The sequence below is a fragment of the Ixodes scapularis genome, unplaced genomic scaffold (genome assembly GCF_016920785.2).
Source record: "Ixodes scapularis isolate PalLabHiFi unplaced genomic scaffold, ASM1692078v2 PGA_scaffold9__187_contigs__length_104089568, whole genome shotgun sequence".
NCBI classification, from domain to species: Eukaryota; Metazoa; Arthropoda; class Arachnida; order Ixodida; family Ixodidae; genus Ixodes; species Ixodes scapularis.
Window position 1 is genome coordinate 78,684,922 of NW_024609884.1, and position 144,179 is coordinate 78,829,100.

The window sequence follows — 144,179 nt, forward strand, 5'->3', positions numbered from 1 at the left end:
TGATGCTTGGGTAATTTAGCAATAGGTCTATTTCGACGATCGACAGTTCTGTCTTCTCTGCTATAAGCACCAAAGATGGCGGAGCCTACTTACAGATCGGGGGAGGGAGTGGCGATACTCTAGCATAGCTCATTTAGTGGCTCAAACTCAGACCAATGACATTACTGGGGGTGCTCATTCCATAACACTGGGATGGAGTTAGTGATGCCAGTGTCTACTCTTTCTTTAGAATTGACCCCTGAGGACACCTCAGAAGAAACGCACCAAAAACCAGTTCAGCGAGGTTTCAGGTGTTTTCTGACCTTCGACAACAAATAAGAACCCCACTCGGAACCTCCACGCAGAAGCAACTATAGTCGGTGACAGGTCAAGAACGAAGTAGAAGCTCCTCCCACCTCTTTCCACTTCAGTGGAGCGAACGGTGGAGACGAGATCTCCTCCTCTTCACCATTTGCTCCGCTGAAGTGGAAAGGGTTTGGAGGAGCTTCCACTCCGTATTTGACCTGTCACCGACTATAGTGTTGGCCCAACCAATGCCACTCCCTGCAGTCTCAAAGAGAGACCAGGCTCGACTCATGCCACACGCTTTGTCTCGGCAAAACTCGAGAAAGGTAAAAGGCTACGGCCCTCACGAGCCAATCGGAGCGACAAAGCAAAGCATGCGACAGCTCATCCCGACGAGTGCTCCGAGTGCTCCTCTGTGGCACACAACCACATGCCTTGCTCACTCCAATTGGCTTGCCGGAAGCGTAGCTTTTAACGTTTGACAGGTTATGCCAAAATAGACCATAAGCACAGCGCTTGCGAAGACTTCCTCCCACAAGCCTACTGTGTGGACGAAGAAAATGAGAACTCACAGTGAGGCTATTAAAAAGTGCAACGATGACTCAATACTGCCTTTGTACAATGAATCATGTTAGCCCCCACCCCCTCTTATTGCGACACTCATTCGTCGAACCGTATCGAGTTGACAGACATGTCGATGGCGCTTCCCGAGTGTGCCGCCGGAAGTCCTTTCCCTCTATGGTGCAAAGGACCTGATTGGCCTTCTCGCACTACGGGCCCCGCGCTCCCGGCTTCGCCTCGAACGAATTGTCTCTCAACCTCCGGCTTGACCCTCCAAAACGGTGAGCCCTATTTACCCTTTCCGGAAGTGTCGGCGTCGCCGCCACCATTCATACCCGTGAAGTCGGCCGCCGCGTCTCCCTTTTTCTTGCCCTTCTTCTTCGGTGGCGCCTTGTCCTCGTCGTCTTCATCACTCGAGCACTGGTCTGCCGCCTTCTTCAAAGGAGATGCATTCGCTTTAGGGGCGATCGGTGGCCAAGTAATTCTACTTCCGGCTTCCGAGCACTACGGTTGGAGAATCATGAGCTCCTCAGGAGCGTCGATAACGGCCCTCGCCGGCCGCGGTTCATCTGTTTCTTCGGCTAACTCGGATTATCGCATTGTTCTGCCTCCTCTGCAATCAGGAGCCATTGTGCGCAACCAAGCGCAACTCTGTGCTGCTGCACGGTGACGTGAGTGCTCGCCCATACAAGATAGGCGATTTCAGGGCCGAGATGGAACGTCTTGGTGTGATTGGGCACATCGAGGCGCTCGGCGCCTACCAAATGAATCATCTCTGGATGGTGACCTTCAAGACGGAGGAAGCCAAGCTGCGCCTGGTCACCGCCAAGGAACTGGAGGTAAAGGGCAAGCGTTGCATCGTCGTGGACCCGGAGAACGCAGACGTCCGCATGAAACTGCATTGGCTCCCCTTCCACGCGTCAGACGAAACCGTCAGGAGGGCCCTAGAGCCCTTTGGGAAGGTTCAGGACGTGACGCGTGAAAAATGGAAGGCGGAAGGATTCACCGGCGTCCAGTCGACGACCAGACTGGTGCGGCTAAGCCTAAAGGAGGGCGTCACTTTAGAACGCATTCCGCACCAGTTGAAGATTGCTGGTGTTGCGGCCGGAAGCGGCAACCCTGGCGAGAGCCGCCAGCCTTCTTCCGGCAAACGAGCAACGGTCGTCGGCGCGCGACGCCATCATGCCGACTAGGGTCGGACGTCTGTAACCTGGACCCTAACAATGTATTCACGTTTCTCATCTCCTATAAAGAACCCGAGTTACAAAGCGTTGTGTTTCCTGACGCGCTAACAATGGCGACGAGGCTCGATAAGGAGAGGACAACCGAACGCCGGTACGTGAACGTCAAGTGGTGTTAGTCGGTGCGTCGGTGGGACCCGGGAATAAAGGAGAAGCGGTGGCCGCCATGGCGCAAGCTCAAGCCCTCTACGCCGCGTCGATCCAGTATGACCCGGCGGTGGAGAATTGGACGAACTACGTGGAGCGACTGGAGGCGTACTTCGACGCCAGCGGGGTGAAGGACGACGGTAGGAAACGTTCCATCCTAATATCCGCTCTCAGCCCGGAGGTCTACGCACGACTGCGAAGCTTGGTGGCGCCAAACAAACCGCGAAACGAAACCTTCGACACGATCGTGAAAGTGCTTACGCAGCACCTCAGTCCGGAACCGTCCGAGATCTACGAGACGTTCAGGTTCCAGTCACGAGTGCAAAATGAGGGAGAAAGCGTCGCGGACTACCTGGCCGAATTACGGAGAATCGCAGACCACTGCGGTTTTGAGGACGCACTAGAGCGCAACCTAAGGGACCGATTCGTCATCGGACTGCGCGAGAAGACGGTGCAGAGGATCCTCCTGGCGAAACCAAAGAAACTTAGGCTCAAAGAGGCGCTGGACACAGCGTTGGCCGCGGAGTTAGCAATGCGGAATGCCGACCGGCTTCCCGGCTCAAGTTCGCTACCCACTACTGCGGGGAACGTGAATGCCTTGCGGTTTAAGAAGCACAAGGAACGTCAGCAGAAAACGTCTGGGACAAAGACTGCGCAGCCCTGCATTCGTTGCGGAGACAGCTCTCATGACCCGCCGAACTGTCCGCACAAGAAAACGACGTGCTTCACGTGTAACAAGCAGGGACATTTGCCGAGCCGGTGCTTTCGGACTCAGTCGACACCGGCGGTTAACCGAAAGAAGCAGCAGGCCAACGTGCTCACGGAAGAAGCACAGCTAGGACAGGCAGAGGAAACTTTCCACTTGTTCACAGTGCACTCTCCAAAAGCTACGGTTGATCCAGTCAACGAAGTGCTCCAGTGGGGAACAGTAGAGGTGACCATGCAGGTTGACACTGGCTCCCCCGTGTGCGTGATTTCTAGGGACACATACTCCAAGAGTGCTAAGGTCTGGCCACCCTTACAGGAAACTACCAAGGAGCTCCAGTGCTACCTGGGGAAACTACCAGTGCTGGGAGTCCAGGCGATGCCAGTAAGGCGTCGAGACAAACAAGTGCAAGGACAACTGTACGTTGTGGATTGTACGGGTCCATCCTTGTGTGGTCGAGACGTCATCCAAGCGTTGAACCTCCTGGAAGAGCATCTAATTGGGAGCATGCAAACAAGTGACAACCGAGTGCAGGACACGGTCAAGAAGCTGAAAGAAGACTTCAAGGATCTCTTCCAGCCGGGGACAGGGTTGATGAAGGGACCTGCGGCCCACATCAACTTAAAGAAAGAGGTAAACCCCAAGTTCTGCAAGGCCCGGTCCCTTCCCTATGCCCTACGTGACAGGGTGGGAGAAGAACTGGACCGAATGTGCAAAGAGGGGATATTGTCTCCGGTATCCCACAGTGAGTGGGCAACGCCAGTAGTGCCAGTGACCAAGGCCAATGGAGGTCTCAGGATCTGTGGGGACTTCAAAGTAACCCTGAACATGGCATGCGACATCGAACAATACCCACTTCCCAAAGTGGAGGACATCTTTGCGTCTCTGAAGGATGGCCATTGGTTCTCGAAATTGGATCTTCGGGAAGCCTACTGCCACGTGGCCATAGATGAAGAATCCAGACAGGCAGCAGTGCTCAACACCCACAAGGGTCTCTTCTGCTACAACCGGCTGCCATACGGCATCGCTTCAGCACCAGAGATCTTCCAAAGGAAAATGGAGGCGTTGTTGAAGGACATTCCGGGAACGCAGGTTTTCTTGGGTGATGTCTTGGTGGCAGAGGGCAAAGACGAATTCGGGCAGACTTTGCGGAAGGTTCTGCAGAGATTCAGGGAAAATGGCATCCGACTGCGGGAAGAAAAATGTGTGTTTGGTGAAGAGGAGGTTACCTACCTCGGACATAGGATCGACCGACATGGGCTGCATCCATCAGAAAAGAAAGTGGAGGCCATCGTGAAGGCTCCTGCACCTCGCAACCTCCAAGAACTTCGGTCCTTTATGGGACTCATCACATACTACAGGAGTTTCCTGTCTAGGATGTCTACACTTCTGGCTCCGCTCCACAACCTGCTGAGGAGTGAGGTGAAATGGAAATGGGGAACAGAAGAACAGGCTGCATTCGACAGGGTGAAAACAACCTTGCAAAAGTCCAACCTTCTTGTGCACTATGACCCAAGTAGAGAACTCATTTTGGAGTGTGATGCGTCACCAGAAGGCCTAGGAGCAGTGCTGTCTCACTGCGTGAATGGTGTCGACAGGCCTATTGCCTTCCGGTCAAGAACCCTTACCAAGGCTGAGAAGAACTATTCGCAGCTAGAGAAGGAAGCACTTGCACTCATTTTTGGGGTAACAAAGTTTAGGGATTACCTTCTCTGCAGGAGCTTCACCCTAAAGACGGACCACCAACCCTTGGTGGGATTGTTCAAAGAAAGCAAATCGATTCCAAGCATGGCTGCGGCACGCATCCAGAGGTGGGCACTAACACTTGGAGCGTATAAGTATGTGATCAAGTACAAGCCTGCGTCACAAAACTTGAACGCAGACGCTCTCAGTCGTCTGCCGGTGGCAACTGCCCCAGATGCAGCAGAAACCGAAGAGGCCCAAGATATGGGGGTCTTCACAGTGGACATGTTGGACGCCAGCCCAGTGTCCAGACGACAGCTAGAAGACCTGACGGGGAAGGACCCAACCATGCAAAGCCTACGAGACACGATCAGCAGAGGTTGGCCAAAAAGGCTTTTGGACAGTCGCCTTCAGCCATACTGGCATCATCGTAATGCACTCACGCTGGAAGGGGCCCTCATCTGCATGGGTGGAAGAGTGGTGATTCCAGAATGTGCACGGAGGGCATTTCTATTGGAGCTTCATGATACTCACATGGGAGTCAATGCAACTAAGGCACTGGCACGCACGCTGGTGTGGTGGCCAGGCATCGACCGTGAGGTGGAAGAGTTGCTTCACCGGTGCACAGTGTGCCAAGAGGCGGCTCCCATGCCACCGAGTAGGGAGCCACTGGCATGGCCAGCAACTAAACAGCCGTGGACAAGAGTTCACGTGGATTATGCCGGACCAGTAGAGGGAAAGATGATCCTGGTGATGGTCGACAGTTTTTCTGGCTGGATAAAGGCATTGCCAACAACAACAGCGACATCGGCAACGACCGTGGAACTGCTCAGAACCACCTTTGCTCGATTTGGTCTGCCCACATGTTTGGTGTCGGACAATGGTACTTCATTCACAGGAGCCGAATTCCAGGACTTCGTCAAGAAAAATGGAATACGTCACATACGTACGGCACCCTTCCAACCCCAGTCTAACGGCCTGGCAGAAAGGGCCGTGCGCTCGGTGAAGGAAGGACTAAAGAGGGTGTCTGGTGGGTCCCTCACAACTCGCTTGGCGAGATGGCTCCACATGCACCGCAGAATGCCATCGGGTGGTCGTCCCAAGTCTCCAGCAGAAATGCTTCTGGCCTATCAGCCGAAAGTTCGTCTGGACTTACTGACAGCCCGGGCAGAGAGTCACAAGCCAGCAGGGCCAGCCAACCCATCGCCTACATGGAGCCGAGGTCAGGCTGTTTTTGCAAGGAACTTTGGTAAGGGACCTCGCTGGCTGAGTGGAACCATTACGGAAGAACTGGGAAACCGCATGGCGCTGGTGCAGACACCTGGTGGGATGATCCGCAGACATCATGACCAGCTACGGCTGAGGCACGAAGTCAACACACCTGACCCTCTGCATCAACCCAGTGAGCGGAATGAGGATTTAATGTTAGAATGCATGGGCCAATCCTCAGCGGCTCCAGAGACGTCAAGGGCCACCCTGGAGCCAAGCAAGGAGCAGCGTCCTCTGCGACAACGCCGACCACCCGTGCGGCTTGACTTGTAGTTCCACCAAGTGTGGGGGAAGTGTTGCGGCCGGAAGCGGCAACCCTGGCGAGAGCCGCCAGCCTTCTTCCGGCAAACGAGCGACGGTCGTCGGCGCGCGACGCCATCATGCCGACTAGGGTCGGACGTCTGTAACCTGGACCCTAACAATGTATTCACGTTTCTCATCTCCTATAAAGAACCCGAGTTACAAAGCGTTGTGTTTCCTGACGCACTAACAGCTGGTGGCAACGTTCTGGTCGTGATTCCGGGACGTGATTCATTATGTCTACGCTGCAAAGGTACGGGACACATTCGACGAGAGTGTAGTGTACCGCGATGCGACGAATGCCATCGCTTTGGACATGAACGAGACAACTGCGTCCGTACCTACGCTACAGTGACGCAGGAAGTGGTGGCGGATGGAGATGGTGTCCTCAACATGGACGAGGAAGAGGCAGAGGAGGCTGCAAGGGACGTCGAAACTGAGATTTCCGCCACAGTCGGTGCGAAAGAGGCCCCGGTCGATGTACTGAAAGAAGTGCACCCTCCACAGTTGCAGCCCGAGGGGGACGCCATGAAATTCCACCATGCGCAAGCGTCGAGCAGCAGCCCTGTCATATCGAGCGACGTCCAAATGTCTATATCAAAAGACGTAGAGGCCATCCAAGCTCTGGAATCAAAAGACACGAACCAGGTCAGTTTGAGCGACGACAACTCCGACCTTAGCGACGCCAGTGAAACGTGCACCATGCGGCCAGGGGAAGCATCAGCACGCTCTGAGTTCAAGTGGCACAAGAACACCACACGGAAGGAGCGCTTTAACCCGAAACCGCGCATCCCGACGGAAGAGCGACGTCGGCCGGCCCCTCCTTAGGTCACTTCCTTTTTGTTTTTCTCTCTGCCCACTACTCATCTCTCGAAAGTGTCCTCGTCGCATGACTTCACCAGCACGCCCTTTTCCACAATATACGACCCCTCAAGTTTGCAACCCTCAATAGTGTAAGTCTTCTGGCGAGAAGAAGAAAGCAATGGGTGCTGGACACGATTCTGCACGAGCGGGTTGTTGTCGCTTTTTTGCAAGAGACCAAGATTGCCACAGACGGTCAAGTGGAGGAGTTGGCGCGCTTTTTTGATCGTCACTTCGTCATCTTCCTGTCGAGGGCATTTGGACAGAGGGGAGGAACGGCGATAATGATTCGCAAGAAGAAAAACATGGCAATCTGCCCCAAGTGGGAGGGAGACAGGAACGGACGGGTGTGCGCTGTAGAAATGCAGCACTGCGGACAGCTTCACAGGCTTGTATCTGCGTATGCACCTAATGACGCGACTGAGCGACGGGACTTTTTCAAAAATCTTCGCCAGTATCTCGACACACCTTGTCGAACGATCCTCGCTGGTGATTTTAATTGTGTGCTGGCCGAGAGGGATTGCTCGAAGCGGCTGAAAGCGGACGTCAGCCGGCTGGAACTGCGAAAACTGCTCCGCGACTTCGACCTGATGGATGCTAAGGACAACGAGAAAACAGCCGACCCAACGTACACGCATTGGCAAGGAAATTGCCATGCTCGACTAGATCGTATTTACCTCTCGGGAGAATTTTCAGCAATGACGCCTGTGTTAGAAGTCCTACCCTTGGCGTTCTCGGACCACGCTCTGGTCACGGTAACACTGGGCAGACCCGTGCCGCGAACCCGGAAGTCCTCTTGGTGGAGTGGCTGGAAGCTAAACGAAAGCCTCATCGAAGACGAACAACTGCGCACGCAGATAAAGGACCTTCTCGAGGGCAAAACGGGAGGTGCGCCCATGAACGCGATAACCTGGGAGGAGCTGAAAGAGGACGTCAAGCTCAAAGCGTTCCGGCACAGCCAGGAAAAAGCGGCGCGCGAAAGGGCGGAAAAGCGCCGCTTGATGAAGACCCTGGAAATCCTCATCGCAGAGGAAAATCGTTCCCCGGCACTCTTCAGTCAAGATATCCGAGATTGCAAAGGCAATATTCTGGAGGTTCTCGAGAAGGAGTACCGCGGTGCCATGGTCCGAAGCAGAACGCTGTTCCTCGAGAGAGATGAAGAGCCGAGCAAAATTTTCAAGACGAAGGAACGCCAGCACGCTTCACGCAACAAGATCGGTAAGCTCCAAGTAGGCGACATCGAGGTTACCCGGCAAGAAGAAATCGAAGACGCGTTTTTGCAGGCCTACACCGACCTGTTCACGAGAGTGGAGGACGACGGCGTTCTCCAAACGACTGGAGTGGCGCTGCCCAAGATATCCCCAAAGGTTCGAAAACAAATGAACCGGAAAATAACGGCATCAGAGGTCGAGGAGGCCATCAAGAAATTAGCTCCGCGCAAATCGCCAGGAGTGGACGGGCTCGGTAGCCAGTTCTACAAGACGTTCTCAGCCCAGCTGTGTCCTATCCTACGAGACGTGTACGCCAACGTACCGAAGCGAGGACTGCTGCCACCATCCATGCGACAGGCGGTAACGGTGCTCATCCAGAAGAAAAACTCAAAGGGTACCCCGAAGGTCGACCATTTCCGGCCCATCAGTCTGCTAACAAGCGACTATAAAATCCTAGCCAAGATTCTGACAATGCGGCTGGAGTGGGGTCTATACGGGACGTCGTCGGAGAGCATCAGGCCTACGGCATCAAGGGACGGACCATCAGCACCAACCTGCACGCGATGCGAATCGTGTGCGAGGCAGCGCAGGTGTTGAAGCGTCCATTGGCAGTTCTTCAGATAGATCTGAGCAAAGCCTTCGACCGGGTTCGCCATTCGTTCCTCTTCCGGCTCATGGAGGAGTGTGGGATCGGGGGGCGACTGCTACGATATGTGCAGCTTGACCGTGACATGTGCAGTTTGACCGTGACATCACGACGCGGCTCCTGGTCAACGGCAACAGGACGGCTCCCATCGCAGTTACCCGATCCGTGCGACAAGGCTGCCCGATGTCGCCTATTCTGTTCGCATTGTACCTGGAACCGTTGTGTAGGGCCATTATCGGTGACACGAGCATTCGTGGGCTGTCCCTAGCGTCGGGTACGCTTAAAGTGCTCGCCTACGCAGATGACGTCACTTTGTTGTGCTCGTCAAGGACGCAAGTGCGCGCTGTAACCCAACACATGCATCGCAGACTTTTGCAGTGTCTCGGCTGCGGCGATGAACACAGACAAATCTGTCGGAGCCTGGCTTGGAGACTGGGATTTGAAACCGGAGCAGTTCCTCGGTGTCACCTGGACGACGAGCGTTTCGAACTACCTAGGGCTCAGTTTGACCGCAGAGAAACTGAGTGGCCGATGCGGTGGTTTGGACATTAATCGCCTCAGAAGTAAGGTGCTTGACTGGCATGCCAGGGAGCTCTCTTTGTTCAATCGCGCATTTATTTGTAACTCTGTTTTTTTCCCGACCGTTTGGTACGCAGCACAAGTGTTGCCGTGCCCCCAAAGTGACGTGGCGAAGGTGCATCGATTTTTCGCAACGTTTATCTGGAACTCGTGTTTTGAACGTATGAGGCGTGACAACCTATTTGTAAGCCAGAAGAAAGGAGGGTTGGGTCTTGTAAACGTAGAACTTAAGCTGAAAGTACAGCGTTTCCTATTTTTCCGCGATCAAGGCAATCCTCTCGTGATTTCTGCGTTTAAGGAGCTGGGAGGAAGCTTTTTGGAGCCGTGGCTCGAGGGGGACACTGGGGACTTCCGGGCACGTGCTCTGAAGTTTTACCAGGAAACAGCAGCGGCGAAGGAATTTTTCCGAGCCCGCTTTTCCGACGAGTACCTGCAGAAAGTTAAAAAGAAATCTCTATACTGGGACACAGTTGATTTGCTCATACCACCCCCACTCTATCGCAGCTTTCCGGGAAGTGTGGATAAATCGGATGTATTTCGTCGCTTACGTAGATAACCTGTCAGAACGGCAGTCAAGAATTTTTTCCTACGCTTCCATTTCGAAGTACTGCCGGTCAAGACGTGGCTGGTTAAAAAAGGTTTCTTTGAACCGTGGTCAACAAATTGTGCGTTGTGTCCGTTTCCCGAAACACTTGAACATGTGTTTTTGTACTGTACGAATGCGGAGCTTTTTTGGGCAGAGCTTCGAGCAGTGCTGCAGATAGATCTTTACGTAAAGTGGAAGAGCGCGAAATTTCTGCTTTTCGGCGACAGTGCACAGAGTAGGGCATGGGAGCTGCTGGCACTCCTCGGTCTATATGCGCTGTGGCGGTCGAGGACGGATCACTTGGAGGTCCGAGAGGGATCCAAGCCCGCCTGGCAACACTTCTGCGACGGCTTTCTGTACGTGAGCAGCCTTCTTGAGGCGACGGAACAACAAGGGCTTGAATGTTGGTCGCTATTTGGAACGCGTATGCATAACCGCGCTCTAAAGGCTCAGTGGTAAACAAGGATTCCCGGGCCACTGCGCGAGTGGCTGCATGCGGTGCATGTGACGCTACAGAGAAATGATTGAGCGAGATACATTTTGAATTTGTGTGTGAATCGCGGTCCTCGCCTGGCAAACAGTGCTCACTGACATGATAAGTGTATGGCAACCAATGTGACCATTTTAAAACTTCGTAAATAGACATACTTTTAATAAAAAAAATCTTTCGGAAAAAAAAAAAAAGGATCGGTGGCCGAGTGGTCTAGCGCACACCAGCTCGGAGCACGTGGAGCGAAAGCTCGCGGTGCAGAATCCAGGGATCCTGGGTTCAATCCCCACCCTTGCCCGTTTCGATCTGGATAAGCATCGTACCGGCGTGCGGTCGTGTATCACTACTGCGTGGTGCACGTTAAAGACCCCAGGCTAGGAGTTGTACCGCACTGGTTAAATTGCTTATCTACAGTGGGTAACAATGTCGCCGTGTTCTGGCAGACTAAACTCCTGCTGTATAAACAACTAACGACTAATTTGTTTGTTTGTTTTTTGCATTCGCTTTAGGAGCGGTTTTCTTGGGCGGGGGAGGCGCAGCTTCGTCATCGCTGGTATACTGTCGGACGACGAGTCCTTCTTTGCTGCTGCCGGCTTTCCAACCGGCTTCTTTGTGGCGGGAGCCGTCTTGGCAGCTGGACTCTCGTTCTCGTCGTCACTGCTGTCTTCGTCTGACGACTCCGCTTTCTTCTGAGGTGTCTTCCGGTTCACCTGGGATTTGGGGGTGAACTTCACAGCGACTGCTGGTTTCTTGGGTGCCGGCTTGTCGTCGTCTTCGCCGTCTGAAGATGAAGACTCCCTTGCCTTTTTAGGGGGTTGTTTGACGGGTGCCTTTGCGGTACGATTTGATACTGTCTTTTTCTCCCTTGCCCATGTATAATAATCTCATCCTGCTAAATTTCCAGTCACTAGGTATCTCCCCTCCCATAATTATCTGGCCAATCGCCTGCCTCAGTTTCAATTTGCTTGTTTTGCCTAGGTCTTTTATCAGTCTCATTGGTATGCCGTCTGGGCCTGTCGCAGTTCCAACCGGAAACCTTCCTTCTGCTTTCTCCCATTCCTCTGTGGTCCCCACTAATTTCCTCTTCACTATATAGTCCTCCTCTTGTGTTGTGTAGACGCTACCGTTCCCTAAGGCCTGATCTGGTTCTAGCTCCGAAAATGCTGCTTCGATTGTATGTCTAATGTAGTCTCTTGCCTCTTCACCCTCTACCTTTCTCCCTTCCTGTGTGGTTAGTGTCTGCTGCTACTGGTGCCCGTTGGTCTTTTTTCCCCTGTGCACTGACGTGTTCCCAGAACCCTTTTGCCGCATTCCTATCCTTCTGGTTTATCTCTCTCATCCACTGGACCCCTGCCCTTCCAATTTTTGCCTGTATCAATGCTGATGCCTCCCGCTTTCTTTCCTGAAAGTCCTCCCATTTTGAAGTTACTTCGGCTGGTGTGGCCCCCTTTTTCTTTGCCCATCTGTGTTCTCTGGATGCCGCCTGGCGACTCGATATTGCTGCCTTAACCTCGTTATCCCACCAGCTTTTGAGATTGAGTTTTAATTTTCTTCCTCCTTGTTTGATTCTGTATTTCTCTGACTATTTTGAAAACAATAAGTCTTCATATTCACTTTCCGGTTGCTTGGATACTATGTTTTAGATTAACTTAGATACCTCCTGCAATTGTTTACCATTTAAGCAATTTCTACCCTTAGCAAACAGGATAGCTGGGCGAGTTGGTATATATTCATAATGCAGGGGTGGAAGCGCTGCGCCGATTGCGTCATTGTGTGCCAATCTACTTCTGCTGCGCCATCCTGCTCCCAAGCGCACATGTTGCGCCAAAACTAACCAAACAAGTTTTTTTTTTTTTTTTTGAAGGCTTTATTTATTGGAGCATTCTTTTTTTATTGGCCACAGTGGTTTACCGTGTTGTGTTTGTTAAGGTAATTCTGAAAAAAAAAAATAGGGGTTTTTAGCAAACCGTTGCCGCGTACCGCGCACTACCGGAGCGTTTGAAGCACGCGCTTTTAAGCGCGCGCCCGAGTGATACCGTGACCGCGGGGCGCGCGCTTAAAAGCATGCTTCAGAGGCTCCGGTAGTACGCGGTAACGGTTTGCTAAAAGCGCTAAAAGGCAGTATTGCTATGAAACCACCATACCGATAGGGTCGTGTCAACGGCGTGTAAGCCTGATCTCCGAGAATGGCACATGCACAGGTCGCTTTGTCAGAGTACTCATCAGAGCTTTGACAAACGACGAGACGATGCTTCGATGCATCGTTTCCTCAATCATTTAATCCTTTTTGTTTCTTTTTTCTTTTTTTTTTTTTGCACAGTGGCATTGAGCATGACCAAGTGTATTCGAAATACGACACAAACGGTATTAAGGCCATGGTCCCACTGAATGTGGCAGTTTAGGTACTTTTTGGCAGGTCATTACTCATCTCCTTTTAAATGCTGTTTTGTGGGATTGATATCATTCGAAAGGCAATGCAATCCTCTTTCATTGAATATTATGTATGTGTTCGTTTTTACTATTCATGCGCATTTGTAGCGTTGCGAATATGATGGCGCGGACTCTCACTTGCTCCGCTAGTTCATGTTTTATGAACGATCCATTAAAGATATCACGGTTCCAATATAGCACTTTTGTTAAGATGATGTCGGAGCAGAATGTAACGATACACTTTCTTGGTATTTGCGCTACTTTGTTTTTTTCATCCCTCCAAATATTGCCGTAAAATTGACGTTTTTCAGCACAAATATGTTTTTAATCACAAGCGCTAGGGCAATGAAATTAGCTACAGATGTAGTGCTTATAATTGGTAATATGCAAAAAAAAAAATTATGTTGTGTAAAATTTTTTTGTTTAGATATTTTATATCAAACGTAGCACTTTTTTGTGCTTCGGTTCATGGTACTTCAAATGCCGCTGAGGAAATAATTAAACTATAATAAAATCTTTTATAACATTTAGAGCTACAATGGTTGCCCAAGAGGTGGACGATGGCTTTTTTTCATTTTCAGAGTCATAACGCTCCAGCAGCCCTTCAAACTTACCTGTTTTTGACGCATATCTTTTTGGACATTAAACAGATTTATTGGCATCTAATAACATTTATTGTTTGGAATAGATATACATTGCGATGTATTAAATTTTCACAATGATCTTGCTTTGGTTTCTTAATAGGTGTAGAGCTTAGCTAATTTTAAAAACAATTAAAAACTGTATGGGTGTTTTGTTGCGCTACCTGGCGGATGGCAGACAAACTGCTGATTTCTAATGTTCAAGAAATTTCCGAGGGCGGCGTTGGCGTCTGTATCATCATCAATCTCCGTGTCTTTTAACCTTCACATTTAAAAAATATATTGGAAGATTTACTATCGATAAATGAATGGTTTAAGTACTGTGCCAGGTTAATAAATCTAAGACAAATAATTACACACGCGTAGCGTGATATAATGTGTTCAGTATTCGATATGATTGAAATCAATAAACAATAAAGACGAAGAGGAAAATAATACACCTGAGTTCACTTCATGCCTAGGGTCACTAAATGAGCTTTAAAGTATCGGCACTCCGTTCCCCAAAATTGTTTTGGGCGCCGCCATTTTGGGTCTTGTTCAGAGCAAACGCAACTGCCGATCGTCATGATCCAAAAGTACGACTTCCTCAGCATTAGATGCGGTGCTAGGAAGCTGATGCAATATTGCAATGCTCTGTCGCGGGTTGTTTAAACATTTGTGGGGGACGGAAAAGCGTTTCCTGTGATTTTAGATAAAGCTTCAGGTAACTGGCAACCATGATTTTAAGTCACAATATGGCCAAGTGTCGTTACTCTGAACCGTAGCTAATTTACTGGCACAAGCGGGAACAATGAGGAAGAGGCAGGTGTCAAAAGGTAGTAGCTTGTGGAATCCACGGGGCTTACGTCATGGCCCCTCCAGGTATTACAAGCCTCTTGAACTAGAGCATGAATAGTGTCATTAAATAAGCTACGCGTCAGAGTAGCGACACTTGGCTATATTGTGGCTTAAAATCATGGTTGCCAGTTATTTGAAGCTTTATCTGAAATCACAAGAAACGCTTTTCCGTCCTCCACTTTAAACAGTGTGCGACAAAGCAAAGCAATATTACATGAGCTTCCTAACACCGAATCTAATGCTGAGGATGTCGCACTTTTGAATCATGACGATCGGCAGTTGCGCCTGCTCTGCACAAGCACCAGAATGGCGGCGTTCACCACACTGTCCGGGAAGAGAGTGCCGATACTCTAAGCGCAGCTAATTTGTTTGCTCTAGTTCCCGCGAAACTCCTTTTCCCTGACTGAAACTGAAAGTAAATATGAATAATACACCATTATTATAGCTTATTTAGTTATAACCAACTACACATAATGTGAGGAGGAAGCGGCCGGGTAGGAGAAACGCGGGTTTTAAGGCTGGTTCACACATTTGCAACGCTTGCGTTCGCATGCAACCGAAACGACTATAACGACAAAGTCCCCAGGACAAGTGTTCGCCGTACACAGCATGGCAAGCAATGCAAGAGGTAGCTTCGCGAAGCCATCCATGAGTCACGGTTTTTACGGTGTTTTGGTCGTTACGGTGGTTTCGGTTGCATGCGAACGCAACCGTTGCAAATGTGTGAACCAGCCTTCATGTGCGACCGTTCTAACCGTCTCAAAAAAGAGAACGCGCGAGCTTGCGCTGGTTTAAAAAAAGGCATCCAAAGAAAAAAGGCGGCACGCTGTGCTCTTTGTTATTATGCGTCTAATTGCAAATTGTTGTGTGTATGTTTATACAGCCGGAAGTTAGTCCGCCTTAGTGGGCGTCTGACTCTCAGCTGTAGATGAGCAATTTAGCCAGTGCGGTACAACCGCAAACCTGGGGTCTTTAACGTGCACCACGCAGTAGTGATACACGACCGCACGCCGGTACGATGCTCTTACAGATCGAAACGGGCAGGGGCGGGGTGGCTTCTGCAGCGCGAGCTTTCGCTTCAAGTGCTCCGAGCTGGTGTGCGCTAGACCATGCACTCGGCCACCGACCCCCCCCCCCCCCCCTTCCCCCTCCCCCCCCCCCCCCCCCCCCCTCTTGTGCGTCTAATTTATATACAGGTATTTTAAGATCGACGATGGACGTCGATCGTCTCGAGGTAATGTAACGTAATAACATTATATAAATAATAAACTTGTTGAAGGACTGAACGACTCAATTTTTCAATTCTTGGGTTGTAATATGGCGGTAGCCTACTGTGCTTACTGTTGATGAAGAGCAATATGAGGTGACGAGGCAATGATTAAATGATGAGGCTCTATAAGGACGACGACATTAGTGGGTGTCGAACCACAACGTACAATGCCAGACTTGTTTCAAGTATCGTGTACCCAAAGACCTTTCTTCACCCGCAACAGAATATGGTAGAATCAATGAGGATGCTGCTTTACAACTGTACGTGGAACAGGAAAAGTGCACTGTGCAGAAGTGCAGCTTATTGGTTAATATGAGGGACAGATTTCTAGCAGCATTCCCAATTGACTACTTGGAACAAATGGCCTGGTTGACGTAGAGTGTCCCCGTACCAAAAGATTCTTGAAGCATACTTAAACCGCAAGGGAGTATGAGGCGAAAAATAAGAAAAAGGAGCCTGGTGTGAAAGGTCCAATAAACACCACAACTTTTACTGTCAAATACAAGGGCAGTTACACAATACACAAAGAGTGTTTTGTGATTTAGTTATATTTACACTCAAGGGCATTGATATCCAACGTATTCAGAGAGATGACACCTTCTGGTCAACCAACATAGAGCCTTTTCTACTCAAGTTTTACATGGAAGGCCCGACTTCCGCTGAAATTCTTTACGTAGACGAGTTGTCCGACCGAATAAACTGCAATTACTCCCGATCTGGGAATCTCTCGATCTTCGTTCGTAAGCCATAGTATCATGAGATCGAGAATGTGGCTCTTCGTCCGCCGAATATTGGTTGGGCGGGTGTTTTTACCGTGTAAGATGAGACCGTCGCGTGCTGCTGGAACAACAACCTGGCGATTCTTCACTGAACTGCTTCTTGCGTAAGCTTCAAAAGGGCTTTTTTTTTGTTTCGCACACCATCTGTTCTGCATGCCCGTTAGCTGCAGGATGGTATGGTGCACTAATGTGATGCCTGGTGCCGTTTTTTTTTCTTCAAGAACTTGTTTATTTTGTTTGAAGCAAGATTTGGCGCGTTATCAGGGAAAAGTATTTTCGGTAGGGCAAAAGTAGGTAAAAGAGACCGTAGAACGTCAATAACGTGTTTGGACGTCGTGGCAGGCATCGTGTAAACTTCCAGCCACTTAGAGTACGCATCGCCCATGATTCCGCAGATGCGGATACGTTTCGCCACCCACTGATTAAATAGTGGATCGTTTTCAGTTACTGTTCATGATGGCGTTGGACTCAAGGAAGATTTCGAGTATTTCCAGAAAGTTAGCCCAAGTGCCAGGACTTTTGTCGAATGCGGTAAGTGTTCGAAACGTCGACAACGTCGGTAGCCACGTGTTGTGCTTGACACTGGACACTTACCATTCGCTAAAAAGAAACTCGCTTGTTCGTCTGTCACGAGTCGTCCGATATCAGGTCATCACCGCAACACCATCTCCCGACAAAAACGCATGTCCATAGTTAGCAATCACGTGAACTTATAAATTCCCGAACGCCCATAACTTGCCGTCGCTAAACGCCGTTCATTCATAGCGTCATCATTGCAAATAAACGTCTTCCTATTTCTTCTTATGGTTTTCATCATATTCCTCCTAAGGTGTACTTACAACATTATGTGTGTCGGTACTTTCGAAAATATTGCAATGGCGTTTGTTTTCTGGGAACCCCCCCCCCCCCCCCCCTAAAATGTACCTTTACAACATCTTCCGGACCCCGTGAAACACAATATTTCGTTGCGTTATTTTAGTCGTCATTAAAATGGTGAGGTAAGTACCGTAAATCGCGAAGCAGTTTACTTGACGTCCGCTTCCACTGGTGCCTTGGAAGATTGAGTCTACTGAGCGTGCATTCCTGCAGAAGAAATTTTCATCGACAGAATATTGACATGTCAATAAACATTTGATTCCTTCTCGGTAAGATTTATTGCGAAAGCCCGTTACAACCGCCGAACCGCATCTCCCTATATCAGAGAACAATTTATACCCAGCCTGACATTCTCGCAGACATCCGTTTGATGGGCCACGCTACTTGAGCTAGCTGAGCACAGCTGGCAGCGGCGCGAGCAAGGCCACGAGGGGAACGTGATGGTGCTCGAGCCATCCCACTGTGAACCAATGTTTCGGCCACCCCACGGGTGCGTGTCGCCATCTATTGGTTGAACTAACGCCTTGTTCAAGATGGCTGCCGTGGGACCGCAGCCTTAAATCGCCGTATAGTCTCGTACAAACTCCCGCCCTCCAAAACTCGCACAACCCGTTTTTCTTTTTTGTTTTTTTTAAATTATTATTTATTGCGTGATTCGCGGTATCGGAACGCGACACGCGTACTCGCCGCGGGTTCGCTCGTGCTTATCGCACCGTGACACGCGAATAAAAAAAAAATTGGTTTGCTCTGTATGTTTATACAGCCTTGTATAAATCGGTCTCAGCCTACAGGTAATCGCTCTCAGCCTACAGCTGAGACCGATCGGTCTCTTAGCTGTAAATGAGAAATTTATCCAGTGCAGTACAACCGCTGGGTTTTTAACGTGCATCACGCAGTAGTAATCAAACGAACGCTTGCCAGTACGAAACTCATCCAGATCGAAACGGACGGGGGCGGCGGGGATCGTACCCAGGAGGCTCCCAGCGCAAGCTTTCGCTCCACGCTCCGAGCTGAGACGCGTTAGCCCACTCCGCCACTTCCTCCCCTGTGACACGCGAATCTGCAGCATCCGTACTATATATGCGGGGTATCCCTTCCCATGACATGCAAATTCCAAATTCGTTCCCGCATTTTATTATTATTATTATTGTCTTTTTTTTTTTTTGCTTGTGATTTATTAGTTGGTTCCCGTGACACCCGAGTTTGAGGGGGCCGGGTTCTTGCGTCTAGTATATCGCACTGTGAAGCGCGAATGCGCTGCGTCCGCCTTCTGCTGCCGTACCCGTGACTGGGGAGTTCATAGCGAATTCCCACTCGCTATGTATCAGTAACGAAAAGACAGTGAGTGTGCAGGCGAGCTGGTGATAGTTAATCATGATATTTAAAACCCGAGACTGGGTGGGGAGGGAAATGTTAAGAAACTTTGAAGTTGAAGAGTTTCCGTTTCACGTCGCTTGTAGTGCCCCCCCCCCCCCCCCCCCGACTCACGCACGCACGCGCATATACACGCACGCACACAGACACACACAAAAAAAATTGCTTTTTCATTTTGGGTGGGCATTGTTTCTGGGCCTTATGGGTATATAAATGTAGATAAAAGCTTGCTGGCATTTGATCACCTAGCTATCATCTAATTTCTGGAGAAAGCAATAACTACTCTATAAAAAATAAACATTTGGCATAATATATATATTTATTTTTGCATGTTTGGGGTGTTTTTGCTGAGACTGCTTCCGCATTCCTCATTCGTGTCGTAAACGTAACATATAAAAGTGATAATTGGTTGTCTCAATCATCAGTAGAGGTTCTTGTAAAAGACGTACGTGGCGAATACACCTGCTGGCACTCAAACAGCAAGCCGGCGGGAGGACGAGGAGCACAGTGGGAAGGATGTCCTGCTGAGCGAAGCAAATTCTAAACTGTCGTGCTAGAACACATCCGAGCAATGCGGAGAGCAAGTCGTCTGCTTCTTGCTCAGGAGATGCGGTGACTTCAGAACGACGCCGAGCTGGGATCCGATTGGTTTTGATTGAAATGATAGTGGGTAGACCTCAATGCTAGGTGCCTTTTTTTAATCGGCCAATAAGAGCTCGGCGTTTTGACGTCACGCAACCCCTGTGCAAGAAGCAGACAAACTTGCGCTCCACAATGACCTTCCGTTTTATGGTCTTACTTGCGAGTTTTGTCAGTAAATTTTTTTATTAAACTCCTAATCAAGCTTTCTTGTTTCTGTTTAGTCAGGGATGCATCTTTTAGTAAGGGTTAATTAAGTGCGTATGTATGAGCAGGAATGGTATAGGTGGTATGGCATGAAGGTTTTCAATATTTTGCATTTGTACTTTTATCAGATAGAGTAGATTTGTACTCTGTTGAGTATCGGAATACTTTTGATTTGCACTCTGTTCAGAGTATTGGAATACTTTTGTTTGCTAAACAGGGACTTGAAACATTTGTATTTTTTTAAATGATGAGCTGTAGTCAGTATTGGACTTTATATCTTACCATACTATTGCAGCTTGACATGGTTTTGTTTTTAGCTTATGGAACGTGCGATTTAGGTTGTTAAACAGTGAAAATGGCTTGTTTTCATAAGGCATATAAGTAGTTTTTCTTAAGTTGCCTATGCCTACTATTGTGAATTCACGAGAGGAACCAACCCGGGTTTGAGGTACCCAGACACAACACGCAACCAGGCGTGACACCTGGTTGCGTGTTGTGTGTGGGTACCTCAAAAAGCAATTGGACACGTTAAATACCGAGGACCCTTTCGTTATTCCTAGCTCAAATGCCGTTATTTCCTATCTCACGGATAGTAACCCTGTGGGATATACTACAGCGTTTGGCATAGACGTTGAACATCTTTACTACTCAATGCCCCATGATGACATCATGCTTTGCGTAAAAGAGTGCATTATGGACCTCAACGATGAAGCTGCGTTTAGGTTCCAATGCGGGAGTCCTGTCGAAGGGTTTCTAGAAGTGTTCTCATTTTATTTGAGGGCTACCTTTATCGGGTGGCATGACAAGGTGAATGTGCAAAAGTCTGGGGTGTGCATAGGGTCCAGGGTAGCACCTGTACTGAGTAATATCTTCCATGCAAAGGTTGACAGGACACTTGACGGTCTGTTGAAGGCCCCCGCTAAAAAAAGATTTTTAGGTATGTCGACGATTATTTGGTTTTCGTGGGCAATGGTAACTTTGGTTGGACCCTCGGTTTCTTGCTAAAAACGATCAAGGAGCAAGGTTTGGGCCTAAGGTTCACTATTGAAACCCAGAAAGACCAAACAATCCAGTTTTTAGATCTCAGCGTGGATGTGAGCCAGAGTCACATTTGTTGGTGGCATCATCCCAGGACCACCAAGAATCTCCTTGATTTTAAATCGGGGCATTCTAAACTCGTCAAAATAGGCATTGCTAAATCATGTATTCTTTTGGCGGTAACAAAGTCTGGCTACCACAGAGTGGCAGAAAGCCTCGCCACCCAGGTCGGGAGACTACAAGACGCCGGTTTCCCGGATTTCGGTAATCGCCTCGGCCGCGGAAGCAAAAGTAACAAAAAAAGTAAAAAAGCAGGTCACAGTCATCCCTTATGTGCACCACATGTCACACGGCTTTAAAAGAGCAGCCTCGAAGTTCGGGGTAGATGTTGTGTTTTCGGCACGTAACAAGCTAAGCGGTATTTGCTCCGCAGTGGAAAAGCGCGTTAACAAGGTAGAGAAACGGGGGGGGGGGGGGGGGGGGGGGGGGGGGGGGGGAGGGGGGGGGGGGGGAGGCCGTGCGGCATAAAACACCGCATTGAGTTCGTGCCATGCACCTTGGGTGTTGTATACCGGATACCCTTCACCTCCGGGAAGGTGTACGTCGGACAGACGGGGCGGTGCTCAACATTCGCCTGCGGGAACACCGTAGTTCTTTAACAGGAACAGCAAGCTCCCACTTGGCGTTACACTGCAGGGACTGCGCCTGTACACCGTTACTTGACAAGGCCATTGTTTTGTATAAACACAGGGACCAAAAAGCTCGAGAGATTGTCGAAGCTGATAGAATAAAGAAGGAGGGGCCAGCCTGCGTGAGTCAGGCTTTTTTGAATTTGCTGGACAGTGAGGTCGAATTTTTACACCGGGGATGACGCATATAACATTGTGTAACAGATAGCACCCAATTATGTGAGGCGCATGCGCATTTCCATCGTGATTAGAGAGCCATGTTGTTGTACTTTTTCTTCGCGGTTTCCAGATAATAAACCTTTCAGTTTTTAGTCAGCGCTCGTCCTGTCCAGTTCCTTCCTCTGTCCTTGTTAAACTTCGCGCTGTTCCGTTACGAATTTCTATCCTCTCTTGTTTTTGATTTTGCATGTCTGGTTTTACTGTGCCATCTGATCTCATTCTCTTATGGTCACTCACCAGACTTTTTGTGCCTTCCTCATCTATTTCCATACCTCCTAATCAGTTGTATAGCTTCCGCGACATTAAACAGTAATGTCCATTGACAGCAGCCATCCCGCCGAGCTGAAAGCTGAAAGAACCTTTTAACGCGCGGACGCGCGCAGCCGAAGGTTTCGGTTGCGCTCGAGCGTTTCGCGCACGTCGCACACCACTCGCGCTTCGGAGGATAAAACCCAGGGTGTCGAACCGGAACCGAACCGAACCGAAAACCGGAACAGAACCGTTATTTTTAGCCAAACCGGAACTGAACCGAACCGAAATCTTCGCCGCCATCTCGGAACTGAACCGGAATCTAACCGAAAAAAATATAACGGTAACCGGTTCAAAACGGCTCAAGGTAATATTTTTTTCTTCTTTGCTAGTATCACAAAATGAACATATGGGAATAAACAATCGGCGGCTGTATTTCTATCTGTTGATCGAATCGTCATATACATAGTTGCAACGTATGATAAATTGTGGGTTTTCATGGCACCTTTGTTGACACTATGATTAACCATGTGTCAAGTTGTCACGTGACGCCATGGTGTCAATGCATGTTTTCAAGTAATGTCACGTGGCCTCGTGACGTCACGTAACTCACTGCGTTAAATCGATTTAATTTGAGGAGGTCACTAGATGCATTAACCTTGTTGACAGCATGACGTAACATGACATCACGATTTCGCACCGAGAGTCACGTGACACCGTGACGTAAGCGATTTTCATAACCCCTAGTCGAGTGCTCGGGTTCATGACAATCAGCATGGCCAAACATTCAGGTAACGGCTCATGTCAATTAGATATGATAATCAATAGCCCAACACTAACAATATCTGAAGCTCAGCCCAAGCTTTTGCATTGCAAACCCTTGCAGCCTAGGGCATGACTGTGATGAACACTGGCGGTATATAATTAGGGTCAGATCAGGTGGCCGCTTGTTTAAATTGCGAGTTGAGGAGATATCGACAGCTGTCTCTGTCCTTTATTTTTTCTGCATCTGTTATTAGGGGAAAACTAATGGATGTTTCCGCAAACTATCAACGCCACGGGTTATTACTTAACACTATTTATTGAAAGTACAAAAAAAATGTTGCATGACCAATTTTACATTACTGAGGCATTGAAACATGTTTTCGTTGTTGCTGAAGTATATCCGAAAGATGTCCCTGAGAATAGAAGTTTTGAAATGACTACATGCGACCTATTAATATGACGTTACATAGAACTACACGTGTGTACGGAAGGAATACCTAAAAAAATAAGATATTTTAGTGACGTGAGAGGAAGAGCCGAACGTTGGCAGTCGCTGTAAGTCTCACACGAGCGTCGTTCTCAAGTTATTGCCCAAGTTTCGATCCCTCTGTATTTTGTTTAAATGAGCTATAACATATTTCTATACATTACTAAATACTACTCAGGATCAGTCCCTAACGTTAATAACTGATTGAACTTGGCTTTGCTCTTTTTTCTAGGCAATGGTGGTCGCCGAAAAAATTAGAGAAATATGAGCATCGTTCATCCCCTCAACTCGGAGCCAGAAGCGGCCACGTGGCATGGTGCCTATCTTATGCCGCCAACGTTAATCATACCACCGCGCTGGAGTTTTAAAGGAAGAAAACGCGTGCTGGAGCTCCAGGCATTGTTAGAGTTCGACTATTCTCATCACCACAGTGGTTGGACACGAGCCACTACCCAAGTGTCCGCCGAGGCATTGATTGTTACGAGCCGATATACGGTGCTCACACAGTTCTCCTGCCCAATCCATGAGTCGCGCTCGACTGTCGACAGGCGGGTGGTTTTGATCCCACAATTACGACATCAATATTTGAGAAGGCAAGACTAAAATAAATAGTTTCGTTCAATCCTCGCAATTACACCGCGACAAAGAAGCTTCTGAATCAGTGGCGCCCTGTGCGAGTACACTAGGACCAGGGGACCAGTACGGCTCGGAAAAGTTATGCACATTTCAACCCGATATCGTTTCATGACCCCTTTAAACCTCACGGGGTGCAAAATAAAAGCAATGAAAGGTTGCGGTTAACAAGTGTCAAATAAAATTGTCGAATTAACAGACACAAACGAAGGAGGCAATTCCTCAAGAATACTTTCAGCCTTTCCACTCTGGTGAAGACGGAAGGCCAGAAATGCTCTACTATGGTGGGAATGAAGTAATGGCCGGCCGCAAGTCGGTAAGCCAGACGGAAAGGCTGGAGGGGTTGCCGCCATTTATGAGCGACGGTGGCAACCAAACAACTGGCAAGCCGGCTGTCTGGTTGCCGTCGCCATTCATAGATGGCGGTAACGCATGACTAGCCCTTAACAGCCCCGCTGTATAAAGAAGTGCGTCTGTGTGTGGGGCCGGGGGGGGGGGGGGGGGGGAGGGGGGGGAGAGTTTTAGAAACATACTGTGTTGTAAAGGTTCCTCTTCCCTGCATCTTTGGCGCAGACCAAAAAGCGTGACCCCGGAAACTACTTTGATTGGAAAAGCGCTCTTGCCAAAAAGCACGTTTTTGTCGTTCCAGACGCTGGCACCGTTCCTCACGACGATGCACTAAGAATAATAATACTAGCCTTTCAAATACTTTGCTTTCGCTGAGCTTGCACCTCCTGCAGCGTGCCTTTTGCACCGTCGAATTCGACTTTCTCAGCAAGAAGGAATCAGAATGACCACCAGCCTGTAGTGTGGTAACGTCACGTGCATGCCATGCTAAATAGCTCAGCTTTCTGGTGAAATATGATGTTCGCAACACTAGCCATAGATGTCCTAATCGTAAATTTGTGAAGTATTTATAGCAGTCTCGCGATGAGATATGACAGCCTAGAGAAATGTTAGAACGCATGACTATTCTGCATAGTGCTGTAAAGGGGGGGTTCAAAACAAGTGCAGGTAAAACCGAATATAACATTTGCCTCCCGAGGCAGAGGCAGTATTTCGGAAGTTTCGAGCTCATGCAAGCTGATGAAATGTAATATTAGAGTCCTTTTCAGCGTACCCTGCAACCTGATGTTTCACACTGCCAATCAGCAAACAGAAAAACACTTTTACTTAGACTCCACAGCTCGCGTAGTTTCGAGTATCGTCCTTCCAAGTCGGTCTCAAGCGGTTATGTGAACTTTATAAAGTAAACTTTTTTTTATCAATATAAAATATATTTAATTACTAACTGAATATTTGACAACATAAATAGAGGGCCGGCCACTCTAAAGCAATGCCCCCCAAATTATTTGAAAGCGGTTCTGCCAATCTTTTCCGGCGTTTTTATCCTCGACAGGCATGTTGTAAGTAATATGGGACGGCCTTACATACATTTCTGATTTTGAAGCTAATTTAAATAACTATGTGTTCCTCACACATATAACTAGTCTGTTATTGCCTTTTTTATCTGATGAACATTAGTTTTATGTGTCTGTGGGGCTGGACGAAAAAAAAGTAAACAGGGGCACGCGGTGGAACTATGATGATTACGCACGCAAACCGTCAGAAAGTGTCCAATTAAGTAGCTGCCTTATCGAGTAGAACGTGAAATACTACTTCGTTTTACTAAACAAAAAATAATTTTGAAGGACGCTTAAGCTTCGCCTTTAAAAGTGGAACGCGATCGCGTCAACGGGCCTCGTTTGCATCGCATTCTCATTTGCCGCGCAAGCGTGCCTCGCGTGGCCTAGTGAAAAGCGTCTGACTCGCAACTAAAGGGTTGTGGGTTCGAATCCTGCCTAAAATTTTTAATTTTTTTCTTTAAGGCAAAGGAATTACTTTCAAAAGTGAAATCATTTGAAACATACGGTGACCTTTTATTTCGCATTACATATCATGTTTTAATCACCCTCATTCCACGCGTGATGTCACGTTTCACGTAAGCATTGTGGGTTGTTTGAAATTCTTGCGCTAGGGTATGTAGCTCTGACGTCATGAACCTATCGACCCATCAGGATTTTCCAGTCACGCCACCGACATCGGTTTTTCTGCGACATGAGCTCGCTAACGCTATTGTGTTAAAATCATCAATTAGCAAGGGTGATGCTCATTTGCAAATTAAATTGTCCGGCATCTTGTCAACAACAAACCTCAACAGCCAGGCTATGCCAGCTTATTCTGTATAAGAAAATGTTCACTTGGGCAAGCGCTATTTTGGGCCAGATTCGATCTGAGTGCGAAGGTGCCTATATATTAGAGTGAAAAATTGCAATTACTCCTTGCTCCATGATTAGTCGCATGCGTGCGGTACTGAGAGTAAACAAGGTTTGGTTAGAACAACAGGCATTTGAATTGCCGCTCGGTGTTTCTATAAAAGATAGACTGAAAGGAGTTATCCTAAAACTTTGTTACATTTCGAAAATTTCATTGCTTTTAGCTCAGTTGGGTCGTCATCATATATATATATATATATATATATATATATATATATATATATATATATATTGTGAAGTGTACTTCGTAAACCTTATTTCATGATATATGGCCACGAGGTGCATGCTCATTTCATATTTTTATGTGATGTAATTAATTGCTTAGTTCAGTGACACAATTTCACTTTTAATACTGACACACAAAGTTGTACCAATCACGGGTATTTTAGACGACCTACCACACTTCGCGACAACATTTTATACCGTGTAAATAGATCAGCTTGAACTTTAGAATTTTACTTTAACACGAAGAAAGGACAAGAAAATACAGTATAGTTCTAAATTAGAAGCTGATCTATTTACAGGAATGTACCAACAAGCTAAACTCTTTACTCTTGTACTTAAACATTTTGATTCAGGCAAAATATATTTTACTCGTAAACAAATAGATATTGAGTCGTATGAACACGACGTTATGTATGTCAATGTAGATTTTCTTCTATTCTTGCGTCAAAATTAAATAACTGAATTTAATATTTTTGGTACCTAAGAACAAAAGTAAATTGCACGGACGATCGAAGAAACTATATAGTTAATCGTTTCACAACGGAAATAGTGCATATTGCCAAAAGAACGCGGGAAATATGTTCTCAATTTAGTGGTTCAAACCGGTTCGAACCGGTTTGAACCGTTATTTTTGACTCCCCGGAACTGAACCGGAACCGAACCGAAAGCCGTGAACCCGAACCGGAACCGAACCGATAAAAATTTCGGTTCGACACCCTGAATTTAAAACCACGGTGTGCTGTGGATCAAATGGATGGATGGATGGATGAATACGGCTGAGCCCTTTGGATCGGGCGGTAGCTTACGCCACCTAGCCCAAACAAAAATAACGGAAGCGTCATGTGGCGCCACACTTTGGCCACCCGCGGAACCTCAGAGTTGCATCCGGCTGGCGGCGCGCGGCGCGGCCAGCGCTGCACGCGGTGCGCGACTGCGCGCGGCCATTCGATTTGGAAGTGTGTGCATCCGTACGCTGCACGCCGTCGGTCAGCGAAGGTGAAGTTGCGTCGTTGCGTTTCATCGGTTTCACGGTACGAGACCAACGACTTCTCGACCTATTCAACATACAGGTACTGTCCTCATGACTGAATCTTTAGAATGCGCCGAGAAACTTCGGTAGAGGAGTGGACGAGAGGGCGTCAAAACGCCGAGCTCTGATTCGAATTCCTAAAGCTAGCTTTTGTCTCCATTCCACTTGTCGAATGCAAGAGCAAAACGCCGGACGGCTGCGTTCCTCTTTTTAGCGCGTTTGATGAGTGCAGTGGATACAAAGGCTGCATTTGTCTGCACTGCACTTGTCGAAAGCATTCGAATGCGAAAGCCAAACGCGGAAGCCAGGCGTTCCGCTTTCGCGGGTTCGACGAGGGCATTGAAAGACAAAGGCTGCTAGCTTCAGGCCTAGAGACGGGGGATCTGCCTTATCACAACCAGAGCTCGGCGTTGTGAGGTCCCTGCACGCTCGTGTCTCTTATACTCGCTTTCTCGGCGCGTAGCTTTGAAATCAACTTCAAAAGGCCCTGCTTACGGCCGTGGCTGCGTGTGGCTGACAGCTTCAAGCAGTGGCGTAGCGAGGATTTTTCGGAGGGGGAAGGGGGGGGGGGGGGAGGAGGAAGGAAGGAAGGAAGGCAAGGTTTAGTGCAGACATGTACACGTTACCCAACGAGGTAGAGGGGCTTAGAGTGATAAATTGGAAGTGGCACCCCCCCGGTTGCCGCCATGTTTTACGCAAATGTGACCACTCGTCACGTGACCTCACAAGAGCCGTGACGTCGCAGGTAAGATGGCAGTGCCCAGAGCTGGTGGATGGGAGCTTGTTCAGTGCGCGGCAGCCGTGATGTGCAGCGGCTTTCCGACAATTTCGGGCTTTTTCGTGCTCGCTGACAAAGGTATAATGTGAAAGTATGAAGGAATGAGACTTTATACCCTTTTTGCGCAAGATCGCTCTGGATCATCTGGATATTAACAACTGTGAGACAGCATCAGCCGTATCGCCGTACCGGTGCTCGGATTCGGGATCTGTTCAAGGATCGATAGAACTTTGAGTGGTTTTAGCATAAAATTTTCGCATTCTCTTAGCTTTGTTTGAACGTTAGAATGTCTGAGAATCGACGCGAAAGGTATACGTCGCATTAGGGCCTAGGAGAAGTTGTTTCAGGCCTGCGTCGCCGAATAACCATAGCAACTTTTAGCGAGGAAGCTCCTGTGATCTTTAACCCTTTGTGCTAATCGACGATTCTACATTCGATAGCTTTTCTTTCTTTTTTTTGGTGAGTGCGAAGTGCACACTTATTTTCAGCTACAAAAGGATGACGTTTTATTGAGTGTGGAGATGAATAAATCGTTGTAGGCACCTGCTTCAAAGCTATTCGACTTGCAGTAAGAACAACTGTTTTGGTGTGTGCATAGATGAACTACACCTTTTTCTCTTTCGTAGGATTTATTGCAGCAATACTTTTTTTTATCAAGAGTGCATTGTATTAGTCGGTCAATTATTTACTTGTTCTAATTACCTGGATAAGATGATTCATATTTGTGTTCATCCCTTGCCTGAAGAGCAGTCTTGCTGAAAAATGTTGACCATTCCTTTCGGTCTCCTCAATAGCCTTTTTTGAAAAGTGTGGGTTGCCTATACTTCGTATCATTGTAACCTGGAAAAGGGCAACCGCCACAGCCCCCTCGAACCAATCAGAGAGACAGAGCGAAGGTGTGTGACAAATCTGTGCAGACGAGCACTCTGAATGGCATGTTGTCATGTGCCTCTCTCCAACGTGCATATTGGCTCACCGAGACTGTAGCCTTTACTGTTTGCTAAATTGTAATGACACGAATTACAGTAGCTACTACTCTAATTACCCCAGGCTTTCATACTTTGGTCATTTGTTCGACAAGAGTGTTATGTCCGCCATCACTGTGAACTCAGCTCAGCGCCTAGTGGACTCGAAGGCTGCATTTGCATTCGACGTGAACTGGGGCTCATTTGTGTGCTTTATGCTGAAAAAAATGGCAACAGTTGTGTTGCTTGATGAGGTTCTGCAAAGGGTCTATTGTGTCATACGTAGAGGAAGTGTCCTGTTATATAACAATGCATCAACACATAAGATTAAAGTATATGCTCAGAAGTGTGTTCAGGAGAAGTGGAATGAGTGCAGCCCAATGCAACAAGTCTGCCAGTCTGGTATGTCCCATTAATTCATATTGAAGGGTCAGAGATGCAAGTGTCCTCAAAAGGACCTGCGCGTGTGGTGAGCACAATTCTTTGTGTATAAACTCTCAAGGCGTAAAGGCAAGCGGAAATAGGTTTATCTGGTTAGTGTATCAAATATGTTTATTTCCACTGGATTGCATTATTATTGATTTTTAGTTAATGGTTCCAGAACGAATTCTTTCTGCGACAGTCTCCTGTCATGCGTTCAGTCGTAATACCTGTGGACCTTGTTGTTTGATGACGCTCCTGTCACGTCGGTGTTCAGTTTGGTCGAGTAGCAACTTTGACCGACTGATGCCGTCTTGTAATCATATGTCATGTGCGCCCACTGACATCTGATGCACTGAAGCTGCAGGGCTGGCTTCTAATCCGCAAAATTTTCCTGGTAGTTTTCTGCATCAATGCAGCAAGCTCGGGCATGTATTGGTCATGTGGCTGTACCATTTGCTATACACCTTTTCCGCGTAGTCGTCGCCATCTTGCGTGTTGCAGCGACAGCCGCGCCGTCTGGCGTACGGTTGTTGTGCGCCCATTTTGGTATGCGGAGAGCAGCGTTGTTCCTAGCTCCCGCGTTGTCCCCATTGACCCCGTGCATCGTATCTTCATTGTTTTCCCTTTAGTGAGTTCTTAATTTGTTTGTTATTGAAAGTGTGAATTACTCTTGTGTTCTGGCGTGTTTATTCGCCCTCATGGCGCCCGTTGTTGCGCCAACAGCCCCGAGAGGATTGTCGCCAGTGTCGCCGGTAATTGAAATCGGAGGCATATTCACTTTTCCCGAGGACGTTTACCAGTGTTTACTCTTCGCGTGTTGTTGTTTGTGAAGAATGACAGCCTTCTGCGAATGACTAACGGAGGGTTTCTATGCGCGAGCGAGGGCGACCCTGGGCATAGAAGTATCATCGTTTATAAGTAGAAATACTCACAATGGGAGTTGGCGACGCGGGCCGAACGGTTTATTGTTATGGTGCACCGTCGAGGTACGATCGCTAGTTACCGGGACATTTCTACTTCGTATGACGCCCAGATGCGTCGGAACTATTCATGAGATGGGGGTGAAAGGGGGGAGGAGGACGACGACGATTTTGCGCTCTCTTTTCGTATTGTTTCCATTAACGTATTTTAACGGGCGTCGCTACCGAGCAACACACAAAATTATAGTGCACATCCTCGTAGGAATGAACGGAATGAAAAACAAACCTTGAGTAGCCAATAACAATCATTACACCCAGGGTCTTACATTTGCACCACAAGCTGCAAAATTCGTTCTACATTTGACTTGTCGAGGCCTATTACTGCACTTGTGGATGTCCGTTTCTATACTGCCTATTTGCTTTTTTTATGTGCTGATATTGCATCGCTTCCCGGCTTATATCAGCGGGGAAGCGATGCAGAGTGTATAGATGGTATTGGCTGAGCCTGCAGGTTCGATTTTGCCAGGGAGCGCCACCGTCGATCCGCCAACTTCGAGGTCGCTATTTGACGTTTGATTGGCTTGTGTATGCGGTCGTCAGTTGGTAGTGTGTGCTAATTTCATATCGTTGAAGCAGCTTCGTTGAACAGAATAGAGAAAACAGTTTACCTCGGGGGCAAGCCGTTTTAATTCCCTTGTTGCCGGCGAGTACCGTGGGTAAAGGCTGAACCGCATGTAAGCAATTCAGCGATCGAGCCACGAGACAAGACGAGCGACGGCGACGAGACAAGCGACGACGACCCGCTTCGCTCTCGCTTGGTCACTCGCGCGACGAGGCAAACCGAATAAAAGCGACGGGAGCAAGCTACCAAGGCTATGAGCGACGATTTCCAGAAATCTAAAAACCGGACGACGCGACGAGCGACCGTGAGAAATCTCCGTCGCTCGTCGCCGACTCCCGTCGCTGTCGCCGTCGCTCACTAAATCGCTTACATGCGGTTCACCCTTCACTGTCGCTCCTCGCGTAGCTCGGTTTTTAGATTTTTAGAAAACTTATCACTCACCGCTTTGGTCGTTTGCTTCCGTCGCTTTCATGCGGTTTGCCTTGTCGCGCGAGTGCCCGAGCTACAGCGAAGCGGGTCGCCGTCGCTTGTATCGTCGCTTGCCAAATCGCTTGCATGCGGTTTTTAAATCGTTCAGGCTAATAAAAAAATGCGACGCATTTTTAATTAGCTGCGCACTCGGTGAGCCGCACGGTATGTTTCTGCACAGAACAAACACCGAAGGCACGACGAACGATGCGGAGGCGATGGAGCAACACGGTTACACGGCCGTAGTGCAGAAAGTCCACTAGAGAAAAAACAATAAGGGAACTAGCAAAACAAAACAAAGAGTAATCACACCGTGCTACAAAAGCACCAAAGTATAAAATCACAGTTCTTGTAAAAGAGCTACCGCCGTGGGCACGGCGCGCGACACGGAGCGCGTCATTGAGCCGATGGAGCAACGCGGCCGCGGTGGAAAAGTCGGATAGCGACATAAACGAACTAAATCACACACAAAAAATATTCCCACGGCGCTTTAAAAGCACCAAAGTCTAAGAATAACCCATAGTTTCGGCCAAAAAGACCCTTTAAAGTTGTAAAATGTTGCTAACCCACGCTGAAAGGTCCGGCCACACAGCACTTGACACCTACGTGGGATAAAAGGAGACCTCGAAGATGGCGACAGTGGTGGCCGGTGCCAGCGCATCTAGCGAGTGACGTCAAGTGAATGTCACCTATACGTTACAGCCGCATTCGCTTTGCGATCCTCTTGTGTTCAGTGCACAATTTGTCACGTGCTATTTTCCGTTTTCGGAAATTGCTGCTGCAGCCAACGACTGCGCATGTTGCAGCCCGATGACCAAATATGCGCGGACATGATACATCGACGTATTAACCCACCTTATTACAACTCACTTCGCTGTCAAGGGCTTCAAACCCCATTAACGCGCACCACTTCAGCATCTTGCCAGCCGGCTAGGCCTGCTCCCGCATACCGGAAGTGTTAGAACCGGAAGAACTATTCCCGCTGTGCGCCGAGTCGCCGAGTCGAGGCTACGCACGTTACGCGCTGGGTCGAGGTTAGACGGAAAAGGTGTATACCGTTGACTTGATAGCTGGCAACAATGTTTGCTATTCAAGCCATTTCACTTCCATTTCGTAATGGAGATTTATTCTGCATCCCACAACCACTGCAACTTGTGCAAGTCTTGTGTGGCAAAGTGAAGTCTCGTGATGCTTGCAGTCAACTTTTGAAAGCAACCAACCATTCTATTTATTACGGTCACTGAGCGGCATTCTCCCTCAAAGTTAGAAATTGTGTGCTTCGTGGCGTGGACACAGATAATTAGTGTCAGCAAATTATTAGGTATTTTCCTTGGGCGACAACCGACACCAGATCAACTCTCCTTGCATTGCCGCTCACCTGCTTTGTCGTGCTTACCTCCCGTCCAGATGAAGTAGATCACGAGCTCTGGGGCAATGTCGGTACCAGGGACAAAGACCGCCGAAGATAATCCTCAATCTTCCCCGGACGCTCGTCGAGACGTGGTCGAGGGTCGTTCGGCACGAACCCTTGCAGGCGAATTCATTAGTATGGGCACCTCCAGTAGACATGGTCGGCCTCATGCAGTGGTAGCAGAGTGGTTTTCGGTCGGCCATTCGCAGTACTTCCGTTTTCCTCGGTGCACTTTGTTCAGTGCGGACTTACACTGGTTCTTCTCAATGTCGGGAATGCTTTGGCATTGGGTGTCTCGTTGAATTGGCATTGAATAGTAACAGGTAGCCGGTGGTGGTCGTTGTGACTTTGTGGCATAAGTCGCCCTCGTTTTGTCAGATGCTGCTTCGCTCGAAGAAGTCTCCAGTTGAAATGCCTGTCTAACTTCTTCTGAAACAATCTCGGCGATCAAAATAAAAGCCGGGCAACTGATGGCAGGAACTAGCTTCCTTATCTCCTCCCGGACACCGTTGTGAATGATGTCACGGATGCCTGGGGGGCTGGCGTCGAAGTTGCAGCTGGACGACTCGAGTGTCGCAACGCTGGGGAGTTGTTGATAGTGACATGCTCGGGCTTGCAGTGTACATTCAATGTTGGAAGCTTCATTGATATGAACCCTTCGACTGTTGTCGTGGGGTTGCGGATAAGGCTGCTGAAGGTGTTGTCTTTCACATGAGGAACATGGGATTCTTAGCTTCTTGTCTTCTGTAGCATCAGGGTTGGCGTGGGTGCTTGATCAGGAGCAAAACATCCTCCACGAGGGTGGTGACGCTTTCGTTGGGGCCGTGTCCTGGACAGAATCAGGAATTCGGCTTTCTCTCGTCAATGTTGGCAGATGAACATGCATTTCAGCTCGATCTTGCAAACTTCCCACGACGTTAAGGAGGATTCGTGGTTGTAAAACCAGTGCCTTGCAGTTTCTTCCACGAAAAGTATAGGTTCTGCAGGAGCTGGTTGTCCATCTACCCGCTGTGGCGGGCGACACGGTCATATTGTTCAATCCAGCCCTCGACGTCTTATGCACCTTGCATGAAAGGGCATCGGAGTGCGAGGTGCGACGGGCATGCAAACGATGGCGGGAGCGGACGTGGTTTGCTGCTACAGGTTTTGTCATTGTTGGCTTAGTCAGCTTCGGTTTTTTCTGGCAAAAGACCTAATTTCGGTGGTTTTTGCTGGTAGCAGTGACTGGCTTAGATTTCAAGTTCTTCGTGGTGTATTTCCGAGTTTTGCCTTTGTGGTACTCGCTCGGTCTTGCGGTTTTTCTGCCGGGCTCGGGATATTACTTGATTCACGGCTTGCCGGGGGTTTAAGACTCGGGATAATGTGCCACCCGTGTCTTGTTATCGGGCAACTCGGCTGAGGAGCTGCCAGTGTACACACAGAGTGAAGGGCTATGGTTAAAGTGCCCAGCACCTCCACCAGAACATACAATGACAGCTGAGCATGGCCTATGGAACTTTCCAAAATAGTAAATATTGATAGAAAATAGGACTGGAGCAAGCATCCTATACAATATAATAAAACAGACAGAAAAGAGTCTATCCTGACCACTAAAGAAGCTGCACTGCTTTAGTGGCATTCTGTCCGAATAAATCCTCTCCTTCGGGGTCTGGCAACTGCCGTGGATAAGCTGAACTGAAATCGATGTGAGACCACTTTTCTAGTAATGAGCCGCTGCAGACTGCCGTCACAAAGCGGCGTGAATGGGTGGACTGAGTAGGTAACACGCGCGATGAAATGTCCATACAGCTTGCAATTCGTGTAACGAGTGTTGATGAAACTTTGGTGTCGACGAAACGTGCGACAGACCAGCGGAATCAATACCAACTGCAACACCTGGGCTCCGTGAAGGTGCACGTCTACGCCAGAACAATTAAGTAGGCAGCACAGCATCACCTAAAGCACGGCACAGGAACTACCAGCTTGAAGGCAGCTCTTCGGCGCGCCGCACACCTGTGCTCCGTGAAAGTGCACGTCTACGCCGGAACAATTTGGGAAGCAGCACAGTATCATTTAGCACGGCACGGGAACTACAAGCGGCAAGGCAGCTCTCCGGAGCACCGCGCAACCAAAGTGAGCCTTCGGGCATTTGAACGAAGCGGCACCACGATAGCACACTGCCAAGCACGACTCACGCAATTTCCGTCGCTAAACTGTGTATCCAAATATATTGCACACGTTTAACTGCAGATCTCGAAGGTTCCGATGGTCAACAAGAGCACAAAAACGTCGCCTTAAATTTTATCCTAGCGGTGTCCGAATCAATCCGAGGCCCGAGCAACGTAGGGCCGATTGTCTCCTTCGTGGCAATATCCTCGTAGGTCATTAGCGAAATGCTCACTGTTCCTCCGTATTTTCACGTTATACCTACGTCGGACACCACGCTGAACTCTGAAGCCGCTTTCGACCGGCCTCATACAACCTCATACGACGGCTTCCGCGTCTAAAATCAACTCGCCGAGACGAACGACAACGAACAAAGCATCCGACAAGCTCCGGCCAATGCTCCGGCCCAGCTGGGGCCAGCCGCTGCATGGGCGCTGCCATCTTTCCTGTGACGTCACGTCTTTGGTTTGGTCATGTGACGAGTGGTCAAATTTGCGTACAATGGCAGCCGCCTTATGGGGGTCACTTTCGAGTGCAGACCGGAACCCCGGTTTATCGCTCTAAGCCCCTCTACCTCGTTGACGTTACCCCAAAAAAGTAACTAAATACCGTTTCTCGCTCAAAAAGTAACTTAGTACGTTGCTCGTTACCGATTCTGAAAAAGAACGCATGGCTATTGTTTTCTTCTTAGTAGTTGTTGCACCTAAAGGGACACTGACAGGGTATTTACACTAGGTTTTTAGTTGTACGTGACATACGAGAGCCCAACTACCCAGAACAAAATTTGCAGCTCGAAATTCGGTTTCTTTCCGCCCAAAAATTGCCGATCGAGAATTAGCCGGTTTGAGTTGCGCTCACTCTCTTTTCCGTGGTCACAAGCCGTTTTCTAAAGTTTCGACGCGACCACCAAATTTAATCAAAGTCGTGAGTCATTGAAGGCACACTGTCAATACTTAAAATAGAAAAAAATATGAACCCCATTTTTTGTGGCTTGCAAAAAGCTGCAAATACGTTAATTGAAAAAAAAAAAAAGTTGCACAGACAATTGGAAGCATTCTGTGCGTTCACTGCATAATTCTCAACATGGCGTCGTTTTGCGTTTCGTGGGACTCGCGGGTGGCAGCGGACGACGGGCGTGGGACCTCTACTTCAGACGTGTTGTTCACGGTACCGGCGAATTCTGTCTTCCTTCGAAAGAGAAATTTTGGACCGATGAAAAGAATTGATATTCATCCTGTACGACACACCCGACCAGCAAGCTGATTGCACGAAGACGTCGCCGAGCCGTCGTCCCTTCTCGTGGCTGAAGACATTGCTCGCTCAAACGTCAAGCACGAAGTGCGTACATCGAGTTGAATAAGCACGCGTACGGTTTCTTTACTTGGTGTGAATGTGGCCAATGCATGGTGCTGCCCGACTTCAAGCCGGGAGTGCATATACTTGAGAAAAATCGGCAGCAAAATTTCGAACATACAGTCGACTGGATGCATTAGTACGAACGAAAGAGTTCCTTTGGTAGCTCAGTGGAAAGACGTCCGCTTCACATGCAGCAGGCACGGGTTCGATCCCTAGTGTGGGCGTACCATTTATTTTTTAATCAAACATTTTGTAATGTTCACATTTCTTTTTTTTACAATCATCACTAAAAAAAAACAATTGTTGTGGACGATACATCACTGAACTAAATTATATGGGATTCCATTTTTGACACCTCTGCCGCACAATGCCACTTTCAGATGTGAGGCAGCTCTTCACGGAGTGCCTTGGGAGTATTCTTTTTGGAGCCAATTATGGGAATTCCCCACAGGCACTCACTACTCATCTCCAACTCCTCAATGTACAAAAAAAAAAAAAAAAACATCTTGAAGCACAGAGCAGCAAGTGGAACAAACATAACTGCAAAAAAGTTGCATGGCGAACAAATCTCGAACGCATTTCGTCTGCTGCACCCGGAAGAAAAAAAAAAAAAAGAAATCGCACGGTCGACTGTAGCCACTTGACTTCTGCCACTCACTCTCTCCTCTCACTATCTCCGTGCGGTGCATAGGTTTCAGTTTGTTTCGAGCAGTTGCATTTTTTTTGCTTTATTAAAAAGATATGTGACTCTGTAGCAAAATATTAATTAGGTAGTATTCCAACAACCATAATGAATCGCTGGGCAAAAAATGAAAAAGAAATTTTGGGGGGTGTCAGTGTCCCTTTAAGGGCAGTAGCTGCCTCTCGAAGTTTGTATCAGTTATGTTTCCCCGCTTCCTTGAAAATACATCTCTGGCTACTCTGAAGAGTCGTTCTACCGACGCGCTCAAAGGAACGGCAGTGTTGTGCTTCAGCAAGAGCTGGTGGATCTGGGAATCCCCTCTCTCCTGTATTCTCTCTACTTCGAAAGTTTGAAGTTGACAATGGATTATGTGCCCTCACACGGTGGCAACCTCCGGGTTTACATACGGTCCATACTCGGTTCTAGAAGGTTCAACTAACGAACCTTATTATGTTCGCTGGGTGAAGGACATTCCCTGCTGTAGAGTTCAGTGCAGCAACGTTTATCGCTGGACACGTCAGTCAAACTGTTCGACTGACGTGTTGAGCGATATACGTTGCTGTGCTGTCATACTGTTTAGTTGCTTTTCGGGTTGCCCTTCTACCGTTCTTGCAATAGACGCATACTCAGGTTAGAATAAAAACAGGGCCGTTAAATGTTGTTATACATGTTACTCCTCAAAAGTAATGCGATGCCGTTACTCGTTACTTGTCATTTGGACATTACAGAGTCATCGAGGCATTACCTCCCCCCCCATTCCAATGACGAAGCAGGGTGAGCTCAGCAGTATGGATGCTTGTGCAATGGTTAGGGCGGCGCTGTTACAATAAAACGGGGAAAGCTGCGTTGTCATTCTTCAAAACTGAGCAGGGTTCATTTACAGGAATACAGACGTGGTGGCTCACTGTTCTACTGTCGTTGTACCTTCGGCCCATCAAATTTAAAAGCTTCCTCGCAGCACGCACACAACTCCCTATGCTTTTTGAGGTACTATCGTGGACACTGTTAGCTATAACGTGGCAGCGGCGGCTGTCCCCTACCTCCAGCGCCACATAGCAGGCGCCGTCTGAAACTCCGCGCATGCGCCGTGTGGCGGACTCAATCTTTCTGCCTGCGAGCACACCCTCGCTTTGTCGTCGGCTAGGCGCAGAGGAGACAACTCCACAACGCTCGCCAATTTTCGCACAGATGAAACACACCTGCTGCGCTCATACTGGTTTGCAAACGCATATTGTTAAGATGCATTGCGCACACTTGTTTCTGAAAACGCAATAAAAAAAGTGAAAGCCGCTTACAACTCCCTGTAACGCCGAATTAGAGCGCAGCTCTTGAGGAGGAGGAGGGAAGGACGCTGGGGGGGGGGGGGGTTAGACTAACCAGGGGGGGGGTCACGTGACCCCCAATGCCGATGATGTCATCACTGACGTCACTGATGATGTCATCAGTGACGATGACGATGCGGGTACCGATGACGTCATTGGTGACGTCACTGATGACTTCACCAGTGATGATGACGATGCGAATGTCGGTGACGTCATCAGTGACGTCGCTGACGACGTCATCAGTGATGATGACGATGCCGGTGACGACATCAGTGACGTCACTGATGATGTCATCAGTGATGATGACGACGCGGATGTCGGTAACGTCACCAGCATCCACATCGTCATCATCACTGATGACGTCACCGGCATCCACATCGTCATCATCACTGATGACGTCACCGGCATCCACATCGTCATCGTCATCATCACTGATGATGTCACCGGCATCCGCATCGTCATCGTCATCATCACTGATGACGTCATCAGTGTCGATGACGTCATCGGGAGGTCACGCGACATCGGCGGGGGTCACGTGACCTCGGGGGGTCACGTGACCTCGAGGAGGGGGTCACGTGACCTCGGGGGGTCACGTGACCTCGGGGGGGGTCACGTGCCCCCCCACGAAGTCACGTGACCCCGGTGGGGGGCTCGCGCGGTGCATTATGGGACATTTCCCATGATGCACCGCGCGGTTACGGCGACGCCGACGCCACTCAAGCCGGAAACGGGCCCCTAAGAGCTGCGCTCTAAAACAAAAAAACAGACAGGGTTAATGCCCCCAATGACTCTGCAATCTGCCCCAATAAAAATCGCTGGTTGACAATGAGTTTGAGACCAGTTCGCTGTGGCGAGGGAACCAGACGAGCAGCCTTGTGGCATCGCCTGCTCTGCGCCTAGCAGACAACAAAGCGAGGGTGTGCTTGCAAACGGGAAGAGCGAGTCCGCCACACGGCGTATGCGCGGAGTTCGGGCAGCGCCTGCTATGTGGCGCTGCGGATACGAGACGGCCACCGCTGCCGTGTTACAGCTAACAGTGTCCACGATAATACCACTGCTTTACCAATGCGTGCCGGCCAGACAAAACGCAAGGATAGTTATACTGTCACAAGAAACTAAGCAGCAAAATTGAGCATTCTCTACCCTACAAACACCCATGAAAGTATACAAGTTACACAAAGAACAACAAAAGCGCCTTGGATTGCTCGTTCGTACTATGCATATCGCTCTCAGTACAAGATCAATTTCTGACGGAGCTGTCATTCCCTGTCATATTCGTGCGATAGCGTAAATCATTAAAGTCTAAAGAAAACTGCCGATTTCTATTGCCCGCATTCTCCCGTCATACAGGAAGACAGAGAAACAACTCTAACTAGGGACGACAACATAAAGGTTCAGTGAAGGAATTCATTTTGGGAGCGTCCCAACTCCTGCGGTCAAGAACCTTTTTTCTATATTTCAGTAAAGTTTACTCCGGCTTAATGTAACGAAACAGATTAAAAAAATCAGACGTTTCGCAACTTGTGCGGGTGGCGTCTTTCTTCAGTATACACCGGCCAACCAGTCTACCCATTCTATAAAACCCTGTAAATGTACGGTAAGGTGCCGCAGTTGATAATACACGCTGTTGACTCGTGGAGGATAAACCACGATTCTACGAACTTCCGCACCCCCCACCTCTGCTCCTGTGGCAAGGTCGACGCATAGTTGAAATTCAAAGCATGACCTGTCGTCAAGAAATGACTTCGTCCGTGTAGCAAATGTTCAATTGGTAACGTGTTCCTTGAGAAGGGTGCTTCTTCGTCTACTCGTCTCACAAATGTAAGTGGTGTCGTATTAAACATTAGACTACCAAAAAAAAAAAAAAAAAGATAAGCTTGCTGTGTACGGTAGCAAGACTCAGCGCTTCACTGAAATAAGCAAACTACACTAAAGGTCCATACGCACATTCGCGTTTGAACGCGTTTGAGTGCGTTGTGGAGTCCTTGCGGCCAGGCGCGGTCGCTTGCGGTGCGACGTGCACCTTCCCGCAACGCTCGGTAGCGCGACGCAAGCGAGTAGAGACTCGCTCAACTTTCCGAAGCGTTGCGGTGCGTTCGGGCGCGTTCGACCAATCAGAAGCCGAAAGAGGAGAGGGGGGTAACGTGTTCGCTCGCCCCACCCGGCCGACTCGGCGAGACGTATCCGGTTCACCGGTCGCAGTGCTTGCTTTTTCGTTTTCGGGAGCGGTGGGATTTTCCAAGGCTGTCATGGTTCAAGCTTGACAAAACGTCGGGGAAGCCGGCGAGATTGTCCCAAGATCGAACACTTCGACGCTGTCGCTGTGCGCCGCCATGTTGCCTCGGATTTCGCTTACTATTGGTGAGCCACTAGCGACGATAGCGCGTTCCTATTGGCTCTTGACTGCGGTTGACTGCATGTCAACGCAACTGTGCGTACAAGTTTGGCGCAAGCGGTCTTCGCAACGCAACGCGTCCGCTTGCCGCTACGGAACGCACCGCGCTCAAACGCGAATGTGCGTATGGGCCTTTACAACGAGAGGGACAGGACAAAACGTCTTCTACCCAGAGCAGGATTCTTCCAAAAATCCCAACAGAACAAATGGGCGTAGCCACGAGTCAGAGATAGTCCGCGCTCCCCCTTTGCTCCTGCCTCGTGCAAAACCGACTGTGTGAGCGGGGAGCGAGCGGGCCCTGGGGAGAGGAGGTTTCGGCCCCCCAAAAAACACTTTCACGGGGTTTTTGCAGCACTTTCGGCCGCCATGACAGGGTTAGAGTAATGCTTCCCGTTCTCCTATGTTTACCTTGTGTTTGGGTGGGTGCACGACAACTCTTTGGTCTCTAGCGAGCAATTGCGTGAAAGCTGCGCTTTAGAAATGTCAGTGTGTCGTGTTTTGAGTGGCCAATGCGCACCAGCAGGAAGAGAGTGTCACAAGTGAAGTTCCTTCGATTATCTCGAGATGCGGGATGCCACCGCCTCCGCCAATCCTGGGTGATCGCAGGACGGCGGCATAGCAGACGGTGCTCGCCTATTTTGAGCTGCTGCCCACAGGTGGCGCAACACGACAAAAGCATGGATGTGCCAGCGGCGCCTCAGCCGACCATCTCCGTAGAACGATAGGTGCCCCAACCGGACTATTACGGCACATAAATACAAGGTGACACGGTGCTCCGGGAAAGAACCCTCGAGTTCTAGGCAACTTAGTCAACACATTACAAGATTTTGCCGTACAGAGACCCGCATTGTGCGGAAGGGAGTGTAATAAAAACTTTGTCGGCTAAAAGAGATTGTCGGCTAAAATCAAACTTCCAGCTTGGTGACCCCTGCGGGGAAGCTCGGTGCGCACCTTCAGCGTCTGGGGGAGGTAGGTGCCTACTGCCGATGCAATTGCCATTCACGAAGTAGTGGAAGGCGTTTAGGGATTTGAAGGTTTTAGTCGTTCTCTGGTTCATGGATTGGGTGGCTCAAATAAGTAGTCCCGAAGATGTGCTCACAATACTTTTGCAGATTTGCCATTTCTTTGAAGAACAAGTGCTCTTCCTTTTCATCCAAGGGATCAGAAAGGCATGTTTATCCAGTATAAGTAAATTTCAGGTTGTACCGTAGTTGGTCCTCGGCAGCGAGACTTTTAAAGTATGCACCACTCCCTGCAGGTTCTCAAAAAGAAGCAAAAACAATAGCCAACTGGAAGCAGCCTACTCTACCCGGATATTTGGCCATGTTTGTTTTGGTTAACCTCTGCACACCCTGTATAGCGTCACCAGTGTCAGCTTAAGCTTTACGAATGGGGCGTGCTTGCCTGACTTTGTTTCGAGTAGTAAACAGTTCAATTAAACTATAAAAAAAGACTCGCAGGTAAACAGAGACATAACTGTAGTCACTGTCAGGATGATGATGGCAGGGGAGGCCTTCACTGAGCCTGCCTCCAGCGCTAGCTTCCTACCTTCAATCCCAATCTGGTGCCTCGAGCGTGTGCACACAAGTGAAACACGGTAAAAGGCAACCAGTGCTGCTAAGGGCTGGGCATCCGTAAGGAACGCCGTGCCATTCATATCCATTCAGTGGCTAATGATAATAATCTCTTAGCAAAAGTCGAGGTACTCTGGGTGGCTCGGAAGACATCGGTTGCAAATTTTTGCCGCCGACTTTTAGTGTCTTTCGTGATTTCGGCTTGTTGGTGAGCTGCGTGGCACGGCATCACGATTTAACCTATGCAACATAATGCCTTGTCTGTGGTCTTACGCATGATTCTAAACAAACAACCAAGGGGACAAACACGTACACGTCTTGAAGAAGTCGGCTGAATAGATTTTATTCCCACATCATGTTCTATATGTCACCCTCTGACACTACCTCCACCAAGTTTGCAGCCTTCATTCAGCCAGGGCAAGATTTTACAGGGTTCAAATGACCAATGTGAACAAGTGAATGTGAACAAATGAACAATGTGAAAAAAGTCCCCCAACTCTGTCATGTTAAAAAATTGTGTCCATGGTAATTTTGCTTGCAAAACAAACTTGGCTAAATTTCAGTCAGATTTAACCTCTATGATGTGAAGCAAGAAACATGATCAGTTGAATTAATAGGTGTCTCCGTATATAGCATGTCTCTTATTATTGCTTTCGGCGCGTTGCTAGACAATTTTTTTCAAGACCATTGGATGGACGATTGCATGAGCAGTTGCTTTAACACAGATCCTGAGCCATGAACAATGCATAACAACTCGAAAAAGGCGGGCGGGTCAGAATTTTACTGTTGCACCGAAGCTGGGGTTCTAGTTGAAAGGTAAAACAAAGCAGAGATACCACCACCCATTCGCACAGCTGGCAACTTTTGACGCTTTTTTTTTTTCAGCCTGGGAAGAAGTTTTAAAGGCCCCTGGAAAAAGAAGGTATGGATATTTTTGGGCTCCACTAGTATTCTTTTTTGTGAAATTTCTGTGGTAAAGCTTTCATGGATTAATCCTTTTCTCCTGAGTTTATTAATAGTGAATTCTAGAAGGTGCTTTTAAAGTGTTTTTTTTAACAAATAAGACAGGCTTACAAAAAGAGGCCCCTCAATGTGCTGTCTGCCTTTTCTAAGCTATGAAGCCACTGTTTGAAAAAAAAATGACTGTATACAAATCAGGTATGGGAAAACAGACAAAACCATCAGTAACAGTTTTAAATGGCTTACAAACAGAATTTAATTAGGCATACATATTATGTAAGGGCTCAGCTGGGTGCATATTTTTGGCTATTTAGTCTCCACAATCTTAGGGAAGAGTTCTACCAAGCGGCAGATCTTAATAATTGGTTCAAAGTTCTCACATTTATCTCCAGGTTAAAAAAGGGCAGCATTTCAACTAGCTTCGGCACTTTTTCATCCACCACGTCCGCCTAATTGAGGTAATGTGAAGGCCTACATGTTATAAGTGAGCGAACTTGAACATGGCCGTTATAATAGTACATTGACAAGGGCTTCTTGCAGGAAATATTGTGCACCGAAAAAAAGTTGTAAATATAAATTGAACCTGCTGGTGGGGTTGTTTCTTTTTTTGTACCCCCCAAACACACGACACATGTGCAGGGTACCTGCTAGAGACGAAAAAAGAAACTGTAGATGCTGTTCGAGATAAAAAGAAACTCTGCGGGAACTAACTACCATCCTTGGCGGACGTGAAGGTTTGCAAAAGGATACTGATTAGCCATATCATTTACTAAAATTTACATTTTTTGTTAATAGGTGAAAATTAACATGGTTCCGTTGTGAATCTTGCCAAGCATCATCAAGAGCCACTAAATCAACCCTTTTAAGAAATATATATGGCAGGGGGCACCATTTTACGGCGTTCCGAAAAAACGCTCAGTTTGGACGCATTTCTAAGTTTTGGTTTCTTATCAGAGCGCATCTTAACTGACAGGTCAAAATAATTTTTTTTTAATTATCCGAAACAATTGAGATGCCTGGACATTACCCTCAAAATTTGAAACTTGGGAACTCGGTATTTGTGAAGTAAAAAAAACAACAGAAAAAAACAACCGCATCTCCACGTGGTGAATGATGTTGATTGGGGCGAAGCTCTGGTGGTGCTTGTCTGCGTAGACGCTGAGCCGCAGCATGCCGAGCCTTTTGTTCGTTTTCATCCATGTCGCGCTGCGGTCAAATGCTCAAATGCGTATATAACCACGTTCCATTCCACACATTCTCTTTCTGACATGGATGAAAACGAATGAAAGGCTCGGCATGCTGCGGCTCACCATCTACGCAGACAAGCACCACCAGAGCTTCGCCCCAATCAACATCATTCACCACGTGAAAATGCGGTTGTTTTTTTGCCCTACACGAGCATGGGAGCACGTGCTCGTGAGCACGTGAGCGCGTCAGCTCACAAGCAGGAGCACGTGCACCCGACGGCGGATGGACATACGGACATGACTAGCCCCTAAGGAGCTTCGCCCCTAAAACAAATTTCCCAAACCCGAATTATGAAGTTTCCACGCGATCCGTGCCAATGCAGTAACGTCAAAGATTGAGTGGTCCTGCAAGTCAAGTTTCTCTTGCGCCTCCGAGCTGTCCCGAAATGTTGTGTTTTCCCGCGACCAGCCGCTCTCCTCTGTGCGTGCCGCCTGTTGCTGTGAGCACATGACGCTTCACTTTCGAGTTTGAAGTTATTTTAGGGCCCTTTGAGCGATCTCAAATTCTTTGAAACTGTGTAAGGTCAAAGAGAATGCGCAGTGGACGTTTGTGAGCGACGTGAGGGGCCACGTCGCTCCGGTTCTGGGTGAAAGACTGCCCCGGCATCGCCATCACCTTATGAATGATGAAATGCATATGTGTGGAAATCCAGCACGAATGATTTGTACTTTTTTCACTGAAATAAGTGCAAAAAAGTGGTAAGTTACAAATAAAATGGGGCTACCCTTAATTTTCTTGAACCAGGCCTCTGTAACTCTTGATCTGGCCCAGCGTCACGCCCTCATAACATAGCCAATGGTACAAAACTCGGACTTCTCTATAGTCGGTTACAAGTCAAGAAGGTAGGAGAAGCTCCACCCACAAGCGTGATGCGCCCGTTTCAAATCTCTCCGCAGTTGAAAGAAGAGTTCACTTGAAACACTCCTTGTTCCGCTTCAATGGATTCCAACTTGTCTCCGATCCCACTTTTTAAGAAAGCGACCTTTGTATTCATCAGAAAGGGAACCGAGCCCCTGAAAGCAGCCTTTGTATCCATCGGGGAGGGGGGGGGGAAGCTAATCCCCGAAAGTCGTATTTGTCTCCGTTGGTGGGGGAGAACTCAAATCTCCCTCTCGTGCCTTCCTCAATGCTAAGTCAAAGTCGAAAGATAAAGCAAATATGTACAGAAAGGCAAGCCCTTCCTCACGCGTTGGCCGTGACGTCACGGAAATGGTAGGACTCTATTGGATGCGGAGATGGCGGAGGGATATCTGATTTCCTTTGAGGGGCATTTGCCGCTACCTTCTTAACCTGTAACTGACTATACACCAACTCATGTTTACAAACAAACCGGAGCGCCCCTAGCGGACGCCACCGGTGCCGCGCATGCGCGGTGGATGGTGGGCAAGAAGCCCACCGTCGCCCATAAACAAACCATTGAATTGCGTTGTTGTCGGCGTCGGTGGGAGCCCCCGTGCTCTTTTTCGCGTTGGAATTGTTGATGCTACGTCCTCCTAACAATGTCTGACTACTTGAGCGGCTTCAGCAAAACTAACGAGGCAAAACTTTGCGTGAATAATGTGACGTGCGGCGATTCATTTCACGTGGACGCCGCAGAATGGGCACTAAAGCCTGACTCCCACGATGAGATTCTGCTCGCTGTTTTCAGACGTGACGTTGCTCGGACTGCAAACGCGTGGACCGTAGCTGAGATAGTGGACGTCGATACTGAAAACCGCAAGTAGAATCGGACTTTACAAGTCGGTGATGGCCACCGGTAACAATAATGATCAACATCTTCTTGTATCTGTGTACTTAGCCTACTTACCCCAACCAACCTTCAAAAGTGTTTTGAGGCCTGCACTTAGTTCTTATCGCAATTACCGGGTCAACGTTTGGTTTACGGGCCGCTGTCGTTTGAACGAGCTGACGACAAACAGTAGCCAAGTTGAAAGAGCAGACGACAGTTCGAACGCATGCGTAATTGGGGTACGGGCAAGAAGCACCGCGTCCCGCGTCAACAAACCACTCGAATGTCACGTTGTCGGCGTCTGTGTGAGTCTGCATACTCTTTTTCGCAATTACCGGGTCAACGTTTGGTCTACGGGCCGCTTTCGTTTGAACGAGCAGACGACAAAAAGCAGACGTTTGAAAGAGCAGACGAAAGTTCGAACGATCAAGCGGCCGTGTGAATTTGAAGACGCACTGAACCCGTGGGTGGTTCGGACAACTTGGCGGTTTTCTCTCGTTTATGTTGGAACAAGGCAAATACATCTGGCGACCGCAAAGTGTTGCCCGCGCACGCAATCGTAGTTCGACAGCGTCTGGTTTGCCCTTTTCACGGCTACTATCTACGTTCTCAGACGAACGGAGGGAACACATGAAAACTGATCTTCAAACCTTTCCAGACTCTCTTGGTACAACCCTTGTCGCAGCATTTTGACGAGAAGGCAGGTTTTTTGTCTCGTTTCTTCCAAAGGAACACAGGAATGCATGCCTGGCGCGGCGACTTCTGCCCACCGCCCCAGGCCGGAAGTGCGTCCGGCGCGCCACCACCGCGGCGTGACGTAGGAGAGTTGAGTTCGTGTATAGCAAACGCTGTGTCAAGGTCAAGTAAAACCACATTATTTAATACAATGCTTCTCTTTCCCCTTACAAAAGTAAAAACCTCTGCATCCCAGCATCAAGTGTGATTAAAGGTTGACAATACAATTACCTACAGAGCCAATCCTAATTGTCTCTTTTGAAACCTTTTTCTTTTAAATTTTTTTTTTCTTGTTTTGCTCACCACAATAGTGTTTTCCCACACCGAAGAACAGTTATTGCACTCTTCCACGTGCCTCGCAACTTCAGTTTCAGACTTGTGTTTCTCTTCTCGTCGTCCGTTTGTGTCCGGTTTAGAATCATGGTAACAAAAAACCAGCCTGCCTGCTTATTGACTGTCTTCTGTGGTCATCTTGCTTGAAATCAAGGCTGCAAACGTTGCCTCACTTGTCTGGAACTCGTGTGCTCTTTCCCTGATCCTTGCAGATACCTTTCTGAAAGCAAGCAGTGACAGTGTGTCAACAGAATACTTCTGAACACTACCCCTTTTTAAGAAAAAAAATTATGCGAATATATACAGTGTGTCTGAGCCATATTAGGACATAAAAAATTATGAACTGAGGGCACTTTAGCTTTTTACAATGTCTTTTGGTGGCATACTTATCACACTCAAATTTTGTGAGTGCAGTGATGTGATTGCTGCACCAATTGTGCCAAGGGGCTAACCCTGCTACATCCTGCCACATTTTTACAAAATATGGGTAATCTGCGCCAAGCCTGCGCCAAAGGACCAATTTCGGTCTCCTTTCAAAACCGAAACTAAACTGAGTGCCATAATTGAGCATGTGTGTTACGTGGCGCAAGCAGCCGTCCGTCACAAGGTACCCTGCATCGATTGTCCATCCAATCTCGTATCGCATCTTTTCGTAAACATATTTTTAACAATATATGCGGGTGTGTGCGGACGCTCCGACGCTAGCGTGCCGAGTACCAGCCATGTCGTCATGCTGTGAAACAAAACCATTTTTTTTTTGCGCGGCGGGAGTTACTTTGTGAGCTAAAGCACTTGCTCCTGAAAGCAAGAGCCGTGGGAAAACTATATTTGGTCCCTGCCTTTCAGTCACCGTGGTCGCACGATGTCAGGTGGTGCCGTCCCCCCGTCGCTGCAGATATGGCGCTTTCTAAAATGAAACTAAGTACCGCCGCATGTTCATCGACATCCCTCTTGTTTAAAGGGATACTCCGGCGATTTTTTGAGTTACCTCAGCTAACTTTATTTTCTGACTCTCCCGGTTTTTACCCTTCCCGGTATGTTATTTAGTATCACGAAATTCACGATAGTTATTGTGAAATCGGCAAATAAAAATGGTGCAAAAACCAACATTCAAATATACCCCCCCTTTTCAGTGCCGTGACGTCAGTGGCGGGCAGGCTTGCCAGTTGAGCAAGCACTTTAAAAAATAGAATATGCCAATCATTTCTTCCGTGCTGGAGCGCTGGTACTGGAGCGAGTTTCCAAAGCATTCATTTGACACCATGATACTGCTTCGAATCAGTTAATAACAAATTCTACAGTCCAAAGAGTGAACCCCCTGCCTTGCACTTATGTCACTTTTTCGTTGTTGCCAGTAGAGACTTTCAGTTTGAAAAACATGGTGAGGACCAAAACTCTAAATTCAATAACTTTGCGAAAAAGCAATATTTTGACCTTTATTTGGGATACTGTTTTAGCGATGTTCGTTGGTGAGTTTAGCAAAATTCAAGCAAATCGGAGGCAATGAAAAAACCTGTGGAGTACCCCTTTAAATCATACGTTACTACAAAAATCCCTCTTTAACTCAGACTGCTGTGTCGAAGTATTGATTATCTAGGTTTCTCTCGATGGGCTTTCTTCAGAGAGGGACCACTGCGTGTGAAAAATTTGCCTCGAAAGAAAGTTGGTGAAGAGAAGTGAGCTGAAGAAAAGAAGGCAATGTCTGCACGCTGAACCCGCACAACGCGCTTGTTTGTCTCGAGTTCAGTCGTTGCACAAAGCGCTTCAAGAACTTCTTGACCCTGGCTTGCCATGTCTCGCATTAATGCGATCAGGATTTTTTGTTTTTTTTTAAGCTTGTGTTTTGTTTGCCAGCCTGGCAAGCACGCGCTGCTGGACTTTTTTTTTTTTTTTTTCTGACAGTTGCATTATGCATACACCTTTGGGAATCAGGTGGCGATGGAGCGGAGTGGCATGGTTTCGGCTTTGATCGAACAGCTGTTATCTCCACTCACGCGACAAAGCACGTGCAACTGCAAGCCTGCCGAAGTTGTCCTCACGTGCATGCGAACATGATTGCACGACAGAGGCACCAGCCGGGACGCTTGCAATCCATTGTTTTATGTTTGTTTACTTCTGACGAAAATCTGGCACCCCGGGAACCAGTAAAACAGTGGCAAGCGGTTTTTTTTTTAATTGCTCGGCCATGCCTACAGCACTGCGCACTTGTGGAATGTCTCGGCAGCAAAAACACAAGCAGCGAGTTCCGTCGCACGTCGCATCAGAACACAACACCAAGTGTCCTTCTTTTGTACAACACTTCAAACAAATATTTTTTTTATTTTTCTAAGGATATCTGCTTAAAAAGCCACTTTTGCTGCTCTGAAACACTGTTTTGACTGCTTCAGAAGCCACTTGCTGCTCCAAAGCACTGTTTTGGTTGCTCCAAAGGCAACATTTGCTGCTCCAAAACACTGTTTTGGCTGCTCCGAAAGGTGCTCCATAATGGCTTAGGCCAATCACATCACTGCGAGTGTAGGTTTTAGTAAACAAATTTAGGCTGGAAAATCCTTATGCACTGAGTGAAAAACCATCAGGTTGACTCTCCTTCACAGATGGCACAACATACAGCATTGAGATTGAAGTTTATCTGTGATGAATTTACTTTCATTTTATTACTTTAAAGGCCCCATTAGAAGTATTACATAAGGGGTGGGGTTACATATAAAAGCATTTTTAACAGACATTCATGTCGGAAGGTGGTTGACGACAGTCTCCATGAATACGGATGGACATGTGATGGCGGAGACATGGTGGGGAAGGCCGTTCCAGTCTGCTGCTGCTTGAGAAAAAAAGGAGGCTGAAAAAGTTGTAATGCGGGCACGGGGGAGCGTTACTTGAAGTGAATGACCAATGCGCGGAGATATGCGTGACGGGGGACAATGTAAGGTGCATGATTGAGCGAGCTGTAGTAAAACTTGTGAAAGAGGGAGAGGCTGGAAGTGCGACAGCGGAGAGAAAAGTGTCAGCCCGGATTCTGCTTTTAAAGATGAAACGCTGAAATCGTATGAGTAGGCAGAATGAATGAACCTTGTGGATCGATTTTGAACAGATTTAAGTTCATTACTAATATATGCTTGGCAAGGGTTCCAGATAGCAGATGCGTATTCAAGTTTTGACCTAACAAGTGATTTTTACGCAAGTAAACATACTTGCTTCGGGGCATGGCGTAGATTACGTTTAAGAAATTCAAGGACTCTGTTTGCTGCTGATATGACGTTGGTAGTATGCGCGCGCCAAGATAGATCGTTCGACAGTGTTACATCTAGGTATTTAAAAGATTGTACGGATTCGACGGTGACGCTAGCAATTGTTTAGGGAAAAAGAAGGGGGTTACGGCGACGATGAAATTATACTAGTTTACATTTGCTGGGATAAAGGGTCATTTGCCAACAGTCGCACCCTTCTTCCACATGGTTAAGGCCATTCTGCAGGCATGTCTGGTCAGAGGTGTTAGTGATTGTACGATAAATAATGCAGTCATCCGCAAACACACGAATGTGGCATGACAGATGCGATGGTAAGTCATTTATGTATATTAAGAACAGGAGGGGGCCGGGGACAGATCCTTGTGGGGACGCCTGATGTTACTGGGAGAGGGTTAGATGAGTGGTTGTTAGCAAAGACAAACTGAGAGCGATTAGACAGAAATTCCTTGACCCATTGAACAATAGCAGTGTTTAGATTTAATTGGGAAAGTTTTAGTAGGAGGCGTTGGTGCGGTACTTTGTCGAATGCTTTGGCAAAATCTAAAAAAAATTGTGTCAGTTTGAATAATGTTATGGTCAAGATTATAATGCAAGTCGTGAGCGAAGAGTGCAAGTTGAGTTTCGCGAGAGAAGCCTTTACGAAACCCGTACTGGGAGGGGTGGAAAAAGTTTATAGAGTCTAGGAAATTAATTATTTGAGTGTAGATGACGTGTTCCATGGCTTTACAAGGGACGCTTGTTAAAGAGATGGAACGGTAATTTAGTGGGGAGTCCTTGCTACTCGATTTGTAGACTGGAACGACCCTTGCCACCTTCCAGTCGTCCGGTAAGATGCCTGTAGAAAGTGATTGTGAGAACAGCAAGGTCATGTACACAGCAGATATACGTGTGGTATTTTTTAAAAGTTTTGAGTTAATTCCGTCAACGCCGGCTGACGATGAGAGTTTGATATTTTCAGTTAATGATGAGATGCCATCTACAGAAAATGTGAGAGCTGGCACAGTAGATATTGCGTTAGAAGGTATTAAAGAGAAAAGGTCATTGGTTTCTTTGGTAAACACGGAAAAGAAGGCCGAGTTAAAAGCATTGGTGCACTCAGTGTCAATGACTATTTCGCCCGCTCCGTTCGTCTGGCTAATGATGCGCGTCTCTTGGGGATTCATAACTTGCCAAAATTTTTTAGGATTGTTAATTAAGATCTTTGGCAAGTCATCATAAAAAAAAAAAAAAAGGAATGCTTTGCGTTATGTATAGATACCAGAGAGGTGTCTTCAGCTGCATAGTATTTTTCCCATGCGCAGGGGTTTCCATTCCGTATGGCCGAGCGAAAAAGGTTTTTTTGTTGTTTCCTAGTTTTTTTAAAGACCAGGGTTTCTGCCGATTTTCACGGAACGTACTTATTAGTATGAATTTATTTGAAAGGTCATTTAGTTTATTTCTGAACATTATCCAGTTTGTATTAATAGAGCGATTAAGAAATGATGCTTCAAAAATTGGAAGGAAGGCGTTTAGCTCCCTGTTTATTATTTTATAATTTCCCTTATCATGAAGGCAAATTCTTTTATCGCGTGTTTGACGTCGTACCGGGCAAAAGTTGAAGGTAGCATGACTTACTTTGTCGTCGCTGATTTCGCGGAGATAAGTAACCGATGATAGGCTGTCTGGATGACTGCTTATTATTAGATCTAAGATGTTTGCGGAATCCCGTGAAATATGTGTGGGTTCGGATAAAAGTTGAACAAGGTTAAAATCAAGACATACGTTAATAAAATCTTTTGTGGCTTCGTTGCCTATAGCTGAGGGGACCTGGTTGCTCCAGTCTATTTGCGGGTAATTAAAGTCTCCAAAGAGAAGGATATTTGCATTCGGGTACGTTGAGGCAAATTCACTAAAGATGTTATTAAGTTTACAAGAAAAGTCAGGAGAATTATGGGGAGGCCTGTAGCAGACTCGCAAAAGAACCGTCTGAGGTGAAGCGCGACATATGAGCCATAGTATTTCAAGGTCGGATGTAATGTTAGCAATACAACATGACAACTGCTGGTGTGTGGCGATGAGAACACCTCCTCCTCGTGTGGCTTGGCGGTCATTTCTATAAAGGCGGGGAAGTCTGGCAAATTGGTCAGAACTTCAGTATCAGTGATTCCTTTAGACAGCCGTGTTTCGGTTAATATCAACAAATTACTGCCAGAGGACAACACGAGATTAGACACAATTTCTCGTTTCGGAAGAAAACTATGCGCGTTGGTGAAGATTACAGAAAATGAAAGATTAGTTTTGGTAGAAATTCAAGAGGGGGCTATTATTTTCTTCTGACGGGGCAATTGCTATGCTGTTTCCTTCACAGTCTGTGATGGTTCATCAAAAACATAACGTTTCGGGGCTATGAGTATTGTTTTAGACCGTAAAGAAAATGGCATACTTTTGCTTTTTGTTTTGGACGGGCCAAAAAAAGCATTCGCCAACACTGAAACTTGTTCCTTTGTGCTCGCGGCCATTAGATAGTATTGTATCTTTTGTCTTGTAGAACGTGAATTTAACGATTACTGGGCGAGGGCAGTCAGATGTATAATGTCCAAAACGATGTGCACGCTCTATTTATTTTGGGTCTATGGTTATGTTCAAGTGATCATGACAGTGCCGGATGACGAGTTGTTCAGATTGGGCAAACGTTTCTGATTTATGGCCTATTCGTCTGGGGCACACCGCACCCGTCCAGTGCAGTAAACTCTTTCCACTTTAGTGCACGAAAAGCTGGCGGGGAGAGAAGGAAGCTCCCCTCTCCCTTCTAGCCTTCCGTGTACCACGAACCTCGCTGCCCCGGTGCGATGCGGGCCCAGATGAATTGGCCATAAGTGGAGTTAGGGATGCCATAGAAAATGCGGTTGTTGCGTCGAGAATGATTTTCGGCATCGTCGAAGCGCTCCTCCAGGCCACAGACCAAATGGGTCGTCTGAGCCGTCTCGATTTTTACATTTTCTAACTCGGTGCGCAAGGGGGCGAGATTTCGATAGTGGATTTCGAGCGCAGTCATGCACCCGCTCAAATCTGATATGGCTTTATCTGTTGTTAAAAGCTGGGTTTTAAGGTCTTGTACCTCTGCAAGTAATTTCAATTGGCCAGTGGATAGTTTTTTTACCTCGGCTATTATGGCGTTAGTATCAGGACCAGCATTAGTTTCGATGTCACCCGATTGCAACAGCAAGGAACGGATGGTATGGAAGCACTCAATCGAAATAACAACTCAACACTGCAGGCTCAGCAGCTGCCCAAAAGCAAATACAGCAGATCAGAGTGTGTGTTACCATCATGGAGTGGCAATTCCAACCAGGTGGTTCTGACCGTTTTCCGCCCTGTACTTTGGCAAAAGGATGATTTTTTAGCTTAGCTAAAATCTACACCCATGAAATTTGAATAGAAGTCCCACCTAAAGACAGCTTTGTGAAAACTTGCAGTGCAGTTAGTCCGATGGATTCTCTATACAACTTTTTTTTTTCTGTTTGAATAGTGCTCGGAAGCATCCTGTACATGGCTTGCATTGATGTTACGTCAGCTGCCCTCGTGGAGGCCTCGCTGCTGAGCACGTTCCTTCTGCACTATTAATTTCACGCGACCATATTTGTTTTGTTTTTTTCGGCAAGAACAAGTAGGGTAGATCACCGCCAGGGTGCGACAGTGTCGCGTGCGAGCTAGAGTTCCTGTATATAAGCTTCCATTGGAGCAGAGTCGTGTATTCATCCATCTTAAAATTCAAAGTTATGCTGGGAAGCCACTCTACTTGCGTACAAGAACAGTGCTTCAACGATTGCGGCTGGTGCTTTGATATCCTTCTTTCCGTTATCATTTTCACGTCCACACCATACTTTATTATATACTTCCAGGAAACATTTCTTCCAAGTACCATTTAGGAAAATGAGACAGGTAACATGGCATGTGAAGTAACTTTCAAGTTAGTATACTTTTTGGCGACCAATTTGGTTTCATGAAAAAGCATTCATTCATTCATTCATTCATTCATTTATTTTTCGTGCTCATGAACGGCGAGTAGCCTATGTAATGATGCACAGAGTCAAAAGAAACACACATAAGAAATCAACAGCACATGCAACAGCTAATATCTATTATGGGGGAACAGGAAATAGGTAACAGTTAAATATCAGCCAGAGAACACCTAAACGCTTGAACACTTGAGTTGAAAATGTCGATGTCGATGCTGGTTGTACTGAACCTGTTATAAAAATGTTGGATGCGGTTCATGGGACTGGAGAGGTTGATTTTTTGAACTGAGAAAGTGGGATTAACCCTCAAAAGCACTCGCGGTACATATATGCTAATAGCTGATGTAAGGGTCGAACAGTCAATGCAACCATGAACGCATTTATACAAAAAAACTAGATCGCGCTCAAGTCTTCTCGAGCTTAGTGTGGTACAATCACATCGTCGTAAAAGCCTGTTATACTCATAATAAACACTGCGGCCAATATAGCGATCATATACAATACGGAAGAAACGTCTCTGCACGTTTTCGATTTTTGCTTGGTTTGCATTACCAATACAATTCCAAACAACAGAACTAAACTCAAGCTTGCTACGTATTAATGAAAAATACAAAATGAATATGCAAGCTGACGAAGGGAATTCACGTGTTATTCTCGAAATAACACCTAGCGTCCGATAGGCAGCATTTGTGATGTTGGAAACATGTTCATTGAATGACAAAGATGAATCAATATACACTCCTAGATCTCTTGTGCATTCAACCCTACGCAGAGGTAGGTTCTCAAGATAATAACAAAAGCTTACAATTTCCAGTTTCTTAGAAAAGGACATAACTACAGTTTTTTTAGGATTTAGTGTTAACAAATTGCGGCAACACCAATGATGCACAGCATTAACATCCTCCAGTATCATTTCACAGTCATAGATGGATGAGACCTGCCTAAACAATTTGATGTCGTCAGCATATTGCAAAATATGTGAATGGCGGACACAAGAACCAAGATCATTTATAAAGACATTGAATAAAATTGGTCCTAGTATGGACCCCTGTGGCACACCCGAAAATGACACATAAGGTTTAGAATGATGTCCCATTATACGAACGAAGTTTTTTCTTTCCATCAGATAGTTCAAAAAAAATTTGCAAAGCTGGTTATTGACTCCATATGTCCCCAATTTATGGACAAGAATTGAATGATTAACCAAGTCAAACGCTTTCGATAGATCAAAGTATACGGCGTCTACCTGCCCACGCTGATTGGTAATCGGCGAAACGAAGTTTAAAAATGATACTAGATTGGTCTCTACAGACCTGCCAGAGAAGAAACCGTGTTGTGAAATGCTAATTTTACGTTTAAAAAATTGTGACAAATGTTCAAACAAAACGATTTCATAAACTTTCGAAAATGCACAAAGCAAGGATACCGGCCTGTAATTCTTTACGTCATCGGTCTTGCCACCTTTGTGAACAGGCACAATGACAGAATTTTTCCAAAGCTCAGGAAAAGTAAAACTTGACAGAGACAAGTTGAAAATATGAGTTAATATCGGCGTAAAAATGGAGGAACAACCTTTAACAATAAAGCTTGGGATGCCATCAAATGCCATTGATATCTTGGGTTTTAGTCTTTTTATCGCAATCTCGATTTCAGCGCTTTGAAAAGACGTTATCGAGAGGTTATCATTAAAATTGCTACTATCATCTGGCGTGCATGGCGTAGCTTGGTTTGAGGAGTAGACAGATTCGAAATAATCAGCGAATGCGTTTGACACACATGCAGGTTCATTCAGCACTTTACCAGATGCGTCACATAGGCTTATCGCAGGAGAGGACGTGGTCATGCGATCATTGACATACCGCCAGAAATACTTGGGGTCGCGGTTTAAGCTGCGTTCAACTGACTCTCGATAAGATTCTTTGTCCCTCTTGATTAACACTTTAGCTAACGCTCGTGATTTGGAAAACTTATTATACCAAAACTGTGTTTGTTTAACCTTATATTTCCTATGGTAGTGCAGTTTTTTTCTAAGCTCGGACCTAAGCTCGTGCGAAAACCAATGAGGATAGCGGGATGAGTGACGACACTTTTTTGGAACAAACATTTCGATGGCGTTCGTAATACAGTTAGTAAGTAACTCAACAGCGCAATTTACATCGGTTGTTTCATATACTGGTGCCCAATCAACGCTATCTAAAAATCTGAAAAGGCCAAGATAATTACCCCTATTAAAAGCGAATGATTCATAGCTTGTATGCTTTGATGTCCTGAAGGAAGCGTTGAAGGAAGCGGAGAAGGGAACATGCCACTCATCGGGGGGAACAAGGGGCTTAGAGACCGGTACGAGGGTATGAACATGAAAGTTCACTAAAGCGAGGTCCAGTACGTTTCCCGCCGGGTTCTGAAAACTATTTAACTGATTCAATCCTAGATAGTTCACAGAATAGAGTAGAGTATTCGCCTTAGATGTTACACAACCAGAATATGAGAAAGGGTGCTCTAAATTCCAGTTTATATCAGGGACATTAAAATCTCCTAGAATAAGAATACGGTATTTGTCGACGTCTAATTGATCACAAAGCAGGTTCATTTGTTCCGAAAATCCGGTGACATCAAGGCTCGGCGGGAAGTAAAACGTGCCAATGAGCAAGTTGGAGCCGGCCAAAGTTATTTCCACCCAGACAGATTCACCGCTAAATTCAAGGTCAAATCTCCGTACCGCCTGCAAATGTTTTTTAACAGCAATGAGTACACCACCCCCGAAGTTCGCCGACATGCCTTCATAATTCCGATCCCTACGAAATACAGTATATGCTGGAGGAAAGTAATCAGATGATGAAAAAGAGCAGTTCAACCATGTTTCGCTTAATGAAATTATGTCGTAATCACTCACTGCAACATTTGTAAAACATGTATTGGCCTTAGTACGTAGTCCACGAACGTTTTGATAGAATACAGAACACTTCATAAAGGAAGAACACTTTTTTTTTTTTTTGTTAGGACGGCACTGCAGCTGGAGTGTCTTCATCAACCCGTAATGGCCCAAAAAATTGTCTGAAGAACGAACCCATGGGCCAAACGTCATCAGTATTGATCTTTTCAAAATCCTCCTCATTTACAGAGATGTGAAACGACGAGTAGCTGTCATGTTTGGCTTTCAATTGAGTACACTTAAATGACTTATCCTCTAAGATGGGAGCAAGCACTGCCTCAACATCACTACACACGGTAGTTGGGTGAAGGCGTGAAACAAAGAGTGCTTTACGCCTTTGCGGCCTTGGAACGGAAGCCAGCTTACTGTTTGTACACGATCCCGAAGAAGGCTTGACCCTCCGCTTTCGTTGAACAAGTGTGAATCCATCAGCATCTGTTGCTGCAGTATCCTCGGTCGTTTGGCGCGATGGTCGATTGATGGTTGAAGCGGTCGGGTAGGACTGCACAGGTTCGTTGCCACGCGTATGTCCGTTCTGGCTTCCTGGTTTATCGCGAGCGCCCTGTAAAGCAGCGATGCTAGTCGAATCTTTGCGGGCGGCATCAGCAAAACTTGCGGCGCCACGGGTTTGTTGGGAAACCAGTGGTGGTGTGACGTCTTGGGTGGTCAAGCGACGCAGCAGTTCCGTGTTCCTTGCGAGATGGATCTGCAAGGACGCGTTATCCGCCCTGACAGACGTAACTTCTTTCACAAGAGCGTCAATCTTTCCACACAAATCCGCGACTAACCTGCTGACACAGCCGCACGCGCCACAGCTTTCAACCGTCGGAACAGTTTGAATTCCAATGTCGCTCAGAGTGGGCGAATCGGTGGCAGAATCTTCAGCACGCACGGCGACATCTTGAGCGCCGTTGCGCCTCGTACAATTTTGACACTTGTACGTACTTGAGCCGTTGACCATGAAGAACTCGTAGTCATCTCCCACCACGTCTATGCACTTGCAGTGGAACCGCGCTTCGCAAGGTCCCGAACAACGCAGATATTGCTGCCTTCCGAAGAAGGGATCGGAGCAGCTGCCGCACACGTCCTTGCTGCCTGGCATCAGGCCATGTAATGCTCGTGCATTGTTGGTTCTGGGCTCTGTTGGTGCCAATTAATTATCACAGTTTGTATCACAGTATGCATGCTAAATTAACCCTGCAGGCATTAAATGTTGGGGTGTGACATTGACTGCATTGAATGCTAGCTAATTTGCAATTTAGTGTTAACAGCGAACTGTGATTTGAAAATAAAACCGTAAAATACCGAGCAAGCGCCCACTCAAAATTTGAAGATAATTGCAAAAAAATGGGGATAGGCGCATGTGAGGTCATCAATTTTACATATATGCATATTTTTCCAGATGTTTCACCTGTTAATGTTTAGCCGAGGAGGCGATCAGTATATCCTGCACGGGCTTCAGCCTTTTGATTGCCTCCGGCTCTCCGCCTTATGGAAGTTTGAACCAATAAGAACCTTTGAAGCTATATGCAAGTGAGCACACATTGCCAAACACACATGGTGCCATTTTCTCATTCATTTGTCATTGTTATCTCAAAATGGCAGAATTGTGGGTGCGTGTCTCTTGTGTGTTATCCTCATGTCTGGCTAACTTGACGTGCTTGGAGGGTGTGCTTGCTTTGTTTTTATCTTAATTACGATCATTGCTCTTTGTATTTGGTCCTTGTCATCTCAAATATGCTGCCTTTCATTCTTCGTGATCTTAGGAGCCTACTTGACCAATGGAACCTATCCAGTCCTCAAGTTGTGGTAAGTTTTTCATTTAAACCTCCTTCTTCATAAAGACTGGACAGTGTCTGGACTACAGGTGGAGATAGTCCAGTGCTTCTTGTACAGCTGTCCGCATATTCCTATATGTCCGTGCCGATTCGGAGATTCTTTACCACGGATGTGTCCTCGGTGGAGCCCAGAGATCGGATGAAAATGTGCATAGTGATATGGATTATGCTTCAAAGAGAGGGAAGCAAGCACTAGGATTGAAGTTTAAAGGACACATGCAAAGGAAAAAAAAGAACTTTTTTTAAACAGCCTAAATTGAAAAATAATGTCATAAAACAAAATTTACAGCGAAAAAAAAAAAAAAAATGTAGGGCTACATTTACGGTGCGAAGCAAATTTTTAGTGAGCGCCCGCGGGAGCCAACGGAAAAGTGGCCGCTATGGTCACGTGACTGGCCGCCATGGTCACGTGGTACTTGCACTCTTTCGGGAGCTTCCCATGGTCTCTAAAAGTTACTAATTTTCGTCTGACTTGCATAAAAAAAACTAAGATTAATAAGTAACTTTTATAGCCCATAGGAAGCTCCCGAAAAAGCTCAAGCACCGTGTCAACCGGCGGCGCGCCATGCTTAAAGCAATGTCACACTGAGGCAACACGACGGCTACAGCAACACAACATGTTGTCCAACAGTTGGGCAACTTGTTGCTCGCTCCCTGTGTTGTCCGAAAACCCTGTCACATCGCGGCAACACCAGAACAACGTGGACAACAACGAAAATGTTGCCTCGGTACGATAGCTTTTGGCAACAAAACAGCAGCAGCTTGTGTTGGGCAATGTGTGTTGCTCTGATCGCTAGCTGAGCGAGTTTCAGGCCAGCAGCAGGACAACACAGATAGTGTCGATCTCAGGGCCAATTCCCTATCAATAACGTCTTACTCAAATAAAGTTTGGGAAAACATTATTTACCAATAATTAAGGCTGGCGTGCAGCTAAAATAATTTGATGAATGTTTTTACTGCATAATTACGGAAAGCGATTGTCGAAATGTTCACTGCTACGGTCGTGAACGTTCAGACTGCTGTTGAAATTAGAACTGCCCAGAGACCAGCTCACGTTACTGCTAGTTGAAATAAGAGGGCATGCCTACTCACCCGCTGATAAAGTATAAAAAAAGAAATCCAGGAAAGCGAAGGTTAAAAAATCACATTAAAACGACAGCTCTGATCATGATTGTTGATACTTGGAACTTGGAAGTAGCCTTTACCAGGCACCTGAATTTTTTAAGTCCCCAGAACGTTTTGGGGAATGAAGCGATCACATAGCAGGCGGTAGGCAAATGCACAGGGTTGAAAATATTTATTCCACCGATTTTTAAGAAGGCCGATCGTGTTGATGACGCAGTTTTTAAAGGGGCTGTGCAACGACATTGGGTAGGAATATTTCTTACTTTAAACCAGCTTCCTGGCACTAGTGGGACCCAAGAATACCCGAACGCAACACCACTGAACAAGAAGCGTCTTCATCGCGGCGAAATTCAAAGGATGAAAGCGGAGCTTTTCTTTTTAGTCTCTTCTTCGCGAAATTTAATGACGGAGCTGGGGGGACAATGGCAACAGTACGATCCCCGGAAATGCGTCGTCGAGCTTTGCGATCCCAGCTGTGACGATATTCAAATGCTGCTCACACAGTGGACGCGAAGACTGCGTCCCCATTCGATCTAGGCTCGTGACAATCAATGCCTCGACATGCATTCGGGTAGTGGCCCGTGTCCAATCACTGCCACGATGACAATAGCCGAGCCATAACAATGTCTGGAACTCAGCGTGTGTCCTGTGCTTTGCCAACCCCAGCGCGTGGCTATGATCAACATTGGCGGCATATAATCGGCTCCAGATCACGTGGCCGCTTGTTCTGGCTGCGAGTTGAGGGGGTGAACGGTGCTCGTTTTTCTTTAATTTTTTTTTGGAACTCGTGCGTGGGATGAAAAATGAACGCGTTTCATGGGTCATTAACGTCAGGGATTCGTTTTAAGCGGTATTTGTGCAAAGTACAAAAATTGTTGCATTGCCCCTTTAAGCACTCAGTTTACCTCAACACCACGCTTTAAAAGACTCTTTGGAGTACTGCCAGTGCTAACTCAATTTCACAGTAGAAATAGGAATTGCATGAAGGAAAGAACTGGACAGAAACACTTCATACGGTGACGTAAATCCTGAACATGTATCAGCGGGGAACGCGACAGAACAGCACACGACAGAACAGCACGCGACAAAACAGCACGGCGTCAAAACACCACGGCGTCAAAACTGCGCAGCGACAGAACAGCACGCATGTAGCAACTTCGAGTGCACTCTTCACCTTTGTCTGCACGCATAATTTCGAATCTCCTTGACACTTTAATTTATTGTCGCTAGGTTATAAAGCAATTTATTGCATATTTCAGTGCTTACCAAACTCTGCAACCCGGAGGCCCCCCCAAAATATAAAATATAGCGTCGCGACACCCGCTTGTGCTTTTCACGAGGCTACAAGAGTAAATATCAATGATGAGTACGAGTAGCAGTCCACATAATAAAATGTATGCTGAAGCTAGCCAAACTGAAATTCATAACAAAACAAAAAATACTGATGGCAGCAATTGCTTTGCAACCCCCCACTGGATCTCCACAGTTTAGAAGGCACGGAAGTTGGTAGTGAACCACAATTTCTAGCTCAACAGGAGTTACCAATCGGCATCCAGCGTAAAGCATTCCCGTAAAGGCCCGTTCACACACTTGCGACCTCTTAGAACCGAGTGCCTTGGAACCTCTTAATATCTCTTACAATGAGAGGACACCTTGGCGCCATATTTTGGCTAGCAGTGTAAACTTGGCGGCCCGACATATTTTCTATTTCTCTCGCGCATTATCCTTTCTTTCTTGGCTCGAAAAACTTTTGTCAACGTTATAAACGAGCCTTCCTCATAGGTGTTACACACATTTGACCTCGGAAATCCCGCCAAACCTTCGCTCTTGTGAAATGCAGTTCCAGGGTCACCGCATAGATGGCGCCAGTGTGCCAGTGTGTTCTCTCGTCCAAAGAAATTTTAAGAGATTTCAACCGGTCTTCTCTCTCTCGGTCATACTCGGTTGCAGGAGTGTGAACTGGCCTTAAGGTGACAGGCGGAAACCTTTAAACAATTAGATGGACTTTTTCGAACCTCCTTTTACAGCAAAGCTGTTGTTGGTATGTTTGTCAGATTTTTCCGTGTCATTGATAGTCAGCAGAAAAAAGGTCAGTATTTTTTTAGAGTGTTTGGAGGGGGGAGGGAGGGAGGGAGGGAGGGATGTGACTCATTACTGACCGTATGACCACTTCCTTTCGCAGTTTTCAGCTTGTCTCTGAGATCGGTTCTACTTTCAACAAAAGCTCAGGGGGCGCAGAGGTCTTCAGGACGAAATCTGGGTTTTTCTCCTGATAGGGATTTGTGAGCCGAATTCCTTGTTCAATTAAGAGAGTTTAATTGTGAACTGAACAATGAAAATCAAGGGCGTCCGTAAATGCCGCACATTTTTTTAACAGCCCTAGCCTCCGTCTACTAGAGGAGGGCATAAGTATGATTGTTTTATTGCCGTTTCTGTTGTCGGCGCGAAATTGCCACCTCTCACAGTCGTGAAAAGGGGTTAAAAACGCACTGTGTACAATGCTTGCAAATTTCTGGATTGCAACCGGTCAAATAGACTCAATAGATCTTATGAAAAATTGTTTGGTGATCTGACAACACTGAAAGCGTCGCCATTTTAATGTTGGCAAGCGTCGTCGGTACCAAAGCACGGTGGAGGCATCAGAGAGCCGTGCGGGCAGTGTACGATAGCGCAGCAGCTGTTTTCCGCCTTCTGACCATGAAATGTGGACAAACAGTTTAAACAACCTACCGCAACTGTCTCATGAAGCTCTAGGAGGCCTGTGCACGCTGGCAACAACCTCGTCAAAGCAGCGGAGCAAGTCCTACGCCTTTGCTCTGGAAGCTTACACACTTCGGGTTGTTGCCAGCGTGTGCACAGGCCTCCGAAAGTTTCGTCGGACAGTTGCGGTAGGCTGTTTAAACTGTTCGTCCACGTTCCATGGTCAGAAGGCAGAAAACACAGCTGCCGCGCCATCGCAAACTGCTTTCCGCTGTGCTTCAGTACCGACAACGCTTGCTACCATTAAAATAGTGACGCTCTCAGTGTTGTCAGACTACCAAGCAATTGTGCGTAAGGTTAATTGAGATGAGGCAATTTTCTCTGTAACATCAAGCATCAAGCAGTGTGTGCCCAAACAATGGCAGGCTTCGATAATTGGTACTGCAGCTACCACACTCCGTTCACCTCTAAGCTGAGACTGTGGTGAAAGCTACGTCCTCGTTAAACCACTCTTTTGCCACTCATCACGCTCCCAGCCATACCCACGTGCAAAGAGTTGGGTCAGGTGATAAGAGCAGTGATGTGATTGGTCATAGCCATTTTGGAGCAGCTGTTGGAGCAGCCAAAAGTTCATTTTGAAGAAGCAAAAAGAGCTTTTGGAGCATAACCACACACTTCATTTTTATTTACCGTATATCTCTCTCCTCAACTGTGAGGAGAGACGGCAAATATTAGGAGAACAAACACTAGCTGCTTAGTTACTTGTGGAAGCGCCAGACACGGTAACAAGAAGACGACTGATGAAGAACAGTGCAAACTGCCGTGAATGATTATTTTAGGTACGAAATCCCACTGAAGAAATGTTCAAATACAATCATTTTGAGCACCTAGATTTATGTGTCCTTCAAGTTCTAAGGGGGTTATAACAAGCCTGCAATTCTTAATTCAGACAAAAAAAATAAACAAAGTATAAAAAATAAACCTACAAGAGTCCATATATACCTTCTTGCACCCCATCTCGCTCTGAAGGAGTAAATTTCCCCTTAGTATGCGGGTGCGCTGCGGCGAAGCAAGACACGCAACATTGCGATGCCTAGTTCGCAATTGTTGCTTCACTGCATTACACCACTATGCGGTGAGAAGCACGCTCAACAAAGCTATCTAACCCACCAGAACAGACCACGAACACGAGACTTGTTGCGAAACTTCTGAGTACTGTCAGCGCTTGGTATGAAATCAAATCGAATAGTATGTTATTTGAGGCGATTATCGAAAGACCTGAAAACCCGCCATGAGCCTACACTAACAGTTCACCCTGGTAGCGAGGACTGCGGCTGTTATATTTTCAGTATTATTTTATTGAACTTAAGTTCGTGGTGCAATGTTGGCGCAAATTCCTCACATTTTGCTCAAATGTAGCAAGTGTAGCAGAATAAGCACTTTGGCGCAGTTAGGCACAAATGGCACAGCAATCACATCACTGGTTGATATGAGGGAGGCAGCTGATTGGTCCGGCAGGGTGAACGTAGTATAGATGGTGCACTCGTTTGAAAAGGGTCTATTCAAGGGTAGCTGACAAGCTGTTGGTGGCTGCAATACAAATAGCAGAAGCGCATACTGCAATGTTCACTCGTCTCCTATCATTTTTATATAGCCTTTGTTCTTCTGATGGGAAGCACTGAATCCCACCGCTGCCGGTATGTCATGGTCGAGACAGGTTAAAGACGACAACTGCTTTATTGCATACAATATGTGGTCTTGTGGGTTGTCGGGCTGGTGGCATCGATTGCATGATGGGCCTTGTCTGCTAGCCCTCTTTTGCATCTTGTTGCTGGTGTTTGCCACAAGAGGTGCTGTGCTCGGCGCTGAGCTCCGGTGTTGCCCACAGCAATTCTAAATCACTATAAAAAATAAACAGGGTGACAAACCTGTAACAATGTAGCAAACAGAGATGTTTTAGGCTGGCTTCACACAAAAAATCTTTTTCAACATTTTGACATTGCAAGGCAAACAGAATTTTAAAAGTTTCACGATCTAAACCAACAAGCACGCACCCCCAAAGGATTGAGAATCCATTCCACCGCCTGGCCATGGCCTGACAAGCAGCTGAAATCTCGTTACATCTCGAAGTCACAATAGCTGCAATTCGAGTTTCTTGAGTTCACGAATAGCAACATGCTATTTCTGGTATGATCACCATCCAAAAATACGATTAGTTCATGCTGTATAGACCCCAACTTTTGGAGTGATAACATGCAACTGTGCCTATGTCTTTTGCTGATGCACCTGGAACCATAAATTACAAAACCAGAAAAAATACAACAATCAAATTTTGTTGTCAATTAACTTGACCCTGCAGTGATAATGAAATTAAACCACAAGCATATACAGATTCATTAAAAAAATATCTTTAATATCAGTCTTGAATGAATCGCTATATTTTTTATTGTAAATGTCCCATTCTTGCAAGCACATCCAACGCAGTCATGGAAATGTGCCAGAGACATCTTGTGACATTTGGGATGAGTCACCTTACCACGGCCATTGCTAGCCTGACTGCAAGCATGCCAGTTGACAGTGTCACCAAATACTTGACCAGAAAAAATACATTTGTCGCCATTAATTTACGCCAGCGCATCCACAGTGCCAAATGTTGCTCTCCTAGCGGTGTAGACACCATGCATTTGAGAGAATGCATGAGGATCACACCGTTTACACTGTACAGCAGTCATGTTGCTTCAAGGGAGAGGGCTGCCGTGGGCATACCGAGATACCGGGTTTGCCGAGGCAGTAGAGGCAGCTGTCTCGACTAGTGCTCCAGGTGTCCTTAACCATAGATAGCAACAGTCATCTATCGTTGCCATCAATCGTCCCAATAGACAGATCTCACTAAGCGTTCCACGCATGCGTGATGCCGCCATAACTTTAGCTCACAGGAGGCAGGAGACAGTGCACAAGACGGCTTGTGTCGTCTCGTCACGTGCAAAGCTCCAGCGGGGTTCTCCCACATGCAGAAAGACTGAAGTTCCTTTGATGCATTGTGGCAGCGGCGGCTTAACGAAACTCGCTGGTGAGATTGGTCTATTCAATGGCAAAAACCCTGAGGCTGCTGCACATCCAGTCGTTCCAACCACGCAAAGCCTGTTTGTGCCAAGGCCATTGGATTCTCATGGGGTGAGATTTTCATAGTAAAGTATTTGGTGTCGTCATGTCACACCCTGGTGGTTTTCAACACCCAGGGGCTATATAATTCCTCTTCACTTTCAAAGAATGCTGTTACATCAGAAAGATGAAAGGTTGAAAACGGGGATGGAGGAGAACATCAGAAGAAAGGAGAGGTGAAGCAAAGCGACTGACCGAATCGTCCTGGGCGAACAAACGCAGGACACCTGTTTGTGCAGAGCACGGGCTGGGGTGGTGTCTTGCATAACCCGAGGGGCCTTTGAAGGAAACCTAGGTCAGGCTTGGCTCAACTGCCAAGGCCCCAGTTTCATCAGACACGGGGACACCTAGCACAGCCAGGCATGCAGGGGTTCTGAACCCACGCTGGGCTCGGGGCTCATGGTGATTGGTGACACCACTCACCAAACACCCACAAGCGCACAAGTCTCCTGTGGCAATGCAACCCTGTAAAAAGGCATTCAGTTCATGAAGTAGATACTGATCAAGCCAAGCGAGAGATACACTTCAACTGAAAACCAATGTATTTCACATGCTCCAAGTGAACTAATAGTTATCATAGATAAACTCAAAGCTACAAAGCAAAATGTGTCCAAAATACTGAAAGCGGAGCGTAAGTATGCACAGCTTTTTTAACCGAAATACCTAATAATGTTTTCGTTTCACTTGTCTTTCTAATTAAGTGACACCTCTTTTTCAACTACAAATGGAATGTGCTCATGTGAAACCTGTAACTTCATGCTAAATGTGGGTCATTCCTCCTCTGCAGTGTGCTGGGTTGCTCAAAATGAAATTAGGTGACCTTATCTCGGTCTCAAGAAAAAAAAATTGTTGAGGCTAGTGCAGCCTTAGCAAAGCTTTTTCTTGAGGCTTCCTTAGATAGACCGATAGTTACTTTTGAACAAACCAGCCAATAAATAGATTATGGACGAACAGAACCAAGATTAGACATTCCACTGAAACGAGTAGCCAAATGAAATCACCAATTAGCTGAACGCTCAGGCGGTCGTAACCTGCCAACTCGGTAGGTTTCAACAAAAACTCTTTTCATTGCATCAGTTGGCAAAGCAGATGTGAAACACATGCACGACAAAGACAGGCAGTGTATGATGGTTCCCACATCAATCGTAGCTGGCGTCTTATGACACTGTGACATGGCACGTCCCGATGTCGCATTGTGGTGAGCTGGCCGACTCAAGCAGAAATGGCAACAGCATATTTTGATCATTCCACTGGAGTGTCAGCTGTATGCAGTTTGAATGTTTTCGTGTTCTTTGAAGTTACTCCCAGCACCGTGAGTGACAAGGAAGATGTTGTGATATCACCATCTCTACTACAAATAAACAAAGCATTGCAACAACGACAATGATGCCGAGAAGCGGTGCTAAAATGCTGAAAGATAGTGCATGCTTTGGTTTTGCTGCATAATTGGTTTTGCTTTAAAGTTCAGAAGGTGAAGAGGAATTGCAGCGGCCAGGGTCCTCTGGGGTAACAACCGCTACGAAGTCACGTAAGCACTGTGGAAGGTGTTAGCTGTGCGGAGGCTCATGTTTCATAATGATGCACTGTGCCTGCTGCCAGGCGCCCGTCACTATATACCTCGAGCAGTGCGAGAAAAATGTGCGTAGGTAAACAGTGAGAGCCAGTCAAGCAGCACCAAAACAGGACCTGGAAGGGTACATGGGCTCATCCAGCTTCGACACCAGAGAGGCCTGAGCCAAGCTGGGCTTTGAGTGGATTCTGAGCAGAATGCACGAAGGAGGACCCGACAGGCCTTCCTTTATGTACGTCACAAAAAAGTGCCTATCGCACACTATTAACTATATAGGAGGTCCAATTTGGGACGCAGCCTTTCTCAAAGTAAGCTTTAGTAACTTTCCATGATCCCGGGTGTTGCTTGGGGTCTCGTGAAATGACAGCCTTGGCAAGTTCTTGCCCACAGGTACCACGACAAATGCCAAAAGCAGCACCAAGAATACAAGATTGCACTGAGAGAGGCTTATTTTCATTCACATTTTCTGCCTTGTATAGGAAAGGGACGCACCCTTGTGGTGATAACTGGCAATTGAGCAGGCATTATCAGTATACAGGAGGCTATGCTCCATGACCATTAAAATCTTAATCTTACTTATGCTCCATGACACCTATCCAGGCTGGTCAGTCATGAAAAGCTTGGCACGCACTATCTTCTGGTACCCCGGTGTTGACAAAGACATTTAAGACCATGTAAGAAGGTGCAAAACATGTGCCCAGTCCTGTTAAATGCTCCTGGTGCAGGTTCGGGTCAGCTGATTGGATACTAAGCAACGCTGAGCATGGCTTATATTATGCTGTACTGCTGGAGAGTTACGTAATACTGATCGTGGTCCACTCGGACACAGAGCAGATAGAAGCATCGGCCGAGACCACAGTGGAAGCCCAGTGCGACATCTTTGATTGATTTGGACAGTCAACGACACTTTTGTTTGACAACGGACCCAGATTAATAGTACTGTTTTCAAACGGTTTTTACAACGGTCATGTACACCACCCCACCACCACTTTGTATCACCTGCAGTTTATTGGGATATCCAAGCATGCGATATGTGGAGACAAGGGGGCATTTATGAGGGTGAACCTCACAGTCTTGGAACCAGGCTTGCAAGCACTTCCCCGCTGTTGTTGAAGCTCCACTGCTGCAGAGCCTCAGCAAAAGATTGGAAGTATTCTTCTTAACTGTTATTTGGCTACCACATCAGATCCCAGATTTATTTTTGTCTATATGCATTTGGACTCGTCCCCACACATGGGAGGTAATCATCCCTTTGGTGTGGGACAGACTGTGTGGGCACGCAGTTTAGGCCTATGGTGGATTGCTGAAATTGTCTGCTCACTTGATGGCAGGGATGGGCAGTATTTCATATACAAGTATTTGAAATACGTATTTCAAATACTTTGTGTATTTTGCATTTGTATTTAATTACAAATTGGGTAATGTATTTGACATGTGTATTTAAATACTAAAACGTGGGTATTTCAAATACAATTGTAATTAAATACAATTTTGTGGGCGAAAATACATCCCTCAAATTTACTGTCACGACTCATTTTGCTCATCCTAAGTTGTGTCCAAAGCTGCTCTTTCTTCATCTCAACGCCAACAGCAACAACAAACCAAGAAACTCTTCATCTCTTCATACACCAGTCCTGCGGCAGTTCGCGTCTCGCTCACCGCGGGCGCCCGCGACACTTGAATCTATTACGTTAAATAAATGTTATTGAACAAGGGTGGAACGGCTGCGCCATTTGCGCCATTTTGCGCCAGACGCATGTGTCTGCGCCATCCTGCGCCATGTTGCAGAAACTGCGCCAAAGCCAATACCTCGCGCCATTATGCGCCAAATCGCAAAACGTGCGCCAAAAAAATGTTTTATTTTGTCTTGGTTTCGGTTTTTATCGACTCGATTGTCAACAATGAGGGCGTTTAGCCTGGTCGGCCTTGCAATCCCTTGTTATGTTTATTCCCCTTGTCTATCCCGAGTCGGAAGCGCACGAAAAAACTCGGATTCTAAGCGCTACACCACCTGCGACTGGATTGTTACTCTTCAACCATAAGCGGTAGGGCAAGTAGGCCGAGGTGAGGTCGAGTCGTTAAGCGTCAGATTGCATGAGGCTCTGCGGCCCGGGATCCGGGCGTCATCCAGTCGAAAGCAAATGAGCAAAATATTCCTTTTAGTGCTTCATCGTTAGGAGTTGGAACTGCATTCTTGCAAGATAAATCGTGATTTGATAGAACTGAAACGCGGTCCGATCCGAAACCTTGCCGGTCAGCAGCTCTACTTATCTGCTCGGCGTACTTTAAGCTTGCTCCTGCTTATCGCTTCAAATAAGATAACTTCGTTAATCGTAGTCTGCTGCTTCGATATCGAGTTGCACAGTAGGATAAACTCGAAGTTTGTTGCCCTGTTCCTCCGTGCAACTGCACGTCCGTTGTTTACGCACGCTACGTGGTTCGCACATATAATTACTATGTCGAGCACGTGTGGGTTCTGCGATAAGCAGAGCTGGTTTGCATCTTGAGCATCTGAAGGCCACTCAGAAAATATCAAGGACGCTATCTTCAGAAACATAGAGTACTTGCTGTTTGATTCTCATTAAGGCTCACAAAGATTCAAGTTTTCGCATATATTACACTGTTATCCCCTCTACCTAGGTCCCTAACCGCTCATGTTCATCTCTGCTGCAAAGCACAATTGAAATTGCTTTCGTGCTTGTCTAAGATACAAGCTTAAGTGCAATGCAAACTGATCTGAGCTGCTCCTAGCCTGCTCCAGAACGTAGTTTTAGCTGCTCCCAACCTGCTCCAAAACAGCTGTTTCAGCTGCTCCCGTGGCTGCTCCCAAGTACATTTCATGAGTTCCACCCCTGTTGCCAAAGTTACAATTCTTGTTTTTATGCATGTGGTTGTAAGATATAGTGTCCACGATTTATTCGGCCATGGGGCTTTTTTCTTTTTCTCCTCAGGCTTTTTAAAGGCACTGTCGAGAGTAGGAAGAAAACTGCGTTCTGCACCGAATGCAGTGTCTCTCATTCAAGCACAAGCGTTTAGTGACTTTGTGATTACGGTGCTAGTCCAGGGCAAGAATAGTGACAAAGTCGACGTTCACAGGCAGGCTGGCTAAATAAGTGCCTGTGAAATCTTGTGGCGCTTTCCAGCCTGATTTCCATCCATACTTTTGCCTGGAACATTCTAAATGCGCGGGTCGTCAGATTTTCGTAACTGGTGCGAGTTGCAACAATAAAGCATTCTCTAGATAGTGCTGCGCGTCTTGGTCGTCTCGGTTCTTTGTTGGTCTATACCAAAATGTAATCGACAAAAAAAGCTGCTTGAAGCTCTGTACTTCTTTCACCTATTATGTCCAAGCTGATTACATGTTTTTTTTTTTTTGTGATTATATTTCCGAATGCAGTGTCTCTCATTCAAGCACAAGCGTTTAGTGACTTTGTGATTACGGTGCTAGTCCAGGGCAAGAATAGTGACGAAATCGACGTTCACAGGCAGGCTGGCTAAATAAGTGCCTGTGAAATCTTGTGGCGCTTTCCAGCCTGATTTCCATCCATACTTTTGCCTGGAACATTCTAAATGCGCGGGTCGTCAGATTTTCGTAACTGGTGCGAGTTGCAACAATAAAGCATTCTCTAGCTAGTGCTGCGCGTCTTGGTCGTCTCGGTTCTTTGTTGGTCTATACCAAAATGTAATCGACAAAAAAAGCTGCTTGAAGCTCTGTACTTCTTTCACCTATTATGTCCAAGCTGATTACATTTTTTTTTGTGATTATATTTCTATTACGTTACTAGAGCCTCGCACACTAACTCCCGAGTGTGCGATGAAAAATTAAAATGAGATACCCAGAAACCCATTGCAGGTGCCCTGAAGTCGCTGACGCAAATTTTGAGGAATGTATTTGGAAAAGTATTTGGAGGAGACCAAATACATTTGTTTGTATTTTATCTTGTATTTAAATGCTTTTTTGGAAATGTAATTAGATTTGTAATTAAATACATTTTTGACGAAGTATTTTGTATTTTGATACATATTTGCATGTATTTTGCCCATCCCTGCTTGATGGTATACGAATGAAAATAGTAGGCACTTCAAGAGGACAGCACCAACAGCAGACGGATCAGCTCTGGACACAGCTTCCCCAGAAGTGGACCAGCCTGCCTGTAGTAATTTTTTGACGGAGAGTCAACAATGTTGGAGGTTCGGTGGTTCAATGATCAGGCTGCTCCTTGGCAGCAGGAGACATCCAAAAGGGGCTGGTAGGGCGGCCAGGTGATGGGGTACCCTGATGAGAGAAGAGTAGTGGCCAGGGGTTCAGAATCAGCGTAAATGCTGCCGGCGACAAAGCAGAGGTGATTGACGTTTAGGTTTAATTAATTATAGAGCAGAACTAAAGAACAAGAATGGCAAAAGAGGCGCAAGCTCGGGCTCGAACTTGCACTCATAATAGTACAAATAGTGTCTGTGACGACTTAACAAACTAGTAAAAGCCAATTATGAGATTCTACTTTCCTTATCTTTTTTTAAGCAAAACCCCAAGAAAGACATTAGGGGGTACAGAATCAAAACTTGGAACATCCCCGGAACACTTCGAAATGAGTGAAATATGATCCATGATATCCGTAAATGATAATCACACGCTTTTATTTTCAGCAGATGGCTATATTTTTTGTTCCAACCGACAGATTCTGGCGAGCGCTTCAAAATCAGCCATCGAGTTGGTACAACGCATCTCGAGATATTTACTCGTGACGTCACGCTCGCAACGACACGGGCGCATACGAGGCCAAGGGTATAGTAATTACGATTGTCGTCACTAGGTGGCGCCAGCTTTATTGTCAGCGCGTTACAATTCTGCCAAGTGGGAACGCCCAAGGTACGGTGTACTAGACCCACTGATCTCTATGTCTATTTGCTCGATCGCATTTGACCAGCTCCCCCTATGGACGGGAATGCGGCCATGGTCGGCCATCTTTTTGTTAGAGTTATATTATCTCTAGCCATCATAGTAATATGGCGGACAGCGTTATGGCGGCAGGCTGCCATAAAATAGCCGTGGATCTAGTACACTGTACCGTGGGTGATATTTCGTGCTTGATTGAAGTTGCTCGACGAAGCAGATTCTTGAAACCCAGTGTGAATGGTAGCCCCATCTTTGAGGACCCGGCGAAAGTTCTACGAAAGCGCAGCACCGAGGAAAAGCAGCACAGCTCGCATCGAAAGCAGACACCGTACCGGCGTCTGCTTTCGATGCGACTTTCGATGCGTGCTGTGCTGCTTTTCCCCGGTGCTGCGATTTGGTGAAACTTTCACTGGGTCCTCAAAGGTCGAGCTGCCGTTCACGCTGGGTTTCAACAATATGTTTCGTCAAACAATTTCAATCAAGAACAAAATATAGACCACCGCTATTTTTGCCACAACGCTGTCTGCCATGGATGGATGGTAGTGGCTGCACCAGTTGTACATTGGCTAGAGGTAATATAACTAACAAAACGATGGCCGCCAGTGGCCGCTTTCATGGAGCGGGCAAACGTGGTCCAGCAAATAGACATAGAGATCAGTGACTGGACCTGAGAGGTGCGCCAAGCGCCGCTTGCTCCCGCACGCCTCCATTGGACACGCCACACCGGGGCGTAGCTCCTGATGGGCCCGTGACGTGAGACATTTCAACAAAGCTCAGACCTCAACTACCAGGTGGTCTTAGGAAATTGTTTTATTTGTTTCAGAATTGCTTTTCTTGCATTTACAGACGAATGACTGCTGTTTGTGAGCTGCTGTCATGAAGCAGATCATGTCTACACAAAGAAATAGGCGCTAAAATGTTGCTTCCGTACCCCATTAAAGCAGAACGAAAAACTACTACTCTCCCGTTCTTAATATTTTTTTTAACATTAGCTATAGGGAGACTACAATAAGAAAAATACCAGAACACGACACTTATCTTATAATACACTTAAGTAGTCAATGAGAAATGATATTGGAAAAACTTCATATCCAATGAAAGTTAGTCATATAGATAGTTGCAGTCAGAGGAAAATGTTGGCTTAAGGCTGCTGTTGAGGTCACAGGCATTTATGATAAAAATGTTTTCTTAGAAGAAAAACCGAAAGAGAAACAATTATATTTCACAGCCCTGCGATTCGCCGAAAGCACCCGTCTTGAACGGAGTACATGCTAGCTCCTCCGCGTACGGGCAGCCGTCGATGAAGCTTCGTGTCGCGTGCTGGTGCACGCTAGTTCTTCGACATAGGGTTTCGAGCAACGAGGCCAATGAAGACAGCGGCCGTCTTGTAAACACCAATTTCTCGAGAGGTCAGCGCTGGGTGGCCATCTTGCGCGCTTACTGTATTCCATTCATTCCGAAGCTAAGACTGCGGTGAAAGCTACGTCCTCAATGGACCAGTCATACATCCCTCTTTCGCCACGTGACCACGCTCCCGCTCATTCCCACACACCGAGGACTGGGTCAGGTGATGAAAGGGAGGCGGCTGATTGGTTCAGCGGGCACGTAGTTCCCACCTCAGTCTCAGCCCAGAGCCGTGTATAGAGAGAGTTTGGTCAATGGGAGGCGCGGGCAGAGCCTGGGCGCGCACCAGAAGCAGAAAGTGGGCTCGACATTCTCTCTTGGCCAACCAGAGGCCTAAAAGAATCTCTAGCGGTAGTAGTGAGAAACTGTTTTATTCATAGGCATATGGTTTTAATAAGCACGTAAGTGTGAAGTGTAGTGACCCTTCATGGCCGAAAATAGGGTGCATGTGATGTTACGATCATGATCATGCAGAAAGATGTAAGAAAAAAATGTGCCGCTCAACTCTGTTCTGCTCGGGGAGAGAGTGACCGCTCGGACGGTAGATTCCCGGCCCTCGGCGCACGGATTATGTCGATCAGTGGCGTACGCAGGATTTCATTTCGGAGGGGGCCGGACCAACGGGGGACAAGATAAGGGGGTAAAGGGGGTAAGGGATGAAGGGGATAGAGGGGGACAAGATAAAAAGAGAAAAGAAAGTCCAAGAGGAAATAAAAGCATTTTCATTTTTTTTAAGAACTATGCATTCTTCTATTAAATAATTAAATTAAAGTTGTCATATTGGTTTTGGGATGATTATGATACATAAAAATGGTGCCCCGGAAATTCCTCACCAGGAAGGCATTTGCACTCTTTTTTTTTTATTTACAAGTCAGGTCAATAGAAGGCACCAGAGTTAGCAGAAAACAAGAATCATAAAAACGAATATTGTATAAAGCACGACTCCAATGCACGAAGCCGCCAGTCATCGGGGCTGATAAGGCAATGATGCACGAGTAGAAACGCGGAACACCTTGATGGGTAGACGATAAACACTGGAAAGCTGCTCCACCATAAATTACTTCCCATCTTAACCTGATCAAACCAACAAAAATCTCGCGTGATTTGTTCGTTGGTGTCGATTTCTAAGGTTTTCGAAGTCCGTTCACAGAAGAAAGTCAAGGAAGTCACACGACGCGACAAAGAAACGATGGAAAATGGTTTGTACACTCACATATTGCACTTGGATCTCGTCCTGAGGCAGCAGGTCACACACTCTCGCCCCTATCTCGCGCAGTTCTCAAACTGCCGATGACAACTTCCGTACTCGAACCTTGAACCGCAATAACAAAGTGAATATAGACGCCTTTAGGCGTCTATATTCACTTTGTTAAGAGTTTTCGCCACCCAAAGAGCGAATCAGATATCGCTCTTTTTAGACCAATGGGAGCCACGTGGTACAAAACAAACATATATAATACAAAATCCAATTAAGAAAGTACATGTACACATACCCCCGAAAACTCCCAAAAACCTTCGCCCTAACTGTCGACCGTCAGCCGGACATCGCTTCCAGGAAAAAAAACCTCGTCAGGGTGCAAGAGCAGTACCGACGCTTCTTCTCAAAAAAAAAAAAAAAAAAAAAAAAAGTGTACAAAACATTGAGGGGCCCCGCTGCGCTCGAGCGGGGCACAGCGCATGGTACGCACCCAGAGCGGGGGTTCTCGAGGAACAATTAAGACGGGGGACAAGGGGACCGCTCCGTGGCGACGACAAACCAGCCCCGGCGACTCCGCGCGATTGGGGCACTCGCGAAGCAATAAAAGCAGAAGTAAACGAATATATTTTCTTTTCTGAGTAACGCTAGCAGTGCAGCCTACCTCACAATATATTTAACAAATGAGATATGCGGCCGATTATAGTACATATATATGTATATATATATAAAGTGTGCGTGCGTGCGCCCGCGTGTGTGTGTGTGTGTGTGTGAGAATCCCGCAGTGTCGGCTACTCCGCGACGACCATTATATAAAACTATATATTGGAAGAGAAGAAAACGCAAAAGCAACAACACACACATACACGAAAACAGATCGCGTAGGCCGCGGCTTACGCGCCCGATCGCGCAACCCGCAGTCCTTGGTTACGTTTATCGCGATCTGTGGGGTCCCCACAAGCTGGAACCATCTTATTAAATGTTTGATGTTTTTGTCGTTTTTTCTTCTTACTAAAGGTTGTGTTGTATCGTTTCACACGCGTAAAAATTCAGCAAAGCGTTAAATATTAAGTCGGATGCTTCCATAATCTTAGTGCTGTGGTTTGTAAAACCTTTGGTCCTACATATTTTTGTTATATCGCACAACCCATGACTTTCATAAAGCGTTGAATCTTGATTGGAGATGGAGGGCTCATTAGCAAATTAATCCTACTGATCGCCACCCTTTAATAGACTATTTAATGAATAAATTCCTTAATTAATTATTCCTCAGTCAGATTACACGAAAGACGTTAAAACTACACATCTTTTATTATTTCTACTATGTCATAAATGACCATATTGCATTCCCTTCCTTTCATATTTTCTTTTTTACAACTTCTCCACAAAGTTGGCTCCGCTGTTAAAAAAAAAAATTAAATAAACAACACCGCATTGATATTGATGAACCCGAGAGTCAGTGACCTTGCCCACTCCCCCTCCCCCCCCCCCCCCCCCCCCCCGGCTCGAAAGTTTTGGGGGGGGGGGGGGGGGGGGGAAGCCGCGGCCCCTTCGCCCCCCCCCCCCCCCCCCCTTGTGTACGCCACTGATGTCGATCGTTCCGCCAGTCGCACTCTTCCACCATAATTTTGGATGACCATGATTGAAACATCACGTGCACCACATTTTCAGTCTCCGAGAGTTACTCCGACGCACTTATTAAGTTTGTTTCTCGCAACCACCACCAGGGTATTTCCAGCCTCTGATTGGCCACATTTGAATTTGTGAAGACGCCAACATGCCCAGCCTGCTTTCGGCCAATGGCGCCTCCTCATTTGTCTCGTATACTTCCCAACGAATGGCCAAACTTTCTACATATATGGCTCTGTCTCAGCTTAGGGGTGAACAAAGTATAGGGCAGCATGTCTCAATGCAATGAAATTTCGTAAAGTCCGAAACCGGGTACAGCAGAGCGACCGGCCAAGGGGGAAAAGATCAGAAGGTTTGAAAGGCCACGTCTTGCAGGGCAGACTAGTAAACTGAACAATCACGAGCGTTGGAACACTGTGAAGAACATCAGGGGTTTATTTACTGTCCTGAAAGAACTGAAGGAACACAAGTGTTGGAACACTGCAAAAAATGTCAGAAGCTTATGTACTGCCCTAAAAAAAAAACTGAACTAGCACGAGCACAAGAACGTTGTGAAAAACTGCCGGGGCTCTTTTTGCGCCCAGAAAAGAGTGAAACAGTCACAAAACGGGATGGGCCAACAGGCTCGGCCCACGCACCAAAATAAAACGGTAGCTGACGCGCCGAAATATAGTGATCTTCTGGTGGAGAGGCGACGACGGTGGTGGTTCAACGATCCGGCTGCTACTTGACAGGGTTGCCAGGTTGGGCTATAAATAGCCAAATTGGGCTGGTTTTATTTGCAGTTGGCGGAAAAAAGTGGCAGTTGGCTATTTGGCTAGTATTGGGCTATTTCTGACCCGTGCTGGGCACACCAAAGTGCCTCAAAGCACTTGGGCTTATAGGTTTATAAGGTACGTAAACATTTGGCACTTCAGTCTGTTAACCCTGATAAGTATGCGACAGCAAGCAAATTCGTCTGCTCTTTGCGCACCTTGTGCAATTGTTTACCCCCGAAACTTGTTCGAATGCAAGCGTATGCTGTTATTCTTCCATCTCAACCAGTGACAGCGCAATTCCTTGCGGCCCCATCTGTTCTTCCGAAACAGGATGTCGAGGGAAATGCTGGAGAATGCTTTTTATGTCCAATTCGGACTTTGAGGCAAAGAGCAGTGCTGCAAGGACTATGTTCCTTCAGAGGTTTTTCTGACGCGTTTTAATACCGCAGTGATGTACCCGTGTTCTAACGTTGGGTCTGCGAACTAGTGATGCTAATGGTGTGAATATTTTTATTTGAAGCATAAAAATGTAATAATATGGCTTTTGTGTTTAAAATAAACGTTTCAAATGATCAATATTTTTGGCTACTTCTGAGCCATTTTTCTGGATCGACATTTGGCTATTTTTGGGCTATATCTCGTAGCAATTTGGTGGGTCAGAGTACAAACACCTGGCAACCCTGTTCAGTAGCAGGTTGAAATTCAGTGGCAGCGTAGTAATTGGCTTTTACTATCGAGTGATTCAAGGAGCGGCCAGGCTCTTTAAATCGACCTCAAAATTCGGTTTCTTAACCTATTGCGTTCCGATTTTGTACAGCGTTGGCCACAGGTGGTGCATTTTTTCTATGAAATTCGAAAAGAGCGAGCTTACCTGAGGAAAACAAAAAAAAAAGAAAAAGGCTTAACTCCTATGGAAACGCAGCGAAGCCACCGGTCTTCAAACCATTGGTCGCCCTGTGGTTTGAAGACCGGTCAGGGTTGCCAGGTGTTTGTACTCTAACCCGCCATTTTTATACGAGATATATAGCCCAAAAATAGCCAAATGATGATTAAAAAAATAGCCCAAAATAGCCACAAAAAAAATTGACCATTTGAGACGATTGTTTTAAACATAAGAGACACATAATACATTTTTATACGTCAAATAGATATATTCATACCACTAGCATCACTTGCTCGCAGAACCAATGGCAGAGAACGGGTACATCACTACGGACAAAACGGGACACGTGCTGACCCGTTTTTCTCTATTCTCAGTGTCAATGATTTGAGAACATAAATAATGAACACAGTGTTGTGTGCTCTGCAACGATGCCGAAATACCTCAGAAATGGCGTCCCTTGCACGTTCGGCGAACTTCCTGAAACGCTCGTACAAGCGCATGACAACATACCTTCCACTGTATTAATGGGACGCTTATATCGGGGCACAGTGACCTCGATGACGTCACGGGAAAATTATGCAGAATTAGACACAGTATAGGTCCACGCCAATCAACAGGCAACCTAAAGAATGCGCAGAACAGATGCCGCTGGGGCCGCAAGGAATTGCGCCGTCACTGATTGAGATGGAGAAGTAACAGCACACGCTCGCATTCGGACAAGATTCGAGCGTAAACAATAGACTACTTCCATAAAGCCCTGCATGCAACACGGCGCGCGTTGCACTCTGGGAACTAGTTGGCCAGGGAGGAGAGTGGCATGGTTTCGGTTTCGATCGACCCGTCGACAAGAGATTATGCACATGTTTTCTGGTCCCGAGAGCGTCATTTGTGGTCTCTAAACTAACCTAAATGGCCAGACCTCGAAGCTTTAGCACAAGCCTGAGACGTGTAGCTTGTCTTAACACATGCTTGTTGTATTTTTGTACTTGAGCCTTCCTGTTAGCGTTCCAATCGAGGTATGTGGACGAGCCAGTGCTGGGAATCTCGACGCTGCGAAGCTCGGGGATCTTGCTTGTGTACGAATCCGCAAGCTGTAGCAACCAATAAGTATGCATACATCGAGCTCGCGCCTTTACATTAGTGTTGTTGATCAGGAAGTGAGTTTGTTTCGTGCGTCCATAGACGAAATATAACTTTTTGCAATTACTGTTTTTCTTAGTACGCCTGAGAACGCGAGGTAAAACTCGGAGGCGCTAGTGAAAAGCTGAATTTTAACACACTTCTTATCTCTTATATGTACTGACCCGCAGCACTGCTCGAAGTGAAGTCCCCACCCGCTTGCATTCCACTGATATTCAACATCGCGTATGCGGTGCGCCAAACGAACGAAATTATTCAGAGCGCATTTGACGGTTGCTAATGGCCACAATATTTGTTATGTGTTTGCTTTCTTCCTGACTGAATATCCGGAGATAATTTCAGACACACTGTTCAGGCATAGATCTTTGGTGTCAGTAAAGCTCGTCCAAAAAGGCTTACAGAGGAGTAGGGGACGCTTGTTAGGGCCTCCGTCGTAGCTAGCCGATCTCGGCGTTTGCGAAAACTCAATCTTCTATCAGCATAAAATTTGAGTGGGAGATATATGATGACACGAGGAAGACATCATAGCAACTTTAATGCAGCAGTGAGGTCGAGTTTATTGCGTTTCCTTAATAAAAGTTCATGTGTCACCGCTAGGCTTAACTTCGATACTCCTGTGAGGGTGCGGCTTGCTTTTCGCCCAATGAAGTAACAAGGAGCAGACGTTTCGCACACAAAATACGTGCAAGGTCAGATTTCAGTTCTAGTACACTGGTACTAGACGGGATTATTGAAACTGGGCTCAAAGATGCTCTCGTGGGGTGAGGTGACTAATGGTGAATTCCGCTCGCAGATCTCGAGCGCTCCAAAAGCGCTCCATTTGGAGCGCGCATATTCCGCTCGCAGATCTGGCTCAAGTTGGTCATCTTCCGCTCGTAGATCTCTGGCAGCGCCCGCTCCAAGGAGCGCCCCAAACTCCGCCGAACTTGCTCTGCGGGGTTTCACAGATCTCTCCGGAAGTCGACAGAGCGGCCCACGTGATTTCCGACTAAATCGGCGGTGCGCATGCGCGGCGAGGTTGGAGAGATTGGCGGGCCGGTCGGGTCGTGGAGTTGGATATGTTCGGGTGCGTCGGTTGTTTACTCTGGATTGTGACGGCTCCAACGCTTCTACCTCGCGTAGATCAGGGATAAAAAGCCGGGAATGTGGAGCGTGGCAAATCGTGAGCGCTGACTCTGTGATCGCGAGAGGAAGAACGTGAAAAGGAACGACAGAAAAGCCGGAGGCAGACGCAAGGTTAGGCCTATTCATTCTGCAGCCTGTGATTGTTTACCTTTTTGCACTGCATTCCGTCGGCGTTTTCCCGTGAAATAAAGCAAGAAGTGGTTAGGCAACGACCGCGCAAGTGATAATTTGTTACCTCTGTGTTTATTAAAGTCGTACTACAAATCTGAACTCCACCGCTGGCAATCGCTGTCCGTGCCCCGCCGCTTCGAGGCGGCCGAAAGGTATGTGACGGTGCCGAACGCGGACGTCTTCGTTATTTGTGACATGGGCGCCGTGGTACGTATATAATTTCGCCTGGTCTGTGTCGCGTGTTACTTCTGCAGCTAAGCAGTGACAGTCGTCACTGGTTGTCGGAAATATTAGCCGTGTCCCGCAAATCGGGACACGGTTGGTGGGACTGGTCAAGTTCGAGCAGCGGCCATTTTGTACGGCGGAGGGAAAAGGGGTGGGAAGGGGTGTGGGGGAGGTCGCTCCAAAAATGCAAGTTTATCTTCCCCTCGTCGATTCGGAGCGGGTCCCACGGTGCGGAATTTTGCCTCCCTCGCGGATTTTGGAAAGCGCTCCAGATCTAAAGAATGGAATTCACCATTAGCCGCGTCTCACTACGTTTGCATACGCACGCACAATATCCGGTGTTTCGGGAACCAAGGAAAGCGCGCCGGTCTTCGTTTTGTATCAGTCGGGAATGAGTGTATTGTACATTTGTAAAAAGTCAGATAATCAAAAAACGCAAGCAGCGCGTTCGGTCGCGACGTGATAGCATGAGATGAAGCTGCTCAGTCGAAACCGAAACTGAGTGGCCAACTAGTTCCCAGAGTGCACTGCGTGGTATTTCGCCGCGATGGGGCGCGTCGGTTTTGGAAGAAGTCCATTGCACAAGGTGCGCAAACAGCTGACGAATCTGCTTCCTGTCGCATACTTATCAGAGTTAACAGACTGAAGCGCCAAATGTTTACGTAACTTATTCTAAAAATTTCATATTTGAACCTATAAACCCGTGTGCTTTGAGACATTTTGGTGTGCCCAGCACAGATCAAAAATAGCCCAGTACTAGCCAAATAGCCAACTACCACCTTTTCCCGCCAACTTCAAATAAAACTAGCTCAATTTGGCTATTTATAGCCCAGCCTGGCAACCCTGCTACTGAATTGGAAAGTTTGCGCACTTCGTACGTACAGCCAGGAGATCACAACCACGACGGGTGCAGCTCAGAAACTCAACCAGTCAGAGATTGATCAAAACAGTACGGGCGACACAGTCACATACCGTATAATCGCGTGTAAGGGCCGCGCCCCCGTATTTAGGACAAAATATTGCAAAAAGAAATTAAGAGAAATTATTCGTGTATGCGCCGCATCCCCTTGTTTTTGAGGCGTGCCGACTGTAATGCATGAGAGTTTCTATGAATATATATCACTAGGTGGCGCTAGCCACCGCCCGAGCACGTAGCGAAACGTCTCCGCATCCCCGATATTTGCTCTCCACTCATCCGTATCACCGTATGGCACAATGGCTGCCGGTTTCGATCGTGGTCGGCCGCACCGTCGGGATGCGTTAATGTTGCGGCCGGAAGACATTGAGAAAACATAAAGGATATGTCAGCTTCCGTGGCAAGCGCGAGGAATGGGGATTCAGCGGGCTCGGCTCGCGCGTGCACTCAGATTTCTGAACGCCACTGTACGCTCTGGGAAGCTTTTCTTTTGTTCTTCGATTCGTGTCAAAGTGCCGTGATTTGTCTGCCTTTTCGCGCAATCAGAGCTATGGGCAAGTACCACTTCAACAGTCATACGGGATTCAAGTCGAAAGTTGCCGCGCATGCTATCAAGTACAAAAAAAGATGCGTATTGCGCAGTATGTAAACTAATTAAATACGACTGACGATTCAGTCCGGATTCCGGAGTGAAGGAGTTTTCGACCAGTGCAGCCGAGCGCGCTCATGTACGTTTATTTCGAAATGTGGATACAGATTTTTTTTTTATCCGTGTATGGGCTGCACCTTAAAAATTTTCCCTCAAATAGTGCGGCCCATACACGAGTTTATACGGTACCTCTGAGCATGTTTACCCCGCCGATCCTCGGTCTCAGTGTTCAATGGTTCAACACGATCAGATCTTTTTTTTTTTTTTTTTTTTTTTTAATCTTTGCAATGAAATGCGGCAAAAAGATATCCTCTCCTCAGTTCGCCAAACACCCATGTCGTTCGTTGTTGTTTGATGCCACAGCTAGTACATACCACGGTCCACAGCTATCGAGACCAGTGTTGCTGATCGCGCTGACAAAATGTTTATTCCACCAATTTACGCGAATTTCACAACAGATGTGATCTTGGCAGATCTTAAAGGATCACGAAAGCTAAAGAAAAATATAATTTATAGTCTTTCTGTAGTTATCTAAGTTACTAATATCATTTACGACTTCCTGCACGTGAATATCGGATTCGAAAGTGACCACCCCCCTTTCGTCATTTGCAGAAGGGTGGTCATTCCACAGCGGTTTGGGGTCGTCACTTTGCCCAAAAGCTAGTAACTCGCCTTCTGGGGTAGTCAAAGCCTCCAAAGCGTCATTTGACTACCCAGGGTAATCATTTTTTCTTAGAGTGTACTGTTTTGTCGCGTGCGTTTTGTCGTGTGCTGTTCTGTCATGGTGCCATATCAGCGACCTCACTTTCCTCGGTTAGGGCTATCTGCTGTGTCTGCAAAGGAAGAACATCTTGATAAAAAATAAAAAAAAACCAGAAAATACTCCCTGTGTCAAGTGTTTTTAATCACAGTCACTGGTTGATGTCGTCCCGTGGTAATTTGCAGTCTTTTGTACGCACTAGCACTTTGTAGAGTGCACATTTCCAGTGCCGCCGTGCCGTACATAAGCGAAGGTAAATAATCAAGGTGGCAGAGCGTTCCCTTGTCCCTGCCATCAGCGCGGTGTGACGGGTGGTCGAACAACAAATCGGCCAACACTTTCTGGGCGCCAGCAACATGTTGCCCAATTGTTGTTGCCGTGATGTGACAGTGTCAGCGGCAACACGATTTCCTCGTGTTGCCAGGTAGAGTTGTCCAACTGTTGCCTCAGTGTGACAGAGCGTGCAGCGGCGGCATGGGGGTTCTAGGCATTTCAGCGGCGGTGCTGAATGGCTCCGGCGCAACTTGCGTCGGCCCAAGGTCTATCGCGTGACCAGTGGCGGCTGCCGCTGGCACCAACTACAAATTCGGTTCACACTGTAAATATAGCTGTAAATTTTTTTTTGTTAGTTGTAATTTTTGTTTTATGGCATTCTTCTCCTGTCCAGGCTGTTTTAATGTCTTTCCTTCGGGCATGTCCTTTAAGAAAGGAAGAGCTTGCCACGTCTTCAGGTTAAGTGGACGAAATGGTTCCAAGTTTATTCGCGTGCATTGTGCTCAAGGTGGGGCAAGTGTGCGATGTTACCCATGAGTGGCACTTAACGGCGTCACCATGTGCACCTAGCAACAGCATAGAAGGGCTTGGAGCATCATAAAGTTTATCTTCACCCGCTGGCACGAAATATCTGACCTAATTGTAGGATTCTGCTCTTTTTAAGTTTATTTTTTGGTGAAACCAGAGGGTGTTCTTGTTTTCAGTTTTTACCTAAAATTAAGTTTCCTCGATATATCCATCAGTGTCAAGGAAATTCAGTTTCTTTTCTATTTAAGGAAATGACCTTTTTCCTTTTGCCAGATAACTTTTACATTAAACCTTCAACGTTCACTGAATGCCGAACAGGCTTCCGTTTTCGTCTCGGTTTATTAACTTCTACACAAAAAATTAATGAAATGTCGACTTTTTCTTTCTGCAAAACTGCAAAACAAGTTGCGGCGTAATTTTGACGGTCGTGACGTACTCTGGGACAGGAACCAGAAGTTCTCTCGGCAGTAGGAGAATGGGAGCGGCGGCGAGTTGGGGGTGCGCCGGTATTTTTACTGCGCTGATGGCACCGACGTATTTTCTGAATCGGCGCCTCATCGCCGCGATAGCCATGGACACATCGCAGCTTAGCGAAATTCAATGATATATGTTGCTCTACAGCGACAGCATGGGACTAGTCCCATACACCGGCATGACTGTTGGGAAATGCGGCGAGTCTTCCGGTGAAGACTCCAGAAGTCAACCAAACTGTTATTGTTTTTAAAAAGGCGGCCCGGCGTCAGTCGTTTGCAAAGCGACGTAGATGGAAACAAATTGCTGCGGCGTTTTTCGCGGCCTCGGAGATGCAGGAGCGAGTGGACGTTAAAAACGATACGTTTGAACTACGACAGTGTCAGCAAGAGCCACGTAAATACCTGTTCACACTCGGAGCGGACGCGCGCGTTTGATGGAAGTGCTGTATTCGCGCTGTTGGTGAGCGCTTCGGGACCAATCTTTTACGATTGCAACTCAATACTGACGTGACACTCGGCAAAGGAAGGTTGGACCGGCATTGCACGTAGCTCCCAGGAACTGTTATAGCTCGACAGTGACATGCAGTCGTGTCAGAATGAAAATGGTATACTAATAACAGAGTGTACATACCGTGTTACGAAGGTAATCCATACGGCGTTTATTTGAGCTCTATATCACACAATACAAGATAGAATCGTCGAGAGTCCCTTTTTGACGAGTGTTCGTCAACACTGCCTCGGAAAACAAGGGGAGGAGATTGACCTCACTTCTAAATCTAAAATTGAGGTTAGCGATCAAACTATAATACAGGAAGGGTCAACAAGAGTTGCGCGGGAATATTTCATTCAGCACGCCAGCCGCTCTTGGGCAGACGGTTTTAGCCAAGTACCGTTGAAGCAATGCTGTGCCGAGTCGGAGTGCCTGCTAGGCCTATCTGCCGAGCTTGCTTGGTCGGCGTCGGTAGATTCATAGCTGTTGTAGCTTTTCTCGGGTGTTTGTGGATCCAGCGTTCTTGTTCGTCGTGGTCTGTTTCAAGTACTTTTTTCTTGCTGCTTGAAGTCGGGACGCGCGAGAACACGTAGAAAAATAAACGTTCGTTGGTCGTTGCGGCCAAGTAACTGAATGACGCTGTTGGCCCTACTGTAGTTGCTTCGTTTACCACACGATAGACGTCGCTTGGCTCTCAGCATTATCAAATTTGACAATTTTCGTCACATCTCTAATTATGCTACAAAATGTGGATCTGACTATTATTTAACAAAACTTTTAGGAAACATTCGCCTGCTATTTATTGTTTATGATCGTGGTGCTGGTGAGGTAGGCTCTTACCCAATAGGCGACGTGGATTCGGCTGACGTCTGCGGTTCCGCGGATGCATCGCAGTGAAAAGGCAGAGAGCTTTCGAAGGAAAGAAGGCGCAAAAGAGTCCGGTTTTCTTTTAAAAGTTCCATAGCGAAGAATTTTTTTTTGCTTCCTATTTTTTGCGTTTTTGGGTTTCTTTTCACACCTTTTATGACGTGCGGTGGATGAAATTCGATTTCAGAATTGTTTCATGGTCCCTTTAATGTTTTTTGGGTTATGTAGAGATCACCATGTTAGCAAATATATTGAAACAAATTTTCATAGACAACATGTAGTAAACAATGCTGAAAATAAGTGCATATGCTTAGTTGAGCAATTGGCAGCGATGTTTGTCTCCAAAGTCCCATAATGCATGGAATATAGTATTTAAGGAATGATCATTTAGATTTAATTAGACAACATTAAACATTTTCAGGAAGTGAAGAGCGTATTGTTTGTTCATTTCCCAGCACTTGGCACACTGATGTCATGGTGTCACATGATAAATTTTTATGCTAAATTTAGCAGGTAAATCGATGTCTCAGTTTCAAGTCATGATGTCATGTCACCAATTTCCGCTGAAACTAGCATGATGCCATATGTGACATAATCTAGTGACATCTGTTTTTTTTTTCATTAAACTTGGGTCATACCTTGCAGCCATATACATGGTCACGTGACATAAGTTTTCCGGCTGTTTTGTGGGAAAATAAAAATGTTACATGACACTGATGTCACTTGTCACTGTTGTGTCAGAGGAGTGCAACTTCCTACCCGCCCATGGAACGCGAATTGGTAAACCCTGGGAGTCCGCAGCGCCATTTGAATCCCCTGGTATCCGGAGGGCTGTACGAAAATCAACATGGCGGCACAGCGAAACCAAAAGCGAAACCGTACGGCAGTGCCATTGTGCTTAGATGGATGGGTGGTAGCTTGCGCCACCTGAAGTCAAAAAATAAATATTGTAGTTTTTTTTTTTTTTTTTGCCCGGTTTTCGTATTGCTTTGCTAGGTTTCTGCTGCTTTGCGGCTGGTTTTCGTGTTTCAATGCTGGTTAATGTGCGTTGAAACGCACACAAGCCAGCACCGAAACGCGAGACCAGCAGCAAAGCAGCAAAAACCTAGGAAAGCAACAGAAGTGACACATACACAAAAAATATGCAATGCTTCTCCTTTTGTGCGTTCATTATTATTCAACAGGCACTAGAAAATGCAGGAGAAAATTCTCACTATTTTGAACACAAGAATAAAAAAAATGAACAACAAAACAGGATAAAACGCTAAGGTTACGTGCGACGAAGGTGATGATATGCGTCCTTGCAAAAACACTTCGCTAAATTTACATAAACTCTCTGTAGGTTCGTGATCCTTTTCGAGCTTCTTGGCGTATACTCACAAGCCTTGCGCCGTTCAGCCACAGGCGTGTAGTCTAGAAGAAAAAAAAAGTTGAATTACTTGCTTGATTGGCCTTTAGGTGCCTGACATGGTCATATGAAAACAGCAAGCATATTCTGTACCTCCTTTCAAAAAACGGTACTTCAAGTTCAACACAGCGACACTAAATACTCGTATCTCCTCTGTTTTTCTTCTCCTTGAGTTAAATACCTCCACGCTAAATTGACAATCATTTTGAATTTGATTATATAAATAAGCGTAAGTAAAGACCGACGACGGTGTCTTGCAACTAAAGGAAACTAAGCAATGAGGTTAAGAAAAACAGAAGCTCAGCTCTTTGGTATTAAGTCTTTGTCATAACTTTTATTCATTTTTAATATTATCACTTAGATTTAAGAGTGCATCACTGCTAAACGCAACGGGAAACCTGTACGGATCGCTCCATCACTCAGTCTCGGTTAATCGAAAAATATTTAGGCTCATTTTCACTCCTCGCAAACAGACGCGTGAATCGCTTACAACAGTCCCAAATAAACAGCTCTGCAAAATATTTACCATCTTCTGAAGTGAGCACATGTGCAGGGCTAGAAGCGCTGCGGCAATTGCGCCATTGTGCGCCAATCCACTTTCGCTGCGCCATCCTGCTGCCAAGCGCACATGTTGCGCCAAAACTAGCCAAACAAGTTTTTTTTTTTTTTTAATGCGGTATTTATTTATTGGCCACAGTGGTTTACTGTGTTGTGTTTGTTTAGGTAATTGTGAACCAATAGGGACTTTTAGCAAACCGTTACCGCGCACTACCGGAGGCTTTGCAGCATGATTCTAAGCACGCGCTCGAATGATACGGTGACCGCGGGGTGCGCGCTCTAAAGCGTGCTTCAAAGGCTCCAGTAGTGTGTGGTACGCGGTAACGGTTTGCCAAAAGGCCCTATTATTATGAAACCACCATACCGATGTGGTCGTGCCAACGGCAAGTAAGTCTGATCTCCGAAAAAAAGCACATCAGGGGTGGAACGGCTGCACCATTTGCGCCATTTTGCGTCAGACGCATTTGTCTCCGCCATCCTGCGCCATTTTGTGAACAACTGCGCCACAGCCAATACCTTGTGCCATTGTGCTCCAAATCGCACTTGCGGCGAAAAAAATTCTGTTTAATTATATTTTGTCTTGGTTTCGGTTTTTACCGACTCAATTGGCGACAATGAGCGCGTTTAGCTTGGTCGGCCTTGCAATTTTTTGTTCCGTTCATTTCCCTGTGTATCCCGAGTCGGAAGCGCGCGAAAAAACTCGGGGGTCGGATTCCAAGCGCTACATCACCTTCGACTGGATTCTTGTTTTTCCACCATAAGCGGTTAAGCAAGTCAGCCGAGGTGAGGTCGAGTCGTTAAGGCGTCAGATTGCCTGAGGCTCTGCGGCCGGGGTTCTGGACGTCAGCCAGTTGAAAACACATTAGCAAAAGATTCCTTTTAGTGCTTCATAGTTAGAAGTTGGAACCGCATTCCTGCAAGATAAATCGTGAATTGATTGAACTGAAACGCAGTCCGATCCGAAGCCTCGCCGGTCACCAGCTCTCACGTGAGCGGTAGATCTGCTCGGCTTACTTTAATCCTGCTCCGGCTCATCGCTTCGAATACGATAACTCCGTTAATCATAGTCTGCTGCTTCGACATTGAGTTGTACAATAGGATAAACTTGAAATTTGTTGCCCTGTTCCTCCGCACAACTGCACGTCCGTTGCTTAGGCACGTCACGTGGTTCGCACATATAGTTACCATGTCGAGCACGTGTGGGCTGTGCTATTAGCTGTGCTCGTTTGCATTTTGAGCAGCTGAAAGCCACTCAGAAAATATCAAGGACACTATTTTTAGAAACATGTGGTACTTGCTTTTTGGTTCTCACTAAGGCAAAGTTTTTGCCTCTGTTACACTGTTATCCTATCTGCCTAGGTACCTAACCACTCATGTTCATCTGTGCTGCTAAGCAGAATTGAAATTGCTCTCGTGCTCATCTGAGACACAAGCAGAAGTGCAATGAAAACTGATCTGAGCTGCTCCTAGCCTGCTCCAGAATGTAGTTTCAGCTGCTCCCAACCTGCTCCGAAACAGCTGTTTCAGCTGCTCCCGTGGCTGCTCCCAAGTACATTTCAGGAGTTCCACCCCTTTACATGCATAGGTCGCTTTGTCAGAGTACTCATCAGAACTCTGACAAACGATGCTCGATGCTTCGATGCATCGTTTCGTCATTTAGTTAAATTTTTTTTTTTTTTTTTTTTTTTTGCACAGCAGCTTTGAGCTTGATTGAATGTATTCGAAATACCACACACACGCATTACATCGCCGTAAAGTCTCGTACAAACGCCCGCCGCAAAAACTCGCACATCACGTTTTTTTTTTTTTTTGTTTTGTTTTTTTTTCTAATTGCGTTTCAAGGGGGCGGGCCCCATGCCTCTCCCGGGATCCGGTCATTTCGGTGCAGGACGTTTCGGTGTAGGACTTTTCGGTACGGACTTTTCGGTGTAAAACTTTTCGGTGCACGGACTTTTCGGTGCACGGTCTTTTCGGTGTAGCAAGCATAACCAGAGCTGGCAGTGATGTAATTACTGTAATGAAATTACAGTAATTTAATTACTTCTTCCAGTAATTAGTAATGTAATTCATTACTTTTTGTAGCAGGTAATTTAGTAATGTAATGAATTACTCCAGCGAGGGTAATTGTAATTAAATTACCTAATTACTTTTTCGCACCAGGCATATTTTTGTGTCCACAATACAGAAGAGCGCTTTTCTTTTTATTTTACTTTTCCTTTTTCCTCTACACCTTTCCAAAAAACGCTCTTCGGCCGCCGCTATGTTGCTGATACTAATGCGGCATGGTGCGACTCTCGCGCTCGCTATCAGCTAGACATTTTCTGCCACTCTCTTGAACTGTGAAAACCCGCTCAGCGCGATTCTCTACCTATGTTTTGCGGTTTTGCATTCGACGTTTTCTGGCCCCTCTTGAAAGTTTCTGCTTACTTTTTCTGATGCATGCTGCGTACCCTCTCTGTGTTATCTTCCACTGTGAGAAATGGGGCTGGTAAGTGCCTGCCATTCGAGCTTTTCTGCTCTACATTCTCGGGAAACGAAGGAGGGGAAGTAGGTCGAACTAGGGCCCCTGGTGGAACGGCCTCGACGCGATTTTGCGAACAATGACAACTGTTCTCCCCCCACCCAGAGATAATCCGCGTAGGGTCCTCAGTCATCTCCAAAAATAGTTGTCCGGGTTGGGGTGGGAAACGGATCAGTCGCGTGCGTTCCTCTGTCCATCGGTAAACATGCAACAGAGAGTTCTAGCTGTGTGCCATGAACTGTGTAAATAATGTAAATAAAGTTATCTGTAAAAGGAAGTTATCAATAGCTCCTTTATATTTTAAAGTATACAAAAGTAATGCGAAAGTAATGTCATTACTTTTAAAAGTAATTTGTAATGGTAATTAATTACTTTCTGGCTGTGGTAATTTGTAATGTAATTTAATTACATTTCAGCGATTTTCAGCAAAGTAATCAGTAATGTAATTTAATTACAAAATATGAGTAATTTGGCCAGCTCTGAGCATAACATCTGAGGCCAGACCCAAGATTTTAACTTGAAACATCGTTTATTCACAAAACACGTGCCATCAAAAATGTAGGATACATTACGAGCAACGCCTCTGAGAAATCGAAGAGCATGGTTGCGGTCATACTCTCTAGCGAGTGTCTGCAGGCGCTCGGAAGTTACGAAATATTACGTTGAAGTCACCGGGACTTCTGTGCTTCATATTAAGCGAGGCTACCATTTCAAGGAGAAAGCATGACACGCGACATTCGAGGCAGGAATGTTTCGGTCGCAACGTAACTTAACGTAAGAAAATGAGGCAGTGTGGATCAGCCTTTAGTCTACTATTAAAGGGAAGCTAAAACACTACCTAAAAAAAGGATTATTATGACTCTTAGCTAAATATTATTATTTAATAATAATTAACTAAGAGTCATATCCCATCATAGTGATATTACTTTATTCCATATACCAGTGGTTCTCAAATGGGGGTCCGCGGACCCTTTGGGGTCCGCGAAGGCATCCTAGCGGTCCGCGAAGCTCTGCTTCCCGGTAATAAAAGTTCTCTTTTATTAGACTGAAAATAAGCGTTCAAATTTTCGGGTAAATATTTTTGTGTATATTTCAGTAAGAGAAGTCTACTTCACACTAACCCTTAGTTACATCTATTGATTAAATCGCTATCATAATTAACCCATAATATTTCCTTCCCCTCACCTCGAGCGGGGTCCTCGGTCACTCCGCCGATCCACAGGGGGTCCGCGAAACATAAGTGGTCGAGAAACACTCCCATATACGATAGGGCCACAAAATACGCTAGAAATAAGCTAAACAGATTGATCGACTTCGCAGTCTTTCTTGCAATTTGAAAACTATCGCTATTTAATACTTTAGGCTAACAACACTCTCCTTCTCTTTGAAGCAGTGCTCTTTGTCGTATTCGAACCCTTCGTGCAGAAGTTTGGACCCTCCACGTTTACTTCGGAAGTGGACCGTCATCCTAAAGCTACCATCTTGACTCAGCCAACATCATATGAAATGGGACGATGACATGCAGATGCCGCGCTTTTGTACTCGTTTTCGGACAGTAGTTATCGCTGTACCAACGTTCCTGGCGCACCAGAAGGTTTTGTTTCTAAGCGGACATTGCAGATAACGAAGTCTATGGTTTGGGGTTGGTTTGAGGTTCTTGGAAGAGAACAAAAGATTGTGTTCCGGGTGTACCTTTTGTTTATGTCTTTAGTGCTAAATCTAGAGGTTTTTGTGAAGGCTTTTTTTTTATAAGCGGACCTTGTAGATAACAAAGTGTGTCGTTTGAGGTTGGTATGAGGTACTTAGAAGTCAACAAAAGATTCGTGCTTATCACACTGTTTCTGTAACTGCATAATGTTCGGAAAAACAAACGAGGTAGCTGTGTTTGACACGTCACTGTTTCGTACCTTATCTTTTCGGCTTTATTTCACCCCACTATTTTACACCACTCTAGGGTAGTTTAGAAATATGATCCTCGTTTTCCTTTGTGTGTCCCCGTTGCACTTCTTTTTTTATTTCCTAGTTTAATTTTTGGAACTTTCCAGTAACTTGAAAGAGTTTTGCCCTTTTGTGCCCCCTAGCGTAAGTGTTCAAAGTAGTTAGTGGCTTGAAAGGATTTTGACCAATTCACTGTTGGTGCCTTCGATAAGGTGTGCACGCTTTGCTAAGGTGTCATAAAAAATACGTTTCAGAAAAGCCCGTGCACCGAAAAGTCCGTGCACCGAAACGTCCGTACACCGAAACGTCCGTGCGCCGAAACGTCCGTGCGCCGAAACGTCCGTACACCGAAACGTCCGTACACCGAAACGTCCGTACACCGAAACGTCCGTGCACCGAAAAGTCCGCACCGAAAAGTCCTACACCGAAACGTCCTACACCGAAATGTCCTAGACCCGCTTCCCCCCCCCCCCCCCCCCCCCCCCCCCCCCCCCCGAAATCTTCCTGGCAGCCTGGTAGTCAGGCGCTGTCATCGCGCGACGCAGCAGCGGCTGGTTGCACTATCTCTCCACGGGGCGCGGTGCCGCCGGGGCCGAGATGCACTCTGATAGCAAACCGAAACTTAAACACCCTTCGAATTTGTGCGGTTTTTCAGAAAGCCGTAAAATGCTTCGCGTGCCTTCTATCGTTCTGCAATTTGTTGATTTAGTGTTTTTCGATGGTGCTGAGCAATTTTCTTATTTAAAACATGCCCTTAGACACAATATTAAAAAAGTTAATTACGCAAAAATAATTAACAACTTAATTATCCCGGACTTTCATATTTTTATAAATGGGCCCCTGGCCCAGGACCAAAACGCCACAAGCCTTTTTTTGTTGCAATGAGTAGTTTTCACAGGAGCGATTTGGCCTGCGTTCTTTGAAACACCCTGTATATATATTACACCTTTCCAAGAAACACTTGACCCCAGGGGCAGCAAACCGTTTTCAAGCCCAGTCAGTGGGATTGAGGCTAGACTCCCACCGGCGTCTCTGCTAACCCTAACCGAGTGGACTGCGATTTCGATAGGCGCAGTTTCAAACACTGCTGGCGGCTAAATTCTCGTCTTTTCCCGCTGTGTTTTGTGTTTCATGGTGCACATATTTCCCCGAGGTCACTAAAAAAGCATTGTACCACATTTGGAAAAAAAAGAAGCAATAAAAACCTATACACTATATTTGTTCGGTACGTTCACGACAGAACGAATGCGACTGGAATGTATAGTTCTAGTTTTTCTTTGTGTGTGTTTTTTACGATAAGTTTTGACGGTGCCGCGCGTCAAACGACAAAGTGCTTAGCTGTCAAAAATAAATTGCAACAGAAGAGAGCCGAAAGGCATGCATGTTTCACGCTCACAAATTACGTGTTTACCGATGGACAGGGCACGGAAATACTATTTAGCAAGTCTTAACATTCGAACGATATATTGTACGTACCACACAATGCAGCGTTATCTGAAAAGAATTTATCTGAGAAAGATCTCAAACAACAGTTACAGTCGACGACAGTCATATCTTGACGATCGGTCGCAATCCAAGATGGCTTCGTTTTAGGGTACGTTTTGGGGAGAGCTTCCTTTTTTCACAACAGCACCAAGGCAAAGGAACGAACGCGACTGACCCGTTTCCCACCCCAACCCGGACTCCAATTCACTATAGGTGGCGCCACTCGTTATCCAAAATGGCGGGTTTAGTGAGGGTTGGAGATGCGTGCCGCTCCTGAGCCTGTCTAGTGTGCTGGCTTCACTGAGCGACACAAATTATTTCTGGTAATACGAGGAAGCTAGGGTGTTATGCGCGCAGGCCACCTCTTTACCCTGAAAACAAGAACGGTGTTTAGCTTAATATTTACGCCCGGAGGCACGTTTTAATTCTAGAGCGAAACCGAAACTAACCTCTATCTTGGATTTAATTTCTCGGTATATGTTTTAATCAGATTCTTTCATAACTCAAGATGTGTCTCACACCGTAATTATTTATTTCAAGAAGTTGTTCGCCGAAACTTTTGTCTCTTTAAAGACATAAAGTCCGGCTCTTTCATACGCCTTAGAGATAACACAGAATATTATTATTTGTAAAAAAAATCCGCTGATATTCGTGCGTTCTCGCTGCCTTTTCTCACTCAGATAATTGTCATCTGAAATAATGAACTGCGGGCCTTTCAATTGGTTTTGGGGTATTTCGATGATTAATTGCTTTAAAATTTTGCCCAGCATAAGAATAAGACGATAAATCCAATTTATACAATATGTTCACAAAACGCATGAATGCTAGTGAGAACGCTGTTCTCAGTAGAAAAAACTAAAAGAAGAAATCCGAGTCAGCTAGGCAGCTGAAGTGTGCATGTTTTTTAAAGCAACGCGGGACGCATAGGAGTTTATGTTGCATCCAGTGTTTGTCTATCTTGATAACGATGTCAGAGTTTTTCATATGTTAAAAAGAAAACAAAATGGTACCTTTCAGGAAAGACAATGGTTAAATGGCAGATTTTTGTGATGGTAGCGTTAATTGGGGGCATACATTGCCGCGATTCGTATTAATAATAATCTAAATATCAAAATTAAGATATTTTAATACGCAAGTTTTCAAGCTCTAAGTTAACTGGTTGTTATGATCTAATTTTAAACGCGCGAACAAGTATGACAATTTAAAGTGGGCTAATTATCATCACTGGTGCCAATTGCAGCATTTTCAAGTACCAAGTTATAAAATAAATATAGTCTAAAATCAATGAACATTCTAGCTAATGTAAGAAATTCATGTAAAATTAGATTAATTGAGGGTTCTATCAAAGTAGCGACTTTTGACAATCGGCAAATTTTCCAAAGTCGCCACCAATATCCTTCCACACCTCATTCCCCCTCCCTCTCCCCCCCCCTACCCCCCCCCCCCCCAAAAAAAAAAAGATTTTTTTTTTTTTTTTAATTATTAATCTTTTCTAACATTTATTTACTTTCGTATTTACGCGCCTCGTTTTGCCCATCTCAGCCTTTCCAGTTCGAAGGAACGCCTACCTGTTGCAAGCCTGCTCACAGCACGTTTCGTTGGCGTTGGAAGCCGGTGAAACAGTAGTGAGTTTTAGTACTGCATATACGAGCAAGCGCTGTGTGTTTGCGTTAGCTTTGCGTGTTCGACGCTGCGCGTGCGTGGAGCCCAAAATCGGGGGCTCGAATCGGAGCACGGCAACGACGCGCTTGCGATACGTGGAGCTCGCCACCCTAACGCAAACGCACAGTGCTTGCTTCCATACGCGATACTAAAACTCTCTAATAAAGTATAATCCATACCGGCTGCAGCACTATGTTCGGACAGTGAAAGAGTGTTGTTTGCATTCGGAAACGGACATTTGGCGAGCCACGATCGCGAGCAGTTCAGCCGTGCCCGCTGAGCAGGAGAATCGGGGGACCCTCACTAGAGCGCTTCCCGTTTCCGCCGCGCGAGGGCGAGCATTGAGCTGGAGACGCGAATATTTGGAGATGGCTGTGGAGTCTACGCGGATTATCTCTGGGAGGGGGAGAACAATGTTTGCGTCGAGGGTCGTTCGACATCTTTCACCTCCTTCGTTTCCCGTGAATGTCGAACAGAAAAGCTTGAATGGCCGGCTTTTACCAGCCCCATTTCTCAAAGTGGAAGATAACACAGAAAGGGTGCGCAGCACACATAAAAAAAAAAAATGAATTGGAAACTTTCAAGAGGGGCTAGAAAAACGTCTAATGCAAAAACATAAAAACGTAGGTAGAGAACCGCGCTGAGCGGGTCTTCACAGTCCAAGAGAGTGGCAGAAAATTTCTAGCTGATAGAGAGCGCGAGGGTCGCACCAGCCGCATCAGCAACATGGCGGTGGTCTAGGAGCGTTCTTTTTTTTTTGGAAAGGTGTATACACACACATGGTGTTTTTTTTTTAAGCCCTACAGATTTGTTTTAAAAAAAGCTGTGAAAGTTACACTTACGCGGTTTGTGTAGGTGGGTTATACTGCCAGGGAGACATAGTATAAGGGGCTAATCGTAATGATCAGTCGGCTAATTTATTAAAATTTGTTGAATAACTTTCTAATTAATAAAAATAGACATAAGGTTTCAATTATAAACTTGCTCAGCGTCATCTAAAACCATTAAATCAGTAATTTTCAGAAAGACTGAGCACGTGAGGAGCGTAGTAATGTACTAAAGTTACCACTCGTGGAACAGGTACAAGGCTGGGGCTAGATGAGAGACGGAGAAATCGCGCGGGCACCTTACCGCAACCGCTAGTCCTGTACCTGCTCCACGAGTGTTAACTTTAGTGCACTACTACACCTCTCGCGCGCTCAGTCTTTCTGAAAATTACTGATTTAATGGTTTTCAATGATGCTCAGCAAGATTCTAATTGAAACCATGTCTCTATTTTCATTAATTAAAAATTAGTTAACGAATTTTAATTAATTAGTCGGCTGATTGTTACGATTAGCCCCTATACTATGTCTCCCTGGCCGCATAACTCACCTGCACAAACCTCATAAGTGTAACTTTCACGTCTCTTTTTAAACAAATATGTTAAGTTTAAATCATAAAAACATATATATATATATATATGGGAGGTGAGGTAAGATTGACATAGGCAGCCGTAATATTGTGAATGGATTGAGGTGAGAGCGATTATTGAATTTATTGTATTAAATTTGCCAGCTCTTTCCCTTCCCCTAACTTTAATGCAATAAATGCAATAATCCCTTTGCCCTCTTCGTTCATAATATATGTATATGTATATAATGATTGTGCAAAGCATGATAACAATTCTTTCCACCACAGTCCTGCAAATCGCTGATTGAGAGCCTCTGCTAGCTTTAATAGCAACAAACAAAATGCTATTCTGTGCTTAAGAGGTTAGTGGTAATGTATTATGTTGTGGACCCGTTTGAAAGCTGTGGAGGCGCACTTTGCTAGGGCAGTACTACTGCTAACCTGCGGGTTTTAATGTGCTGCACGGTCTGATTTAATAAATAGACACTGGTACCACAAAAAAAAAAAAAAAAATGGCACAGAACTGTTCTTTGTTTGTGCGGCTCAAAATGTTTAATTTTCCTGATACCAAGGTGCTCCAAAGCGAGATTTTCACCGCTCCAAAGGGGGAGTTTATGTGATACCAATTGCTCCAAAACCTAAAATGGCTGGACCGCCACTGCTGAAATAAAAAAGAAAAAAAAAATTAAACCATCAGCTGAAGCAGAACTACATAATGACTGCTTACTTCTAAGACATTTTGCTATTTTTGTATATTTTCCTACTGTGTCCTAATACACATGAGGCCTTGTAGGAGCGGGAGCTGCACTTTTGGGTGAGGCCAGCTGCGCACTGAAACCTACCGAAGACATCCATGTCACCAGAAATCGGCGTAGGAGCGTCAGCCATCTGGTCACCCATGGTGATGAGCAGAAGTACCAGTGCCCCCAAGCCTTTTCTGAGAGATCCAGCCTGATCCGCCATAGTCGAACACACAGTGGTGAGAAGCCATTTAAGTGTAAGCTGTGCCCCCAAGCCTTTTCTGAGAGATCCAACCTGATCCGCCATAGTCGAACACACAGTGGTGAGAAGCCATTTAAGTGTAAACTGTGCCCCCAAGCCTTCTCTAATAGTTCCCACCTGATCTGCCATAATCGTACACACAGTGGTGAGAAGCCATTCAAGTGTAAGCTGTGCCCCCAAGCCTTTTCTGAGAGATCCAGCCTGATCCGCCATAGTCGAACACACAGTGGTGAGAAGCCATTCAAGTGTAAGCTGTGCCCCCAAGCCTTTTCTGAGAGATCCAGCCTGATCCGCCATAGTCGAACACACAGTGGTGAGAAGCCATTTAAGTGTAAACTGTGCCCCCAAGCCTTCTCTAATAGTTCCCACCTGATCTGCCATAATCGTACACACAGTGGTGAGAAGCCATTCAAGTGTAAGCTGTGCCCCCAAGCCTTTTCTGAGAGATCCAACCTGAACCGCCATAGTCGAACACACAGTGGTGAGAAGCCATTTAAGTGTAAACTGTGCCCCCAAGCCTTCTCTAATAGTTCCAACCTGATCTGCCATAATCGTACACACAGTGGTGAGAAGCCATTCAAATGTAAGCTGTGCCCCCAAGCCTTTTCTGTGAGATCCAGCCTGATCCGCCATAGTCGAACACACAGTGGTGAGAAGCCATTTAAGTGTAAACTGTGCCCCCAAGCCTTCTCTAATAGTTCCCACCTGATCTGCCATAATCGTACACACAGTGGTGAGAAGCCATTCAAGTGTAAGCTGTGCCCCCAAGCCTTTTCTGAGAGATTCAACCTGAACCGCCATAGTCGAACACACAGTGGTGAGAAGCCATTTAAGTGTAAACTGTGCCCCCAAGCCTTCTCTAATAGTTCCCACCTGATCTGCCATAATCGAACACACAGTGGTGAGAAGCCATTCAAGTGTAAACTGTGCCCCCAAGCCTTTTCTCGGAATTCCTCTCTGATTCGCCATATTCCAACACACAGTGATGAAAGGCCATTTAAGCGTAAGCTGTGCCCCCAAGCCTTTTCTGAGAGATCCAACCTGATCCGCCATAATCGAGCACACCATTGTGAAAAGTCATTTAAGTGCTAGCTGTGCCCCAAGCCCTTGCTCAGGATCCTCATCTCGGAAGACATAAGACCGGTGAGAAGCCATTTAAGTGCAATCTGTGCCCCAAAGCCTTTTTTTTTTTTTTCTCAGAATTTCATCAGATACGCGATAATCAAAACATTTTAGCAATTGACTCGGTTGGGAACCGATTTTTAAGTGTGCTCAGCAGTGGTTTGTGATCTCGAATATAACCTTGCTATATTGGGGGACAACGTTTTTTGACAGTGCCGTCAAAAGTACTGGCACACATGCCCTCTCTCATTTTTAGTGCTGATCAAAGCTATGCTCGCGCTCTCCTTTGAAATTTCACGAAAGGCTGTCGCCGAGTATAGTCGATATGCCACACACCAGCCAGCAGGTTTAACAATTGACATCATACCAATTTTTAATACTCCGTAAAGTGTGTTCAGCAGTGTTGACGAAAGGTGTAGAGTACTGAAAGTGTTCTTGCCTTCCTTTTGTGCACTGTCATCTTTGTAATTATGTCTTTATATGACGCCCGCCTTGAGATAGCACTGTGTTTAGGTGATCGCTATATTCCATTGCTCTGTATTCCTGTTCCCGGCTATTGTTGCTGCGTTGCCTGGCTCTCTGTCTTTTGTACTCTTTCGTCCATTATTTTGCTTCCTGTGGATTGTTGCTCATTGTGTGCTTAGTTTTACATTGTGTAAGGCATTTGTATATATCTTCGTTGTGAATTTTTTTTCTTACTCTTTGCTGTTTGTCGTGAATAAATTTTGCAAATAATAAATGCGTCATCAGACTTCCGTATTGGTGTTCCTCACAAATAAAGCTCGACAGTTTGAGCTTTCCCAGTGTTATATTGTTGTCTTTCAGCCATTTCCGATCTTGTCTAAAGTAAATGTGCCATTGGCAGAGCAGCTTTCTAGAAAGTTCTTATTCTGATAACAGTGATGTGATTGCTGCGCCAATTGTGCCAAGGGGCTAAACCTGCTACATTTTGCCGAAATTTGGGTAATCTGCGCCAAAAAAACAATTTCAGTCGTTTTTCAAAAGCAAAACTAAACAGTACCGTAATAGAGCTTTTGGTGCTATGTGGCGCAAGCGGCCGCCCGACACAAATTGTACCCTGCATCAATTGTCCATCCGGTCCTGCATAGTTTTCCCGCCGTCTTGCGTTTCGCGCTCTTGTCGTCTCGTCTCGTACCCTTTTTAAAAAAATATTTTCAACGACTGACGCCAGTGTGTGCGGACGCTCCGACGCTAGCGTGCCGGGTACCAGCCATGCCTTCATGCTCTGAAACGAAACTATGTTTTTGCGCGGCGGGAGTTACTTTGTGAGCTGAAGCACTCGTTCCTGAAAGCAACGGCCATGGGGAAAACCATATTTGGTCCCTCCCTTCCAGTCACCGTGGTCGCGCGACGTCGAGTGTTATTGTCCCTACGTCGATGCAGATATGGCACTTTCTAAAATGAAATGAAGTACCGCCGCATGTTAATAAAAATCCCTGTTCTTGTTTAGTTCATACGGTACTACAAATATCTCTCTTTAACTTAAAGACTGCTGTGTCGAAGTATTGATTACCTAGGTTTCTCTCGGTGGGCTTTCTTTCGAGACTGACCCCAGTACGTGAAAAATTTGCCGTGAAATAAAGTTGGTGAAGAGAAGTGAGCTAAAGTAAAGAAGGCAATGTCTGCACGCTGAACCCGCACAGCGCGCTTGTTTATCTCGGGTTCAGTCGTTGCGCAAAGCGCTCCTAGAACTTCTTGGCCGTGGCTCGTGATGTCTTGCATCGATGTGCACAGGTTTTTTTGTTTTGTTTTTTTTTGCTGTGCATTTAGCTTGTACCTCGCCAGCCGGCCTGGCAAGCATGTGTTGCTCTACTGGTTTTTTTTTTTTTTTTGGTTTTTTTTCTGGTCGTATGCTGGACAGTTACATTTTGTGTACAATTTTGGGAACCAGTTGGCTACGGAGCAGAGTGGCATGGTTTCGATCGATCAACCATCTCCGCTCGCGTGAGAATTTCGCATTGCACTGCAGTGGTCACGTGTTTCATAAGTTGGATACTGCTTCCATTTATTATATAACTAGTCAACCTATGCTGTAATATTTACTACTAAGCTGGTCATTTTCAGATACATTTTAATATGTGCAGTGTGGTTCTCATTTACCTATAGCGGGTATCAATAAAACGGTGGCAAGCAGGTATAGGGAACCATGCAGTAAAACGGTGGCAAACAGTTTTTCGGAATATCTGCAATGCCTACAGCAATTTTGTGGGATGTCTCGGCAGTAAAAACACAAGCCGTCAGATCAGACCACAACACAAAGTGCCTTTCGTTTTTACAGCACTTAAAACAAATATTTTTATTTTTCTAAGAATATCTGCTCCGAAAGCCACTTTTTCTGCTCAGAAACACTCTCTTGGCTGCTCCGATAGCCACATCAGCTGCTCCAAAACACTGTTTTGCCTGCTCCGAAAGCCAAACCTGCTGCTCCAAAACACTGTTGCCTGCTCCGAAAGATGCTCCAAAATGGCTTAGGCCAATCACATCACTTTGATAATCTGTGCCATGCTGGAACCTCATTGTGGCAGTTTCGTAGCCGTGAAATTAACTGCCGAGTGGATGTGCATACTGCAGCACACAGGTTTTGGATTGGATTGTGGTGTCCATTTCCTTTTTTTTTTTTTTGGAGTAAAACATTTACCTTAATTTTTGGGGTAAATGGGACCTATTTTCCCATTGAACTTTTCGGAGAATCACTTGGAACTTTTAAATGAGATGATGGTTAGTTCTGGAACTTTGGCATCTGAGTCGCACTGCTAACACCACACTTGGGCGTTAAATCAGCATTTGGCGATCCATATCTTTGCAGTGAAAACTACATTTTTGGGGTGGACACATACCAGAGACTCAAACCGATATATATATTGTTATGGTTACCTTTTCCTGTTGATATAGGTTTTTTTTCGGTTTGTTACGGTTTCGGTTACCGGTTACACACTCCTAATAACCGGTTTATTTCGGTTTCTCAATAAAATCGCATTATTGAAATGCTAGACAGCCTTTTTATAATAAATGGGTTTAAAGTATTCCCAGATACTCAACAGCGGGATGTTCACAATAACAAGAACGCAAAAATGTCTTAGTAGTTCTGAATGGTAAAACGTTGCATATGTTTTAGCTCCAACGCTTGTTCACTACATCTATTTCCATTATATACTGGGTGATTCAAGCGGCAGCCAGGCTCTTTAAATTGACCCCAAAATTCGGTTTCTTAACCTATCGCGCTATGATTTGTGCAGCGTTGCCCACAGATGGTGCTTTTTTTTGTAAAATTTGCAAAGAGCAAACTTGTCTGGAAGAAGTAAAGGTTCTTTTTTTACTTTTTCCTCAGGTAAGCTCGCTCTTTGTGAATTTACAAAAAAAAAAATGCACCATCTGTGGGCAACGCTGCACAAAATCGTAGTGCGATAGGTTAAGAAATCGAATTTTGCGGTCGATTTAAAGAGCCTGGCCGCACCTTGAATCACCCGATAGTTTGATACCTGAGCATGCATATGCATATCCCCGCTACTCGGGGATCCCATCACATTCTATATAATAAAAATAAACATCGCTACTTTGTTTTACACAGCGTTCGTAAACAACCCTCAGAAAGTTTCCACTGGGTGCTGGAAGAGCCATTGGCACCACCTTGTCGCTATAGTTTGTTGCAACTTAAGATATGCTGAAGAGGCTTCGCCCACTCTGAAGGAAGGAACAGAGCTATAGCCTTCTTCTGGTAAAATACTGTAAAGTGGAATAAAGCAATAAAATTGGGAGCGGGCCTAGTTGGTGAAAGTCGAACATAACGTAAAAACCATAGCGCAAAACAAGCTAATATGTCATGTGCTGTGTGTTCCTTTCCCTTAGTTTTCGTTGTTCACTGTTACACCTACGTCACGTTTGCTATTTCCAAGCAAAAGCTTGGGGTTATAAAAGCGCACGTTTCTCGCTGTCCAATTCCTTGACGCTAGAAAAATTGTGCCGTTATATAGTATACACAGAAAGAATAAAACACATGAAGGACGAACACAGACGCACACAGTTCTTTCATTCATTCTTTCAGAAAGAACTGTGTGCGTCTGTGTTCGTCCTTCATGTGTTTTATTCTTTCTGTGTATTCTGTAGTTTTCAACGCGCTCTGCTAAGTGTACGTTATATAGTAGCGCCATTTTTCTCCGGGGTTTGAAGGTGGAGCTAATCCTACAGGTATGTTGCAACTAGGGATGTCATGAACGGATTTTTACGTCGAACCTCCAAGGTTCGACGAACCTTCAGTTTAACCAGGTTCTGCAAGGTTCAACTTAGTAGACAGTGTGGCTAGACTTTGATACAAGCGCATGTCTATGTGTGGAGAAAACGTTTTTATGGAATAGGTTGCTTTAATTTGTAAGAAGTTACAGTCAACGGAACTGAATTCTAATAACTGAAAAGTTACTAACATAACTTCAGTGCTGCCTTTACTAGTCAACGTTACTAAAACACTGAAACTTACGCTTGAAACTTGGGCCGCTCGCGTCCACCGATACCGAACTAAATACGATAACAGCGTCGCCCTTTAGCGATGAGTCAAAACATGAAAGTTCATTTACATAGCTACTGCGAAATGGCACTGCGAGATGGTTCCACTGGCCCTTGCGCAACTCGATCTAGCTTTAGAGCATATTCTAGAGTTGTCATTTTGACACCAGGATAGCTAGGTTCGACATTTGAGAAAAGGTGCATGGAAGTGACGTAATGGAAAGGAGGAATGTATCTTAGCAACACTCGCGTCGCGGCTCTGCCCTCTTTGACGCTTCTACGTCATCGTAAACTTGACGCCTGTCGCCCGTTTGAGCGACGTCCGGAGCCAACCCCCGGCAAGCAGAAGGAGCTATGCAGTCCCCGAGGCGTACCTACGCGCGGAATACGGGGTAGGATTTACTACGACGCGGGGAGCAGTTTCTGCGTCTTGTGAAGTGACTGCAACCAATCCTGTGTGTTCCTGGCCGTCGCATCTGTTCTAGTACAGGTAAAAGTATTGAAAAACAATAAAAACCTAATGGACATCGTTAAAACAAACAGCTTTTTTTGTGTCCTTTTGCAATACATTTAAGAATTAATTAGAGAGAAAGTTGTTCGAATATTACGAGGAATGCGGGATGCGCGCTATGCGCCTTCTTTAAAGCATCATGTCGGAGCAAGCCAGAATCGCTCGGTTGACGGCTGCACATGAAGAGCTCTCGTTACCAGCGTTTTACGGTCCCGGCACGTAATGAAGGCACGGAAGCAAGCAGACGACCTGGACATAGACGCCTGCTTGCTCTGATGAACCAACACCTCCTAGAAATAAGGCCGTAGCGCTCCGAGTGGTTATGTCACTTTGTCGGAGAAGGAAGGCCATGGCACAACTGTGAAAAAATATCTGGTATCGACGTGAAAAAAAAAAATATATTTCTTGTCGAGCGGCGTGGTGGTGCTCGTGTGCGCTTATCCAACATTAATATATGTTGTAAAAGTGCAGTTTTGTGTTTTTTATTATAAATATAATAAGTAGGGCTGGGCAATTGATCGATTAACCTTCCGATTAATCGATTAAGGCTTTAATCGCGATCAAATTTTTTAACGGGTTAGTCGGTTTTTTCATCGGTACTCAAAAGAAGTCCGTTCGCAGCCAGGTGCTATGAGCAAGGTTCAATTCACGCGCTCGCGAAGCGTCACGTGTTTGAGGATACACATTACAGTTCTGCCGAGGCCAGACGAACAAGCCGGACCCGCAATCGATCCCCGCGCGACCGCGAAACTTCACGTGTTGAGGATCTATTACACATCCTGCCCAGGCAAGACAAACAAGCTGGGAAGCTAACAACGCCATGGTTACTTGTTCCAGTATTCGGCACGTAAAAATGGACGAGTTCACAAGTGTGAAAGGCAATCTCGCTGGAAAGTTTAGGTTTAAAGTAAACTCCAGCGAAGTTTTTAACTCGAAGGAAGTCCCCTGCATCATCTGCACAAAGCCGTTTTCGTACGAGCAAAGCACCCATGTAGCTGCAGCAAGGACCATCCGCCAAAACGCAGACAACAGTCAACGCCTTCTCATCGAATTTCCTTTCTCTGAAAAAAGAAGACAGCATCGCCCAAGTTCTGACTTCTTGTCTGCCTGTCGGAGAATATGGACAAACTTCTTTGTCTTCAAAGCTGGAGCAAAAATATGTGAGTCTTTGAATCGTTGAACTACATGTATCCTCAATTCTAAATGTCCTTTAATAAGCGTAATATACAACGCGTTACCAAGGTTGAAAGTACCAAGTTTATATTTATGATTATCGCCGTAACCGCGGGACAATGTGCAGTCCCGGAGCTCCCCACACTTTTAGAATGAACCGGTTCCGATATGACTGGGGTGTCGCGAACTTTTGTCGAACCGGATTTTTAGGTCGAACTTTCAGGGGAACCTTCAAACTTTTAACCAGATTTGACCGGTTCGACATTGTGTGGGCAGTGTGGCCAGACCTTGATATAAGCATGTCTAGGTTTGGAGAATTTCTTTATGCAAAGGGTTATTTTAATTTTATGAACTGCGATTAAAAGAAACATTCTAATCACTGAAGAATTTAATAACCTAATTTTTTGTACTGTATTAACTGAAATGACCAATCAGTGCTGACCTTAATTCATCCCTTAGCCATCACCATCCAATCCGAAGCCAACTGGCCAGCCTGTCACGCATGCGCATAGCAGTCGAACCTGAGTCGAACTTGTCACAAGAAGTTGAAGCCTGGGTGAGTTGGTATGACATACTTAAAAGGTTAAAACAGCGCAAAAAACGACGGACAGGATAAAGTAGGACACGGACGTGTACAACGTTCTGTCCGTGTCCTTCTTTACCCTGTGCGTCGTTTTTTGCGCTGTTTTATCCTTAAGTTTGTCACAAGAAGTTCGAAAAAGTCGAACCCGAACCTCAACCGGTTCGCGACACCCCTAGAGACGACATCTTTCCTCACATGGGCCCCGATTCTGGTAAATTTACGTTGTGTGTGAGCTGCTGATTGTCTGAGAAGGAACACTGAGACATTTGAGAAGGGAAGGAAACCGAAGAAAAATCTAGGTATCACTGCAGGGAGCGCACACGAGCAAGAGATTGATCGGCAACATTAAGGGGGTAGAGAAACGAAATTTCAGCGCTCATTTTCTAGCTTTAATGTGTTGCATGTTGCACCCTAACCTCAAAAACACCAGTCTTCCGTTGAAAAGCACAAGAAAACTAATTTTAAACGATCTTTCAATGTGCACCTGGTGGATGCATACGGAGCCTATTTGGGAGGTAGTCTAGAAACGTTGTGGAATCTGCTACGAAGTCGTGACGTAGCAGATTCCTTCGGAGCGGCGCCGCTCTTTGGCATTTCAACGTCTTCCTTCTTAAGGCCCGTTCACACTCTTGCGACCTCTTAAACCTAGGTTCCTTATAACTTCTTAAACCAGAAAACACACTGGCGCCATATATTGGGAAGCAGTGTAAACTCGGCGGTCCGGCATATTTTTTTTTTTTTTTTATTTCTCGCGCATTATCCTTTCTTTCTTGGCTCGAAAACCTTTTGTCAATGTTATAAACGAGCCTTTCTATGGGTATTACGCACATTTGACCTCGGAAATCCCGCAAAACCTTCGCTCTTGTGAAATGCAGTTCCAGGGTCACCGCATAGATGGCGCCACAATGCCAGTTTGTTCCCTCATTTTAAAAACATTTAACAAGTTTTAAGAGAACTCGTCTCTCTCAGTCGTATACTCAGTCGCACTCGGTCGCAAGCGTGTGAACGGGCCTTTAGCTTTCCTCCTGAACTCACAAATCGTGCATTGTACCAAACGGTCCAAGAAAACGGAAAGGAAGGACTCCCTTCTTTCTCGGACCCTCGTTCGTGCAACCGGAAACAGCCATTCTCCCCTTAGAAGATTAGCCCGTCGCTCAAAACTCGAACAAAAGTTGCTTTCCCCACCCCGTTCAGCCCCAAGCTGACAGTGTTGTGGAAGCTACGTGCTCCTTGGGCCAGCCACACGCTCGTCACCTCACGGGTACTCCGAACGGCTCGGTTGTAACGCGCTGACGCTACTGACAGCACCACAACGCTGACAACGCCACCAAGGGCAAAGCTGATAATCACGCCAGCCTTGCTACGTTTTCTGTTTTTGTTTGCGCCGGATATCCCATGACGCATCGCGCTCTCCGTTCGCTTCTCTTCGAGCGCTTGTTCGAGTGCACCGTTTGGAACGAAAAATATAGCCAATCGTTCAAAATACAAACGTGCGATTATCATTTACGGTTATTATCCGTCATGCTTGACTCATCTCCGAACAAAATCGGAATATTTCAATTTTTGTTTCCGTACCCCTTTAAAGGGGTTATGACACGAAAATTAAACGGATAGATTATTCTTGAAATGGAATGCTCATAGGCCACGTAGTGTATACACGTTTGCAAGTCCGGTCTCAGAGCGCCGCATTCTTCCTCAGTGGGCACCCCACTGAGGAAGAATGCGGCGCTCTGAGACCGGACTCTTGGGCGCGGCCATAATCCGACTGCGACGCCTTAGCAAGGCTTCGTAATCGGATTATGACTCGTCCAAGCGCACCCCAGCCAAGTAAGATGGCAGCGCCCTGAAGCCGGACTTGCAAACGTGTATTCGCCTCGAGATCGAACCGTGCCGCCACTGTGCGGCCGAAATTGGAAACGCGCGAAAGCGGGGATACCGCCGTGCGTCGTCTGCTACGGGCGCACGCTCAGAAGCATGGACCTCGACGACGCAAGCCCGTTTCCGGCTGAGCTTGATATTCCTTTTTAAATTCTTTATGTTTTTGTTGCCGTTTCTTCTTACTAAAGGTTGTGTTGTATCGTTTGCCATGCGTAGAAATTCAGCAAAGCGATTATTATTAAGTCGGAAGCTTCCATAATCTTAGTGTGTTGTTTTTTATACAATCGCTGGTCCCACGTATTTTTGTTATCTCGCACAAACCGTGGCTTTCATAAAGCATTGAATGTTGAGTGGGTTTGTGGTTTGATTAGAAAATTAACCCGACTAATCGCTATCCTTAAAATAGACTAATCAATTAATCCGTACGTTGATTTTTTCCCGGTCATATTGCGTGAAAGACGTTAAAACTACATATTTTGTACTGGTTTTACTATGTCACAAATGGCATATTGCATTCCCATTCTAGACTTCACGCTGTGAGTCCTACATAAATATGATCACGGGAAGCCTTTTAAAATAAAGTATTTCTTAAGTTATTATTTAAACAGTATAATCACCCTCGGCGAAATGACAAGCACGCTGAAGTGGTTTACCGTGCAAGCTAGTGTCACAAAAGAAATAAAGACGTCAAAAATATTGAAGCCGGCATATTTTACTGCTTGCTGACTTTCTCCAGTACTAGACTCCAATTGAATGGCAAAAAAAAAAAAAATTAAAATTAAAGCATTACTTGAATAATCTAAAAGTTAATCGATTAACTGCCCAGTCCCGATATAGGTTAGGTGAGGGCGGAGGGAGATCGGAAAGTCTCGTGAAGGTCGCTAGCCCTCATCAGTAAAAGAGTATCACTGCGGCCGATGCTGTCTGTGTCGTGGTGCGCGTCGTTTGTTGGGGTTGCAGAGTCTACTGTATTTGAATACAAGATTATTTAGCCAGAAATGTATAGTATTAGCCTCTTGACATCCGCGGCCCTCACCAAGAAAATTGAAGGGGGTGAACCCACACTACCGAGAAAAGCATTTAATAGCAGGAACATTGTTGCGTTGCTCGGTTACACTCGTTTATTACAGTCACGGCAGATATATTAGAACAGTTTGTTTCACTTGTTTCAGTTGTCCTGCCAACCGTGCAGTTTGCAGATTTTAACTAGAAGAGACACTCACTCCTCATCGCAACGCAGTAGATTTGTTCAGACTCCAAAAAATTTACCCACACTATGGCACAGTAAAAGGGCAGAGGAACTCAATAGCATGGTAATTTCTAATACAACGCTAGCTTATCTTCATTCTGAATATTTATATTACTGCAAAAGCTTGACGTTAAAAAAAGCATAGAAGCTGCGATTTCACAGCCCACAGTACCAGTATTATGTTAACTGGGTCGGACTTTATTTTTATTTTTTTTTATTTCCACGTTGATGAACCGATACATCCATTTTAAAAGAAACAAATATTTAACATAAATATTCCAGTTCAGCCGGAGACAGGCATCAGTCGTGGTGATCCATGCTCTCCAAAGTCTGCCTAGAGCAGACGACGCACCCACAGAAGCGATTATATAAATTTGGGCCGCACGCTGGTAACACGATTCGATCTTCACTGAAGCACCGAACAGTACTGCATCTTTTTCCGCTAGAATTGTTTTCCCACCGATAGTATGCGACAAAATAAACGGAAGAATCTACGCCGTCTCGCGCGCCGACGTGGAGAGCCTATGGGGCGGCCGTTCTCCTATCCCCGCTTTGATGATGATGATAGCGCGACCGTAGCGCCACCTCTAGGTCGATCTCGAGGCGAATACACCAAGTTACGTGATTTTTTAGAGCTCTGGTAATTGCAATATTCAATTTACGAATTTTCATCTGGCGACCAGGCAACACTGCCCAAGTTAGTCACACCATGGTGTCCATAAACCACGTGACCATGAACGCTCTCACATTCTAGGCGCCCCCATGATCGCCCAAGCTCTCCTCGCCGCGGTACGATCAAAACCGCCCACGCAACTCGGTAACCCGAAAGCTATTCTAGCTCTTGCCCCCGGACCGTTGACCTTCCACTCTGCATGCGCCTGCGAAATATTCCCGGACGACGGTGACCACGGCGAGTTCGTCCATCACTCGTCGTCGCTGGAGCTGGTCGCCAGCGGGTCGCAGTCAAAACAAACAGCTTCCAACATATATTGATAGCAGTCACTCTCATCGCTGCTGCGATCAATGTCGAACACTTTCACAAGGCGAGCGGTGCCGTAGACGTAATCGTCACGGACCGTATGCTTGAAACGCGGAAGGTAAACGAGGAAGCTGAAGGCTCGAGACGCCAAGAGAGCCAAGTCTGTGAGTGCGTGCAAGGAGACACCGCGGTGGAGGCTGGCTACGTAGCCAGCCTTCAGCTCCGCCCGGTCCGCCCCTCCGAGGGACCCGCTTAAGCGCCATACGCACATTCGCGTTTGAACGCGTTTGAGTGCGTTGCGGAGTCCTTGCGGCCAGGCGCATCGCTTGCGGACCGACGCGCGCCTTCCCGCAACGCTCGGTAGCGCGACGCAAGCGAGTAGAGACTCGTTCAACTTTCCGAAGCGTTGCGGTGCGTTCGGGCGCGTTCGACCAATCGGAAGCCGAAAGAGGCGAGGGGTGACGTGTTCGCTCGCCCCACCCGGCCAACTCGGCGAGACGTATCCGGTTCGCCGGTCTCAGCAGTCTCAGTGCTTGCTTTTTCGTTTTGGGGAGCGGTGGGGACTGTATTTTCCAAGGCTGCGATGGTTCAAGCTCGACAAAACGTCGGGGAAGCCGGCGAGATTGTCCCAAGATCGAACGCTTCGACGCTGTCGCCGTGCGCCGCCATGTTGCCTTGGATTTCGCTTACTATTGGTGAGCCACTAGCGACGATAGCGCGTTCTTATTGGCTCTTGACCGCGGTTGACTGCGTGTCAACGCAACTGTGCGTACAAGTTTGGCGCAAGCGGTCTTCGCAACGCAACGCGTCCGCTTGCCGCTACGGAACGCACCGCGCTCAAACGCGAATGTGCGTATGGGCCGATTTATCCACGAAACTACCGCGCCATTTTCAAAACAAAATTAGAGAGATTATAGGAACATACAATGGGTCCTAGCAGTATAGTTATCCCATATTTTATTTTTGGCGTGTCATAACCCCTTTAAGTCTTTGGTCTCAGACTGCTGCATGTGCTCTCGTGCGTGGTTCCTTAGAGACTTGTTTCCTTCTTCCCGTCGTTTTTCTGTCCTCACCGCACTCTCGGGTAGCTTTCTCGTGTTCGCTTGATACTACGGCAATTACGTGGATTCGCGGAACAAGTCCTGCTACAGTTTGAGTGACGTGTGGCAACTAGTTTACGATGACACTGGTCGATTATCGATAGACCCCTCTCTCGACAAAGAGACTTCTTGGAGTTCGTGTTCAATTGTTTTCATGCCGGATATTGTAGGACGTATGGGTACGATTGACAGGTGAGAAACAACTTATTTACCGGCTTTCTTGGGCATGCAGCTCGCAAGTAAAGTGCTGCAATTGATGTTTTTTTTTTGTTTTTTTTAATTTTGTGATAGAGGGAGTCTTGTCCTTCGTCGTTATCCGTGTGCTGTGCCGTCGACATCTGTAAATATGCGTGGTAATATTCTAGTTTTTACTGGAAGGTGAATAACAAGTGTGATTATTGAAAGTGCGTTGTTTGTGCTTATGCGTTTTTTATACTAATATTATTTTATTGCCTTTACCGCCTTGTGCTAGAATCTTAACTGTATTAAGGTAATAGTATTATTTTATACAAAATAAGTTATATTTTGTTCTAAGGCCCATAGGGAGAAGTAAATTAGCTGACTAAATAGTAAGTTTAGTACCCCTGCCACACGGAAAAGTTAATATATTTTCATTAAATGATATGGAATTTAATCAGCTCACGGTCTTGAGTGATTATACGAGCGTCGCAAGTTGATTTGTCAACCCCATATATTCATTGGTTGGAAATTACATTAATTTTGCCATGTGGCCGGGGTATAATGCAAGAAATCGGTGACTGCACGCAATAACATCGCTTACATGATCGTAAGTGACACCTGTCTTGCCGCAAGGCAGGTGTCACTTACGATCATGTAAGCTATGTTACCGCATGCAGGCACTGATTTCTTGCATTATACCTTGGCCACATGGCAAAACTAATCTAGACGTAGTCAACGCGGACACGGCGTGTGCGCGCTGACTACGTCCACCTGATCTTTAACTGTGATCTGTTTGCTGTGTCCAATCACTGCGTGTCTCGCCATTTATCGAAGTACTTGTGTATAAAATATCCATCCCTACAGCAATAATTGCGTAAGGGAGGAAGTGGCCGAGTGGGCCAACGCGTCACAGCTCGGAGCATGGAGCGAAAGCTTGCGCTGGGAACCTCCTGGGTTCGATCCCCGCCGCCCCCGACCGTTTCGATCTGGATGAGTTTCGTACCGGCACGCGTTCGTGTGATCACTACTGCGTGATGCACGTTAAAAATCCCAGGTTAGCGGTTGTACCGCACTGGCTAAATTTCTCATCTACAGCTAAGAGACCGATTACCCGTTGAGCCGCATCTCCATCAAGGCTGTATAAACATAAAGAGCAAGCCAATTTTTTGTTTCAATAATTGCGTGACTCATTGTTTTCGACTTAAAACAATCACATTTTTATAGACGTCTTATAGCATACCTCGTGCCATTTCGTACCAATTATTTAGCGGTGTAATATTTGCATGTGTAATAAAATGTTTTGCAGTCCAGTTGCTATGTGCAGCTTTCATTTTAGCTAATAAAGCGCAAAACACATGCGCGTCAAAACTGTCCGATCCGACGTGCGAACTGCCGGAACGACCTTTAAGGGCGAGGGGTTTCGTAGCACCGGAGAGCGTCGAAAACCCTCGCCTCCGAACGTCGTTCCCACAGTTCGCACGTCGTAAAGCGCGTTACGACGGTCGATCCACGCGCGTTGCCTTCACTTCGACGCGCGCCCCCGATGGCCTTCCTTTGCAACGTCACGAGAACAGCGCTACGGCCTTATTTCTAGGAGGTGTTGGTTGAACCCAAGAAACATTCGGTTGATATAACTTAACCTAAGAAACAAGATACGTAAAAGGGACGGTCAACGCATTGCGTATCCAAAAACAGCTGTGTGTTTGGAGACGTGCCTTTCTTTTCCTTCCCTGTCTCAGGTCAAGGTACGTCCACTTTTCACGAGCTCACCTGTGCGCTTACCTTTTTTCAGACCTGCAGTGTAGTCATAGCTTGCAACAGTAACTACTTTCATCTTGTCTGGAATGTCTCATGAAAACCTTTGCCACGCTTTTATTATTATTATTATTAACAGGCTGTTTTAGAGAACACAGGCCAAATCGCTCCTGCAAAAACTACTCATCGCAACGAAAAAAGGCTTGTGTCGTTTTGGTCCTGGGCCAGGGTCCTATTTAGGAATATTATTAAAGTCCGCGATAATTAAGTTGTTCATTATTTTTGCATTATTAACTTTTTTAATTACCAGTTCTGACGAATGGTACTTACCTGAAGTTAGAGCGGGAATTATACGAAGCCTATGGAAGCACTTACTATCAAGTTCACAACTGCTTTGTCCTTCTATACCGGAACTGACGTCAACGTTTCAAAGCTCTTTTGAAAATAAAAAACCAGGTGGCGCTATAGGCGCCCTCCCTTAGGGAAGTATTCTCCCCTTCCGGCTTCATCTTTCCAAGTTCGTGGTTACAGCACAGCTTGCGGCTACATTAAGATGGTGGGGCCGTCGCCGAAAGACAAAGCGTAGGCGTTTGTGCACTCAGAACACCTTTATTTTTCGTTCTGGTGCTTGCACTTGGTTGAGGCTCTCGCGTTACCTCCGGTGCCATGTTGAGCCACCTCGACCTGCGACAGGGAAGAGAATGTGATGATTCACCCCGAAAATGGGCAGGGATGCGGTGGGTGTGTGAACTTGATAGTAAGTGCTTCCATAGGCTTCGTATAATTCCCGCTCTAACTTCAGGTAAGTGCCATTCGTCAGAGCTGGTAATTATACTTCAGCCTCTGTCGCACTTACTATCAAGTTCACAACTGCTTGTTCAAAGCTTTGGCATGTGTTCTCAGCACCTGGGTTCCAAAGTGTGCCCGGGTATCTGATTCCCTTCGGTAAAAGCGGTTAAATGTCGCCTCGGAGGACCAGTCAGCTGCTGCTAAGATGTCAGCAAGTGGTACTCCGACCTCCATGGCTTTGGAGGTGGCTGCTCCTCGCGTTGAGTGTGCTTTGAAAACCGACGTATCAATGCCCGCAAGCGTTGGTGTGCGTTTTATCCAGTGAGCTACTGTGTCCCGTGCTGCTGGGCGGAAAGGCCTTTGCGTAGTGAGCAGAAGCTGCTTGTGGGCGCCTCGGAGTTCTGCAGTCCGTTCGAGGTACACCTGCAAGCATTCCACTGGACACAATTCCCGAACCTCTTTGAATGCTGGGAAGAAGAGGGCGGGAAGGGGTTTGGACGCCCCAGAAGTCTTTCTGAGGCCACTGAGCGCGAGCTCCCAACCTGTCGATTGCTTCTGGATGTGGCAAGTTGAAAGCATGCACAAGTCTGACGTCCTGCCTGCTGAGGCAAGGGCTAACAGCATAGCTAGCTTGCTAGAGAGCGTTTTGAGGCTAAGGTCCTTGTTGGGACCCCACGACTGCAGGAAGGCTTTCACAGTCTCAACCTTCGAGGTTGTGGGGTATCGGGGCTTGGGGGGGGGGGGGGGGGGGTTAGAATTAAACACTCCCTTCATCAGACGTACCACTGCTGGATGTTCCTCTAGAGGGCAACCCTCAAAGTTCTGCAAGATCTGAGACAAGGCAGAGCAGTAACATCCTATAGTGCGATATGCCAGGCCCTCCTTAAAGAGGCTAGCGAGGAAGTTGAGCACCCGTGTTAGAGTGGGAGAAAAGGGATCAACAGTCTTTGAATGGCACCAGCGTTCCCACCTGCGCCAACAAGAGGTGTAGGTAAGCTGTGTTCCCCGCCTCCATGATGCCTCAATGAGGTGTGTTGCCTGCTCCGAAAGTTGGCTATGTGTTTGCTGGAGTTGGTCAATCTCCATGCTGCTAGTGTCAGGCTTCCCGAGCCGAGCATTGGATGTACTTGCCCGTCGTGGCTGCACAGTAGGTCGTGCGAATAGGGAAGAAGACGTGGTTCCTCGTACGAGTGGTGCAGCAGAGAGGCGTACCATGGCTGAGATGGCCAGACCGGAGCTATTAGAATCAGCGGACTGTTGGAGGTCTGCAACTTGGCAATGCATCTGCTCACAAGGCTGAACGGTGGGAAGGCATAGAGGCCCTGACCCGCCCAGTCCTGCCTGAGAGCATCCACTGCTGCCGCCCGAGGGTCCGGCTTCCAGCTGTAGTACTGCCTCACCTGGTGGTTCGAGAAGTCGGCGAAAAGGTCCGTGTGCACGGGGCCTCACAGACAGTTGACCCTGCTGAATATGAGCGGGCACAGTTTCCAACTGCTGGCATCCATCACTCTCCTGGATGCTTGATCTGCACCCGTGCTCATGTGCCTCGTAATGTGTTGAGCCCTGACCGATATTTCCCTCGCGGGCTCCGGAAGCGGGGGGGCAGGGTGGGCTTGAGCCCCTCCTGTCCTCAGGACCGAGCTGCCGAGCCCCCCCCCCCCCCCTTCCCCTCCCTTTTTTTTTTTTTTTAGTTTGTGTGTTTGCAGGTTATCTGGTATGGGCCTTCGGCCTATCTGCTGTACCTCCGTCCCTCCTGAGCCGAAATAAATGAAATTACTCTTTATGCATGCTGACCTACCGCCCTCCTCACCTCCGCCAAGCACAAAAAGCACCGGGGCGACGGAGAGGCTTTCTTGAAAAGTCAAAACCAGAAGAAAATGACAGGCAGGACTCATGAGCCTGATTGACAACCAGTTTAAAGCGAGCAAAGAGGGGACAGCGAAATGAATGGATTCCGACAAGACGACGTCGGCGAGCGTTTGTCTGCTTCCCCCGTGTGGAACCAAGAAGCCCAGAAGATGCATGGTGCTTCTCTGGCCCGCGGACAAAACAGGCAGGCGGTACTACCGCGGCGCTTAAAGGCCATCATTAGGAGAGGGAGGGGGGCTGGTGAGCTTGAGTGGGGATTCGGGAGTGCTTAGAAAAGGCGAAAGTCTACGAGCTCCCAAATTTGACAAGGCGCCTTCGATGGCGAAAGCTTTGCGCGCATGCGGCGTCGTGCCCACAGGGTGGTGAGGCATGAGGCGACACATGTTTACAAACTCAGGACAACACAACACGAAGTCTGAAACACAGCTCTTATCCTTCAGTACCTTCCTTTTGTGATGCCTCCCAACTTGCATTGACGCCAGGAGTCCGAAGCGATCACGGTCGATGTACTTGATCCTGAGGTACATACCGATGTATGCAACCTCTGCCTCCAGTTGAGACATCCGATGGCCCAACTTGCTGTGTTTGAGACTCCGTGTTGTGTTGTCTTTTTTTCCCCCGAGTCCCGGGGTTTTGTCTAAAACTTTTAACACTTGTTTGTCTACGTCTGCGTTAATACATCATGCTTCCCCGAGAATCTCTAAATGAAGGAAGGTTTTCATTTTTAAAGATAGCCAATTTGGCATAGGCACAGCTGCGGTTGACATGTAACAGTTGGTATAGGAAAGAAAAAATAAAGAACACATGGTGCGGCTGATTTCAGTGGTTATCCAATCATTGTATGAGTTGTCAGTGCAAGCTTCTTACAGTTATTTTACTGAACCATTGTTTTAATTTGTTTTCCATGGATATGTGCGTGAATATGCGAAGGCGGTGCATTAATATGTTTTCATTTAAATGTGGCAATTAATGTCAACCTGAAACCAACCTAACCTTGAGGATTTCGGAGATGTCGAGCCCCCCCTCTAAAGAAAGACTTCCGGAGCCTCTGAGCACCACGACCATAGCTCGTGGGCTATCCTGGTGAGTTGTGGAGAGCAGGGGCTGCCCCTCCTGTTGATGGCAGCTACTGCTGCTGTGTTGTCTAGCTCGAGGAGGATGGAGCCCCGAGACACATTCTTTGCCAGCGCCTGAAGGGCCAGGAAGGCTGCCATCAGCTCCAGGGCATTGATGTGCCAAGTGGATTGGAGTGGTGTCCAGTGATGCCCGATCGTCCACCCCTCCGAGCATGCTCCCCACCCCTTCAACGAGCTGTCTGACTGTATCGTATGCATGCACTAATGGGGGCGTCTTGATCTGGCCCTTCGGGGTCTTCCTCAGTGCTTGGATCCACCACGCTAAGTCCTGCCGCGTGTCCCTGGATAGTGTAAGAGTGGTCGTGTACGTGCCTCTCTGCAGGGCTCGTCTCAAATCTGTTTGAAGGTTCCTGATATAAAAGGAACCCTCCGGCAGCACCATTAGGCACGCGTTCAGTTGTCCCGCCAAGCTTGCAACCTGGCGGGCCGTGATCCCCGGTTGCTCTAACCTCTGCTGTAGGTGGTCCAACAGGTTGGCGAGTTTCTCTCCAGGGAGCTCGAGCGTCAATCGTCTCGAGTCTACTGATAGTCCCAGAAACAACAAGACCTGGGCTGCTGTCCCAGTACGGACTTCTCCAAGTTTACGGCAAAACCCAGGTTCTGTAGGAGGCTCACAATTAGACGTCCCTGGTTTGCCAGTAGGGAGGGGGATTGGTCCAGGCATTACGGTTTGTTACAGGTGATTACAGCCCTTATACAAGTTGTACAAAAATGAAAAACAGTTTAGGTTGGGATTCACTGAAAGAGCGAAGAAAGTGCTTGAGATTGAAATTCTTTCACAGCATATATTACGGACGGACTGGTATTGAAAGAAGTCTTTACATTTTTGAACCACACTATGCATCTGCAAGACGGGATCATTCTAAAAAAGCCGAGGAATTTCGTTACAATACTGACTGTTTTTCATTTTCATTTTTTGTTCAAACCATTCGAGAGTGGAATGCACTTAGGGAAGACATTGTATCTATTTCTGATAATGATCTCTTTTATGATAAACTGCAAATCTGTATCCGCGATTAATAATGTATGTTTTATTGTTGTTCCGTTTATCTATTGTATGAATATTTATTTTTATTGCATAATGTTTCCTGTACCCTCCTGCATAATTCCTAACGGCGCTGCAGGTATTCATGTAAAAAAAAAAAAAAAAAAAAATTTTTCCGATCGATCCGGGGGAGCCATTGTCGTCGTCGCTGAAGATTTCCTTTTTCCCGTCGGGACGGCAAAAAGCTTCTTCCCTTTCGCAATGCTGTTTGTGCAATCCGCAGCGCAGCATGAAAAAAAAAAAAAAAACGTTCAGCCTTTCCACTCTGGTGAAGAAGGAAGAGCAGCGGAGCTGTTGCTGCGTACGTCACCGCTCCTGCACCCGGTCTTCTTTCCCCGAAGGAAGGGCACGCCGCCGACCCATTGTGAGTCCAAACCGAAACTGATAAGAGCGTAGGAAATAGAGCGAAAAACAGACAAGGACGGCGAAAAAACACGTGACGAGCGCTGCGCTCGTCACGTGTGTTTCTTCTTCGTCCTCGTCTTTTTTTCGCGCTGTTTCTAGGATGAATTCCCACCAACTCGCCCAACTATCCATTCGATCTTCTATGATATAGCTGGTTGCCGCCATCTGTGAGCGACGGCAGCAACCAGACTGGTTGTCTCATTGCCGCCGTCGCTTATTGATGGCGGAGCTGTTCAGAGGTTTCAGGGGTGGAACGGCTGCGCCATTTTGCGCAAGAGGCATTTGTCTGCGCCATCCTGCGCCATGTTGCGGAAACTTCGCCAAAGCCAGTACCTCGCGCCATTATGCTCCAAATCTCAAAACGTGCGCAAAAAAAGTATTGTATTTTGTCTTGGTTTCGGTTTCTATCGACTCGATTGGCAACAATGAACGCGTTTAGCTTGGTCGGCCTTGCAATCCTTTGTTCTGTTTATTCTCCCTGTGTATCCCGAGTCGGAAGCGCACACACAAAAAAAAAAAAAAAAAGAAACTTTGGGGTTGCATTCTAAGCGCTACACCACCTGCGACTGGATCGTTATTCTTCAACCATAAGCGGGGTCGAGTAGTAAAGCGTCAGATTGTCTGAGGCTCTCAGGCCCGGGATCCGCACGTCAGCAGTTGAAAACAAATGAGCAAAATATACGTTTTAGTACTTCATCGTTAGAAGTTGGAACCACATTCCCGCAAGATAAATCGTGATTTTCTAGAACTGAAACGCGGTCCGATCCGAAACCTTGTCGACCAGCAGCTCTCACGCGAGCGATAGATCTGCTCGGCGTACTTTAACCTTGCTCCTGCTTATCGCCTCAAATACGATAACTCCGTTAATCGTAGTCTGCCGTCTGGATATTGAGTTGCACAATAGGATAAACTTGAAATTCGTTGCACTGTTCCTCCGCGCAACTATTCGTCCGTTGCTTAAACACGTCACATGGTTCACACATATTGCCACGCTCGTCAGCGAGCGACCGCGCGCATGGCCGAGTGGTTACCGTGCTTGACTGTCGTGCAGAAAGTCTGGGTTCGATTCCAGTCAGTGGAATGCTCTTTTATTTGTTCTTTCATTGCGTTCTCGTGAGTTCGAGAACATTCTCGTCAGATCGAGTTCTGAATGAACGTACGAACGAGTGGCCCGTCATAACGGGTGGACACCGGAACAGTGTCTGCAAAACGCTTACTTCGCCTTGGAAGCCACCGCCCGGAACTGGTTCGAGAACCACGAAGCTTCGATCACTTCCTGGGAGCAACTCAGGGATGAGTTGCGAAGAACGTTCACGAACCAACAACGAAGAGAACGCGCGGAAGAGCTTCTTCAAGCGAGGATTCAAGGCCCTAACGAGAGCGTCGTTAGCTTCGTGGAAGATGTCCTGCGACTGAGCAACCGCGCCGATCCCGAAGCATCCGAAGCAAAGAAGCTCAGAGTCTTGATGCGTGGCGTCAAGGAAAACATTTTCGGTGGTCTTGTGCGGAGCCCGCCTACCACCGTCGAAGGCTTCATGACGGAGGCCACCAACATCGAACGTGCCCTTCAAGCACGAGCCACCCACTATCACCGAGTTCCCGGCGTCGGTTCCGTTTCGCCTTCCGGCTGCAACACCACGGACATCCGCGAGATGATCCGAGACCTCGTCCGGGAAGAGATCAAGAAACTTCTACCTGTCGCCGCAAGCCCAGCTTCGCCCTCAATCGCCGAGATTGTCAGGGAAGAAGTCCAGCAAGCGCTGCAGCCTGAGGTTCTCGTCAGCACCGCTCCGGAACCACCGACGTTGAGTTACGCCGCAGTGGCCCGACGGCCACCGCCTCCTCGTCGCACCTATGTCACGCCGCCCCGACGTCAGTCTCCTGCGCCGCAGCACGACCGACGCCACGACGACCAGGTCCAGTACGCCTGCCCGGAGCCTCGCGCACCCCGCAAGACCGACCTGTGGCAAACGCCCGACCGACGCCCTCTGTGCTTCCATTGCGGGGAAGCGGACCACACCTACCGCCGATGCCCATACCGACGACTCGGGCTACGCGGGTTCCACCCGAACGACCCGCGCCCCCGTCATGGTGAATGCCCTATCGAGATCGACGAGTACCTGCGACGACCTCAGTCCCCCGAGCCTGCGTCCCGCCGAGAGTTCCGGTCGCCGTCACCGCGACGTCCAGCTTCGCCGATGCACCGACCACGACGTGAAAGCCTGTCCCCCCTCGCTCCTCGCCGGGGAAACTAGGCGCGGCAACCCCTGGAGGTGGAGTTGCCGAAGACGACCGACGCCAAGATCCTCCACGAACGTCGGGGGGCCCCCACTCGAACGCTACCAGAGACCAAAACGACGCCGCTGCAGTGGTGTCCAATAACCTGAACGTCGTCATCGATGGCCACGACGCATCTGCACTCGTGGACACCGGAGCAGACTACTCAGTCTTGAGTGGGAGGCTCTCCCGCCGCCTTCGAAAAGTCACGACGCCGTGGGATGGACCTCAAATACGAACCGCCGGAGGGCACCTCATCACACCCATTGGGAGATGCACTACTCGCGTCGAGATCCGCGGTGAAACGTGCCCTGTGAAGTTCATCGTTCTACTAGACTGTTCCAGAGACGTTATTCTCGGCATGGACTTTCTGTGTGAATACGGCGCCGTCATCGACCTTGGTGAGAACAGATTGACGCTGCGCAAGCCCGTTCCGTCTTCAGAGAAACCTCAAACAGCGTCAGCCGCCGTCCGAGTCGCTGCCGACCACGTGAACCTGCCGCCGCGATCAAATGTTGTCGTACCCGTAGTGGCCGATGTAGCTACCTGCGGCGAAGTTGTTCTTGAAGGCAACCTTCAATTATTCCTAGAAAGAGGAATAGGCGTCGCAAGAGGAGTGGCTGAACTTCAGGATGGGCGCACTGTGGTCTTCGTGACAAACTTTCGACAAGAAGCGCAACACCTCACGAAAGGTGCCGCTGTAGGCCACGTCGAGGAAATTCGGAACTCCGCCGAAATCGCCGCGATTGCTGAAGAATCATTCCCACCTCAGCAACACATTACGGCGCCAGCGCAGCTCGACATTGACCGCAAGCTTCCAGGCCCGAAACGACGGCAGCTAAGTGACCTTCTCGCCGAATACAGTGACTGCTTCGCGACGTCGTCGAGGGTGCGCCAAACCACCATTGCGAAACACCGCATCATTACCGAGGACGACGCGCCCCCTGTGCATCGATCGCCGTACAGAGTCTCCGTTAAAGAAAGGGAGGTGATCCAGGAGCAAGTGCAAGAGATGCTGAATGACGACATAATCCAACCCTCAAGCAGTCCGTGGGCCTCTCCAGTTGTACTGGTTAAGAAGAAGGACGGAACGCTTAGGTTCTGCGTGGACTACCGGCAGCTGAACGCAGTGACGAAGAAAGACGTCTATCCACTCCCCCGCATCGACGACACGTTAGACCGGCTGCGCCACTCCCGATACTTTTCATGCATGGACCTGAAGAGCGGCTACTGGCAGATCGAAGTCGACGAACGGGACCGAGAGAAAACAGCTTTTGTCACGCCAGACGGGCTGTACGAGTTCAAGGTGATGCCCTTCGGACTGTGCACGGCTCCAGCAACTTTCCAGCGTGTCATGGACACCGTACTGGCAGGACTGAAGTGGCAGAGCTGTCTCGTCTACCTCGATGACGTCGTAGTGTTTTCCAGCGACTTCGACGAGCACTTGCGACGACTCCGAGCAGTTCTCCAAGCCATACGGACCGCCGGACTCACTCTGAAGCCGTCAAAGTGTCGGTTCGCCTACGACGAACTGAAGTTTCTAGGTCACGTGGTTAGTAACGAAGGCGTTCGCCCCGACCCAGAGAAGACTCGCGCCGTCGCAGCATTTCCAGTACCGACAGACAAGAAGGCCGTGCGAAGGTTTCTTGGACTATGTGCCTACTATCGGCGCTTCATCCGGGATTTTGCAAGGATTTCCACACCACTCACATACCTCACAAAAGAAGGCCCAGAAGATCGAATGGGCCGAGAAGCAGCAGCAGGCATTCGACGAGCTGAAGCGACGACTGCAGACTCCTCCTGTTCTAGGACATTTCGATCAAGATGCGGAAACCGAAATTCACACGGACGCAAGTAACGCTGGACTTGGCGCGGTACTGGTTCAAGTGCAAGACGGCACCGAGCGAGTTATCGCCTACGCAAGTCGGACACTGTCCAAGGCGGAGAAAAATTACTCCACGACTGAGAAAGAATGCCTTGCTGTCGTCTGGGCAATCACGAAGTTTCGTCCGTATTTGTACGGGAGCCCGTTTCGTGTAGTCACGGTCCACCACTCGCTCTGCTGGCTTGCGAACCTCAAGGACCCGTCAGGACGCCTCGCTCGATGGAGTCTGCGACTACAAGAGTTCAACATGACTGTGGTCTACAAGTCAGGCCGCAAGCACAGCGACGCCGACTGCCTGTCCAGAGCCCCCATCGAAACACCTTCCGGCAGCAGCAACGACGAAGACGACGAGTGCTTCCTAGGTGCAGTGAACACCGACGACATGTCACGACGTCAAAGAGACGATCCTGAGTTGCGCGCGCTAATCGAGCACCTCGAAGGACGAGGGGGTACTGTCCCCCGTGTCTTCTCGAGAGCCCTGCCGACTTTCGTCCTCCGACAAGGTGTACTTTACAAGGAGAACTTCGGAGACAACAGCACACCATGGCTGCTAGTAATCCCCACCGACCTTAGAGCGGAGATCTTCCAAGCCTGTCACGACGACCCGACGTCCGGACACCTTGGTTATAGCCGTACGCTGGCCCGAATTCGTGAAAGGTATTACTGGCCCAAGCTGCCGAAGTCCGTTCACTTCTACACACGGTCCTGCCACGAGTGCCAGCGACGCAAGAAACCGCCGACGAAGCCGGCAGGTCTCCTGCATCCGATCGCTCCCCCGACGTACCGTACCGTTCCAGCAGATCGGAATGGATCTACTTGGTCCTTTCCCACCATCGACGCAAGGAAACAGATGGATTATTGTCGCCACAGATTATCTCACACGGTACGCCGAAACGAAAGCCCTTCCTGTAGGGACTGCTGTGGAAGTCGCCAAGTTCTTTATCGACTCCATCGTCCTCCGGCACGGCGCTCCCGAAGTTTTGATCTCAGACCGTGGATCATCGTTCATGGCCCAGCTGACGCAAGAAATCCTTCGTCTCAGCCACACCAGCCATCGGCGCACAACGGCGTACCACCCGCAGACCAATGGGCTGACGGAGAGACTCAACAAGACCATCGCCGACATGATCTCCATGTACGTCGACGTGGAGGACAAGACATATGGGACGAGGTGTTGCCGTACGTCACATTTGCCTACAACACGGCCGTGCAAGACAGACTTGTACGTAATCCGTTACAAGTAACGAAATTACTTGTAATCCGTTACATTTATCGGTAATTTAGTAACGGAATAATTACATATTTTCTAGAGTAATTTTAAAGTAATTCCCTTACATATTTTACGTAACGGATTCCTTGTAATCCGTTACATCTTTTTAAGACCAGCCCCCCCCCCCCCCCCCCCCCCCCCCCCTTTCTAAAGAAAGAGTCGTTTTCATTTTGGTAAAGTTGACGGCAGTGACACTGTCACGCGACCAGCGCAAAGGGAGGCTTGGCACTCTTCGGTTCCGCAAAGCCTTTTTTTTTTTTTTGCATCACCGAGCTTTTCAATTTATTTGTTCTTAGCCCGAGACTGAGGCAGGCCGAGACCAGCTCGCCTGCGAGCTCACTACATTATCATTTTCAATCTACTTTTTTTTTGACCCTAACAACAATGTCAAAAGATCCAAATAAACATTCTACAAAAAAAGGGGGGGGGGGGGGGGGGGGGGGGCAAGTTATATCCGCTTTTTCAGTGTCTTTGTTTTTTTCTTTGCGATCGAAGGCAGGGAGAGGACGACACCAAGTGATTGTGTGCCTCTTCGAGAAGCTCGAGGCCGTAAGTGCACAGACAAGAATTAACAATGTCCTTCTCGGTTATAGTGACTAGGACCATTTTCATAATGTCACAACACATGACAACGCGCCGTCTACCCTGAAATCCACTAAAGGAGAAGTGATAATATCTGAAGGTGTTATTGCCACAAGCATGCTGGCTCGTCCGATGTACACTTACCATCTTCTCTAGAAAACAGGATGCATTTTTTCTTGCTTCTTTCACCTTATTTGAAACTGTTTAACTGTTTTGTTGAAACTGTTTTGTAGTCCAACTTTTAGGGTTGGCCCACTTTATTTGTGAATTGCAGCCACGTTATCTGTCCATTCGTCACATGCAAACTCGTCACAGGACGATTGGTCACAGGAAGATTCGTCACACAGGACCATTCGTCATAGGGTGACTCGTCACGCGGCCGACCGGTCCCACAACAGTTCGTCCCCCCAAAAATGTATTGTTCAGTTTGGTTCGGGCGGACAAAGTGGCTAACCTCATATTTTAGTATGTCTTAGGCTTCTGAAAGGCGAAGAATTTGTAACAAACGTTTCAGTTTCTGGTTCGGTCCCGAACATTGAATGTTGGTTCGGCATGACAAACTGGGTCACCTCTTATCTTAGCATGTCTTTCGCTTCTCAAAGTCAAAGAATTTATAACAGACGTTTTAGCTACTGGGTCCGTCCCGAACGGTGAATGCGGAGGCCATATAAGAGCGACTATTTTTTAACTGAGACTACATTCAAAATAATGGGGGTGATCGCAACAGAGAGAGATAGAGCCATGATGCTGCACGAGGGGTACTCGTACACATTCAGCAGAAAGAATTCCGATATTTATTGGTTTTGTCAAATAGGTGTATGCAAGGCAAAACTACTGATTTGGCTGCCAGTCGGATTATTACTCGTTCAAGCCAGCAACTGAGATCAACCTGCTGAAGACCCGTAATATTATGAGAGGAAAAGCTGATGAGTATTTGAGATTAGTTTTTCTAACCATTGGTTTACGTGACAGTAGAAAATCGTGAAACTCTTCATCTGGGAACGTGGGCAGACTCGATCGATGTGACCAGTTGGCCGCATGACGAGTCATCCTGTGACGAATGTTCCTATGTGACGAATCGTCCTGTGACCAATCGTCCTGTGACGAGTGCGCATGTGACGAATCGTCCTCATCCCACCCTTTTTGTGAGTCAGCTTTTTGCGAGCACTTCGAAAATAGTAATAGTCTTTCCTTTTCCTTCTTCCTGTTTTTAACCCAGCAGGACGCATCTTATCTCAAGCAAATAGTTTTACAAATAAAACATAATGGTGGCTAACGTCGATTTGATATTCTGGGCTTGAGGAGAGACTGAAACTCGCGAGCGAGGCCATTGTGCGGCTTACTTAGTTCTCTGCCCTTCGCTGCCCATGGCATCAGCGGACGTCTATCTGGAGAACACCGGAGTAAACTGCAGTCGGTCCGTGCTCCGTGCGTTTTTGAACGGCACCAAGAAAGGTACACGTGGCAAACGTGCGTTCACATTTCCTTGTTTTAACCAACGTTCTAATTAATTGTTGTTATGAGTGTCCTGTTTTTTTGTATCGATTACTTATATTTAAATATTGGGAACTATTTTTCTAATTCACCAACGTCTCCACCGAGGCTCGACCTGTTGAGAACCGAAGAAAGAAGAATATCGAGCCAAACCTTATTTATTATTTAATTATCACCTTACTGTTACCAACTGTACTAAAACTCTCGAATATCAGGCAACGGCTGCAACGACGAAGCTTAGCTCTATCTTCGAGGTAAATAGCACTTCCATTGGTTCGATGAAAAAACTCAATGAAGAGCACAAAACATTCGTGAGGCACAATATGGCACTCCCATCCCGTGCCTCAGTTCAAATGGCGTTCAGCGTAGCTATCGACATATTGAGTAAGGAATAACGCAAAATGTCTGACGAGACTTTTGAGAGTCAGGTATTGCTCAAAATACTCAAGGTCAATAAATGGAACAGGTGGCGACAATAAGAACTTGAATAACCTTCTTCCCTTTGTTTCTTAATTGAGGAAAATATTGTTGAAAGTAACGCCACGAAAGTAACGGATTACTTTTGGGGGTAACGGTCACTTACTTTTATGGGAGAGTAATTGTAATTGTAATAAATTACAATTTAGCCTGGAGTAATTGTAAATGTAATTCGTTACTATTTTTCAGTAACGTGTACAAGTCTGGTGCAAGAGACCACCGGAGTGACACCCTTCCAACTGGTTCATGGTCGTAAAGTAACGACAATGCTGGACGAGATGTTACCCCACGAACCGGCTCTCGACGGAAGCGACGACGCCCAGGTGGTTGCCCAACGGGCAGAAGAAGTCCGCCAGCTCGCCAGACACCGTATTCAAGCCCAACAACGTGTCGACACTGGCCGCTACAACCTTCGTCGTCGGGACGTCCACTTCCAGCCCGGAGACAGGGTGTGGGTGTGGACACCGATCCGCCGCCGTGGTCTCAGTGAGAAACTCCTAAAGCGCTACTTCGGACCCTACAAAGTACTTCGTCGACTCGGGGATCTGAACTACGAGGTGATGCCCGACGGAACACGGACTTCATCACGCCGCGCTCTACGACCGGAAGTCGTCCACGTCGTGCGCCTCAAGCCGTACTACGCGCGATAAGACTGCGAACTGTGACCTTGTGCACCGCTTGATAGGATTGTGTTTCGTCAGCCTCCGTATGTTCCCATTTTTTTGTTTGTTTCGCTCTGTTTTGTTGCCTTTTACGTGGCATCGAGACGATGCCTTTTTAAAGGGGGGAGTAATGCCACGCTCGTCAGCGAGCGACCGCGCGCGTGGCCGAGTGGTTACCGTGCTTGACTGTCGTGCAGAAAGTCTGGGTTCGATTCCAGTCAGTGGAATGCTCTTTTATTTGTTCTTTCATTGCGTTCTCGTGAGTTCGAGAACATTCTCGTCAGATCGAGTTCTGAATGTTCCAGTCGCCGAACAATCTGGGCCGATTGTTCCAGTACCCAACGCGCGTACATAAGGGACTCCGCGTGCTGATCTGCGGTCAGTTTTCGCCCAGCGTTCGACTCTGCTGCTACGCCGACTTCGACGCCCGCGACGCTCCGTTATTATCTTTTGTACCCTTTTATTTTTGGCACAAGTTCGCCACATTAAACGTTTATTTCTTTCTGTTTATTTATTGTTTATTGTTTATTGGTCACCACCCGTGACAATATAGAATTACTATGTCGAACACGTGTGGGTTGTGCGATAGGCAGTGCTGGTTTGCATTTTGAGCAGCTGAAAGCCACTCAGAAAATATTAAGGACACTATCTTCAGAAACATGGTACTTGCTTTTTGGTTCTCATTAAGGCTCACAAAGTTTCAAGTTTTCGCATTTTTTACACCTGTTATCCCTTCTACCTAGATCCCTAACCACTCATGTTAATCTGCGCTGCAAAGCATAATTGAAATTGCTCCTGTGCTTGTCTAAGACAGAACCTGAGGGCTGCAATAAAAACTGATTTGAGCTGCTCCTAGCCTGCTCCAGAATGTAGTTTTAGCTGTTCCCAAGCTGCTCCAAAACAACTGTTTCAGCTGCTCCCGTGGCTGCTCCCAAGTACATTTCATGAGTTCCACCCCTGGTTTTGTGTCGACATTGGTTTGGTACCGGACACAATCCTGGGGAACCTAGCCCTTAACAGCTGCGCTGTAAAAATAGGAAAAGTCAACGGCCGGGCGTAACCAATGAAGTCCGCTACGCCTCGCCCAGCGATGGCGCCGGTTTCTAGCCGACCACCGTACCGAATCGCGCGGGATCATGGGAAGGCAATGCTTACTTGTCGCACCCGATCCAGTTGAAGCGAGGGGAAAGAGAACTTTTGAGAGGAAAAGGGCATGGGCGAGGAGAAATTTCTCTTTCCCTTTTCAGACATCGGTTTGCGACCGTTCCACTAGGACGAGCAGAGAGAAAAAAAATGCCCTCCCCTCTCACCCCGCGCGTCGTCTGCTCCGCCGAGTAGGCTGTACCTAGCAACCGGCTGGTGTTCAAACTCGGTTTAAAATCACATCATTTCGGAAATTTCAAGTGCAGATGCGCGAATTTTGATATGCAGGTTATTGTGTTATGCTATGCTCGATAAAAAGACTAACGGATCCAATTGCGCTATTACCTGCGTGCAAATAAAAAAAAGAAATGGGAAACCTGTGTCCGAGTGGCCGTTCTCTCCGGGGAAAACTAAATCCGGTTGCTGAAGCTTTTTTTACTATACAAAGTTCGTACTGGTGTAGGCCTTTAGCGACAATGAGTGGAAGTCTGGGGCTCGACATCTCCGAAATCCTCAAGGTTAGGTTGGTTCCAGGTTGACATTAATTGCCATATTTTAAGGAAAACATATTAATGCAACACGTTCACATATTCACGCACATATCCATGGAAAACAAAGTCGAAGAATGGTTCAGTAAAATAACAGTAAAAAGCTTAACACTGACGACTCATACAATGATTGGATAACCACTGAAATCAGCCGCACCATGTGTCCTTCCTTTATCTTTTCCCTTTCCTATATCAACTTTTACATATCGACCGCAGCTGTGCCTATTGCAAATTGGCTTTGTCTAAATATGAAAATGTCTCTTCATTTAGAGATTCTCGGGGAACCATGATGTAGTAACGCAGGCGTAGACAAACAACTGTTGAAAGTGACTGGAATACAATGTCAAAAGTAGCATTGCACAGCCATATTCTTTTAGGTTAACTACGGTTTTGGGTGGAGAACTCATTGCGACTGTAAAGCGTTAACACATAACGGACGGATCAGAACATAACTACCTCCAGTTATGTGAACGTGGTTGTGTCCTGTTGCTGCTCTCAAATTCTAAACCTTAAATAATGACCTATCTTACCAAAACAATCGTACTAGTTTCGTTAAGGGGGACCAGCAGAAATATTTTTCCGTCTGGCGGAAAGTCCTCCTCGCCCTCCTTCTTTCTTGTATTGTAGCACGGCGAGGCGAGAGGAAGGCCCCCTTTTGCGCCGGCTTCTTCTGAGAGGATAAGCCGAGAAAATCCCTTTTCTGAGCGACGGGCGATGGGTGCGGCAGCAGCGACCTCGTGACTTCAGCTCCTATCGCGTAATCTGCCCTTTTGTTTGGCTCTCGCCAAGCCTAGCCCCTCGGGGTAGGTTTTACGGAGCTGCAAGGCTGCGCCCTCGCAGTCACCGAATTTGAGCTGTCGAAGTTCTTCGGTTTAGCCCGTGGCAAAGTAAACGCATACTTAGGAGCTGCGATGCACCCGCACCTAACGTCCCTGGATATTTTTTTCGTTTTTACAGGTAGCGACAACTTTCCTCCTTTCCATCTACGATTCCTCTTTCCCCCCAAAATTTTCTCCTCTCCCTCTCTAGCGCCGCCATTCGCTTCCTAACGTCAGACGGGAGGGCGGTTCCGCTGTGTTGTTGTGTGGTTAGCAGTAGCGTAGTCTTCCTTGTTTTGGTCATTTCCAGCGCGTGAAATTAACTTGGATATCATCGGGTTACTTACGTGAATCGAAGGTAAGCTGATATTTCCGCAAAAGCACATATATATATATATATCAATATTTTGCCGCAATCCCTATCATACCGCAGCGAGAGCTTTCGCGAGCAATGCTCTCGGCGATGCTAGATATGTGCGCGCCTGCGTTACAATAAACTATTTATATTTGTAATAAAGACAAATGCCTTGTGAAAATTTTATTCAGTCGTCGATAGAACCGCATATGGTTAAGCTATTGTGAGAACTCTATTTTGTTTGCAACCATTCTCCCTCGTGGCGAGCGTTGGTAATGCTACGCAAACGTGTGCACGGTGTAGACGCAAACGCGTTTGGAACTCATTTTTTTTGGGGTGTATCTACATGACTTCAACACACATTTTGTTATAAGTACTATAGTCAGTTACAGGTTAAGAAGGTAGCGGCAAATGCCCCTCAAAGGGAATCAGATATCCCTCCGCCACCTTTGCATCCAATAGCGTCCCACCGTTTCCGTGACGTCGCGGCCAACGCGCGAGGAGGGTCTTGCCTTTCTGTACATATTTGCTTTATTTTTCGACTTTGACTTAGCATTGTGGAAGGCACGAGAGGGAGATTAGAGTTCTCCCCCACCGACGGAAACAAATACGACTTTCGGGGATTAGCTTCCCCCCCGATAGATACAAAGGCTGCTTTCAGGGGCTCGGTTCCCTCTCTTATAAATACAAAGGTCGCTTTCTTAAAAAGTGGGATCGGAGACAAGTGGGAATCCATTGAAGCGGAACAAGGAGCGTTTCCAGTGAACTCTTCTTTCGACTGCGGAGAGATTTGAAACGGGCGCATCACACTTGTGGGAGGAGCTTCTCCTACCTTCTTGACTTGTAACCGACTATTAGCCCCGAGAAGTTCGCCTGGCGCCCCCTTACGGCGAACCGGGGTGACGTCACGGCGAGGAGAGAATTTTTCCCCGACTCGCCCCGCTCGCCCTGTGGAGGCTGTGACGACGCTAGCTGTCGGCGCGCTCGTTTCTATTTAATTTTTTTTGGCGTGTTTTTCGTAGGAAGTGTACATTTTTATATTTGCCTTTATTGAGGTATGGCCTGTAGCTACAGGCGAAACTTCAACGAACATTTTAAGCATGGTTGACAGGGCAGGCAACGCATGAATCGGAGCTGGTATGTGAAAATAAAGAAATATGGTCACAATTGCAGGAGCATCATTATAGATTTACATCTCGCACAATAAACGCTGCTGATTGTCCGAATGAATTGGCAAATTATGTATACTATTTTTATTTTTGTATCTCTGTCTTTAAACAAGATCGCCGAAGCAGAAAAGCTGCATGCTGCTCGAGCAACGTGCTAAATACAGTCTCGGCCATGGGGAGAGAATCACAAGTAAGACAGCCCAAGTGTAGGGGCAAAGTAAAAAAACAAACAAGGAACATTTATTATATACATTGCTCGCACTTGACCTTTGCTGGATTCGGATAGTATTTCAATGGACTACACGGGTGGTATCTGTGGACTTGTTTATATCAATCCTCAAGTAATATATAACAAACGTAAGTTATGGTGTCTAGCTCGTTATTAGTCCATTAAGCCCTAAAATTGAGATTTTACTTAAATCGAATTGTCCTGAAGCTAAAGTACCAGAAGCTTTTCTCACGCAGACTGTCGCCCTTCACAGGTTCCACATTTTCTGCTACCAGTGCTGCATCTACCACTGGACAGACGTTCGAATGCTTGCTTTTACTCCTGTTTTCCTTTGTTGTCAGAAAGTCCAGTTGCAGGGAGTCTGGAGGCTGAGGAAGCTTTTGGGGACCTGCGGCAGTGACTCTTAAATGGAAATGACAATTCAGACTAAACGGTGTATTTTCCTAATACCAAAGGCTGGAATAAAGAATGTCAGGAAAAAGTATAAACATTCCAAATTACGGCACTGTTGCTGTGCATATTTTGGGCAGTTTACTACATATCATAGAGGCAACTGGGGGAAATTCGGCCGTTTTTGCTGCTACCATACTAACTAATTTAGAGTAATTGTGAATCCTCTAAGAAATATGCCTGCATACGCGTATAAACTATATAATTGATTCAGGAAGAAGCTACATTTATGTAAAACAACCCTGTTCCATGAGCACTTCAAAGATCATCAGACGCAGGGCCTTTAAAACATCTGCAAACCAGCGCATGCAGAGTGGCAGCGCAGAGTCGGGGTCGCGAGCTAATTTGCCGACCACCGAAAGGCCCATGATATAAAGGCCGCTTCAGATGTCTTGAAAGCGGGATGTAATATCGTCCTAAATCATGAACATGCAAGGGACAGAATTCCAGCGTCTGAAACACTTGCGTCACCGCTTCACCGACCCCTCTCAAGATTGCCTTGCGTCGTGTGGACGGACGGGAAGGTTCATCAACGTAATTGTCTCCGCCGATAGTTTTCAGGATTTGTAACCCAATTTTAAAGGTAAAAGGGACAAGCAGGCTTATAAAATGTACGGAAGCACGTTAATATCGGCCTAACTCAACGTCTTGTACACCGGGTAAACGAAGTCCGGCTCCTCGAAGAGCTTGCGGCACACAACACCAAACCAGAAAACCGGTGCTGGGAAGCGAGCCGATGCGAGATCGCGGAGCGGTGTACTCCCCCTGACGTCACGGTACGCCTCACCCAATCAGGGCGCGGCGACCGCAGCGACGCTTGTGTTCGCTCTCGGGGCTAATAGTAGCAGTGTTTAGATGAAAAACAAACGTCGTGCGAAGTAGTGACCTTGACGAGTTTGGACGATGCGAGATCCGTGCGGATGAATTTACAGCACGTAACTCACCAGTCCCAAACAATATTTCGGGTGAAGTTACACCATCGCACGTGTTATTCCCACATGCGATAACGGGATATCTCGTCCTCGAACCTCTACTGCGGAGCCGTGTTTGGTCTCAAATAACTCTGTGAAGGATTCTAGCTGGCAACTTTCGCTGTTTTTCATTGCTGGATAGCATACCTTCACCGTGCAGTGAAGAAATGTTGCGTACTTCTATTATTTTGCCGCATTAAACGGTGAATCCAAGACCAATTTTATTAGATCGCGTTCAAGGAATTCGCTATGAACGTGTTTAATGTCTCTGTCTACTTTTTTCTGCCTAGATTCCACTGTAACATCCACGTAGATATTTCTTTAGACAAAACAAACGAGAATGGGGGGAAGGAAGGACAACACAACACGAAGCACATGCATTGTGCAGACATTTTTGTTTATTTCAGCTCTTGTTGTGCGATTATATATATATCTCAAAAGGCAAGTGTTCTACTCCCACAAGCTCCATTATTCCTCAACTTCGCTTTCCATTCCTAGTTCGGACCACAGCTCTCTCAAACACAGGTGGTAAGCCAAAGAAGCATGAAAGGCGTTTTCGGCTCATACTGTCCTCGGTAGCAGCTTTTCGTGTTTCGTAGAGGTTCACTGCGGGACACTAACAGCTGAAGCGGCCAATCGGCGGCTTCATCTATTCATATCCTGTCCCTTAAAAACTCAGATTACGGGAAAAACTTTGCCGGCGAACAACCGGGTTTTCGAGTGAAAAACAACAGGCTAAAACGGCAGAGCACCGATGCCGCATTTCAGCTGAGACCGAGTTCGGCAGTCAGGCGCGTCAGGAAAAACATTGCATGTGTGCCTATGTGAACGTGTGTGGAAGAGGTAACTAGTTCAGAATTGCTCACCTCACAAAGCTTGCTGCTTCTGGTAGGGACAAAGCTTTTCCTCCCAATCATGGCGAGCCATGCCTTCTGCCTCTTCAGATCGGCTTTCCGAAGCGGAACGGCGAACAACTTTTTTCCACTACCAGAACCCTGGCTGCACCCAAAAGCGCAACACCCCGTCATCTAACACAAACGCTTACTACTTGACTTGCCTCATTACGGTCGAGAAACACCAGGACGTCGAGCTAAAGTCGTCGGCGAGTATCATAAAACACGCGAGCGGACGGAGCAGCCGAGCAGCTTGGAAGCAAATGGCGGACGGAAGGGGCGACAATTCCGGAAATCACGTGACATCGCTCTCCTCCAATAGAAACAGATGTCGGCGCGGCAAAGGATGACGGTACTTGTAAAACGCAGTAAAAAAACATCGAGGGACTTTACCCGCACCCATTGAAGGAACGTTTCATAGCTATTCTCGGTTGATCAAGGAGCTTGAAACACATGCGCAAGATGCGCAAGCTTATCACGCTTGAATCTACCTCAAATTGGGATCGATGGAAAAGAAAACGATGTACCAGGCGCAGGCATCTTGTAGAGGTCTCTGTTTTCTAGCAGCGAGCACAAATTGTTGAAGAACTTTAGCAGACTATTTTTTCAGGTCACGCTATATTTAGCGAGAGCTCGCGCTGCGACTTCGATGCATTCTCTGAATGCGCGCGCCTGAAGTGGCAGCGGGCCTTTGAAAACGATTAACTAAAATGCCCTGTTGTGTGCCTAACTCGCAGAACATGATGGCCAGCAAAATGTATAAAATTCATATTTACACATTCCCAACAATCACCTGAGGTAAGGGAGCATCAAGGGTGGATTAAATATTAGAAAGTTTTAGTGGGTCGCTCTTAGCCACTTCGATAACCGTACGGTCCTACCCCACAACGAAATGTAATATAGACTCGCTGTTTACATTCTTTATCGAGTACGGCTATGAAGCGGAAAAGACATTATTAACCCCCTTTTTGGCGAGTGTAGCGTGTCGTGTTATGGTTCAACGTTGCTTGTATTGGTACCATAGCACGGGCCGCCACTTCGAAGTATTTGTGGTGTCTCAAAGAAACTAAAGCGAAAGCAGACACTTTTTTTTTAACCTTACACAGAATTGTATTTAACATTGTGAAAAACTTTTAGGTACCGTACGCCATAGGCGTAGACTACGGGGGGCATCGGGGCTCGTGTCCCCCCTGGCCATGATCCTGACCGACATGCTGTTTGCGCGCCATGTAACGAGCTTCTAGTAGTGGCATGTAAACAAAATAACGCCCACGTTGCCTTTATTGACAAAATACATGGGAAAGGGAATCCCAGCGTGCTTACATTAGCTTCAATCTCCAGTTCTGGCGAAAAGCTAATGCTCAGCACTCCCCCCCCCCCCCCCCCCCCCCCCCCCCCCTCGGGAAAATGGAAAGTCTACGCCGCTGCCTTACGCCACGCAGTTAGCACGAACAAACTATCGGCGGTGTTTCCCACTTTTTTTTTTCTTGTTAGAAGTGAATGATGTTTAGGAAACTGTTAATGCGAGTACTTCAGCTAAGCGGTAACTTTTAGTGCGAGCCAATACATTGCTGGGGACAATAGCAAAAAGCGCCGATGTCGTGTTTGCGCTAACAGTGTCGCGTAAGGTACGCATACCGCGGCACAATCAACGCTAACGGAGTGAATCAGTAAATTTTGAGGCCCCCAAAAATGTGGTGTTATTTTGTTTGGTTTTTATTGTTGAAAAGTTGTTATTTTTATACAAGCAATTCCAAAAAGAGTGCTTCCATTGGGCACCAACTTACGAGGCATCAATTTGTTTTTATACACTAAATTGTGCATGGCCCTTGCGTAAAAATGTCAATATTGCGTTCGTGCTAGCTGTTTCACGCACAGTAAGAAGACCAGTTCATTGCTCGAACATTTAAACAAGGCCTTTCTTACGCCAAATAGACATTTTGTGAGTACACTATTACTGGTGGTTCATACAATAATCTACGTTGTTTATTTGGAAGAAAGGAAGTGATGGTGAGGGAAGGGGGAATTGAATACAAAAGACGACTCTAGGGAACCTTTAACTTCGTAAATATTTCGCACAACCTATAATGCGGAGTTAATTAAATCACTTTTGCTTTGTCTGTTTCAGAACTTGTTAAAAGTCGCGCTAAAGGCCAAGACGAACGAAAAGTCTGATACCCCTGTTTATTTGAGCAAGAAGCGTGTATATGCGAGATAAAACTGAAAAAGCATACGAGTGTAACCGTAGCAATCTCCGACCAAGCCTGAACCTCACTTTTTCTGAAACCACGGAGATGACTGCTTTTGACGACTTCATAAAGCAAGCCAAAGCCGTTAATAAGTGTGACTCGTTGTCAGCTGTGATAATCAAGGCGCTGCGACGATTTCTTGAAACCTTTCATCTCTTAAAACAAGGCGTGTAATAAACCCATTACCATAATATGCTTAATTGCTCTGATTTTGTAGCGGTATGCGTGCATTACGTGTCACTGTTAGCTCGAACGCGACATCGGCGCTTTTTACTATTTCTGCCAGCAACATGTATTGTCTAGCACTGAGCCCTGCCACTTAGGTTGGATAGTTGCATAACAGTTTTCTAAACATCATTCACTTGTAAGGAAACAAAATGAGAAAGACCGGCGATAGTTTGTCCGTGCTAACTGTGTGGCAGTATACCTAAAATGTGTTTGCAATGACAAATTACAAACGCGTTTCATATTAAAAAAAAAAAAAATCAGCTACATTTGAGTCTTTTTTTTTTTTTCTTGCTTTAAAAATACTTTAAAGGGGCAGCACGTGCTATATAGCACCGATTTAAGCAAGTTGAACTATAACACGACACGCTTCGATAGCCGCACTCGATGAAGAATGCTCACAGAAAGGTTATAGCTTATATATTGTTGTAGGGTACGGTTATCCAAGAGCTAAAGACGATCCACTAAAACTTTTTAGTATCGACACATACCATTGCTGCCTTCTCACCTCATGTGGTTGTTGGGATGCGTAAATATAAATGTCATCTAGATTCGTTGGCCATCATATAGTGTGAGTTACGCACACAATAATTTGTGCTCGCTGCTAGAAAACACACCTTCGACAAGATGCCCACGCTTGGTACATCGTTTTCTTTTCCATCGATCCCAATTTGAGGCAGGTTTGAGCGTGATCAGCCGTTTTTTTTTTTAAGATGAAATGTTTTGTGAAGATGTAAGTCATCCTTACATATTCAAGTCACCACATCTCGCGCATGTGTTTAGAGCTCCTTGATCAACCGAGAATATCTATGAAACGTTCCTTAAATGGATGCGGGGATGCATCGCAGCTCCCAAGTATGCGCTTACTTTGCCACGGGCTAAACCGAAGAACTTCGACAGCTCGAATGGACCTTTTTCCAGTAAGGAGTGCCTCATGACGGTTTCGCCGCCTACTACAAATGGAGGGCAACCGGACTCGCCTTCTCCCATGGAAACAGATTAGTGTCGCAAGAAAACAGTGCCCCCCAAGAATGGCGAAAGGGCGGTCAAGGTCAAGGGAAAAGGGTGTGCGCGTGCGCAGACGCTTACTGGAAAAAGGTCCAATGGACCTTTTTCCAGTAAGCCTTGCAGCTCCGTAAAACCTGCACCCGAGAGGCTAGGCTTGGCGAGAGGCAAAAAAAAAAAAAAAATAGGGAAGATTACGCGATAGGAGCTGAAGATACCTGTAAGTCACGAGGTCGCTGCTGCCGCACCGATCGCCCGTCGCTCAGACAGGGGATTTCTCGGCTTATTCTCTCAGAAGAAGCCGGCGCAAAAGGGGGCCTTCCCCTCGCCTCCCGGTGCTACAATACAAGAAAGAAAGAGGGCGAGGAGGACTTTCCGCCAGGCGGAAAGTCCTCCTTAATTAGAATCAACTTTTCCAAGGAAAAAATACGCTGACGCGTTTCGATACATTCTACATACTTGTTCCGTTTATTCAACAGAGTGGATACAAATACTGTCCAACAAGAAAATTGTTTCATTAAAAAACCATGACGATGCCAGATTAACCGCTGATTCACACTGGAAGCGGATCCGCGTGCGCGTGCAATTGTACTGGATCTTTATACAACCGCGTTCGCAACCGCTTTGCGAACGCGGATCCGCTTCCAGTGTGAATGAGCGGTAAACCGCATCAAACAGAAGAAAATTATCAACGCAAGCATGTATACATGAACAATTCACGGAAAGTTACCTCAAGCATCCCGCCACATAGACACTAATGATTCAGCATTGTCAGAAAAAAATAAAAGCGTAATGACCAGAATGTGACACATATACACAAAACGCAACACAAAATAAACAAGGAAAAATCACAAATGGCAAGTTTCAACAAGGGTGCATTGTCTCCTATAAAGCCAAATACGTAGTACTTGCGTGCATCTCGTACTGAGTACGAATCAACCATACGAATGATAAACTTTATCACGCGTGTATATTTAATAATTGTGAACAAATATATGCGAGGCAACAAACCAACATTCGACATATTCACGTGGAGGAAAGAGGTAAAAATACTCTGGCAGGGTGTGGGTGCACGGCCGCTCGGTCTGCTGCGCGCGCTTGAGCGAGATCGAGGGGCCGTGGTCGGTGCGTCAAATTACAATCATGAAACTTCCTGTTTCGAACACTTTTTCGAAATAGGAAAAAAATTGACGAAACTAGAGCAACGATCAACTCTTAGGGTAAACGAGAAATTACGTGAAAAGAAAAAAAGAGCAAAGTTCGACTGGTGACTAGCGCTAGGCCCACGCCCGGTGTAAAGTCAGTCGAGAGAGACGATGACACAGGGAGGATGAGCAAACAAAAGATTGAATCTAATCAAGTGAAAAACTTAGCCGCGCACGGCAATAGAGTACCCGACAGAAACCATACTCCAGCTAAACGCTACGGAGCCCTGCGAGCCAGAAGCTAATACTAAAAAGGCTCGACGCTCATAAAACAGGACCAGGCCAACATAAAAAGCGACGAAAATCCGACACTAACCAACAACGAGAGCAAACAGGTTGAACACGAACGTTACCACTACCACACACGGGATCAACCCCAAAACAGTCGCGACAGAAAGTAGCACTGCGTATAAATCGTCCTAACGTTCAACACTTCGTACTTCAGAGCCAGAGGATAAAGTAGACAAGTCAAAGAAAACAAGGCTTAACTTTCCGGTAGGTGCTGAAACCAGAGCCGTCCGTAGCCTAGAGTTATCGACCGAAGAACGACGTTTCGAAGTCCGGCGGCCCGGTCAGAAGCTCGATGAGGTCCAACCCGCGCACCCCACAGCCACGCATGCACTCAACCAGGAGGCTATGGCTCAGCAGAACAAACTCTAACACTTGCCCGACAGGCATGGCAGAAGCCGAAGTTAACAAGCCTCACGTGCAGGGAGTAACCGCGTCGAGCAGCGACCCGGCCAGCTCCGGGGCTCGACCGCCTCCTTTGTTCCCAAATCGCCTTTTATATCCTCTTCATCCGACCAACCTGCTGACCCCACCTTTCGGGTCAGCCACCTTCCCAGAAGAACAAAGCTACCCGGCATCTACCCAAATGGCAAAACGGCAAAAAATCTTACATTAAAAAAAATTGCTGGCTCTGTATGTTTATACAGCCTTGGTGAAGATACGCCTCACTGCGTAATAGGTCTCTTAGCTGTAGATGAGAAATTTTGCCAGTGCAGTACAACCACTAACCTGGGATTTTTAACGTGCATCACGCAGTAGTGATTACACGAGCGCGTGCCGGTACGAAACTCGTCCAGATCGAAACGGGCGGGGGCGGCGGGGGATCGAACCCAGGAAGTTCCCAGCGCAAGCTTTCGCTCCACGCTCCGAGCTGAGACGCATTAACCCACTCGGCTTTTTTTTTTTTTTTCTTTTTTTTTCTTTTTATTGCTACATATTGACACACATTTACAAACGTGACAGGTAAAAGAATAACGCCGGCCGGTCCCCGGCAGGCGAACGTGATTTAAAATTCTTTCATGACAACCAGCCTTTCCAGAACAGGCAGCCATTCAGGCTGTTCACTGAGCATTCCAAACAACTCTTTTAACTGAATGACATTTTCTATAAAATACTCCCTGGCTTGACGAGGGTTCACTTCAGCATTTCGTACATCCATTCTACTCCGCCATAGACTGTGAAGGCCCAACAGCATCAACATGTCGTAAGGCAGTCCCCCCACATTGTCTATTGGAAGGAAGCGAATCCCGTACGCAGTTAATGGCAGGCTCTTTTCTAAAGTACGTTGTAGAATATCCCATAAAAATATAGCATCCCAACAGTCTAAGAAGATATGTTCGACAGTTTCTGGTTGTCTGCACAATAGGCAGTCAACAGACCAGGGAACGAAAATGCCTTTCTCCTGAAGCCCGGGCTTTACTGGGAGCGTTCCGCTGTGTAGTTGAAAAAAAAAAAAAAAAGTTTTTACGGATGGCCGTATCGGCATTCTTTTAAGTCTTTTAAGGACATCCTTACCTGGACCCTCACTATATAAGGAACGGTACAATGGCGTCGGCAACACCGTATCAACCAAATCTTTATACAGACGCTTCCCCTCGACAACGCTTAAATATTCCATAGAAAAACGCACTTTTAAAAAATCAAATGCCTTAGCCACTTCATACAAACACCCGCGTACTCTCCCACACTGCATGTTTTTAGTGGTAATGATAAATTCGGGTAAGGCATCACTCAGTTTGGCTTGCAACACAGTCCGTAGGAAAACATTCTTCTGATCTCTAAGAAAAATAAATCGAGTAACAATCTGCCGAAGGAACAGATGAACCAGACCCAAACCACCACTTTGTACCGAATGAAATAAATTTGTGCGGCATGTGCGCTCCCATCCCGAACCCCACACAAAAACGGCAAAAACCCTATGCAACTTCTGAACATTCGCTCGCGACATCCACAGCACTTGAAGTAGGTACCAAATTTTTGCCACCAAGAACAAGTTACAAATTGTTGAACGTGCAAAAATTGAAAATTCTCGGCCCATTTGCCCACTCGGCCATTTACATTTTTTCGACAACCAAATATATGTGCACATCCATTCCCCCATACGAGTCCGAAAACGTCAATTATCGACGATACACAGAACACACGACAGACGGCAGACTGAGCTGCCGCCTCCAGAAAGCGCGCTAGCCAGCAGAAACATCTTTGTATCCCGGCGGCGCCCTCGCGTGCCAAATCAGCACCATACGCGAGACAGCTCACGCACCCCTCTGTCTGCGAGGTCAAAGCCACAAACTGTGCCCCGGGATTAAACATAATCCGCGTCACCCGTCAACAAAAACCGTCCCCGCAAACGAGCAAACCCGTTGGGGACCAAGCAAGGAACTACGACGGGACGAACTGAGATACAACTACAAGCGGCACCGCACTCCCCCTTTCCTGACCGACACTTGAAGTGGTCCAGAAAGAAAATCATACAATGAACAAAAAAAAAAAAGAAGAAAATCCCGAATTTGTGACATTACTTTAGCTAATCACTATGCTGCAAGAACAGTGACGCTTTTGGCCGCGCACATCGTTGTTGTTGTAAGCGTTGAAGTGAAATTAGGGGGGGGGGGGGGGGGGGATATCTTAGCCTGACTGAACCGGTTGCACCCACCTAGTGCTTCCGGGTTCCACGATACACGAATAGCATCGATCACGCATCTTGATGCTAAGGGCGCTAAGTGATACTGCCAATATTGTCGGCTTGTAACAGCCACTTTTTGATACTTTAGTTTGAAAAAGGGAGTCGAGATGAGGATAGGTATGTACAGTGCTCCTCTCCAACCTTAATGACGTCACTTGATTTTCTGGGTATCGAGCTATTGCCGCTTGCTAAGAGATAAATCATACAACGGACCACGGACTGGATAGGGTAGTCCCCGACAAGTCAAACTGTCACCAGAGAGGGCTATCTCGTGGCAGCGTTAGGGTTGGGGGAGGTTGTATACCACCCAGTCTCCTTCCTGCAAAGTTTACAATCATACCCGAAAATCCAAAACCCTTTGGCTTTTGTTCGTGCGGAAATCCCCTTTCATGATGTGTTTCGTGGCGCCTTCGCAGTTTAGAAGCCTCCGCGTTCACTCTCTTGCAGAACAGAAGGTTCATCCAATCACAGCGAACAACCAAGGAGTTTGAGCTAATAACGAAGATCGGAATAGATGCCTTGCATTGACGTAACACTGCCCAGGTAGCACGCCAGAGGAATGCCCAACTTGGGCAAAGGTCTGGCAAACATAAGGGCCCAACTTTGGCGCAGTTCGGTTTTTGCACCATGGCATTCATCAGTGCCAAAGTACGGTGCCTAACTATAGCCTAAGTTGGGCGATCCTATGGCATGCCAAAGTTTGGCTCTTCTCCGGTACGCCAGAGGAGTGCCAAAGTTGGTGCCATACTTGAGCCATAACTGCCATAGTAAATCCTAATCTGGGAATTCGGGGCATGCCAAGGTTTGGCATTTCTCTGGTCTGCCAGAGGAGCGCCAAAGTTGGTGCCATACTTCAGCCATAACTGCCAGAGCAACGCCTAATTTCGGTATTTGGGACGTGCCAAGGTTTGGCGTTTCTCTGGTCCGCCAGAGGAGCGCCAAAGTTGGTGCCATACTTCAGCCATAGCTGCCAGAGCAACGCCTAATTTCGGTATTTGGGACGTGCCAAAGTTTGGCTTTTCTCGGGTCCGCCACAGGATTGCCGAAGTAGTGCAATACTAGAGCTATAACTGCCACAGCAATGCCCAATTTGGGTATTTTGGACATGCCAAAGTTTGGCGTTGCTCTGGTCCGCGAGAGGAGCGCTAAAGTTGGTGCCAGATTTGAGCCATAACTGCCATAATAAAATCTAAACTGGGAATTCGGGGCATGCCAAGGTTTGGCGCTTCTCTGGTCCGCCAGAGGAGCGCCAAAGTTGGTGCCATACTTCAGCCATAACTGCCAGAGCAACGCCTAATTTCGGTATTTGGGACGTGCCGAGGTTTGGCGTTTCTCTGGTCCGCCAGAGGAGCGCCAAAGTTGGTGCCATACTTCAGCCATAACTGCCAGAGCAACGCCTAATTTCGGTATTCGGGACGTGCCAAGGTTTGGCGTTTCTCTGGTCCGCCAGAGGAGCGCCAAAGTTGGTGCCATACTTCAGCCATAGCTGCCAGAGCAACGCCTCATTTCGGTATTTGGGACGTGCTAAGGTTTGGCGTTTCTCTGGTCCGCCAGAGGAGCGCCAAAGTTGATGCAATAATTCAGCCATAACTGCCAGAGCAACGCCTAATTTGGGTATTTCGGACACGCCAAAATTTGGCGTTTCTCTGATACGCCACAGGAGTGCCGAAGTGTGCCATACTTGAGCCATAACTACCAAAGCAACGCCTAATTTCGGTATTTCAGCCTCGCCGAGTTTGGCTTTTCTCTGGTCCGCCACAGTTGTGCCAAAGTAAGTGCCAGACTTGAGCCATAACTGCCGCAGTAAATGTTAATTTGTCGATTCGGGGCATGTTGAAGTTTGGCTCTTTTCTGGCTACCCACTGAAGTGCCAAATAAGTGCCAAAAGTGGCAAAGAAAGCCGAGAGGCCAGCCCAAGTTTCGAATATCTCTGGTGTGTCACAGAAGTGCTCTTTTACGCGTCCCAGGAGAGAAATAAAATAAATAAGCGTTGGAAGCACGATAGTAAGATGTCATCACCTCCGTTCCCAAGCAGCACGGCAATACTTTGCAGTATCGTGCCAGTGCCGGCCGAAAGTCGGTTACAATATCGCTCAACTGTCCAGTTTTGCACCACCGTTTGATACCCGGCAGGTATTGCCGTACAGCTGTTTCGCCCCGGCCTAGCGTTCGCGTAATATTGTGCGGAAACTCTACGATGCGTCTGCTTCGTATTGGCCGAACGTCGTGCAAGTATGTGTACGTTACATGTCATTTGTTGCATATCCAATTACTTATACGGACAAACAAATGTTTTCGATCGCTCCCAGAAGTTTATTAAACAACTATCATTACACACAGTGTATTCTCAACATATCTACAAAGGTCACACTTCTCTGTAAAACGAAAAGCAAATTATAAAATACAATTAACACTGTCCTCATGCCAAGCAAAACTCATCACACGTAAAACCGCGGAGAATGAAAGGAAAGCAGGGCGACTATCAGAATCATGCTTGCAGTGCACTTACTAATAAAAGAGCGATATCATGTAATCCTTGATAGATGCATAATCCAACTCAGGCACCCCACAAACACATTCGAGGAAGAAGGTTGCGCACATTCAACTGACGTCTCGTCGTCGGCGAAGAGCAGTTTTTGTCGAAGCGTGTCCAACAAACACATCACAAGTATTCCACGAACTCCGGTGCAAAAAATGACTGTTACCGAAAAATTGGCATGGACGTATTCCGACCGCTTACGACGAAAAAACAC

The 144,179-nt window shown here is 46.8% G+C and overlaps 2 protein-coding genes across 7 annotated transcripts; one reads left to right on the forward strand and one right to left on the reverse strand.

Moving 5' to 3' along the window:
* The first annotated feature begins 27,147 nt into the window (after window positions 1-27,147).
* LOC115308773 (zinc finger protein OZF-like) lies at window positions 27,148-99,458 on the forward strand. Of its 6 annotated transcripts, XM_029966845.4 has the most exons (5): window positions 27,213-27,308; window positions 43,215-43,251; window positions 43,682-43,747; window positions 59,279-59,321; window positions 98,045-99,458. In XM_029966845.4, exons 4-5 carry the CDS (start codon window positions 59,294-59,296, stop codon window positions 99,343-99,345), a joined length of 1,329 nt encoding a protein of 442 aa, XP_029822705.2. In that variant the 5' UTR covers window positions 27,213-27,308; window positions 43,215-43,251; window positions 43,682-43,747; window positions 59,279-59,293; the 3' UTR covers window positions 99,346-99,458. The 6 variants fall into 6 exon arrangements, with proteins under 6 accessions (XP_029822706.2, XP_029822703.2, XP_029822705.2 ...); XM_029966843.3 differs by lacking the exon at window positions 43,682-43,747 and having other exon boundaries at window positions 27,178-27,308; XM_029966844.4 differs by lacking the exon at window positions 43,682-43,747 and having other exon boundaries at window positions 27,240-27,269.
* A 14,452-nt stretch (window positions 99,459-113,910) lies between these two features.
* On the reverse strand, window positions 113,911-115,305 carry LOC115308775. Its single transcript, XM_040209816.1, has 2 exons — window positions 114,319-115,305; window positions 113,911-113,985 (listed from the first exon to the last, which is right to left on the reverse strand). The coding sequence occupies exons 1-2, from the start codon at window positions 115,303-115,305 to the stop codon at window positions 113,911-113,913; spliced, it is 1,062 nt and encodes a 353-aa protein (XP_040065750.1).
* Window positions 115,306-144,179: the final 28,874 nt, after the last annotated feature.

Excerpts from the sequence above, each read along its gene's own strand:
- LOC115308773 (XM_029966846.4), top strand. The coding sequence starts at position 59,294 with ATGGAACCTATCCAGTCCTCAAGTTGTG. Across the intron at positions 59,322-98,044 it reads TATCCAGTCCTCAAGTTGTG|GAGCGGGAGCTGCACTTTTG; the intron begins GTAAGTTTTTCA and ends GAGGCCTTGTAG.
- LOC115308775 (XM_040209816.1), bottom strand. The coding sequence starts at position 115,305 with ATGGTACGCCTCTCTGCTGCACCACTCGTACGAGGAACCACGTCTTCT. Across the intron at positions 113,986-114,318 it reads CCACCTCCAAAGCCATGGAG|GTCGAGGTGGCTCAACATGG; the intron begins GTCGGAGTACCA and ends TCCCTGTCGCAG.